The sequence below is a fragment of the Dermacentor variabilis genome, chromosome 1, assembly GCF_050947875.1.
Source record: "Dermacentor variabilis isolate Ectoservices chromosome 1, ASM5094787v1, whole genome shotgun sequence".
Classification (NCBI taxonomy): domain Eukaryota; kingdom Metazoa; phylum Arthropoda; class Arachnida; order Ixodida; family Ixodidae; genus Dermacentor; species Dermacentor variabilis.
The window spans coordinates 84,583,224-84,727,402 of record NC_134568.1 but is presented as its reverse complement, the minus strand read 5'-3'; the positions used below and the strand labels follow the sequence as shown (position 1 = coordinate 84,727,402).

General features: G+C 46.5%; 1 protein-coding gene and 1 non-coding gene across 2 annotated transcripts; one reads left to right on the top strand and one right to left on the bottom strand.

Annotated features, from left to right (window-relative positions):
• Positions 1 to 33,166: 33,166 nt before the first annotated feature.
• LOC142577751 (nose resistant to fluoxetine protein 6-like) lies at positions 33,167 to 114,648 on the bottom strand. Its single transcript, XM_075687237.1, has 13 exons — positions 114,336 to 114,648; positions 62,916 to 63,127; positions 60,820 to 61,022; positions 54,777 to 54,874; positions 51,779 to 51,961; positions 42,948 to 43,041; positions 42,651 to 42,749; positions 41,168 to 41,333; positions 39,887 to 39,966; positions 37,495 to 37,617; positions 36,445 to 36,565; positions 34,339 to 34,668; positions 33,167 to 33,524 (listed from the first exon to the last, which is right to left on the bottom strand). The coding sequence occupies exons 1-13, from the start codon at positions 114,646 to 114,648 to the stop codon at positions 33,255 to 33,257; spliced, it is 2,292 nt and encodes a 763-aa protein (XP_075543352.1). The 3' UTR covers positions 33,167 to 33,254.
• On the top strand, positions 91,482 to 91,672 carry LOC142567960 (U2 spliceosomal RNA). The gene has a single exon (XR_012825326.1). It is a non-coding gene; the product is annotated as a U2 spliceosomal RNA (small nuclear RNA).
• Positions 114,649 to 144,179: the final 29,531 nt, after the last annotated feature.

Sequence of the window (144,179 nt, the reverse complement as noted above, 5' to 3'; positions counted from 1 at the left end):
TCTGGATGCCCGTTGCAGGCTGCTCACTGCCTACGCCCGTAGCCTCCAGAATGCTGCGGGGGAATTTGAGTAGATTTGGAGCTACAATCTGCAATGGCTTGTGCGGTAATTGCACTCGAGCCCTCAACTTAACAATATCCTAGTCCACTTAGCGAAAAAGTACTCGAATGCATGTATATCGCTCTTCGGAGATTTCAACTATCCAAACATTGATTGGTCTTCTGGGCAACTACGTTCAAATCACGCAGGTGCTAAGGGCTTCCTCGACGTTTGCCTTAACGCAATTAGCAACTAAACCAACGCGCGTAACACCTCGAGGACCTCTAGGATCGCGTGACGCATGCGTCACGGGCTCCGCCTTCATTTTTTTCTCCTCGCTTTTCTTTTTCGGCGCTGCGCACTTTCGCTGACTAGTGTGCCTCGATGTAACGCGCCGCGGTAGAGGGCAGAGACACTGCCTTCGTGACCGCCATATTGGGGCGATCGCAGATACGGCGGGCAATGGAGCGTCGGTCGATATTCTTGTTTAGCATGTGCTTGCGCCAGCAAATTCAAGTGTATAAAAATCTTGCACATTTACTCGCTAATATGAGAGGCAAACAAAGTCACTTTGCACCTAATGTCGTGCGCACGCAAACAAATAAGAGAACAAGAACATTGAAAGAAACACTTTATTAGGCTGACTTGCGCCTACTAAGAACTGCACAACTTCGCGGCCGCGATAGCAGCAAACTTGCTCGGCTGTCATCGATGAACACGATGCCTGCCGCTCTCAGCCGAGCTCGATTTAAAGCCGGTAAGGAAACTTGGAGATATCATGCTAAATACGACAAAATTCTGGAAACCGATATAGTCGCGCGTGGCTCGTATTCATCGAGATAAATTTGGTCGCATCTCGCGTCACAGAAAAACTGATAATGCGGCATGCCGGCCGCTTTAAGAATGATCAAACAAACAAAAGCAAGCTTCGTGGCATTATTCTAACGACACAATGCTGGTACCTAAAAGCGGACAGGTGCAATACTCATAAGCAGCCTAAGGGTTATGGCTTACCTCGCAGATCTTCGAGTTATCATTCGAATTCCAGTCTATACGCCTCACTTTCGCCTCCCATACTCCTTACGCCACGGAAAGCGAAAACAGCGCATGCCTTTCATTGTGCCGGCACACAGCGGTACACAACACCCTGGCATGTTGGTTTTTGGAATGAACACAGTTCAATCACTCAGCACCTGGCGCACAACACAGCACCTTCGCAAACTCAACAATGCTCCTTTACCAACGCTGGAAGCAACGGGCGCAGCAAGCGACTCGCCCCGATATGGCGACCGTGGAGCAAAACGGCAGCGCGGCGCAGGACAAAAGGTGTCACCACCCTGGCAGGGAAGAAGTTTGGGCGTGTTGGTGGGATACATTCAGACTGGGATACATAGCGCAAAAAAATGACACAGGGACAAGCAGAACACAGGACGAGCGCTAACTTTCAACAATTGATTCATTGCAGCTGGTGAGTATATATATACTCACTGGGACGCCACTGCAATAGAACACACTGAAGGGAAGGAGGAAAAGACAGTCATGTGACTATTATGCCCAAAAATTCAAGCTCTTGAAAAAAATATAGACGGCGTGCTAACGCACCCGGCACCTGCTCTGGCTATCTTAGCTGCTTCCACAATTTCCCTCGTAATCTTATTCCTGTGGCGATAGACAACAACAGTTTGTTTTAATAGCGGGAAGCATGATGCCTTCGCGTCATATTTTCTACAATGGTCCTTCTCGTGTCATTGTTTCTGAATCCGGGACGTGGCAGAAGTGCGTCGCAGAATTCCTGCAAAATAGCCTGAGGCTCCTCAACGTGGCGGATCCGTTCCTTACCAAAGATTCTTCAGCTGTGATCAACTTTTTAAATGGAGCTGACGGCGAGTGTTTAACTGCATTTTCTGTGGACATAAAAGATTTGTTTTATTCATTGCCACATGAGGGTTTGCTGTGCAGTGTTGAGGCGGCAATGGATGAGCACGGCGCTGTCCTTTTTTCTATAACGCTTGTGGTGTTAGTGTGGCAAGGTTTTTATAGCTTTTATCATTTTATTTGAGGTCCACTTTTGTTCAATTTGACAATAACATTTACCTGCAAAAGCAGGGTGTTTGCATAGGCTCTTGCATAGCGCCCATATTAATTGGACTGTTTTTAGCTCGATGTGACAAAGCTTTTGCTGTGCGGTTGGGTGATTTGGGCGTTGTGAAGGTTTTTAGATATGTAGATGGTTTTTTGGTATGTTTAGATAGATCACTACTTGATCCGGCTGCCAGTTCTCATGTTGATTGCCGTTTTGACTGTTCAAACCCTGCTGTTAGCTGTATTCTTGCCTCATTCAATGAGTATTTTAGGCCACTTACGTTCACTACTGAATTTCCAGCGCAGGGCAATATCAGGTTTTTAGACTTGCGTTTGCATTTCAAAGCTGAACACGTGTGTTGGGTATATGAGCCCAGAGCTAATAAGCCGCCCTTGAGGGACAGGTCTGCACACTCTAAACTCATAAAAAGAAGTATCGTACGTTCTTTCCTGTCATGCGCTCTATCTAAGTCATGTGCTCACTTGCTAGATGAAGGCCTTAGTAAGCAGGCGGCTTGTCTGGAAGCAGCGAACTATCCGAGACATATCATTATCTCGGTTGGTGAAGGCCTGCATCGTCAAAGGAAACTAACTTCACGCATGAGCGATGAGCAGAGAGCGGATGACGAAAGAGAAAGGAAAGAAGAAAGGGACAAACGAAAAGTGGTGGTAATTCCCTACTTTCATAAGGTTTCCCACAACCTAAAAAAAGGTTGGGCAACGTTCTGGTGTAAACGTTGTGTTTACAGCACCTAACAAACACTTGAGGTTGAGTGTGATGAGCTGTCCCATGAGGAAACGAAAGCCTGGTTGCGCTACCGCGCACAAAGATCCTTTTGTTACATGCACTCGCAATGTTGTGTATAAGATCCCACTCTCGTGTGGGAAGTACTGCGTGGGCCAGGCGGGCAGATGTTTAAACGTGCGTCTGGTGGAGCATAGTAACAAAGTGGAGAGCATCGCAATAGATGGGCATCTGGCTGCCCATAGTAGAATATGTGACGCGAAGGCATCATGCTTCCCGCTATTAAAACAAACTGTTGCTGTCTATCGCCACAGGAATAAGATTACGAGGGAAATTGTGGAAGCAGCTGAGATAGCCAGAGCAGGTGACGAGTGCGTTAGCACGCCGTCTATATTTTTATCAAGGAAAGAGATTGAATTTTTGGGCATAATAGTCACATGACTGTTTTCCTCCTTCCCTTCAGTGTGTTCTATTGCAGTGGCGTCCCAGTGAGTATATATATACTCACCCGCTGCAATAAATGAATTGTTGAAAGTTAGCGCTCGTCCTGTGTTCTGCTTGTCCCTGTGTCATTTTTTGCGCTATGTATCCCAGTCGGAAAGTCACCACCCTGTACGGCAGCGCGCAACATCGAGGCACCCTATCGCTGACGGCGACGCGCGCGAGCTGTTCAGATTGTCTGGTTTCGCGCAGCGCACGATTTCGCGCGCTAAGACACATCACTAGTGGTATAATTCAGTGCTACACGGATACTGAGGCAGAACAAGCGGATCACAGAGCATGATCACGCGCTGGAACACGGTAGAAAATGGCATAGTTTAGGTAGCTGCGCACGTGATCGCACGACCGTGGGAAAAGCAGACGAAGCGGAAGTAAATCTCTTGCTTCGGTGCGAAGTAAAACAAACACGCAGACATTCCGTTTGTGTGTTTTATTTCTCCAAACTTCATTTCGTCAATTCAATCAACAGATCACACAAATAACAGATGTTGCTTTGAATAATTCTAGAAGTCACGTGTCACCACGAGCGACGTCACACTGTGGACACAAGTACGTAGGCGCAAGACACGAGTGCGTCACCGTCCGGCTTGGAGCACGGTCGCGGCTAGGGAAAGGGAAACGGCGTTCGGATTGAAATTTCAGACCTTTCCGTGGCGCGTAGCGATGCAATTCTTTGCAAACACGACGGTTAGCGCGCATTGTATGCTCTGCGCTTGTCAGCTCAAAATGGCCAAACCTGGTGAGGGGGCCATTAACAGAGCCTATAGGCTCAATTTCGTGCAACTTGTTCGAAGCATAGGGCAATTGTTGCTATGTTACGAGCCCCATCATTGGCTGGAGGTCATCCGTCACGAAAATGAAGCAAAAGCATTTCAATTTTTCAAGAACACTCGTTTCTAGTACAGTATACTTTCGTTGCTTTAGGTTATTCGTGACTTTGCCGAAAGGAGACTCCTGCCCCTACCACTTTTGCTATAGTAATAAAACCACTGAAAAGTGCTGAGCAACATCAGTATACTTGCAGAACTTTACTGAAGTAAACTCAAGAAGATTCTAGCATCCCAAGATCCATGTATAGTACCTATGTAATAATCTTTGGAAAGGAGGGTGCAAGTGTGGGAGCAGTGACAGTCTACAGAAAGAATATGTTGCACGATGTTTATGCAAATATTGAAATATGATGGAATATTTTCTAAAGCTAGGCTAAGCAGGAGACGGCCCTAAGAGCTATCGAAATCCTAAAAACAAGAATATCAGCAAGAAAATTTTTCTTCATTTTCAAGCTTTTGGTGCTTTCTTTTTGTAACGGGTTTTCTCTCACGCTGTTTTGTGAGACGCAGATTGATGCCATTTGCAGCATAAGCAACGCATAGAATAACTACTGCAGTAAGTCTGTGCGACACTGGTTAGAGCAAAAGATTTCTTATAGTACACTGCTGTTTAGCTTATCTTGCAGTACAGTGGATACACCGCACAACTGCGCGACCTCACCAACGTGCTCCGGAAAACATACCTATGTCCTTCCCTTCCTCTTCAGATAGCGGAGCGTCACCCGGCACTGCAAGAGTTTGTGGAACGTTCCACAAACTAAAATTTTTTGTATGGGCCCATACAAAAATGTTTCCTTACTTTCTTTAGAACTTTTATCAACTTCCTATCAACTTTAGTAACATCCTATTGACTTACTTTTTAGTAACGTTTGTCAAAAGAAAGTTGGTTACTTCTTTTCTAACTTCAGAATGTAAGAAGAAAGTTACTAGAAAGTTAAGACACACTATTTTAACTTTTTAGAAGCACCATTCAATAGGAAGTCAATAAAAATATTTTTAAAAGTACATAACCCAAGTTACAAAACATGCATGAATATTATTAAATAAGGTTATAATTATTCAGTGAACATGGCTGGTGCAAGACAGTCTTGTTTCATGCACAGGTGTAAATTTCCTCAATTTTCAATCAACTTTCTAGTAACACTAGTTACTAGAAAGTTGTTAAAAATGATTTAGTGAGAAATGAACAGATAACATCATCTCAACTGTAAATGAATATGCATAGACTGGCTGCTTTAAAAAAATGTTTTTTTGCACAGTAACTGTTTTCCTAATTTTTAATCAACTTCCTAGTAGCAGATGATAGTAGAATGTTCATAGAAAAGAAATGCTTCGAATACCGGACGCTAAGAGGAAATATGGTCTCACCAATTCAAGATGAGGGCACGTATTCTCGAAAACACGACAGCTAGCGCCATGGGAAGCGTGTATATGAGCGGTGATCATGAATTCGTGCTCAGTAGGTGTCAAAGAAGCCCGTAGGCCATGCACCATTGCAAGCAGACGGAGCTGCACGGACGGCGCGCTGATCCGCTCGGGTTCGCCAACTAAAGCGGGAGACACACGGTCCGATTCGGTGTCCGACCGGGCGTCCGACGCGCCGAAACGGCAGCCCGAATCGAGGTGTTTTACCGTGGCGAAGCGCCGGATCGGCCGTCCGGCGTGCTACAAACCGGGCAGATTTTCATCGTCCGACGCGTCCGACAACTGCACCGTCGTCTGGCCGCAGCCAATGACAGCGCGGCTGGCATGTGACGTTCTCTGACGTTCCCTCCACGGAGGCAGTGCAGTGTAAGAGTACTCTGGGCTCACATGTTACATCAACTTCTCTAGTGCTTCCCTCGTGGTAATGTTTCGACAGCTCTTTAACTTCGCTGACTTGCTATACCTTTGTGTATCATCTCTCAGTCGCTTGATGACGCCTGCGGTCTCTGGTGAGCATATTTTCCGCTTTTGGCCTCGCTGCGGCAGTGCAGAACCTGTAAAGACAGATGCATTATCAGCACATCTTGTCAGGCTAGTTGGCAAATTTGCGCGGACGTTACGCGTTGTGTCAAGGAACACTACACACAGGCACACAGGACAAGCGCAGCGCCCTATCTATGCTTCAGTGTCAGGTTCCACTGTAAAAAGAATTTAATTGAGGACACATTGGGTAAGAGTACACTTTTAGGCAAAGTTACACCCTTTGGGGTGTATCTCTGCCACAGAACGATACTCGTCACCTGCCTTGCTTGTGTTTACTTTCTTGAAAACGCCGCGCCCGCTACTTTCCTCTCGGTAATGGTATGTCATGGTGATAACGCGCATGCCGTTCGTTACTGGAAAGTACCGGGCTCGCCGCGTTAAAGAAAGGAAATGCGGAGAAGACAGATGACCATTATCGTTGTGAGGCAAAAGGGTGTAATTTTGCTTAAGAGTGTAGTTTACGTGATCAATGAAAGTTTTGATTCATCTTCTTAAGGATTAGGTAATTGATCATTTTATTTTGGCTTGCTTTTTCCGCAAAATACCCATAACAGCAAACCTACGAATAGTTTAAAGCTGCTGGGCAACTAGCATTGAAATTTCTGCTCGGGAAGAATTTCTACTATAAAGCGGCAAATCAAGCTTGGGGAGAAGATGGCAGCGCGCGGCATGAACTGGCTGCGCCGGGTCGTATGCTGTATAGCGCCAAGCGAGGCGTGACATTTTACGAAAGCGAATTCGCTTATTGTGAGCGAAAACTGTTCGGCTTTTTAGTTTAGCCTATAATCGGGAACATCGTGCACCGCAGACGAGCAAGCGATAACAAGAAACGACAAGCACGCGGTTTCTTGGCGCACACGGAGCAAATTTCGCTGCGTAACGTCACAGGGCGGCCGGCGCCGTAGGAAGCGACGCGCAAAAGACGGCGGTCGCCGTGCTCATGGCACATGCGCCGTGCCCTGTCAAGTGCTTTCTGTACGAAAAATTATCAACTACGGAAGCACAGATTGGCAACCACTAATAACTTGTTTTCCTTACCTTCATCGATCAGGGACCGCTCTTACAAACCAACAGTCGGCACAGTCGACCACGAGAGGGTCGACGTAGTCCCTCTGAAGTGGTCCGATCAGAGGCCGTAGCCGTTATACATCTGCTCCCATGTCAGTCCCGCCAGGACTCCCGATTTAGCGTAGTTTTGGCATATGTCCCATCTGAAATATGGGCAAAATACCGCGTGGTTATGATTAAAGAACACTCAAAAGGGAAACCAAAGTTGAGAGCATGAAGAAGTGACTAAAAAATTCTGCCCTTGTAGGCACAGGTTGAAAAGTGAAGCGATCCTATGTCATCACACAGTAAACTCGAACTTGTAATTCAAAACCCAAACGGCGAGTGGTATGTAATTTGTTTTTTTTTTTCTTCTGCCGTGTTCATGACCATTCAAAGATGGTAATGTACTAACAAAAACTGATCACCGGAATGCTCTCCAGCGTAACCAGTTTGTGCAGCAAGCATTCAATACCTTCGGCAGATAGAGACTGCAAGTTTTCTACTCGTGGAAAAAATGAAGAGCAACCGGTAACATGTACCAAAGCGAAATTTCAGTCTGCGCGTCAGCTAGCATCAATCGGCCAAGTAGCTTCAGTTTTTTACAGCACCACAGAAAAATGCGGCCCGCCAAACCAAAAAAAGATATTCACTTGAAAACAAGCGCGGAACATTTTCGTTTCGTCCTATAGCTGTTTTGATAAGCACAGCGCTTGTTTTTTTTTTTCCATAACGACTGCAGAAAAAGTGTGCTCACCTCTCATCCGCTGCGAAACGGAAAAATTTCGCCCTTGTGTTGCTCCCCGACTTGCGACATCACACCGCTGCGCAGCAAGCCTTGTATTCTTTCTTCAGTTTTTCCGACATTGCCGGAACATTCGCAGGCACAGAATGAAAGTTTTAAACTGCAGAGCATACGAAAATGCGTGCACGTGCATAGGAAGTGGCAGGAGCAGACGAAGAGAATGGCAGCCGAAGCGATATGAGCGAAAGCGCGCCGCCCGTTGGCGCAACAATTGAAGCGACCAGGTAAAGATAGAAGACGCCGAAAAAGAAAATAGCCAAATGCACATTTTATTTCTGCACATAATTGCATCACTTCACTTTATTGTTACGTAGTTCGAAAAGATAGCCACATATGCTGAAGTTATTGAATTTTCCTTTGGCTTCTAGTGCCGTAGTGAGGATTTATTGCCAATACCGAAACTAACCCCACTGTTCACCCACTGCTTTTATGCAGCACGTATCGAGAAACAGCTGTATCGGGAGTATCGAGCTGTATCGGGAGTTTTTCATGTCGCCCTACAGTTTTCTCATTGACACTTTTCATCTAACTATAATATTTCAGAAGTTGATTAATTAAGACTAATCTAATTAGGCGGAACAAAAAAATTAATCTGAGTATCTCCAGGCGACAGCAAACTAAGTTACCTTGTTTCTGTCCAGCTACGTGGCATTTGCATATTTTTAATGATTGGCTCAAGTTGCGTGGGACACCCTGTATACTCACATAGGACCCCATGTATACCTACGGAACTATCATGTCAGGCGTTAGAGACGGACAGATTTCCTAGGCAAGTAGAATGCTGACGCATTGAAAACTTCAACAGCACCAGGTCGTCCATGTGGGCGCACTTGCTTATTAGGCGCGTTGCTTGATGCCTACGTCAACCGCCGACCAAGATGCGTGCCGCGCCCCAAACTGTGCAGCCGATGCGGTATGCGGGTATATGAGACACACGAAAGCCAGAGAACGCCGGCGTTCGTCCTGTACACTTCTTGCACCGTGTGTATGCGTATATTATTGCTTTTATTTTACTGGGCCATAGCGTTTTTCCAGTGACCGCGCAGACCTTGCTTCTTCAAACACTCCTCGCGCGCGCGTATTCACGCCGCGTGTTTACTTGACGCATCGTCTTTCCTCCTGTGTGCGCGCCCATTTGTGCAGCGGGCTGCTGTGATAAAGCCGCACTGGATGCGGTGGCATGGGTTCCCCTGCGCGCAACCAAATATATAAGCTCCCAGCATTGTGTTTGCTCCATCGCGACGCGCGGCGCCGCAATATGTGTCACGCCCTGCAACGACTCTTGTTTCGTACGCGCCCATCTGTGCAGATAAATTTATTCTCCTCCCCGCCGCCCCTTCTATGGTTTGTGGGTGTGATGCGCGACTACGGCCTGTTTCGAATTTGTAACCATAATTCTTGTTGTCTACATGCAGGTTTCATTGTATTGGCTATGTTAATGTACAGGACGCTCGCAGGCCCCCGTTGTTCGCGTCGACTCAAAGCGGGTCGATCACGGGGCCATTGCAATATTAGGTGGAGATGAAGCCGACCCTGATAATGCGAACGCATTACAGGGACCCACGTACAGAGTGAGGACTTCCGTCCTTTATGATGGGTTTGTGCATCCCAACGCTGTGACCATGCCATGACCAATATTGTCATTTTTCTTAGTGTAAAGAAAAACCACCAGAACAGCCGTAAAAGTCCTCTAGAATCATCTAATTACTTTTGCAAATTTAGTTTGATAGATCCGTTGAGGGAATAAAATGGAATATAGCAAACGGGCATATTTAACTAATGCAAATATTAATTCTTGTGATAGCGCAAATCTCAAGTTCTAGGAAGTGACATCTAAGCGCTGCAAAATATCGTGTGAAATATGCTTAACGTCAAGGACGTATGTCGTTATTTTTCGAAGCATTTAAGAAGGCCCTGAACCACCCTTCGGACTTGGTGAAACAACATTGTCCGCGGGTAGCATACGCTGGTGTGAACAGTTTTGCTGTCGTACGCGGTGCGTGGAGCTCGCAAGCGGATCGCTAAGTCACCTTTCTCTCAAACGCTCTCTTTTCAACAGAAGGTCCTCACTCTCTTCTAGGCGCACTGTTTCGTCATCGGATGCACTATTTCGTCATTCCCTTAGACGGCTGCTATTGGCCGGTAGGTGACATCAAGCTGCGGTCGGCTACAGGGCGTAGATACCACAGCCGCCGCGGGGTGCCGTCACGACTCCACTGGCTAAGCGCACTGCGGCTCGCCGAGGACAACAGCGTTTGGCTTATGTTTAGCGCGTCGTAGGCACCAAAGGCATAAGTCGTGGCGTCCAAGTGAACGTCCGCAATGAAATATGAACTGCGTGCCACGGTGACATTTAGAAGGTGGAGCGTTGTGGGCACGCCCCACTGCGCTGTAGCCTTCGCAGTGCAAGGCATTGAAGGAACGGGAGCAGAGCGGAGGCCGTGTTTGATTGCCAATAACTCCGCTTGTGCTGAACGCAAATGCTGCCGCATTTTGCGGCAAAGCATTTCTGATATAGCCTATTTTCACTTCAAATGCCTCTCTCCACGTCGATAAGAAGTGGTTCAGGGCCATTTTTTTTTAAATTACCAAGTATACTGCACCGTATAACAGATGTAGTAACAGAAAATCTGCAACTTCTGTATAACCTACGTTTTCCAAGACAGGTACTTAGTACAAAATAAAAATTATTTGTTGCTCCAGCAACAAACAGCATCTGCATAACAGCTAGAAGAAATTCGCAATATAGTGGTGACCGATGGGGTTGTGGCTAATGTCAGCTGCTTTTGTGTTCAGCCAGAACTATCTAAAATGTTACAGCGCTGCACGGCTATTCTTGATCGAAAATGCAACATTTGTTGAGTTACGACTATGTCGCTTCGACACCTGTACGACCGTATATCAGCAGAATACAGACCATCAGTTTTAAAGTTTTCGAACACACTGCCTGAGAGACAGTTGGCTCTGGTTCCCCGTTGCGTCTGATGGCGGTGGTATCACCTTGGAGCCAGTAAAGTGTACGCAAACCTATCTAGACTATCTTTTTTTACATTCCGCCCCCATCAGGGAGACAAAGAAAAAGCAGGGTCGTTAAACCGCTGCGAGTGAGATGTGATCCCGCATCCTCAGCAGCGGAACGTCGTAGCCACTGGCCCACCGCGGAGAATTTAAGAAAATGCTCTTTCACAGAAACCAGAAGCGTGCTATCGAATTGCATTGAAATAGTTGTGTAGCTTCGCTAAGAAATCATTGCGCGATGAAAAAAAAAAAGATTATGTCGAGGTTCACTTGTGCGCGTGCCCGCTTGTGAGCCACCTGATGTAGTGGCTCAGCAAACAAGCCAAGTTTTTTGTTCGACAAACGTGATTTGTTCGCTGTCGAAGTGTAGCATAAGAGGGAAAAATAAAATAAAATAAAAAGACAGGTATGGCCACTTCGTTCTGCGAGAAGTCGAGTAGAATTAAAAGTTCAATTACGTACCTATACTCTCCTTGATGTGTCCGAAACAACTTATACGCTCGAAGCAGACTTGAGGTTAGTTACGTTGTTTTGGCCGCGTAAATGTCGTCCGCAGCGGTAATTTCTTCCGAGGCTAATGACGATTCCAATGGCACGTCCATCGCCGTCCAATTTAGCCAGAACGAGGAACTCAAGATAACAGCAGGTGTTCGAGCGCCTAACAGTCAAGCAAAGAGGCGTTCAGCAACGTCAACGCAACTCGCTACTGATGAGCCGCACGACACACCGAACCGCTCAGATGCCCACACCGGTCAGATGGCGCTGCGACGCTTGCATTTATTTCCCCAGCGTCGCCGACACCAGCCGCTTGGGCTGCGAAGATGATAGAGTTTTAGATTAGGCGACGCAAGCGGCTTGGGTACGCAAGAACTAAGGGTGACGGTACTGCACCTGCGCAGTACCGTCGCCCCTGGTTTTTACGTACGCAAGCCGCTTGCGTCCCCTCATCTAAAGCTCTCTAATGGGACATCATTCCAAACAACATGAAAGAGAGGCCCTCACGCTTTGGGGCTCGTCGGAGTGTTGTGCCAGTTGTGCGACGCACTTTGCCGAGCTCAAGTTCGGGTATGTTCACACTTATGGTCTGGAGCGAAACCATGCTGTTTCGGGGCGTGAGCACCTCGATATTTTCATATCTCAGACACTGTTCCCCCGTGATAAGCAATCGGGGCTGCCACGCCCAGCCCGTGCATCGGGTGTCTCCATTTTGTTTCTACCATTCGCTAAACTTTATGTTCTGGCACTGCTGTCCCTGTGTAAAGCTGCAGTGCAAGGTGCCTACAGACAGCATTGCGCTGCCTTGACAGCCATATCCTGACATAGGGTGACGACACAGTGAATCAGTCGAAAATGAAATGGGATGAAGTGGAACTTAGCACGTGTGTAAATCGGCTGGTGGTCTCGAGCATCTTTTGCGCCGTCTTGGCTCATGTGTGCAAGAAATTTTGAAAATGCGAATGTGCTGTGCTCAAACATACCGCCCATATATTTCTTTCTGTTTATCTCTCTTTTTTATGTTTTCGTGCTAATAAATCTTGACATTTAAGCGAGATATAGCAGGCAGCAGTAGTTCTTCCGGTGCCTGACCTTGTTGCTTCTTGTCCTTTAGTGCGGAACAAGTCAGCTGACTTGCCGACTGCCGCAGCGGTGCCCGCAGCGTTGGCAGCAGCTTTTCTAATCGGTAGAAGTGTCTCCCGGCCTGGTGCTCGGCTGTATGAAGAGGATTCTCATCTGAAATGCGGCCTATTGTGGTTCTGGCGTACGTTCCGCGCGCTCCTTTCCAGCTCTCTAGGTGCTGTTGCGTACTCCAGGGTAGCGTATCGTACTGCTGCCGAGTAGTAGCGGCGCCTGCCTATCGAAGCTCGACCGAAGTTACTTATTGGGTAGCGTGGCGTTGTCGGCGGGCTGCAGGCATCCGGTTCACCATGGCGACCAAGCAAGGGCGAGACGATTTCTAGTGCAAAACTTGCACGGTTTATTCAACTGTAGATGAAAAAAAAATGAGAAGAGCATGAAGTGAGTAAAAGTACATTTCAGAGCCCCTTAAATAGGCTCTCTACAATTGTGGGCGGGATCCTGCTTCCGTCAACGTCCCGTGACCGGCACATAAATGGGGCCCCGCCTTCTCTGGTTATACAGAGCTTAAAAGAACGAAATTATGGGGTTTTACTTGCCAAAACCACTTTCTGATTATGAGTCACGTTGTAGTGGAGGACTCCGGATATTTCGACCACCTGGGGTTCTTTAACGTGCACCTAAATTTAAGTACAAGGGTGTTTTTGCATTTCGCCCCCATCGGAATGAGGCAGCCGTGGCCGGGATTCGATCCCGCGACCTCGTGCTCAGCAGCCCAACACCATAGTCACTGAGCAACTACGGCGGGTATACCGAGCTTGCTGCAGAGAGGAGGTCGTCACGCCTCCTGGAATTGTAGACGCCTGTCCGTCTCTTCTGCGCGTTGTGGGTTCGTGGAAGTTCTCCTTTAGGTCCAATTCAAGGAAAGGGCCTCTCTAAACTCGCACACCCACACGCACATACACACACAAAAGAGGCCTGTACGCTGCGGGGCTTCCGGCAGACAGGCAGACACTCGAAACGGTCATGGCGAATTAGGAAGTCACGCTTCATTTCGACGAGGCAGGGTGAGATGGTCGGTTGAAATTCTTCTCTGCACGTGGTGCCAGACGCCAACCCTAACAGTGCCCATATCCTTTCGACCACGGGTGGCTTCACTGCTGGGCATCCGCCATCCTATGGAGGCAGAACACCACTGATGGCGGGTACATGCCGGTAAAATAGGTACGATTGAGCCTGCTTCTGGCCAGGTTTTCGGCCTTCTCGGACCTCGATGCTCAGGGGCAACCTCTCACAGAATTATGATTCAATAAAACTTGGTGCTGGACTAGTTGGTGATGCATTCTTTAAAACTGATGGGAGCGCTAAAAAGGACGAACACACGGTGAAAAGACGACCCGACGACGAGGGAATGCTCGTCCCCTCGTCGCCGTGTCGTCTTTTCACCGTGTGTTCACCCTTCTCAGCGCTACCATCAGTTTTAAAGAACTCTCACGGGAGTCTCACCGCGCCTCACAACTGGCCTTGGAATTGAGCACCTGCCGTGGCGTGTGGTGGACTGCTACTGTGCATATGCTCATCGTTCATGGGTGGGCGTCTGTCTTCATCCACGTGGGCTTCTGTTTCGTATGTAGGAGGTACTGAGTTCGAACCTTTGGCCCACGGGAAACGACCCGGCTTTTCTATCGGTAGAGATGTGCCCCTGTCTGGTACTCTTTTTCTTGTGGGGGGTCACCTCGAATGGAGGCCCTGAAGAGTTTTCGAGGTCTCTGGACGACCCTTGTCCAGTCACAGATGGCCTCAGTATGGTAGAGCATCAGCCGCGTAGGTGAGAGACAAGGGCTGCCACCTCGTACCTACCCATAAAAAAGTAAATGTGCGCTCCTGGAGAGCTGCTCTTCAAATACGGGGCCTAAGCGCTTGAGAAGGGCACCCACATGTTGGAAAAGTGCCGGCATGTGGCTGGCAGGCATCTTTTTAAGGTTTGTGTTGTGCTTTGTTTTATTGTTTGCCCAGCAATGACCGTTGTCTGTACGAACCCTTTCCCGAGAAACTCACACCTGAAAAGCCGGATGCCAGGTCGGGTGGGCTGCTTGTATCCACCTTATAAACCAGTCGTTGCCAGGCGGTGGCGTTCGAACAGCGCACCTCCCGCAGCGAAGCCAGGTGCCTTACACAGAGGGACGTTGCGGTTAGCGGTAACCCTAAATGGTTGCACGCAACCATCATAATTAAAATAAACGACAGCGTACCTGCTTGTCGTGCGCTGATTTTGTGACATCTGTCACTAAATCAGGGCGCTTAGTTCGTAAAATGCCAGTCCACGTCATCGGCCAAGAAATTAACGCCGCAATACATTTCTGCACCTGCAACCAGCGCACTTTGTTTGAAGTATATTTTGAAAAGTATCTTAGGAACTAGTACCAAAATGCAACCGCAAGTACTCCATTTACAATATCAATATCACTTGCAAGCGTATTTGTTAAATACAAAAAAACATTCAGAAAAATATTTAAACTACGTCAACAGTTGTCAAAAAAGGGATGTATTCGGAGAGAGACAGAGAGAGAGAGAGAGAGAGCGAGAAGTCATAAGAGAAAGGCAGGAAGGTTAACCAGGCTGAGCTCGGTAGGCTACCCTGCATCGGGGAAGGGGGAAAGAGGAGAAAGAAGAAAGAAGTTCACAGTTCGCACTGTTAAACACACAAGCGTTAATAGCCGAGTCACTCACAGGTGGTCACACAGGCTGGTGCATTTCAAGAAACGCACCAGAGTCTTTGTGGCCTTTCACATAGCAGACGCACGAGGCGACGGGCCCATGATCTTCTCCTCTGTGAAGGGCCTGTTGTATAAGTGCCCCAAATACAATAGGTGATATATCTGGAGCCAACGTTTGGGCAACGGGGCTTATTTTCGTCTTTGTCGAAACGTTGGCTTCAAAGACATGTTGATAATTTCGTCTTGATCTTCCTGTGAGCTTCTGTCTTGTTTGGATACTTAAAGCATGGTGTGGTGAGTAGAGTATTTCCGAAACGCAGGTCTGTTGTGCATGTCTGGTGCATATATTTACTGCTCAACTTTCCCTTTTCAACTTTCCTTTCGGTCGCATTTACTTTTCCCCATCGTCCAGCGTAGGGCATACCCACAGGGCGTACTTGTTGTCTACACGTGTGTGGCTCCTACCCACGATGGGGGATTGTACAAGAAATGGGTGGATTATTACAAAATAATATGGAACATAAATATCTGAATCTATATGGAATTAGCATTGAATAGCGTAGAATTATCAGCTAAAATGAAATCAGGAAAGTCATATCGCATCAGTAATAACTACTATGAAGTACAAAAAATAGTATTTAGCAGGGCATTTGTTTGAATTCTGTGAGAAATAGTTGGACAACGAAGCAAGCATCCCTGTGGCTGAATCCCAAAGCGGGCGCCCCGAACGAAAGAATAGCAGATTCTGTCAAGTCCAGGCCAATTTTTCGAAAAAGTATTTCCAACAATGTTTTTCTTGCCGCAGTACCCTTACAAAAATGACTTTAGACTGTCTATAGAAAGTCTATAGACTTTTCATAGACGACCTTTCCTTTCTATAGATTTGGACTTTTGTTGATAAAAAGTCTATAGACTGTCTATAGACGAAAGTCGATAAAGTTTCTATTTCTCTTTGTCTATTCCCAGTCTATAGACGGTCTATATAAAAAAGTCGATAAAGTGTTTGTTTCCTTTTTGTCTGCTTCCCCTCTATAGAATACCTACAGACGAAAGTCGACACAGCCTATATCTATTTTTGTCCATATTTTGTCTATAGACTTTCTATAGACGAAAGTCGATAGGGTTTCTATTTCTTTTTGCCTACTCGCAGTCTATAGACGGTCTATAGAAAAAAGTCAATAAGGTGTTTGTTTCTTTTTTGTCTACTTCCCCTCTATGGACTACCTATACACGAAAGTCGATACAGTTTCTATCCATTTTGTCCATACTTTGTCTATAGACTTTCTATAGATGAAAGTCGATAAGGTTTCTATTTCTTTTTGTCTACTCGCAGTCTATAGACGGTCTATAGAAAAAATTCGATAAGGTGTTTGTTTCTTCTTTGTCTACTTCCTCTCTATATGGACTACCTGTAAACGAAAGCCGATACAGTTTCTATTGATTTTTGTCCATACTTTGCCTATAGACACTCTATATTATGGACAATAGTCGACAAGGTTTCTATTTCTTTTTCTCTTCTCCCGGTGTATTGAATGTCTATAGAAGAAAGTCGATAATATGTAATTCCGAGTTCCCATACCCCCCGCCCTCTGCGAACGCGATGATATGGCACTGGTTCATGCACGACGGCACCGCAACCCCGGCGCGGCGGGCAAACCGTGCAGACTACTAGTCTGCGTTCGGTGCAGCTGCACCGAACGAGCATCGCGGCGGAGCAGGCAACGTCCGAGTCACCAAGGTCTTCCAGGCACCCGAAGGCCCTAAACCTGGCTGCTTCCCGGACGTACACTTCGCGAAGACCAGGTGGTGAAGATCAAATGGTGATGTGGTAAAGGTGGTAAATAAGTGGCGAAAGCCGGCAGACCAGGTGGTGAATTCACCACCTGGTCTGCCTCTGAGTTGTCGTAGTCTTGCATCTCTATAGATTAACAATACAGAAACATCGTTTATCTGGGCTCAACCTGTGTACGCTGTAACCAAGCGCAGGTACCGGTGGATAATACGTAGCTGCGTTTGATACAAGCCGCTGAAGTTGTATACTGCTGAGATTGCTGTAGAGCCTATTTGTAGACTTTAGTAAACATATAGTGCATACCTCCGCATTTGTTAACCACATGATATGGTCTACGTAGTCGCTCTCGGCAATCCCAAGACAGTCTTCACAGTTGTCGCATCACTTTTGCGGCAGTAGAATAAAGAAAGCAAAACGCCGATCCAATTGTTATAATAGATGTTATGAACGCCAGCTTCAGCTACAAGTGGATTCCAAACAGGCATAAAGCTAACAGCAAAGACACTCGTAATGTTTGTAGCTGACAACGCGGACTTTGGGAATGTGCGATGAATCGATGTCGCGCATGTGGTGTTCGCGTTGTGTGTCGTCCGATTCTCGGATACTTTTCACATTGTCTTCATATCTCGGCTGCGTCACTAACATCGGGCGGTTTTTTGTTGACTGATATCCTGCACTATAAACTCATGAAAGTTGCTCATTCACTTAAAATAGGTGCCAAATTCTCTGAGCCTACCCAGTATTTCGCCGGCGGTATGCCTGCGCAGCCACGTATGTGAGTACTTCAGTGCTGTACTGATTGCTTTGACCTATCATCGGAACAGAAAATTAGCACTAACATACGTGCGGGCATCACATTTGGCGATACGCTGGAAGATAGGCTACAAATACGCTGTATTACTCATCGACGCTGGCAATAATGCGTCTGAAACGTCTGAAGGGCCCTGTAACGGCTTTTACAAACAGCGCATTCATGTTAGCGTTCCAGTCCCATACGATAGCCCACAGCGTTTGTCATACAACCTGCCAGCGCATTTCCTTCGTCCATGAAAAAAGATTAATAATGGAAAAGAAAAGCCACCGGTTCCGGCGCGCATAGCGCGCAGAGAGAAAGAAAGAAAGAGACAAAAAAAAAGGAGGAAAAGGCGCTCACACTCCTCCGAGCGCGCACGCCCTCGCGCGCGGAGCTCCTGCGCATGCTCGGAGCTCTTGCGCATGCGCGGCGGTGCGCCGTCTTTCCGATTCTCAACGAGTGCGCCAGGCACGTGAACGGTTGTACCGGTGTGCGGTGTCCGCCTGAACGTTAGTGTCTGTGTATGCGTGTCTTCTTTGTGGCATCACACGTCAACTACACTGAACGGTAAGTTTAGCAAAAATGTTTTGCGTCAATAGCTCATGATTATGTGAGCGCATTTCGTAGCGCGAACCGGCTGCATGTAGTGCAGGCGACTCGGGTATAGCGTCGGTTTGTCGTTGACATGGCTTGATAACGCGCTCTTGTTCTCGCTTCTACTATACGGAATGTTTTACGGCAAGCGATCGCTCGGGCTTGCTGATTTTACCATTATAGTTTAGGTGCGTAAAAAAGGAAGTACACCATGTTTTAACTTGATACCGAGCTACCACAAAGCGGATTGTGTGTGTTGGGCAGCCAGTGTGCCAGATCTCATTTCGTGGCGCTTGATCCGGCCGCGATGAATGCTGCGCCCCATGTGTAGTGAAATTCTCGTGGCACGCTTTACGTATATATCTCGAAATTGTGTTAGCATCAATAATTTTCAAACAGACACGTATAGTTGAATAACTGCTGGCGTACTCGGATGAAAGGCCGTGTTTGCGGGGCATGCATCAGCAGTGTGTGCGCTGCGGTCTTCGTATAGTTTAAAAGTAGCAGTATTTTTAAGATTCCTGGCAACCAGTCTAAATGATTTTGGGAAGTTACCGCAAGCAAAACACGAGACTTGAAGAAATATCTAGCATAAATCTCTAGATTCACCCAATCTATTTATATGCAACCACAAACGCTTTTGGAGCATGAAACCTACGATAAGCTCAGTCACTCGCAGCTTCGCAACTTAGCCGAAAAAATTAGAGAACAATAAATAATTGCTCCGGGAAGCACATTTACAGGTTTCAAACTGAAGGCATTGCGTTTGAAAGTAGTTGGAAGATAATTTTTTGTCTGTTCTATAAACAGTTTAGCAGCAGAAGTTATCTTTCGGGCTATTTACTTCGACGCCATGCAGTTTACGTGCTGTTAATCACCAGGCAGCTGCTGGCGCAGATTCGCATTGTGCCAGTCGTGCTTCGTATGAAGCCCTTGTCGTGCATAATAAGTGTTCCGGTTTTCATTACTGTTGCATGTAGTGCCGTCGTCTTGGACAGACTGCATACAATATGCGCTGTACGAAAGAAAAAAGAGCCAGATTATCAATTTGGTGGTCTTTTTTAGTAGATGATGCACAGATTATTCAAATAATTCAGTGGACATTGCATTTGTTCTAGCCTTAACAACACACCTAAGAGATCGTAACATGCTTTAGTTGATAAGTAACCTGATCAGTACGCCCCCATTCATGTGCATTCTACTGAAAGTGTGGCAAATGTATTCATCTCGAAGTATGAGAAAAGAGACATTGCAGACTGTTCTAAGCGGAAATAAATTGCAAATCTTAACGTGATTGTTCAAAACTGCAGTCAGTATGCTGAGCTTCTTCGTTAGGCACGGGCATATTGCATTAACACCTGAAAAATGTGCACTGTCCAGCCGGGTATCTTTGTTTCAACAATTATTATTATAGGAATCGTTTGGGATTCTCGCATTTCTTTTATTTTTATAAGTACACTGTGTGTCACATGAACCTGTCTTGAAATGAAACGTACCGTTGCTGGCACCGGCGACCATTACGGTTGTCTAACTGCTTATCATACTGTAATATAACGAAACATCATAATGGTACTGATTAATATTGCCATGTAGTCTTTAGTCAGAGGTAAAGAAAGTTAACTAGAGGCATAAGTGATGAGAGCAAATTATATAGAAAACTACTATTGAACCGTAAAAATAACTAATTGAATAGTTTTCCCTCACATTGTTGCATTTGCTTTACGTGTGTGTCTCTGTGTCCTTGTCTTCCGTGATGTACTCGTGTGGCCATCAATTACGAACTTGCCCAAGCCCTTCTCAGCTTTATTAAACAAGGGATTCAAGTCAGTTGAATCTAATACTGCATGTCAAGTGACTGACGTGTTATTCGTTTTATCTAAATATCATGGACTGGCAGTACTTGCCAAGCATTAAACCACAATATTTTTTTATTGCACTTAAGCTGCAGGCGTCATAGATTGCCAGAAAATTTTCATGAAAACAGCCAGGAAAGGCTTGGAAAAAGATAGGGAAATTTTTAAATGGCCACATAGGTATGCTGTCTTGTTATATGTCATACAAAGTTTCCAGAGAATCTCTGTGTTAAATATATTTTTAAAACGTTTCACCTCATAAAACTTGAGGGAAAGTGGTTCCATTTATTGAAAAAAGAAGCAAAGTCAAGCATACTGACAAGGCATTTCTTACTCAATATGTTTTTTTTTGCGTTAACTAAACGTCCTGAACCTCGGTAGCCTAGCAAAAATTTTCATCTTTCAAAGCACCTTAAATAATTTACTGTGATAGAATTCATTCGAACTATACTATCAATTCTGTTTCCTAGGAGGTGCATATCTGTCGTGCCATGACACAAAGTGCTCGTGTGGTATTTCGGGTGCTCATGTGGTATACCTAACTTGGAAACCTGTTAGCATGCCCAAGAGGCCTCATTGCCTGTAAGAAATTAAGTGACCATATCAATACAATCAACCCATCTCCTTCTGTTGAAGTTATGGCCAACTACCCATTTATTTAAAAGTATGAGAAAGACATTCATATGTGTATTAAGCAAAATTTGCAACATACACCGGCAGCACCTTTGGGACTAATGACACAAAAGTCAAGGCCAGCCTGGCGACCATGCTTCCCAAGGAGTAGTGTAAATATTTAGTCTGTTTCCATAATAGCATAAGACATGAATTTAATCAATTCATCTATTATATCGAGCAATAAAAACGGTTAATGCATTGCCGGTGCATTTGTTTTATTTTTTGCACTGCATGATTCAGCACTATATGAATTCTTTCTGTTTATGCAACATATATGAAAGTACAGCTGGTTCAGGAGCATTATTAATCTACTAACGGTAATGCATAAGTGCAGATGATAAGCAACAGGTGCACATGCATAAATACATTCAAAACTTTTTGCTACCGCATGTAAACAAAAATGTAAACTAACTTGTAGGTAGCCGCTATGGAGTTATGGCCTTATACACTCTTTGTAGACTTGTCTATAAAATGTCTGTGTCTATAGAGTGTCTATAGATTAAGGAAAATTGATGTTTGTTGACAAATGTATGCAGAATGTCATAGAAAAAGTGTATCGGATTATAAAGTTCTGTTTTTGTAGACTGAAGTCTATAGAATGTCTATAGACTATCTATATACATTTGTCTGTAGACATTCCATAGACTTCATTCTACAAAAGTAGAACTGTATATATAGTTCTACTTTCGTAGACTTAAGTGTATAAAATGTCTACAGACAAATGTCATCTATAGACATTCTATAGACTTCAGTCTACAAAAGTAGAACTGTAAGCCTACACACTTGTCCATAGACATTCTGCAGGCAACTGTCTACAAGCATGAATTTTAATTAATCCATAGACACTCTATAGACAGTCTATAGACTCAGACTTTTTGTAGACTAGTCTATAAAAAGTGTATGGCCATAAGTCCATAGACAGTCTATAGACTCAGACTTCTTATAGACTAGTCTATAAAAAGTATGGCCATAAGTCTATGGACTGTCTATAGGCAGTGTATAAACAGTCTATAGACTCAGACTTTTTATAGACTATAATCTATAAAAAGTGCATGGCCATAAGTCTATAGACCGTCTACAGACAGTCTATAGGCTCAGACTTCTTATAGACTAGTCTATAAAAAGTGTATGGCCCTAAGTCTATAGACAATATATAGACTCAGACTTTTTATAGACTAGTCTATAAAAAGTATGGTCATACGACTATGGACTGTCTATAGACAGTGTATAGACAGTCTATAGACTCAGACTTTTTATAGACTAGTCTATAAAAAGTGTATGGCCATAAGTCTATAGACTGTCTGTGGACTAGTCTAAAGAAATGTCTATAGACAGTCTATAGACTTCGTAGACAAATGTCTATAGACTGTCTATGGACTTTCTATAAAATTTTTTGTAAGGGTAAAGCGGCGACAAGATAGAAGAAAGTGATGTATCGTCTCCTCCTCATTGAAAAACGAGCAGAGGTGGGAGGGAACCAAAGCCGACCTGTATAACTAGAAATTCAGGGAGGGAACGCGGTAACGTGATTTGGTGAGAGAGACCTCAAGCATCTTTGTGTTACAGGATTCGCTACGCCAGGGAAATGCCAGGTGCTTATTATCCGGAGAAGCAGTCAGATCTGGGTTTGATAAGGCTTTTCTAATTGATTGCATCCGGAATCTAGCCGTCGTGATCTGTGCTGTCACTGGTAGAATAGGAAGAACAGTGCCGGAAAGTGATGTCTTTGCCAGAGAAACGGCAGTTTCATTAAAAAACAAACCTTTACGACCAGGTACCCAAATCAAATGAACGCATGGCGCATGGGCAGGAACTAGCAAGTGGAAGAGTTTTAGCATGGGTGACTCATTAGTAGCGGTAAGGGAAGAGCATACAGGAAGGGAGTCAGTAAGACTAGCAGCTGTTGTAGTCTTTTGGTCTAATTTACGTAAAGCTAGGATTACTGATAAAAACTCGGCCAGAAAAATAGACAGAAAATCAGGCATTCTTATAGAAAAAGACCAGTCGAGTGCAGGACAAAATATTCCGATGCCAGTCTTTTCTTCGCACTGTGATGCATCTGTTGCAATGGTATTGCTTGTTTCTAGGGTGCTTAGGTGGTCTTGTAACATGACGTTTAAGATGCCGTAGGGTAGTAGTTTCGCGTGGTTTGGGAAAATGTCATCGAACGTGATCTCCGGGTAATTTGAATGCGTATTATTAGGAAGAACATTGCGAATTTGCACATTTAGTGGTCCAAGTAACGTTTCCACAAATATAATCTGTGGTGTATGATATCTGGGCCAATGAACGGAAAAAAATAATTCTGGATCGGAGATGAAAATTATTTGAGGACGGCTTAATGACGATTCATATAGTCGTAAGAAAGTCTGAACAATCAGTTGGTGAAATCGGCATAAAATGGGTGGGATTCTCGCTTCCAGGTGTAATACGGCATTTGCAACGTATTTTGGAAGGCCTAAGCACAGACGTAGCGCCTCTCGTTCTAACAAAGCTAGCGGCCGAAGCTTGTATGATGGAACACCTGGGAATAAAACACAGCCAAATTCTAAAACCAGACGAACGACATTTTATATACCGCCAACAGGGATTTTCTTCGCAAACCTGTTCTTCGATTGCTCAGCTTGCGCAAAATGTCCATTGTATGAGCTCCTTTTGTCGCAATTTATTCAATATGCGGCCGCCAGTTAAGATTTCCGTTGTAGTTAACTCCAAGGTACTTGAGTTACTCTACTTGTGGGATATCGTCGAGATGATAGTTAAGCGTACTTTTTTTCCCAAAAGCACAACTTAACATAACTTGGGCCTAGGGGTTTGTATGTGAGAGATCCATTCGAAGTCACCAAAGCAGACTTACGAATTTACACACGAGGATTGTAACCTCAGTGCCATTATGCGACTTGTCTTCGAATGTCTAAGGAAATTCAGCCTTCTCGCAACAGCAACAATGACAAGGGAGTACTCTTTGTACTCATTTTTAATTAAGGGAATACCCCTCTGTTACGCTTTAACGGTCTGAATAAGCGGTGAAGACGTAACTTGTTGTGATGCGTTTTTCGCCATTGCTTTGTGTAGTGCCTCATATGAACCCGTGCTAGCATTGCAGCTTGCTATGGCGTTGAGCTGCTAAGCTCTAGGTCGCGAGCTCGATTCCCGGCCGCGGCGACCGCCTTTCGATCGAAATCCAAATATGCTCGCACGCCGTGCATTGGGTGCACGTTAGAGAACTCCAGGGGTTCAAAATTATTCCACAGCTCCCCACTAAGGCGTGCCTCGCGATCGTAATGGTTGTGGCACGTAAAACCTGAGAATGTATTTATTTATTTGCAGCTCATATATGTAGCGTTTACAGCATTGCAGATAGTCGCATTGCAAATTGGCAGCAGCGTTTAAAAAATGAAAGAAAGAAAGACTCCGCTCAGAGTCTTATTGCCTCGCGCGGACCAAAGCTGTGAAATACGCCCTTAGCCTCAGTCGCTAACAGAATACCGTTACGGCAAATATTAATAGAATTCATCATCAGTCTTTATGAGATGGAAAACAATATTGCCTGCCAATACTGTGCTTGGGAGTAGGGGGACGCTTGAAATGAAAACCACCGAAAGGAAGGAAGGAAGCAGGAATAGACGGAAAGACAGGGAAGTTAGCCAGCTCTCAGACCGGCTAGCTACCCTGTGTTAGGGAAAGGGGGAAGGGGAGTAAAAGATAATCGAAAAGAAGTGTTACAAAGAAAGGAAAAAGCAAAAAAGAGAGAAAAAAAAGGATAGAAAAATGCGGCACTGCTTAAAGTCTGTCTCTAAGACCAGTTCTCTGCAAAAAGCGTAACAACGCTTTCAAAGCTTTCTATGCTGAGGACGGTCTCGGCCAGTGTCCCAGGATCCTTTCCTCCGACAAAGGGCGTTTGTCAAGACTATGTAATACTCTTGACAGTTCTTTCCTAGGCGCACTGAAGCGGGGATGCGCACAGAGAAGGTGGGCGATTGTTTCCTCGCAGCTACAGTTATCACATGTCTCTTGGCCATTTCGATCCGAAATGAGTAAGCATTCGTGACGGCCATCGAAATATTTGCGTTGTACCATATACCAAACCATTGTATCATATGTCAAGCTATAAACACCACAAGGGCTGTTTTTCTGGGTTCGGCCAAATTCTGCATACCTGCCATCTCGCGGCGTGTACTTGCTTGCCTCCTTCAGGGTTGGGTTGCAAACTTTGACTGATTTAAAAAACAAAAAAAGAGATGAGTCAACAGTTTGGCATCTTCCTTTTTGGACGGAATAAATGCTGCTTTAAGTATTTAGCCGTATCTTATCGCGCACCTACAGCCGATCCCCGTAAAGCAAGAATCTTCTTGCCTAAAATTATGTGGGGCTATGAGTTGAATCGTGATCTCATTTGTTGTAGCTGCATTTTTTCGCTATGCAGACATTCGGCGGCGTGTTCCTCAGACTACTGCACCGTCTTAGTTTCATTATATGCACTAAGTAGTTACATACACAGAGGGTCCCATGTAACGTGGACCGAGTATTCAAATAAAAGGTGAATCATTTTGCGCGATTAAAACAAAGTAGATATCGTTCATAGTTCAGTTGAGAAGCCTCCACTAAGTTCTTTGTTCATTGCACTTGATTAGTTTATTGCAATATTTATCTAACTCGTTATTTATTGTCCTAATTGATAAGATATAATTTAGGAGGTTGTATACAGTTGCAAGAACATTGAACTGGCATGTTTCAGCGAGGTACAATGAGAATTCCCAATTTTTCCAGCTCGAAAAGAAAGCCCGCGGGACATGAAAAATACCACGTGATTACTCACCCATGCACCGGCAGTAGTGTTACTCTACATGCTTAACTCTATTCCGCACTAGAAAACAGTGACCTCCAGCAGGCTCACGGAAAGATCTGTCTATATATATATATATATATATATATATATATATATATATATATATATATATATAGATATATAGATAGATAGATAGATAGATAGATAGATAGATAGATAGATAGATAGATAGATAGATAGTCTGGGGTGTCGGTGCAGGAAGGAGCGCCGGTAGGTGCGTGGGCACTTATCCTTTGTGCCGCCGCAATGCCTTTGACAATACCTTTCGTACCAAGGGACCTGCTTGAGGGGCTGCTTTCTTGTTTGGGTGGGTGTATAATCGCGTGGTACGTTTTTATATTTCGCGGGCATTCTTTTTTAGTTCAAACGTTAAGGTCGTAATGGCATCTTGCTTAGAACAAACCCTGTTCGGTGTACCTTAATGTTGTCAACAACTTCGTAATCGACGCTTGTATTAGGACAGTAATTAACAAGTTTAATTAGTTTAAACCAGTTCATTGAGCGTCAACAAAACATTACTCAACTCGACTGTGAACAATATGTACATAGTTTCGTGGGTGCCAAATGATCCATCTTTCTTTAAAGCTTGGTCCATGTTAGTTGGGACACCTTGTATATGTGAAGTATTAGAAACAAAAGTAAATTAAAACTTTTTTTATAGATTTATGTGGTTTTGCACTGAAATATCGAGTAAGATTTCAAGTAATAGGACTTACCCTTCCTCTCAACCAAACTCTTGCCTAAGCCACACGGAAACCATACAGTTATCCGGCGTCTAGCTTTGCTGTCTTTCATGGGTTCAGTCGGGATATGCATGGTTACTGCTTTGAGTGTGGATGTCGTCACTTGAGTAATAAGTTCCTTTGGCTAATTAAGTAAGTAATGGTCATATTGCATGAAGAATATGTACTGCGTTCAATCGTCAAGGACACATGGCAAGGTTTTTCTGATATCTTTATTTACAAGAAGTTGGGTCTGTGTACAACAGGGTTACATTTTGCAAGCACTTGCGGAAGCATTCTGAATGTAGTCTAGTATATTGCATGAAGAAAAATGATGAAATGGTTCCTTAGGATTCTGCTCGAATGATTTGCCCTTGATGCAAAATTTCTTTTGCATTAAACAATATCAAAACGTCTCGAACAAATACCGAGAAGTCTCTAATTCACTGAATTGCATCTAACTTAACTATCTATGCATCTGCAAGCGGCTGCATTGTTGTTTTTTTTTTTGCTTTTGGAAATGTACATACAACGTCGCCACAAACATCCTTGTTTGCGCGGCAGTCAGCTTGCACGTCAGCAAGCTACGGCTACACCAGCTGCTGGAATCCTAACCATTAATCTGAGTTGCTATGCCGAGCCGATATGCGTCACTAGCTGCCCAGGTAAGCCAGCAGCGCTTTGTTGCACAATATGAAACAAATCACCTTCAGCAGAAAGCCAGTTGAACTAAGCATGCCTAACCTTCAGGCCTCGAGGGATACTACCGTGAAATTTTTTACACATCAAATTAAGCTTTTGCAGTGGCAACTCTTAAAACCTAACCGTAAAGCGGTTTTAGCTTCTGGCATGACGTTTGAGTACTCCTTTTTTTTTCAACATGACACAGATGGGCTTTTTGTTGGGGGCAAGTTGGGCTGAGCAGTTGTCTGCAGTGACGCATGCTTCCGTGCTGGGTAATGGAGCTGCCGCCGAAGATTAGTGTTTGTGTAGCCGCGCTTCGTTGGGCTCATGCTGTTAAACTATTTGCGTAGTTTAAGCTACCTGGATAACCTAAAAAGAAACGTAGCCTGCATGGTAAGGTAGCATGGTCCAGTGGAACATATACTTCTCGTCACTTCATAAGAACGTTTAGTTTCTGTTCTTGGAGATGGGGCACATATTGCCACAAGGAGAAATTGTTTAAGCAAGCATCCCTGAATTTCTTTGAAACAATAGAAATCAACATGGACGTGGTTTTGTCCGTTGTAGGATCCAGATTACTTGTCTAAAGATAACGAGTAAAAAAAAAAACTTGCGAGGGCCGGTATACAGTTTGAGAATGCAATAAACTACATTCATGTTTCAAAGCGTTGTAGAGATATTTTTAAGACAATCTGGGATTATAGTTTTACAGATCATTCATGAATAGGTTACTTTGTCTCAAGCATTTGATATGTGCATGTAACAACATGTTTTCTGCTCCTGAGCGTATACATCAAGGTTATATCTCTAATCATCACGTTCTCGTCTATATCAATAAATACTTCAATCTATTTCCGGAAACATTGCACACCTTCTTGATTGTTTAAAAAAATATAAACTGACGACAATGAACTCACGCATGTGTACCCTCTTAGGTACGTACTGGTGACTAAATCTGCGACTCAGCTTCAACAAAACGAACTGCTTACACCACCACTTCCAGAAGAATCTGTACTGAAGCAGCTTTGAAGTAAGTGTAATTTAATTATTTACTTAGCACACAGTAACCTCTGAAAAGGTGATCTTTAAGATGTTAAAAGTACACTGTACAAAACTACAGAACAGAAAAATAGTTAAGGCATAATACACAATATTATTTCCATATTTTCATTGTGAGAAATGGTACGAATATACCGGCGCTTTAATTAATTTGAACCAATATTTAAAAAAGGAATAGGTACGTTGTTGGTAAATATGACCAGTGCCATATTGTTTGCAGTCGTCTGGAGTTACTCAGATTATTTTTTGCAGAGCGCTTAACTTAGCAGTTAAAATCAACTATGTATATTTCATTTTAGGGCATAAGTTTTACTTTGAAAGGTTGTGGAGCGTGTTTAGCGACGCCAAATAATACCTATGGATTTACATAAATAATCTCAACTAATTAGTCAAGAGCGCTAACTACGAAAAGACTCAGACTGCTCAGTACAACTCTGAATAGTACACCTTTGGTCGCATGTGCCAACGATATACCGCTTTCATTTAAAATTTTGGTGAAAGCTACGTGAAATATCCAATCTGATGGTGCTTGAAACTGCTGTCAAAGATGCCGCCATAATTAAACGTTGTTACTTAAGGTTATTGTGGGTTCGGTTATACAATGGTATTGGCGAAATCGCTTCTCCATTTATCAGTACGCTTATCAACACGTAAATGCCAAGAAACAACGAAATGAAAGATGTGAGCTTCTGAGTGCGCAGGACAACGACTCTAAGGGAGCGCTACATCAAAATATTTCAAGTGGTACCATAATTTTTTGTATGCCATAGCTGTCAAACGCATTTACAGAAATAAAACTACATAACCGTGCCTAAATATAACTAAATTAGTCCACACACACAGAAAAGAAAACTGGCTTACAGATACACAGCTATAAGTTGAATTTACATAAGTTTTTGCATCAGTAATTGAGAACTTGCTTTCTACCTAGTATGGATGCAGAACATGCCAAACGATGCTGTTGCTCACAGACGTAGCACTAAGAGGTCAAAGGAACCTGACGTACAATTAGTACCAGGTGATTATAGTACCCGCGTAAACATTGTGTCGACTAACCAGTCGTGGAACCTACTTGTTTGTCGTGTATCAAATTATTCTATACATTGTTATTTCTTCGTGTTTTCTTTACATAAATTCATAAATGTGCTGCTTTGCCATTTTATATTTTACACTTAGACACAAAAGGCATTCAGAAGCCACAGGATGACCGTTTTTGCGTCTCTGGAACCTAATGTGGCGTACCAGAGTTCCGAACATTTGATTATTAGTGATATAGAAGCTTGTTTATAAGGTGTCTTCGTTAAAGGCGACAGTAACAGCTATTTGTGATTAAAACTGGTGTCACAGGCATGATACTTCAGTGCAAGGTGAGAACTGCGGAATTTTGCATGTGTTTGCTTGCTGAGAATTAAATAAGCTCCTACAAAATTGCAATGATTTCTGCGGTTGTGTTTCGAATGTAGTAAACAAAAAGAAAAGAAAAAGAACTCAGAACTATGGACAAGTGCTGCATCACCACAATGCATTAGTATTTGTCCAGTGCTCTCCATCAAGAATAATCAGCCGTTTGTGTGGCTACAGGCGTGAAGAGTAAGTGAACAATCACCATCGATTCGACATATGTGCCCTAGCAGATACTCCCTTCTCCATAATATTATTTCTCTTTCACTTATGTAACATTTGTAATGAAGATGCTCTGTATGATGTTCTGTACATGGAATATACACTTGACCAACATATTTGCATAGATATGCGTCGCGCTTTGACTTTATATTTCCAGAATATGAAGCAAAGGCCTGTGTAAAGTATTGAAGCAGCATGTTATGGAGCATGTCAAACTTGTCACCACGCAACAAATAAGTTATGGGAACCAGCCCCATAATGTGTCGCGTTAATGACTCGTTGCTTTTTTTTTCTCCTTTGCGCTATGAGGAATGTACAAAGTAAGCGATATACTCTACTCCGCTTCTTTTAACTGAGTAGCGACCATGACATTGCCAGAGCCACGGGGCAAACATTAGGTCAGGCCAGACTGGCACACAACTCTTGCAAAAAAAAAAATGCGAATGTTACTAATACATAGGATTGAGTAAGAGACGAAATGGCCTCGGCTACCGGTGCCGTTCGGCGCCCGATGACAAGCCAACATTCGCGCCGGTGCATTCAATTACTTTTTGCTAGCGTTGTTATTTTTGTGTCTCCGCCCTAGGCTCCTGTAACGTCACAGAACGCCCAGACGACATGACATATTTATGGTCTACGCCCGCAAACTGAAATCCTGTGTTCACTTGAGACCTTCTTTTTTTTATATTAAGTCATGCTTTCCCTCTTCAAGCAAAGGATAATTCTCAGAGAGAAATCCGCCAGTATAATTTGACTTAATCATTCTTGTAGCATCCTTTATTGTGGACTACCTCTATTGACCTATGCCAACAATAAGAACTGTGGCTTGGCTCTTGCTTTGTGGGTGTACTTTAGTGTTCATTTGTGAGTAACGAAAGCAAATGAAGGTTTGCTTCCAGATATTCAATGCCGATAATAATGGACATGCTTGAAATAATATTTGCTGCTCTCTGACCCGATTGACTAAAGTCTAAACAACTTATCACATAAGCTTGATTCCCGTTGAATCCTTAAATTTTACTTACAACGGAGTCATATAAATGAGCGATTGTTGGGACCGCAGAGCCTCGATTTTGTATTATCGGTGCTGTTGGAGCTAGCGAGAACACAAAATCGGAGTTCAATCACGTTGCGTCAGAAATGGTTTAATGTTATCTCTGTTCACTTGAATTTTTCGCTAAACAGGCATTGCTGAAAAAAGTTCGAAAGTATGAAATTGTTAACAGTATTTGCTCATTATTCGCGAGCGATATTGCTATACATCTATACAGTGATCGCTTACAATGCTTCAGTTCGCGAATGAATTGGAACACAGAACGCGCCATGACGCAAAATAGTAGCGCGATCAAACTTAAGGAAACATGAAATACAGAAACTTTTATAAGTTAAAAAAAAACACGCATGTCTGGCAGCGAGTGTAACATGTATACTTTAGTTTGTGTTCATTAAAGAAGGTGTCATAGTGTTCAATCGTGAGTGAACCGGCCCCGGCTTTAATCAAAAGGACATCATGGTGGAATAGAAGTGCTACCATGCATGACTTTAAGGGTTGCTTGGCGATCTTAAGGCACGCTACCAATTTGGACGAAGGAATATCGGCATTACATGAGATGGCGATCAGCGACTGCACTTATTAGAACATTAAGCTAACATTCCTGTTACTGAGCAATAAGGTCAGAAAACGAGCTATCCGAATATAAAACGCACATCTGCAAGCTCAGCAACAATCACTGTGGCGGGGGTACGTAAAGTAACGATATGTAAGATATTTTATCTCTAGTAAACGATGAAAGATAATCTCAGTAGAGCATATATGCATTGCTCGGTGTGCCATCCAATGTAGTGTTTCAATTACCATCGATGTGCCTTTGTCGTGAGGCACTGAACATCTACCTGAAACAGTTAAACCAGCAATGCTGGCCGTGTGCACCAGATTTTGCCTAAAAGGATGACTTTCAGTATTTCAGGAAAGACGCATAAGTTCGTGGCACCTATCTATTCATGGAATTGCTCTTAATCGCTGTCGTTCTTGTGTTTCTGTTCGAAAACCGACATGAATGCATGACATGACTGTCAGCACCGTCAGGTGCCAAGGAGAAATAAAAACGAAAATCGTTGGTGTCTTCCGCAGGCAGTGTTGCTTGTAGACGTCTGACCGACATATTCGCTTTTTTGTAGCGAATGAAGAGTTTACCAAGTGAAGCAAATTTTTTGCAACTTCGTGAAGTGTCAAACCTTATACACTAAACAATTGTTTAATTCGTTTCCTGTTTGCACACCTTCCCTGCCGTATTGGATTAACATTCTCTCTAAAGGTATGAACACTATGTCATCTAAAAAATTGTTCCCTCTGGACCCGCCTCATGAGAACCACATAATGGTTTCATATCGCCAAATATTACAACTATTACAAAACGGTACAATTATTGTGCTTTTCTTGACAGATGTACGTTGAAGGCAAAGTACATATTGTGTCATTGTGCCAAAAAACGCTGAAGAGAGGTATTTACAGCAGAATTATTAAATTCGCACGCCCCGTGCAGTGAAATACGGTGTCATTAGCGGCAGCAATAATGTTAATCAACCACACGCTGTTATGAGACGCTTGAACATGTTGTTCACGGCGTCATATACAAGACCAAAGGCATTACTTAATCGAGGTTGGCAGACCTACACATTACAACAGAAAAACACTGTTGAGTGCAAACTCCACTCATGAGTCATCTATACTCCGCCTTTTACATAGTTTTGGTCCAGGGTTTGGATCGACAACTCTCAGGCATATCACGTTCCGAGCGCTCCGAGCGCCCATGCTGGTAAAAGTAGACGTAACGAAAAAAGCTCGAGGGCGATTGCATTCCCCGCCAGCTTTAGTTCCACGTCTGGTTACTGAAGAGTGCATTAATAAAATGTGCATCAAAAGTATTGCGACGTCCACTAGTTCACACCGACAGAAAAAGAGGTGTCTCGCTTTATGCAACGTCGTCTGAAAGTGAAAGTAGCACCGGAAGTGACTGATCGATCATGCGACCCCTGCAGCGCAAGAATAAATTCTCAGGTGCAACGCTCCACACGGCAAGTCTCTGCGGGGGTGAAATATGTGTGAGCGAGTAAGCCTCGGCGTTGACGAGCGCTTCCCTTGCTCCTATCTTTTTTTTTTTTTCGTTCGTAGTGCACAGCCCGAATCTTGGTGCAGCCTAGACCGCATTTGTCATCAGTCCTTGCTAAAACGCGGGTCTCGTACATAGGCACTCCTAAAAGCGCGAACAGCGGCCCCCGGGCGTCAGAGGCGGCTCTTGGAAGTGTCGTAGTTGTCTGTGTCCAGTCCGCTGTCGGCCCTCTTGTGCGGCATCATGACCACCTCGACGGGGGCCGCGATGCCGGGCGGCGGCTGCTGATGCGGCGCCTTGGCCCGCTGCGAGGCCTGAGCCATCTGTTTGGTGCTGCCCAGGAATAACATCTTCTCCAAGTTGCCGATGGGCGCCTCTATGGCCAGGAACAGCAGGAAGGCGCACATGTATGTCATCATGAAGGCGAACAGGAAGTCTTGGAACTGCGCCGCAGGAGGAGAGAGTACATACCCAGTTTGAGACCGTACGGACAAAATAACGCAAAGCGGCCGCATCGCACGCTCTGCGCGCACACAGAATAGACAAAGTTTACTGTCACTGAAGCTCTAGATAAGCGAAATACGAGCAAGCGCCTGTCTCGTGCGTATAAGCACGCTGCGGGGAAGATATCCTAAAGGAGCAAATATCGTCCAACTAATTTCAAGGTGTTCCTTCAATTCACGTGAAATACTTTTGAGCCCCCCCCCCCCCCAGCACATTCCACTCCTAACTTAAAATTGGCAGTGCATGGCATTGAGCGTAAGAGTGGCATAGCTGTACAGCATAACCCCAATCCGGGAGAGCATATGCTCATGGTTCACTCGGAATGGCAGTAACACGCAGTAATCGATGCCTTCTGACTCAAGAATTCTCTTGGAGCCTAAAAAGGGAATTGAAGAGTGAACAAGAACATGGGCTGCAGTGCACGTGCTTGGGAGTAAAAGGCACTTGTCAGCTCTCAGTTGCCTGCAAACGTTGCTGCCGCAATCATGGGAACACCGCTAGACCTGTGTGGTTTCGGTTGCACGTAAAATGTAATAGCAAATAGGGTGTGGACTCTGGCTAGTTTGTAATTCAAACAGTAAACTTGCGGAAGCACATTACGAACGGGACATAGGCAACGAAACGTCTACCAGAAACAAGCTACGCGTTTATTGTACCTGTATCTCTGCCTTTATGTCCCGTTCATAGCGCGCTTTTGCCAAGTTCACTGTAATAGCAAAGGCAGGCGCTCAGAGCTTGCACATGTATACGCACCAAGGCGGTATGCGAGTAGTGAATGCGCTCTCGGGTGACCAAGCTCCTACTGAGGATGACCACGGTCTGCATAAGGAATGCGCAGAACGAGAGCCTGCTGAGTGGCACAAAAGCCGCCCAGCTCAAGAACCGGTTCACCAGGCCGCCGCGGCCAGTGGCGCAGGCGAACGTCATCCAGGCCAGGCTCAGGGACCATGCGGTGCGGTGTGTGGCCGCATAGAGAAGCGCGTCGGCCGTGTCATACGCGGCGCCCTTGTACCACCGGAATGGCCCGAAGATCACCACGGCGGCTATCACGCCCGACAGCACCCACATGGCCGCCTGCATCAACTGTCGCAAGAGTCACGCCGTCTCGTTAATGCACGGCTGCTCACGGCTCGTGCCCAATAGGCGCATCACTCTTCACAGCACTCGTACGAGAAACGTAATAGGAAGTGAAATAGGAATAAAAGTGGCGTTTTATCCTCGGTGTATCATTGTGTTTTATGTTAAGCACCGCGAGTAAGCCAGCCAGAGAAAGCACTGTGTGCCCTGCCACCCAAACAACGCGCACCACGACCACGGAAGCATATCATCGGTGCTGGTTGCCTGCTTTCACACACGATGGTTACAAAATAAGGCTGCAATAGTGCATTAAGAACATAATGCACCCCATCCACGGCACATTGCGTACTGAGGGGTCTTTTTTGGGTGCCGGCCTCATAAGGCCGTAGTGTTAGTTAAATGACCCTTGGGCAGAATAATCGCTCCCCGGATAGGCATGCCACTGCGGACGAATTGCAATGGTAAATGAATTGACCGCACACAGGGACTGCGAAAGCTTACTTGCAAGACGAAAAAAGAAGAGAAAAATAATTCGTCGAGATGTCCTCTGCAATACCGATTGCCGAAATATGCACTATGTGCTCAGGTTTTACTGGCAGGTTTGTACGTCTTCTCGCAGCCGACACGTGTGCTTTTCGTCGAAAGGCATGGATTCGGGGCTTTTACCTCATGATAATTTGAATGTCGCGTCAGGCTCGGTGAAATGATAAATGACTTGACCAAGTTTATTGTAGATCTAGTCGCGTGCAGGGGCGCTAAAACGTAAATCTATTCCAAACTTTTCTATTCCAATTCTGCAATCAGCATTCCGCGATTGCTCAAAAACTTTTTGAAACACCCCCACTTCGCTGTATGTCACGCGATGTCACGAAAACCGCGATAGCTCCCCATCTGATATGGCGCGTACACACTGATTATGCGTCGTTGGACCGAACAAAAGACAAATAGCCATTTCTGATTCGACGCCTTTTCGCTATTAGTCCTCGGCTATTGGTCAAAAGTTTTTGGGCTGCACCCACTTCACCTGCCTGTCACGCGACGTCACACGACCACGAAAACTCACCGCGTTAAAGTGACGTGTACGCGTTAAAGATGCTCTAATATGCCGAAAAAAAAGTGAATCTTTTGCTGAATAGCCGCAGGTTGCCCCGTTCCGAAAGCAATAAAAGATGGCTGCCGCCGATCGCTCAGACACTGGCTACTCGCACTTTCCGGAAAGCATGGGTTTAGTTGCGTACAATAAAACTTTTTGCATGGCCGTGTAACGTTTTCGAGCACTTTTGGTACCTTTAGGACCTCGCTCTGCCAACTCTTCTTTGATGAGGATCTGTCTTAGCTGCAATCTTAACCTTCCGTTGCATGCCGCCACGATTTTCGACCAGCCACATCATGCAACGTAAGGGCAGCGGACCAATCGCAGACGTCGGCACCACCCTCTTCATCCGGTTATCGATTTTCAGTGCACTGGCTCGGCCCTATCGAATCTCTCTGCACTTGAGCGTGCTCCGCGCCTCTTGTCAGCCAATTAGATAAGACAAGACGCTCAGTGTAGACAATGTTATTCGTTTTTAAGCAAACAAAAGTGACCTCCTATAAACGAGGAGAGCATTTGATTGGTCTTCTCAGGCAACCCTGCGGGTCACCGCCCGGTGATTGCGTCGGCGGTTGCGTAAATTTAACGTCAGGGGATTGGAATAAAAACATATCGAAATAGTTTTACGTTATAGGACCCCAGGGCTCAACAAAAGCACATAGGGAAATGGATGGGTGAAACTGAATTACCAGGTTGATTTTCATAGCTCCGAATACGAGGACAGCGTAGCCCGTGGCGATACCGACGCAGAAGGCTCCGGCGTGGGCGAAAGGCTTGAAGTACACCTGGTTACCAGCATCTATCGTCTTGCTGCGATGGGTTGAAAACAAGCAAAAGGCACTCGTTCGCGTTCATCCAGTTTCTGAATGAAGCTGAGCGCGATACTTCTAGGAACAAAGCAAATTCTTAGCGCAAGTTGAACACGCGTAACCATAGTATACGCGGAATCGTAGTGCTGCGCTTCTTAACGTATTCGTTGCATATGAACTAGAATCATAACTGAGCAACTGTTAATGAAAAGCTAGCTATCTTTACAGTGTTTCATGAGTATAATATTATATGTAACAGCTAACAAATGTGTACCCCACAGTAAAAGCTATATAATAGCTCAACACATATATATGAATATCGATGGATAATTGTGATTACATTTAAGTGTTTTCCTGTTTTGATGAATATTACCTAACTGGAACGAGTTATGTTCACTGTCGTTGCAGACGCAGCGAAGCGGGCTACCCTTGTTAATGAACGCGCAGGAAGTCTTCATAAGTGAGGATGTAGACCGTTGCTCAGGTTACGCAATAGTTACGGGCGTCCTGCCCGCCTCACAAGCCTAGTTACAGAAACCTACACTTTCTTCTAGAATACTTGCGCAGTGCTGTGTTGAGTTTTTGTTTTAGGCCATTGGGAATCAAACGTTAACTAAAACGGCTGTTGCACGAGTGCGCGTGGTTAACATGGAATAGACATGACTTCTTCACGTACTACGTACACGCTTGTTATATCCAGCCTAAATATAACCCGGTGATAGTTGAACACTTTTGAACATATCCTACTTCTTGGCTTTTCTTTTGAGTGCCCCTTACAATTCAGACATTCTCAGCTATCACCAGTGCTCGTACTGTCCATTGATTAATGGTTCATGCAGTCAACTAATGAGCGTTAACTACAGCTCGCGCTTAACTTATAGCTCTGTGGGACACTGTGCGTCGCTATCCAAAGATTGATGCGAGCCTCACTTGATGTTGGTGTCGATGTAGATAGCTGTGGGTCCATAGTCATAGAGACGAGTCTGTATCGCGACCATTGCAGAAGTGACGAGCACGACGAGGGTGAGCACGGCGAAGCCAACCTTTTTGTACCTGAAATGACACGCAAGGGAAGGGCCAATCAGGTTGGATCTGGCTGCTGTTTCGCTTCCTAACGGCGCTACCGCGGACACACGTACAGAAAACGCCTTAAAATGTCTCTTCGCGACGGAGCGAGAAGAACCAGCAGGGGCGCTATAACGTAAAACTATTCCAAACTTTTCTATTCCAATTCTGCTATCAGCCCTCCACGATTGGTCAAAAACTTTTTTCGACCACCCCCACTTCACCTGTCTGTCACGCGACATCACGAAAACCGCGATACCTCCCCATCTGATATGATGTGTACACACTGATTATGCATGATTTGACAGAAAAAAGAAAAAGAGTTATTTCTGATTCGAAGCCTTTTCGCCAATGGCCTCCGGCTATTGGTCAAAAGTTTTCGGGCTGCACCCACTTCACCTGCTTGTCACGTAACGTCAGAAAACCGCGAAAACTCACCGCGTCAAAGTGACGTGTACGCATTAAAGATGCATTAATATGCCGAACAAAACTGAATTTTCTTCTGAATAGCCGCAGGCTGCCCCGTTCCGACAGGAATAAAAGATGGCTGCCGCCGATCGCTCAGGCGCTGGCTACTCGCACCTGCAGGAGAGCATGGGTGTATTTGCGCATAATAAAACTTCTTGCGTGGCCGCGTAACGTTTTCGAGCACTTTCGGCACGTTTACCACCTCATTCTTCCAACTCTTCTTTACTGAGCGTCTCTTTTAGCGTCATTCTTAAGCTTCCGTTGCATGCCGCCGCGATAATCGACCAGTCACCGCAAGCTAAGTAAGGGAAAGCCGACCAATCGCAGACGCCGGCACCACCCTCTTCATCCGGTTATCGATTTTAAGTGCACTGGCTCTGCCCCATCGAATCCCTCTCCACTTGAGCGTTCTCCTCGCCGCCTCTTGTCAGCCAATTAGATACGACAAGCCGCTCAGTGTGGGCAATGAAATTCGTTTTTCAAGCAAACAAAAGTGACCTCCTATGAACGAGGAGAGCGTTTTATTGGTGTGTTCAGACAACCATGCGGGTGACCGCCCGGTGCTTGCGTCGGTGGTTACGCAAATTTGACGTCAGGAAATTGGAATAGAAACATATTGGAATAGTTTTACGTTATAGGGCCCCAGGTCCGATAAGTATGATTTTGGTTTTGTAACTACTGTATGATGTAAAACCAAGCGGAACGGAAGGGAATAGTGTGTGGACAGTAGTTCAACAGTGTGCTCATGCGCTTCACTCCAAGTATAGGACTTTGTATTCATTCCAAAAAGGAACCGATACCGATAACATTTGTACATTATTATTCAGAACTGCTTGCCATTGGAAGTGATTATCCTAAAGAGAAAGCCGTGGTAACTGTGCCACTCGATGCTGGGCACATCAGTAACAGTTTAGGAGGGAATTTTGGCCGACGTCATTGCTTTAACTTACACAATAATAGTTTGGTTCTTAAATACATAATAAGCAAAAATAAAGGTTTGTTGAGCGGGATGATCACCTGGCAAACAAACAAATATCAGTCTGCTACGCTAAATATTTATCCGTGTCACGTATTCTTTACTTCTCCACCGCTCTTCTCGGGTCTGTCTAAAATTTTATATCGCTGTCGTTCCCTATTAAAACAAGATTTAAAATATTTTTGTTCTTCGAATGAATATACAAATTCTTATAGGATTCAAGTGAATTAGCTTCGCTCATCGTGAACGTTCACTGTCCTTTCGCGACATTGATAATTCATGAAAAGCGAACCCGTGCACTCAGCCATTGCTTTGCCTTTATAAAGTGGGAAGACTGTTGACGGCAGTATTTTGGCATATCGAAAACGAGCAAGGAAACAGCGGTTCACAGGCCTATCCTAACGTGCTATGACTTTAGCAGATTGCAGAACATCTGAAGGGACTTCATTTTGTCAGAATTAAGAACTGTGCCTTTGGAAGTTAAATATATTCTTAAGCTGCAGAAATCATATATAACGATGTATTTACAATATTTTGAAGAGAGACAACGATGCATAAACACGGTGGCTGTCGAAACCGATTCCACTTACACACGTCAGATCGTGTTCTTCTGACCGGTGCCACTCTTGGTTGCGCCGTCAGAATATTTTCACACACAAAGCACGGAAGGCATAATAATGTAGCGAACCTTATAATCTGTTGCACTTATGTCGAAGAATTTGTAGTAAAAAGCCTGTAAGCTCCCAAATGTACCGGAATGAAAACAGATGACAGCGGAAACAACGATCAAGTAGATAAATTAAAATGGCGTACCTGATCATTAACATGGGGATGACCCAAAGGCAAGCATAGATTTGCCAATCGACGCTGATGTACCACAGATGGCCGAGACACTGAGGCAAAAGAAAATTCATATAAAGGGTATTTTTTAAAACCGCAGTATCTGGAATACAATAAATAAAGGTTAGAAATCGATTTACGTGCAGATTAAGGTGGATGATATTGTATTATTGAAAGTGAACTTGTGTTTGTCAGTTTTCTGCAATCATAAGATTATTAAGTCACTGTGGATAATTTTCGGCATGGATGAGTATGAGTACCTTTGCTTTTAGAATGGTAATTTTATATAGTATATTCTTATATTCTCGGCTGAAGAAGCCCTTTCACTTGATGGCTTGTTCAAGTTACCTGTGATGGCAGGCTCTTTGAAACGGGCATCTCAAACAGCATTTATAGAATGCTGCCTACCAGTTATACTAATTTAGCCAAAGGTGCCGGGCTAATATACGATGGCCACTTTTTCGGAACTTTTGCACAAATTTGCTGAACAGGTCTTCCAAACCTTAAAAGACTATTTTATGGAGAAAGTTCATTGTTGTGTATGTTTATCGAGCAGAACGTATCAATAAGCTAATTATGTAACATTTTCAGACGCAGCCTATATGTGGCGACTGATTGTGTCCCCTATTCAGCGTAGGCACCGCTGTACGTGTTTTACTCCAGGAATATACAAAATATGAGACCTGTACTTGTCTTCTGTGAACTCCAATTGTGTACTACCAGAAGGCGATTTTGTCGTGTTTTGTTTTTTATGTCGTATTGCTGTTATACTATATAAATAACTTCTAGAAAATAAAGGACAATAACGTCGCTGGTTGGGGCGAATAATGAAGTTCGAAAAAACAGATGGGAATATTTTACTTTTAGTACACAGAGTTAATTATAGTAACCGAATGTGTTCTGAAAGGAACTTACGCCATAAATAAGCAAAAAAAAGAACTTTAATAACTGAATTAGAATCCAATAGAACTCGAAAATATGTGAACACTTTCCACTGTGTTCGATGCACATGGCGTATTCGGCATGCGAAAACCTTCCACATTAAGTTTGAAAGAGGTAAAACCTTTGGCTAACATTCTTTGAAACTTAATGATGTGACAGTTTTCTGCAGCTTGTCAGGCCAAATTATCCCTAGCTATGCGAGCAGTTCTTCTTTTGTACTTTTATTTTTATTTAATTTTTTTTTTCGAATGAGAGTTGACCTATGCAATCGAGTTGTGCGGCAAAGTTGGCTGTCAAGGGGTAAGCACGCACCATGTCGAAGAAGGGCACCCAGTTGTTGATGTGGAGCAGCACGCGCCACCAGTTCTTTTCGCACTGGCCGAAAAGGATGTCCTTGTACTCGGAGAAGAGCGGTCCCGTGAGGAACAGCGGCAGCAAAAGCCACACGCCCACCAGGAACATCACCGGGGCTGTGATTCTATGGACGAGTGCCCATAAACAGATTCAGAGTGCCGCTGGGGGGATTCACTTTGCAAATACGCATGAATTGAAATGCATAAAAAGGCAACAACAGAATTGTTCACTAGAAGTAAGTGCGGTTACTCACGGTGTACGCTCTGAAAAAAATATTGTCTTATAACTGTAGGTACGGCGATGAGCAATCTCCAGGAGCGGACACTGGAACTGCCACGTAATGCGGACACCTGGGCCCGAATTCACAAAGATCCACATTCGTAAAAATCGTTTGCCATTGGCCAGCCTCCTTCGCTATTAATATGTCCTACATCACGACTGGCTGACGCCCACTCTTACGAATAATTCAAGAGTAAGCATCTTTTTGCGAACACAGGTCCAAAACTGTGCTCGGGGATCGATTTCAGAAAGCTTTTCGTTCATAAGGGCCTTTCTTTTTTCATTGGCTGGCAGCCTTCAGTAATAATATGCCAAGCATCAGGACTGGCTGAAATTTTTTCTTGCGAGAAATTCTGGGGTACGATGATTTTGCAAAGAGGAGCGCTTTGGGAAGTATGTTTTTAGGTGTTTTGGGGAATGTATGTGCCCTGTTGCGCGGCAGACGAGGAGCGATCAGCGGGTGCTGTCAGACAGTCCTTCTCCCGAGCAGTGAGCAAGCTAAATGCTGCTTAGCTTCGGTGATCATAACACGCCTGATTGAGCATAACATGACTGATAGTCCCGCCGAAAGGCCGTATAGAAATGAATGGGAAGAGGCGTTCGGATGGCATAACGACACGTATACGCCTGCCGTACACGATCACACGTGGCATCTTAAATTCAACAGAAGTAGCAGCATTTTTCCTGACATACATGGAAACCGGTGACCTGCGCAGTTAATATGTCGGCTTCTTTTGTAATTTATTTTTCTCAGAAAGTGGTTTGTCTGTTCGACATTGCGGAATGCAAGCCTTTGTTCGCCAAGTCATTGTCCCGTCTTCCACTGGTTTTTGTTCACACCAGACGGGAATAGCGCCTGACACGCCCGCAATATGACGAGTTGCCGCAAAAACAGGAAGAATGCTTGACATTGCTTAGTATATAGGCAGGAAATTCTGGACAGCCTTCATTAGCGAATCCTTCTGTTGGCTGCGTGCTACACCTTTTATTGCAACGAGCGCATTTTTCTTCTGTGCACTTGTAATTTCTCTGAAAAAGTAAACATTTTGATTATACGTTAATTATGATTATTTTGGGCCGTCTTTCTCACATCAGAGGTATTTGCTTGTGTTATTTGCAAGGGTATACAGGACGCCTCTTGAAAGGCGGCCGGTGTTCGTACCTGATGTATCGTCGGACCAGCAGCAACACGATAGGAATGGCCAGGGTTCCTTTGTAATCCTTGAGGTACTTAATCACGTTGTATGCCACGAGGAATCCGCTGTGAGCCAAAAAAGAAACACAAGTGAAAGCGGGGCTTCGTATAACGAACGCGCTCGAGGTTGGAGGGGCATCAAGATGACTTGCCAGCGGTGCGCACTGAGCATGCGGCGCCAATGAGCTTTCCGGTCAGTTCGCATGGTTCCGCGTGTTCCGTGCCCACCGCTGTATGCAAGCGTCGGTAGAGAACGTTCGTCACCTGATGAAAAGGAACGTCTGGATGCATGGGTAGGCGTTTGCAATCATGAGGAACGCGGCCTGGCTGTGGTACTTGATTATGTTGAGCGAGTCCGCTGCAATAATTGAAACGCAAAGCCAATGGCAAATCAAATCAAATTACTAGCCTTGTGAGTTTCGTTTTTTTGCTATTTAGATAAATTATCCTTATCCTGTCCGGCCTGTTCTCATGCCCGCATAGTGGTTGCCTTTAACAAAATCATGATTTCTTGAATAGCGATCTACAGTTTCATTGCTTAATGGGCCAGTACGAGACATGCCGGAGTAACGCACATTAAGCAAACTTACTGTAAGAATATGAACAGTGACAGTACATGTGTTAAGAAAATTAGGAAAGAATACAAATATTGTAAAAACAAACCAATTCACAGATAACAAGCGTAATTACTGCTTAGGCGTAAACGTTACATAGCATGAAATATCTGTTAAACATTAAAAATAATATATGTATAAACAAAGGCGGATTCACATATGAATGTACACGTAATTACGCGAATAAATAAAGCGTCGTGCTTTTTCAATGAAATATTTTTAATCCTAAAGTGTGAAATATGTCGTGACCTTTCCGTGACCATTTTCCATGCTCACCTTCGAACTTTGCGCCAAAAGATGTGTTTCTAAACGTCCTTTAAGAACCGTATGTCCGTGAGGTACCATATGGGCGAAACTGCCAGTTTGTGGCGGTGTACTTTAGTGCAACTAAATATTTATCATTTGTTGTTGCGGCAGAAGCACACTGCGCGCGCGCCGGAGACATCATGGGTGTTTTATTTCCTTTCTTACTGAATAAATTGAAAATAGGTTTTTTCCATACGAACCCACACCTGGACCTGGAATCAGTAAAAAGCGGTGCACGCCTGCTATCGTGCTGCGCACTCAAACCGCGCCAGCGCAGCCTCGGCTATCTCTGATCGTGGTCAGCAGTGAGTGTCTCGCGGCATACGAGATAGAAGTACTATGTGGGAGCCCATAATGCTTATATTGTCACGAAATGAGTCACAAGGATGCGCCCAGCGTCGCTATACGACAGACAGCTGGAGAAGATGGCGTGGATACTCTAAATGATGGTCAGGAAGCCTCAATTAGTGGCACAAACCCACTGTAGGGGATAGGCCATGAACCGGCTGGTAATATGGTTGAGATAGTTTAGTTAATAAATAAATAACAAAAAGGAAAATAAATGAATAACCGAAAATGAGAACCGGTATTAAATGAAATAAAGTAGTTTATAATAAGGTAGCCAGCCTTGCCTAGATAGGAATAGTAACACGAAATTATTAATAAAAACATAAAGTAAAGGGTGGACGTAAAAATGAGCAAGTCAAATTTTGAATAATATTAATAATATACTCCAAAGTACGCTTCCTCAGTCTCCACTTCCTCTTTTTCAGCGACCGCTTCTTGCGGCGCGCGCGTCCCAGTCGTAACTTCTTTCTCAGCGCTGGCTCGTGACACGTAGTGGCGTAATTCACCCGCCAAAGAAAAGCATCGACCTGATGCTTACTAAACTAGAAATAACAGAAGAACAGAGCAATGTGCGCACAGAAACGCGAACAACGTTAGGCGTTCTCCGAAGGTGTAGAAGTCGCGTGAGGTCGGGACTGCCCCGCCGTACGCGCGAAATACGGTTTGAGGCGAGCAACGTGGACTATCTCTGAGCGGTGCTGTCGACACCGAGGCGACGCGGCACCATCCCGAATGACCTCGTAGTTCACTTCACTATCGCAGCGTGCGACTTTGTAAGGTACAAAGTATCGACCAAGCACCTTCTCAGACAACCGCTGGAGCGGGGTCCACACCCAGGCTTGATCACGTGGCTAGTGTTCGACTCGCCGATGCCAAAGGTTTTAGCGCCGTTAGTCTGTACTCTGTTGCTTCGTGTTGTGCATGCGCGTGTGTTGACGAGCTTCCTCTGCGTGTAATAAGGTGCTCGGCGTTGGAAGTAAGCGAAGCGTTGATGCCGTCGGAAGCATTGCGTCTAGCATGGTCTGGACCTCGCGCCCGTAGACAAGACGGTACTGGGTTAATCGTGTGGCTTCCTGAACGGCGGTGATGTACGCGAATGTAACGTATGGCAGCACCTGATCCCATGTTTTATGCGGAACATCTACACACATAGACAGCATGTCAGCAGAGATCTTGTTTAACCTTTCCGTCAACCGACTGGTCTGCTGGGATGATAGGCAGCCGCCTTGCAATACTGCGTGCAGCTCAGCTTGAAGATGTCCTCTATCAGTTGGTCTGTAAAAGCAGTTCCTCTGTCGGTGATGACGTATGATGGGGCACCATGTCTGAGGACTATGCGATCTATAGAAAACTGGGCAACTTCGTAGGCCGTGGGACATTGTACAGTTTTCGTCTCGGCGTAGCGATTGTAGTTTGTGGCAACTATAATCCACTTGTTTCCGCTGGCTGACAAGGCAGAGGGTCCCAGCAGATCCGTGCCGATTTGATCAAACGGCGCGCTAGGTGGTGCGATGGGTTGGAGTAAGCCCCCAGGGTTATTTTCTGCGTTGACAGAAACGGCAGCTTTGCACGTAACGCTTGACCGTGGTAGAAAGTCTGGGCCAATAGTACGTCCGCCTTACTCTGGCTAGAGTACGTGAAAAACCCAAGTGTCCAGATGTGGGCTTATTATGGCAGGCAAGGAGAATGCCATCACAGAGGTCGGCAAGTACTACCTTTGTCGCTGGTGCTCGAGTTTTTCTTGTAAATGACACCCTTTCGAAGGCACAAGGTCGAGAGACTGCGAGAAAGGTGTCGAGGTATTGCAACATTCTTGCTTTCTTGGTGATTGATGAGAGGGCGCATTTCGATGTCTTCGCGCTGCCGTAAGGTCAAGTCATATGCGGTGAGGGCCCCAAGAAATCAAGGTTTCAAAATCAAGGTTTCAAAATCAAAATTTCAAGGTTCGACGGCAGCGCGCGACAACGTGCCCGCATCTTCGTGTTTGCGACCCGATTTGTAGACGATGGTAACATCGAATTCCTGCAGACGGAGACTCCATCGTGCCAGTCGGCCGGACGGGTCTCGTAAATTGGCCTACCAGCACGAGGAATGGTGGTCTGTCACTAACTCGAAATGGCGACCATAGAGATAAAGCCGAAATTTCGTGATGGCCCACACGACTGCTAGACACTCTTTCACTGAGGTAGAGTAGATAATTTCGGCGCGTGAAAGAATGCGACTGGCGTATGCGATCACTCTCTCAACGCCTTGCTAGTGTCGAACGAGTACAGCGCTAAGACCGATGTTGCTTTTGTCGGTATGTACATCGGTGTCGGCGTCCTCGTCAAAGTGAGCAAGGTTCCTGCAGGCGCTGCCGTAACTCGGTGAACGCTGCGTCTTCTTCCTCAGTCCAAACGAAGGGCGTGTCATTTCGCGCGAGGCGAATGAATGGTTCGGCGATTCGGGAGAAATGAGCGATGACGCGGCGATAGTATGCACACAGACTGAGAAAGCGGCGTACTGCTTTGTTGTCTCGTGGAACCTGAAAAGCAGCAAGAGCAGGTGTTTTGTCAGGGTCAGGCCGATCGCCGTCGGCGCTCACGACATGCCCGAGAAACTTTAACTCTTTGTAACCAAAGTGACACTTTTGTGGCTTTAGCGTGAGATTATCGGAGCGGATCGCCTCAAGTACCGTCTCTAAACGCTTCAGATATTCTTCGAAGGTCGCAGACATGACGACGTCATCGAGGTATATCCACTCTTCAGATCTATGGATGAAAAATACCTGATTCGCATCAGTCGATCTAATTTGAACCATCGATCTGTGGAAGTGAATAAACGCGTTTCGTCTTTCTTTTTGACGAGGACCATCGGCGACGACCAAGGGCTTTTGGACGGTTGTATGACGTCATCGTCAAGCATTTCTTTGACTTGTGTATTAATCACGTTGTGCTCTTTCGCCGAAACTCGGTAAGGCAGTTGCCGTATAAGACCGGAATCGTCAAACGTGATTATTCGGTGTCTCTTTATAGGTGTTTGGCGTACCTTGGAAGAAGAAGCGAAGCACTCGTTGAACCAAAGTAGCAATTTGCGCAGCGCTTTCTGCTTTTCCTCCAAAAGGTCTGAATTGGTGCCGATATTGCTAAGTGTCGAGCCTGGGCTGTCCATTGTCATAGACGCAAAGCATTCAACAACGTCTGCTATGGGCTCAGCGAAAGCTTTAGCAGTACGACGAAATAGGTACCGATGTTCCTGGCTGAAATTCGTCACGAGAAGCACAGAACATTCACCTCATAGGATGACGAGACTGCGCGCTGCACATACACCATGAGTCAGCATAAGAGAGAAATTGATCTCTGCAACAGCTTCGCCGTCACGCAGGTCGTCGCACACGACCGCTGCCAGGATACTTGCGCGTGGTGGTAATGTAACACTGTCCGCGTAAACCCGATGCGCCTTACGACGGCAATAGTCGAGGCTGTTCGCTGCACTTTCTGTCAGGAAAGTGACTGTGCGCTCCCGGAGGTCTATAATCGCTCCACACTTTCTCAGAAAGTCGACTCCCAAGATGAGGTCCGGAGAACAATCGCAGATTATATATAAGACAACTGACCGTGCACATGCCCAATGGTGTTACGATATGCCCGCCAGCAGTACGAATTTGCATTCCAGACCAAGGCGTGATAACTTTCCTAAGTTCCGTCCAGTTTCCAGCAAATGTTAAGTAACCGCCACCCGTGTCCAATAACGCACTAATGGGCTTGCCGTCGAGCACAGCAGTTATGTCTAACGAGAGTCTGTCACTGAGATCAGCAGCTGTCGTTGTTGAATCGCGTTGAATAGCACCGCACTCGCGTCGATGGGAGGTCTTCAGTATGACGATTTTCACTGACATCGCCCCCGAAGGTGGTGGCTGTTAGTTTTCCAGGTCAGGGTTTGGCGACCGTATCTGCGCTGCCATCGAAGGGCTCCGAGGAGCTGGGGAAGATCGCCTGGGAGAAGATGAACGCGACTGCCGCCGCGGGAACAGTAGCATACTGTTGAAATATACTGGTTGAAATATTCCTCAATCCCCCTAGGCCTTTCGCCATATCTGGGCCTTGGTGAATCCGCGGCAAAACCTTGCAGTTCGAGGCGGTGGTATGCGCACCGGCGTCGCCACAGTGATAGCAGGGCGACCGTTTGTCCGGGGAACGCCAGACGACAGACTTCATCTGGAGCGGGTGCCGATCTTGCATACGTTGGATCGGTTGCCTTGACGGGAGCGGGACGTATGACGTGGTGTAAGGGTGGTGGGGACGAAAAGCGTCGGAGAGGGGACAGAGGCTCGCCCCAAAACTTGCGCATACGATACACGCTGCAGTTGTGTCGACACAGGTGGCGTATTGCTGCTTGGAACGGGACCTTAGATCGCTTGCTCAACTTCATTTCTCACGAGAGCAGAAATGGAACGCAGCGTGAGCTGAAGCGGTCAGCAGAACCGTTGAAGCTCAACACGCACCACATAGCGGATAAGGTTCCGAAGAAAGTCGATGTTTCTAAGGGCAATCGGGTCCGTCGGTGAGGCAACGTTCGCTTGTCTGTCATACGGAGCTGAGCGCTGGACCGTCCGTGAAGTAGCGTTCACTTGCCTATCATGCAAAGCTGAGCGCTGCTGTAGCATCTTCTCCATCTTGGTGGCTTCGGTCAAGAATTCAGCCACGGTCTTCGGCGGGCTTCGAAAAAGGCCAGCAAATAGCTGTTTTTTAACTCCACGCATAAAATGGCGCAGCTTCTTTTACTCTGGTATGGTTGGGTCTGCCTGACAAAAGAGGCGCGTCATATCCTCCACGCACGACGCCATGCTCTCATTCGGCAGATGGATGTGGGAGTGGTGGATGCGGGGAGTTCGGCTCATTCGCAGCAATCAGCAGTAGTGAGGTTTCCAGCAACGAACGGCGAAACTGGAGCCACGATTTGATGAGTCCTACTCGGTTCTCGTACCAAGTTTAAGCACCGTCCTCCCAGCTGAAGTGCACGGCTCTCAATTTCTCCGCGTCGCTCCACTCGTTGATATCTGCAACGCGCTCAAACTGAGCCAACCAGTCTTTTAGATCTTCGAAGATATCTCTATGAAACACTTTCGGCACTCGTAGATTTTGAAGCAGCTACTGAGTTGCCGTTGTGGCCGTACTTTGGATAACAGTCGTGGAGACGTCGACGTTCCTTCAAAAAGAAGTCCGTGGGGACGCCGACGTTGTTTCGGAGTGGTGAACACGCTTCGGAGGCAATCCGCGAATTCGCCTGCTGGCCCGGTGGACAGTTGTGTTCACCGGGCTGGTACTCCTGCTACCAGGAGGGGTTTGTGCCATCGGATGAACTATATCCCGCCCATCCACCAATTTGACAGTTGAAGATGTGCGCACTATCGGCAAGACAGACAGCTGGACAAGATGGCGTGAATACTTGTTCTTGTTCTTGTTCCTTAGTAAAATGTCGCAACGCACTCTTGGGGATTGGCCATTAATCGAGCAGTGAAAACTGTTATCATTCTTTAAGGAATATAAAGTGAAATGACATAAGTATCTTATAAGTGTGAATTAATATATCTACCGTTACACATATGAATGATAAGATATCTAAGTATTATTTAAAATATTTGAGATACCTTAAAGCCCTCGTCCTCAGTGTCCCCTTCCTGTTCTGCAGCGCCCGCATCTTGCAGAGCATGCGTCCCAGTCGTAACTTCTTTCTTGGCGCTGGCTCCTGACGCCTAGTGACAATATACTCAAGTCTCTCGGCAGATATCTCCGAATGCTTCATTCACTGTGTTTACGTCGAGATTTGGTCAGGTCGCTGAGCGTCGTGCGTTGGTCGGGCTAACACTTACGGGGCCACGTTGCGGATATACATAGGAAAAGGCATCAAAACACATTTTGCGCTGCTAGCTGATGGATTAGCCCTGCAGCGCGTGGCGTATACCATGTCATGTGACAGGTTCAGCACTTATATTTCTCATCTAGCTAAGGCTGGTGAAAAATTACATACAAATATGTGCGCAGATGTGTGAAACCTTTCCACGCTTGATTTAATCGTTGCTATTCAGTACAATGACTTTCAGTTTATAGGTTTAATTGACCCGTAATTAAGAATGTTGGCACATTCAAATGAAATTATAATTTGATCCGCTAGGAGGGCCCATGCAGATGCCGTAAAGGATCTCATTCCGCTATCCAGAACCGATGCAACAACAAAGCTTCCACTACTCGCGCGTCATGCCAGACGATTCATGTGGAACACACCAGGTTTCCGGCATAGTCCACTGCACCGCCTGGACCCATACCTCTGACAACGCATTCCATCTGGACTTGCCCGAATTTAGACAACTGTTCTCTGCTGACTGTGGCTTGGAGTGTCTTTTACCAATACATTTGCTTGTCGCATCGGAATGGTTGACAGTGCTGCCTGTGATAGTTGTGGCAGCGAGGAAACAATAGAACATATCCTCTATCATTGTCCCCGCTACAGCTACCAGAGATAGCCGCTCGTCGCGTAGATGGCACGCCTCGACGACCGGCCGCTTTCTGAGCAGAATATCTTTGAGTGCCGGCTGATGCGGTCTTCACACCAGAAGGCGATGAAGGTGCTACTGAAATCCCTCTGGTCAAGCGACTTGCTTGAACGACTGTGACACTCCTGCGGCCCTTCGTGTGTGTGCATGTCTCTCTTTTTTCTGTAATCTGCCTCTCTTTCTATGTGTGTGCATTTTTTTATCTTTCTGTCTCCCCTTCCCCCTTCCCAAGTGCAGGGTAGCAAACTGGATATCTATCTTCCGGTTAACATCTCTGCATTTCGCATCTCATTTATCTCTCTCTCTATATCTCTCTCAGTCATTCGAATCATTCAGCCTTGTGTAGAGCGTGTGTGCCTGATTATTTGTTGGCGTCAGCGAGACTCAACCGCAGTGGCTGTTACTGTTGAAATTACATCTAGCTTTGCCGAGGAGAGGAAGCATGATGCATTTAAGAGTTGATTTCGGTAACAAGATAGACTGAAAAGCGCTGCTATGAGCGTCTTTCAAATTAACGAACCTCGCGGAACAAATAAATAAACTGCGATCGTCAAGCGGCGACTGTTTCTCTCTGCGTCTAGACATCCGTCCTGTTACTCGCAGATTTGTGCATTGACGCGAGAAAGGTATGGCTCTCTGTCACGATATCGGTGAGTGGAATGGCGCAGCGAATAAACGCGAACACAAAGAACTGGACAGTACAAGCGTTGGTGGAAACCAGCGCGGTTCCTATGGAGTTTTTCTTCATTGTGTTCGTGTTTATTCGCTGGGCCCTTCCACCCACCAAAATAAACAACTAGCGCAGCAAGGAAGGTTACTCAACTTCTTTTGTCCTACCCTGGGCTCCTTTCTACGTGTTTCCTCCTCAAAGCAACCTACGGATTCTTGTGTCACGATATTTCTTTGGTTACCTTACTTGGGCAGCCGCAGCTCGCTCACCTCACAATGCTTAGGTTTCAACCATGGTAGCATTGTTTCGGAAACATGCTGCAGCAGCAAAAGCACCTATTCTAAACATTCTAAGACTTCCCGCAGGTATTTCACGCGCTTCATTAACGCTTCGTGATGGCTTATTGAAAGAGTTTCGCAGGCAGCTTGAGACGGCGCACTACATTTGTGAGATGTCTGGTGAACATTGAGTTCTTGTGGCTGCAGCGGCCTTCGTGCCGCAGTTTGTTGAACATTTCAAGCTCCACGAGCGGCTTCGCTTGAAAGCGCAAATTCCGGCACCCTTATACAAAGCACACTATAGCAGCATGGGGTTACTCCGCGTCCTTCGCTCCAGGCAGCCTCACCCAGCGAGGTCACGCTGACAAGAAAGTAAGTGTGTCCCAAAATGACCCACGAAGAGCTCCAGAAGCGCATGCCGTGAATGAAGCGCAGCTTCATGCTGTCCGATTCGCTGTCCGCATGTGTCGTGAGCAGCATGTTGGTGTTGGCCACAACCGAGAAGGCCGTCAGGATCTTGGTCAGCGGCTCTGCGAGCGCAGAGCAACGAAGTGTAATCAGCAAGAGGACAGCGGAAGCAACATTTTTCTTCTTTACTAAGTTAAAGCTTTCGTGAACTTACAGAGGGCATATTATGAGTACCAGATCGTGACAGTTTGTTATACTCGTAACACTCTGGAGCTCATAGCTAGGGTGTCCTAGCGAACGTTAGCCTAGCTGTTCAAAGAAAAAAGAAGATTTAAAAGACACGGTGCAAGATACAATGTTAAGACCTACGGTGTTCGGTCGTCGGACCTCTGACGACCAAACGCCGTAGGCTTTATAACTGCATCTTGCGTGGTGCTTTTCTAACCTTCCTTTTTTTTCGTTGAACAGCTTGGCTAACGTTAGCTGGGTCACACGGTACACCCACGGTGTACCAGAGGGAAGCTCAGCGCACAGCGTGACAGCAACACCCATAGCGCAATTTCATTGCGATAGCAATCATAAACAGATACTAGAAGCGCGTACGCGCCGGCGCCGTTGTGCCGTTCCGAGATCGACGGCGCATGCACGGCCCGCCCCGCTTGAAGGGTTGGTCTCCAGAGACGCGCGATTATTTTGACTGCAAAAAACGACGAGGCCAAGGGGGCGCACCGTCTACTCAGTTGGCTCGACGTGGAGCCATTGCAGCGTTCTGCCTTCCGCGGCTGGCACGAGAGTTGTGCGCGCACACGCTAGCGTTCTTGTGGAGCAGCTGTGTGCGTATCGCACCGTGGTGCATACACAGGTCTGAGCGGAACGGGTAGTAAACGTCAACCTAAATATATGCAATCTATTCATTGGCTCCTGCACCAAAACTGACGATTTTTGGTCGGTCTCAGCTCGTGCACCAACGAGTTGCGACGCCTGCAACGCTCCTTCCGGTGTTCCTCGTTGCGTCGGCCTTGTGGCACGCCTGGTATTTGCCGGGCCGCTGTTCCTGCTGCGCAGCAGCACCAGTGGTCTCACGTTTTGCGTCACGACACGTCGTCTCCACATGTCGTTAGAACTCTGTGTGAGGGGCTCGAGCGCAACGCTACACCTTGATTTCAATGCTTCGCCTTCGGACAAAGTTGGCAATTTTTTTTAAATAATGCTCCTATGGTAGCTGGGTCGTGTACAAGCATCCCTCAACGTCATTCATTATGAGTGACATTTCTTGACATTTGCCCTCCGCGGTTACTAATTGGCTATGGTGTCCAGCTGCTAAGCACCACGTTCAGAGTTTGATTCTCGGCATAGGCTTCGATAATTTTTTTTTATGAAGCGCGGTTGGAAGACAAGTATATTTTTTTAAATGTTCGTTGCGGGAAAAATAAATAGAGCGGGAACTGCGCACTCGCAATTAAAGTTCGTTTGCGTTATCTATATCATACATTCGAGACAACCTGCTTTTGAGCGCACGCGTTGGCAGATGGGCTGCTCGTGTTTCTCGCTCTGCAACTGGATTTCATCGATTCCTTTCATCACCTATAACTGCCCTACGTTAGACCAGCCTCAGCAGTCGCCAAGATGTAAAGCCGGTAAAGCTAACCTATGTGGCGCACTGTTCAAAAGCTGTTCTCGCTGCACAGAAGGCAGTGCGACCGGCGGTAGCCTGCCAATGAAGGACTGTTCGCTGAGAAGGGAATTGTCTTGAGCCAGCGAACTGCACTGGACGGCGCAAACACATGTTGCTGCACACCGCTGTCGCGCTCTATGCCCCATTGACAAGTGTACCCGCGCTCATTACACCTGAAGTGCCTTGGGGACACACACTTCGCAAGGGCTTAAACTTGTGCGTATTATGTAAATAGAACGGACATGACAATTGCCATTGTGCTAATGCAGTGTTTGCTACAATATAAGAAACATATGAAAGCAACAACTAGCCTATTACTGCTACTAATTTTTGTTTTATTCCAACATCTTGTCCTGCGGCACATGGGAGTATCCAAGTGAAAGCGTGGATGGCCCTCTTTATCTAAGAATTGAAGTAGTGGCTTACAAAACTTATTGTCCGTGAGACAATGCGTGCTAGCCGGGTCACTTCTTAGTAAAGAGAGCGCGAATATTCGAAACTTTCGAACACTGACTCGAATATTTCCCTAATCGATTCGAAGACCGAATCGAATAGTCACTATTGGGAAACAGGAATATTTTTCCAACACATTTTGAATATGTCAAATAGCCTACTTCGCGCGATCGAGCATCAAGTTGGAGCAAAAGTGAGATAAGTTTCTTCCCAGTGGTCATAGTACTCATAAAATTCGAGAAGTTACATAGCGGAGCACGCAACGTCGCTCAGGTAGCCAGACATTTTCGGCTAAACCGCTATACCATTCGCACTCACCAATTATTCCTTACAGTAGAAGAATAAAGTGCTTATTTGCTCCTAATGTTCCAGTTTGCGATAATATTAAAGACCGTTTCATGACGAGCAGTGTAATGATAGAAACTTGCTGAGGTTGTGAATATACTAGGATGTGAAGCTTTCTTTATATTATTGGTGAGAACGGCCAGCTCGTTATTCGAGAACTGTTCTAAAAGTATTCGATAGGCGATTCGATTCGATTCGAATCTGGCACTATTCAATTTGTAGCCAATTTGGTCTCGAAAATTACTATTTGCACATCCTTAGTCCTTAGCTTGGCAACTCTGAGAATTCTCTCTTGTGTTGCCATTGTTCCTGGACAGAGCCCCATTTCGTCCTCCATATAGAATGAATTCATTCAGCTGTAGCAGTTTATAAAAAGTGTCTCACGTCAGTGATGAAGGTTTGCATGGAGTGAGTAACATTTTTTTACGATATATGATATATACATAGATTTTCTTTAAACTTACCTGGAAGGAACTTCTTTTTTTCCTCTGGCAGGTAGTAGCGGGCAACGTCGTAAGCAGTTGCGAGTAGAATAATAACAGAAAGAACACCGAGGAATATGCTGCATGAAGAAAAGAACAATAAACATAGTAGCGTTATAAATGCCCAATCTTAACCAAATTTTGTACACACCGAGATAGAAGCAGACATTGTGCTCCTGAGCACGAGGTGACGGATTCGATCCCGGCCACGGTGCCCGCATTTTGATGGGGAGTATATGCAAAAAACGCCCGTGTACCGTGCAATGGGTGCACGGTACAGAACCCCAGCTGGTATAAATTAATCCGAAGTAGCCCACTACGGCGTGCCTCATAATCATATCGTTGTTTTGGCACGTAATACCCCACACTTTAATACATTTGACTCATGTATAAAATTACACACATACTCAAACGCGTGGGCTAATACACTCGCGCACATACACATGTGCACTGTGTGATGCGGTGCGAAGATGATCAGCTGAGCGTGGACCGACCAGATTTACGTCGCCCTTTATGCGATAGTTACCTGCATTTGCCCAGAAGATCACAGTTCCAAGTGATGGTCAGAGTGAAGCACATCGTGGCCATCTTATTTAGGCTATAAAGAACCACTTAAGTTCGTGTAATTTTGCAACCCATTCCAAGAAGCTGGATGCACGCACACTGATATAGCATATATACACGTCAGACGACGCACTCTATGCCACGCCTAGAGGATCCTTAAAGAATGAAATTAAATTCTGGGGTATTGCGTGTGCCAAAACCACGATTTGATTATGAGGCACGTCGTATAGTGGGGGACTCCGCATTAATTTTGACCAGCTGGGGTTCTTCGACGTGCACCTAATGCACGGTACACGTACGGGTGTCTTTGCATCTCTCCCCCATCTAAATGCAGCCGCCTCGGCCGGGAATCGATCCCGCGCCCTCAGGCTTAGCAGCGCAACACCAAAGGCAGTAAGCAACCCCGGCGGGTCCTAGAGGATTTTGCATGAGGTGCTGCTTGAGATCGCCCTGAGTGTTTGCAATCTGTCTGCATTGCTGGTAAACAGGCTCCGCTCCGGCGTGAATAGACGGAATCGCTCGATGGCCATTGCGCTCTTTCGCAAAAAGAATAGAAAAAGCGACAGCCGTGCATTTGTTTAGGCAGTCGTTTCTCATATTCTTCCTCCCTGAACCGGCCGTGTTCGGAACTGTTGTTGATGGGGGGAGGGAGGGGGTGGCATGCTTTCAACAAAGACGGCATGTAGAACGTTATTGAGATACGCTTTCACGATAAAAACCGCATTGCCTGACCACACGCCAAGCACGCCACCCCAAAGGACGAAAGACGAGGCACGTCGTACACACACCAAATACGCGAGCGCGCACCACGCCCACAGACATGCACACTCGGCGCAGGCTGTACATTGTGTGTTTGATGACTTGGTCACGAAATAAAGTCGAAATTGCCCTTGTTTCGCGTGACTCACGACCGACACTGCATGCAGTGAGCTAATGCCTACAGATGGCCGACCAACTTACAATTTTAATGCCGGCCGGTATTCGTTGAGCTCTGTGGTTGGTGGCAGAGTGGCCGCTTCGGCTAATCCTGTTTCTACGCAGCTTTCATTGCGCTGCGCAAATAAACAATTCGTCGCGATTGCCTCAGCGTCTGAGCGAGAAGGCGCGCACCTCTTACCCCGATTAACTCCGTTCAATCTCAATAAAGGGTGGTCTGTATTTGGTACATCTGTGTTTGTGCCTTTTCTACAGCCTTTTTTTTTTTTTGCTTAATGAGCGATTTTAACCCCTCTCCGTCTTTCGTGTTATCTGCTAGTGCTGAAACAATGATTAGCTGGAAAACACTGGCGCCTGAATCAGTTAGATCTGAGAGATTTTGTGTGAAATGATGCAGGCAATTGACAGGAGTTTCAATCTGCGACGAGGTGTATGCTGTTCCAGGTCTGTTACATTTGGCCCCAACAGTCAGTCCTAAGTTTGGTTTTCTTTCATGGCACTCAAGTGTCAAGTAAATGTGCTTCAAGCCTTTCAGTCACACACTAGTTTTTCCAGCGCGGAAAATACGGCGGCACTGCATATATACTGAGTCATGAGGTGAACGATCCTTCGATTGGCTCTCGACTTCGTCGATCCACTCTCAATGGCTTCACTAAATAAACAATCAGCAACTTAATCTCTTTTTAGGACGTTTAGGTTAGTCAGATGAAGCAGCCTAAACGAGCCTCTCGGCGAATTTCTCCTATACCCTTATAAGCTCCTCGATATAGAATGAAGGGATGTTGTTGCGCGCTAGTCAAAGCAGTACGTCTGGTCTGCCTTACGATGCAAGATTATTTGAACTTGATGGGGAAAAAAAGAAGCCACGTCAGTAGTGCACGCAGAAACAGTGCACGGCTTTTGCTGTCATTATTACTTTATGTAAAAAGTATTTTACTCCAAGTACGCGGTAAAGGCCAATGACCTAAAGATTTACACCGCTTTTGTTTTTTCCAGAAGCCGATGTGGAACCAGAAAGAAACTGCGTTCAATGTACCCGACAAGGTCCGTCGACCTGAGGGCGATTAGTTGTGAGCCGTGCATCAGCAGCACGACCGGAACTAAAGGAAAAGCGCCCGCAATTAGGAGGGCGTAACTCCTGCAAGTGTACAAGACGCAATTTTCTCGCCGTTTCCGCTTGAGTGGACGTTTTCACGTGTTTTCTGTTGTGTGGCATGTGCAACTATACAAAATAAAACGCACTTCTGTTTGCGGCGTTCTCCACGGTTGCACACTTTCGAGAATGTCAGTTAAGCAAACACGCGCACGTGCGCAAGGAGACAGGCACGACCGCAGTGCAGTGCAGGCGAGGTTTGAAGCAGTCTGTCATGTCAGGGAGTACGCTTAGCCAAGTGAAACCACCACAGCCAGCTTATACAAGTCATGTGTCAGGCCGCGTGGATGAAGCAAGTTACGCATGATATATGTGCGCACAATAGCAACGGGAACGGCAGGTGTGGGCCGCGACTACTGCGCACGTGTTGGGTTCACGAAATGGCGCTCCAGAAGGGAAAGCTTGTAGGTGCGGGTCGTACTTGAACAGCTTTACCTATAAAAGCTACACACTCTGCTACAACGATGCAGTTATTACAGTCGTGACCAATTGTGTAATCAACAGTTGGCTTCAGGTTAAGGCTGTGACGACTTGTAGTGAAAAGCGCTCTAGAACGTAAGGTATGCCTGAAGGGAAAGACGAGTTCTTAGATGAATGACTAACGGAGTGTAGGAGGATCACTGAACCGATTTGGCGTCTTGTGGTGAGCTAAGGTATACTCAAGGAGGGGAAAGCAGACCTTAGTGAACAATCCCGGTGATGAGTACAAAAAATAAAGTGAGTTAGCTATCTTTTTGTTATCGTTTTTTACCTGATTCAAATTTATCATTGGCATGCTGCTTACAAGGGCTCTATACACATGATGCATAATCTACAACAGGGTGAATAAGAATTATGGGCGTTAGCAGATTAGTGCCCTTCGGACCGTTCTATATGGTACGCTTTAAAGATCTAAATTTTTTAGGCGCATTTTATGTTACATAATTAACATACCGAGACGAAGACACGACAACACCAAGCTACTTATCTCCAGTGCCTTAGAGGCTCCATGGTAAGGTTTGTAACAGCGCACCCAAGACAAGGACAACAGAGGAATAAAACGACGACACGGCGCTTTTTATTCCTTCTGTTGTCCTTGAAATGTCTTGGGTGCGCTGTTACAAACCTTACCATGAATCCCAACCAACTGGCCCAACTTGCAGTTCTGCTGCAGTATATTCCTTAGAGGCTACCAACCTGTTCAAGGAATAGTGGTAATGCGAGGTAGCTATAATGGCAAAATTCATCATTGATATAATTTCGCAACCGTTATTTAGTTACTATCATTATTTTGTATTCCCCACCCGTTTATTTGACAGTCCACAATAAGGGGCATGAGTGATGGGATGAAAGGGTAACAACACACTAGCCGACGGTCGTGGGCGTTGTACCTGCTGGCCCCATACAGGCGTTCAACGCGCTCGCAAGGGCAAGGGGAAAGGCCCTCAGATAACGCATTTACATGAAGCCCCCAAAGGTGGGCCCAGTCAGCTTACCGGACTACCTCTCAGGATGGTGCAAACACTCGCCGGTAGGGCTGAGCAAGCGCCCATTCTGGCTGCGTCAGCCTTCCTTCACGGGTAGTTTGACTCAATTCGGCCCCCATGGCAAGTTGCATGTCGATCCCCGGTAGATCACAGCCGGTTCACAGTCGGTCGTTCACAGCCAGCGACGACGCACCGTACGCTTTGTTCTCAAAATCTGTTTTCACGCCCTAACGGAGGTTGCCGCTGATACCTATGCCCGCCAGAAGGATGTAAATGGTGGCGGGTCGTGCTATCTCAGTCCGACTTATGCCACCAATCACGTTGGGAAAGCGAGAAAGCCGTGACATTTTAATATTAATTGGATTTTTTATCCTAGTTACACGCTTGTGACGCTACTCCAGGTGCAATTTACGATGAGGGATGAAAGAGAGCGAGAAAGTGCAGAAACCTAGCGATAACATAGCCGCAGCTTCGAAAAATGTAGCGGCAGGGTCCTTTAGTAAGATAGGCAGCAGTATTGGCAAAATGCGTATAGTTAAATGTATGCTATAAGTTTGTCACTTCGTATTTGCGTAAATGAGGGCCCGTCACTCGTCGGCCCACAAGGTTGTGAAGGCACTTTTGTGTTTCTTGAGGGAGATTGGTCTGTGCGAACGCCTTTGACTTAATTAGTGGTGCCCTTCGCGCGCGTGCGCGATATCACCGCAAATTTCCTTCCTCTCTCTCTCTCTCACCTTTATATTCTCCTTTTCCCGTCCCCAGCGATATGGTAGCGAAGCAGACGATCTTCTGGTTAACATTCCCACCTTCTCCCTTTCTTTTCTGCTTCTTCTCCTCCTCTGAAGCATCTTTATTTTCAAAGCAATTATGTCACTATCTGTTATGCATGGAGTTTCACGGCTGTTGTTTCGAGCTTGAGTATTCCAGGTTCTGCACAGCAGCCTCTGCTATCCTATTTCCCCTCAGGGATGTGGCCAAGATGATGTGTGCGTAGTTGAGTGTCGTTTTTCAAGCGCTCGTATCCGTCATGCAGCGTGCTGTACCGGCTGCTTCCCGGAGCGTACGGACAGTCAGCAGCACCTCAAACAATTTTCGCTGTCTATATAAACATTAAAAGCCTTCTTCAATGCAAATTTATAATTACAAAAGCCATGACACCACGAAAGAGCGTATTTGGAGTTTTTGTAATAAGTGAATTGTGCACTAAGCTATTTGCATAAAAATACATTCGAGAAAACACGAATTGTCAAGCCTAGCCTCGAAAAGTGCCTAATGAGCTCGTAGAGCTGCCTAGGACATTGCTTGAGAAAAATAACTAGGAAATATAATATTGTGTGCACGTCGTGTCGTACAGAATATTTACTGTCTGTGGGGAGGAAACTACTACCGGCACCTATCACTAAACAGGGAATAAATACACATGTAGTACAGAGAGTCAGTGCGTTATGCGCATATCCGTAATATATCGCCGTGCTAAACCTGAGCCGTTCGGGCAAAAATAAGTTCGAAATTCGAGATTCATTAAGGTTGAGGGCATTTCATCTCTCCTTCGCATTCAGTTCACATGATAGGCTGACACGCACTTATTTATGTCAGTTGGTTAATCTCTTTCCAGCGGTAACAGAAATACAGAAAGAAAAGAAAAAGCCCTTGTTGCCTAATTGCTCACTGCATTCGACGAAGTATCGCCGCACTGTGTGTTCATGTGCGGGAGAGGAGAGAGGCGAGGGGCATTATATAGAAGAAAGAGCGCCAAATTTTTTTCATTACGTACTATTGGATTCTTCTACTTTCCCAATAAGATCTGCAGTATATATTTTCGGACAAATTGATAGGGCGTGGGGTGACGGCCGTTTGTGTGTAGTAAAGTCCAGACGATATGACGTGGTAAAAGAGTCTCGCTCACAGCAGGCCGCGCTGGTAGGGCTTGAGCGGTCGGGTCTCGTTGACCTGGCATCCGCGCACCACGGTGTGGAAGCCGTACCGGTGCAGCAGCGTGGCCGCCATGTGGCGCAGCTCGGTGCCCGAGCACTTGGACGGGATGCATATGCCCATTTGAATGCCGAAAAACAGGTCCTGGTTCAGCCAGTTCATCGGGTTGTTGGCGCCCTGTGGGAGTAGCGCGCTACGGCTTACTGCGGTGGACGGCCCTGACGGACGGACACTATGGCCCTGTGCTCATTCTTGGGTTCCGGGACAGAAGGCTCTAATGCTGGGTAGAGCCCCCAGTAGCGCCACAGACCAGTGGTCCATGTGTCTACAAAGCTCTTATGGCCTGCGAAGGTCATAAGAGCCTTGTCGCCCACTGTTCTGTTTCACTTACCGGAACCACAAGCAATGCTACCACCAGCAACGGAAGATACCAGTGTGCAGCCTGCATTGAGGCATGCACTCTGTATATGCAGCCAAGTGCATGATCTGTGTTTGATGTCCCTTCCATGGACAGCGATGCATTGAGAAGGAAAATTAGCTCGGGAACTTTTATCTAAATACACGGTAACGGAGAAATCGTTTTTGTCGGCAAACACTGCACCACTTTAATGAGGCTTGTTGCATTTGAAAGAGAAAGTTAAAATCAAGTAACTGTAGGCAGGGGATTTTCAATTTATGGCCTCTGTTTAAGAAAAACGTTCTTGCTAATTGCAAACTCTGAAAAAATTCGAATATCAAATTTACAACTCTGTAACTGTAACCATGAACTAAAGCAATAAAGCAAATTTCACAGTTCTGCAAGCTGGAGCTAATAATACGTAAAAAGGGACAAAATTTATGTACGAGTATTATATGCGTACACTGCTCTGAAATATACCACTAATTTGTGCGTAGAAGTATTGCAAAATTTTCGGAAACATATTAACAATTTGATGTAAACTGTAACATTATATCTCAAATATATCAATTTCGTTTTTTTTTTAGCTTGCTGATTGTTGGTAAATCTTGTAAGAAATTCAAGGTCTTAAATATCCTGCTCCCTTGAGTTGCTATAATTTAGCATTCTCTCTCAAATGGAACAAATTTGATTCGAATCGTTCTAGTGTTCTCATAAAAGCATTTGATTTAATTGAATAGGGAAATCGCAGTTGGCCGGGAGCTAAAGCTTTCTCTTAATGTCATTGTAGTGTCTATAATTCGTTCTCTTGCGCATAAGGTAAAACTGCGGATGCGCTATGTATATTACTAATGCTAATTCTTGCTTTATGGTGCCTAATAGTCCGCAGGTAAAGCACATGGGGAATGGGAACAGTAACCAGAGAACCAATCGTATGAGTACACTTGCTGTAGTAAACTTCCTCTCTGAATTTTCTTTCTTTCTTTCTGTGTTTAAATTGCAGAGATAGCGTAAATGAGGGAGGGAGTAGCTAGAAAAATAAGAACACGCTTTTGACACAAAATCACTGCTTTAATGCATAGGCACGGTTTGAATTATGGCGACGAAATCATTTTTTAATAGAGAATGAGAACGTTTGCTAAAGGGGTACGTGCTAACGTGACCACTACACTAGCGGGCAGGCTGAAAAGCACGAAAGGTTAGAACAGAAACACACGAAACACTCACGTACATCGCGCAGAAGTTACGCACGCTCCAAGCTACTTACATGTGCTTCAAGTACTGTGTTCATGGTAAATCACAAAAATTCGCAATGTTTCTCTCCTCATCTTGTGGTCAATATTCTTGTGAGCGCTGTAGAATTGCACATAAGTTGTAGTGAAGCAAACGGTGGCTTGCTAGTAATGCATTGCGCTTAAGACGCTATACTGTGTGTCCGAGATTTAAGGTGACACTTTTTTTTTTGTCACTCGCGTAAGCTCCGCATAGCTAATCAGCATACGTCACAACTGTCTGCCTTAGTTAAGCAACCACTCACGGTGGATAAACCTATAAGGAAAGCGGAATTCAGCCTATAGGCGCGTGGTCCGCCTAAAAACATGCTCTCTCTGTCCGGTCGTTGGACAACAAGTTTCTCGCTCGGTTGCAAGCAACAAGTAGCGGTATAGGCGTACCATCATCTCGCCTTGCTCCTGGAACTTGGCGATCATCTTTCGCAGGAACGGGACACCTTTGGGGTTCACGAATAGGCTGCAGTACTGGCCCGTAAAGTCGACGTCGCCGTAGAAATCACGCACCACCACGTCCAGGCACTCGTCGAAGTTTCCGAGGTCGGCCACGCTCCCTTGAAGCATGCCCGGCGGAGGCTTGCCGTTCGAGTCGGCCACTGCGTCGACAAAAGAAAAGCCTGCGGTGCGCGTTCGCAGGGCTGCCCTGGTGCTTGCACAGGGCGGGAAATAAAACAAGGTTCCACGGACGCGCTTGTACCAGCGCTGCGTCACGTGGTAGCAGTCCTACGTGTGGCCACGGTCGGCGCTAGGCACACGGCCGATGACACGGCCGTGTGCATGGCACCGTGTCACTGGCCGCGTGCACAGCACCCCTTTATTTTCGATTCTACACCCTCGCCGCTAACACACCTTCGGTCGTTGCCTCACCCATCCGCCTTACCCATATCCCCTATAGAAGAACCCTACATATATATACTATGCCGAGGAAATCATATATGTGGCCTTAAAGAAGACAACTCCACTTGTCGAAACGTTGGATCCTACTTTCACATTGTTTTCGTTTTTGCTCATCGTCTTGAATTTCCATCTCCCGCCTTCCATGTGTTTTCGCTTCATTTTTTGAGACGTTCAAGGATGGCCTATAATATTGTTACGTGAACGATGTTATCGACCCGCCGCGCTAACTGAGTGGCTATCCATGCCTTCTGCAGCTGAGAAAGAGGTATAGCGGGTTGGATTCCCTGCTGCGGCTGCCGCATTTCGAGGGGGGCGAAATGCAGAAAAAAAAAAAACGCTCGTGTCTTTAAGTTTATGCGCACGTTGAAGAACCCCGGAGGGGGGGGGGGGGGTCAAATTAATCCGGAGCCCTCGAATACGGCGTGTCTCACACTTCCGGAGTTGCTTTGGGACGTTAAACCCCATGAACCGATCATCTAGTTAGCCATATTCTACTATAATTTATGATAATTTTGCATTCGTGTCACGCTACACATTCATTCTTTTCGTTTGATTAACTGATGGTTGTCGTGACAGTTCCAGATGTTGCCTACTTCGAAGTAGCCTGACGACATGGACTCATCCTACAGCAGGAGCATCCACCTCTCAATCCCTATTCAACCGTTTGCCATAGTGAGCGCGTCTAGCGCTAAAACAGAAATGCAATAACACGAATGAAGCTTATAGAGTTAAAGTAGGGGGCGCGTGAGTGGTATCACAGCACATAAAAATGCGAGCATGTGAGCTTAATGGAACACGTGCAACCAGTATCAGGGGACCAACTGTGGTGTTGACCTTCAGAGTTGAGTCGAATTTTGTTGCACCGGCTTACATCCAGAAGTCGGTGCATTTTTTTTTATCTGCGAAGCAACTTTCAACCGTTTTTTACGGCACCAAAACGAATATTTAGACTACAACGCTTTCAGCAAATCGCAAGACAACCGCTCATTAACAAGCAACGCTGTTGTCGAGCGCGAAAGCAAAATATGAATAAGAAGGAAATTATCCAAGAAATGTTTTCTTTTTTGTATTTTTCCCGCGCATCTTTTCTTGGAGAAGAAGTCGTCCAAGGTGATACGCATCACATACACGTTCTTTGCTTTTGCTTTTGTTGTCACAACTTTTTTTTTTCGTCGACTCACGACCCGGCGCTTCGATGAGCGCTGTTTTCTTTCATCCGGTTCCTATATCGTGCGCTCTTCCGCTAGGCACGAACAAGTAACTGAGTTTGTTTTTCTCCACTCTTGGCCGGTTCTGTGTATAATTTGAGAAGTACTAGCGAGGACAAAGATCCCAGTGTTACTGCATAGCCCTGCACTAAGTAGGCCGCGCGGTGATCACGAAAAGAGCCGCGACTAAAGGAAGGGCATCTATAGTGATGACCTGAGGCATGCAGCGGTCCACGCATACCCCGCAACCCCGGACACCCCCGGGACCTTTCTTTGTACCAGTGCATTTTTTTTTCTCTAGAGAACCCGCGCATCGGGTAAGTCGCGCGCTGCCGCAGGCTCTGCAGTAAGCTTTCTTTGTCATCCTGATCGCCTCGCGGGAGTAATGATCAGGAGCGTCGACGTCATACCTCGACGTTGTCTGGCTGTCTGGTTTAGAGGTCGTCGAGATGCGAGTGCCCTCTTTTAGCTGAAAAATGTTCTCACTGTCCTCATTCACTCGCCCTACCGCTTTGCTCACATCTAAGATTTTAAAAAATAAATAAAAAGAAAGCTTGATTGATTTTCCGGCGCGATGTGACGCGTCTAGAAGACGGTCCAAACTGAAGAGATAGATGGGACGTCCATGCGCATATCTTCACTCGACTTATTTTCGGGTTTATTTCCTTCTTGGCACGGTACGTTAATCACTACTAATCATCAGCCAGATACGTTGAGCATTTCTTGAAGGATATTTTTTGTACTCCATTGTAGTTGAGCAAGCTTTCAACCGGACAATGGAGGCAGCATGGAAATTGTTATTGGAGGACACTCTTGGATGACTGATATATTCTGGATTTTTAAATATGGGATATAAAATAATGCGTAATAGTCCACAGAGTTACCACAGAACGTGGCGTGTGAAGGCTGTTTATTTTGTTCTGGGCCAATAAGTTTACACAAGATCTGCCCAAAAGCTACCTTTACACAAAATATGTCCTCATTATTGCAAATGAAGGCAATAATCAGGACATTGTGGATGAGAAAAGAAACGGAAAGCAGTGGGAATGCGAATAGGTGGCCAGAAAGAAATAAAAGCAAACGACCCAGCTGCGTTTTGCTTGCCGCACCGGCTTCGGAAATGTCGGAGCCGCTCGATCTAGATCCTTCGCTCACACACCTCAGGCTATTCGTAAAATTTTACAGCGCCGTCAGTTCACGCTACGGGAGGAGAGACTCGACGTGCACGCGGACCGTAGTAGCACGTATGTATGTAGGTCTCGAAAGTGTTTCCTTATTAGCGGACGGCGAAAGAGGGGCAAGTTCGTTTGAACGGCTGGACAAAAGAGAGAGCCAGCCACTTCTGTGCTTGGGCCTCTTGTTGTTGATATTGTGATAGGCGTGCGTTTCCTTGACCGCGTGAAGCGAGAACGCAAAACAAGATCTTTTCGACAAAGAGTCTCCCGTTCCCTTCTCCCTATTTCCTGGTTCTTTCCATTTTTTTTTTTACTTTTTCGCACCGTGCACGACCAACGTTCTGCTCGTACGTGCTTTGCTTCGTCTCTAGCTCTCCATTTTGGCGTGTGTATGATAGCGCCTTCTTTTTTTTCGAGCGGTCCTGCGTTGTTGTGGAGGCAGATGCCGACGATAAGTGCCACCTCGACAAAGGATTTGTATTGTACGCGGCAAGGTGCGCTGATTCTTTATTTGTGCCGGTCTTCAGTGGGAATATATCGAGCTTGCACGCAATTTCGCCATCCCAGCTAGGCTGACGATATTTCTTCTTTCCTCGAATCATTCTATTCTGAGCCATATAACAACGCAGCCCTGGCATTAGATCCCAGGCAACGTCATTAAAAAAAAAAAATGTTGGCTCATCCTTTCCTCGACGGGGCGCCCATTCTCGAGTTCGCTGTAGACATAAAGCTTGGCTGAGCGTATAACACCACGGAGTGGAAGGCCCTACGATAACGAATTCTCAGAAAGGCGTTCACGTTTAAACAAACTGGCCATGTTCACGGCCAGTTACACGCGACTTAACACGGGCCTGTGTGACATGGACAAATAAGTACGCGTTTGTTCTCGAGCGTATTTTTGACATCCCCTGGGTATGCAGTGAAGACAGCTAATATAGTATATAGTGAATAGCTGAGGTGTTCCTGCGGCAGCTGTCTCAAAGCTAGGATTTTTTTTTTCGCTGGCTACCCAATAAGGACGTATGCTGCTCTCGTCAGTTAAATGTGTCTTTGCGATTTCCTGCGCATCTACCGAATAGGAAGAGTTTGTATAACACGTGCGAGACGAAATGCATTAAATGTAGTGGTGCCCCGTAGCTGCCGCTAATCAGCGTTTAATGCAATCACATTTATTGCAGCTTCAGCGAAGGAGCACCGTGCTCCGTAGGTGTGGGATTACGACGGAATTTGTATGAGCAGTAAAAATAAAAAAAAACATATAACAAAGGGGTGCTAGCACACACAATCGCGAAGCGACTTGTAGTCGCTTCGCGATTGTGTGTGCTAGCGCCCCTTTGTTATACGTTTTCTTAAATTTGATTTCAGCGCACATTTGGCATTTAGGACAGTATGTTCACTTAAAGCAAACAGGGAAGAGAGAGAAAACATTTATTAAGTGAAAGGCAGAGGGGTCGGCAAGCGCAGCACATGCGATGCAACAGGGATGCCAATATCTCGAGCAACCGCTAACAATGGCGGAAGCGCGCATTTCGCACGCCTTTCGCGTGACGTTGCAGCGATGCGCGGCGCTTTGTTCGCATCCTCGGAGGAAGTCGCGTCTTCCTGGACACCGACAGCGAACGGTCGCCGCAGTGCTAGCGCAGCAGGGCTGGTTCCCAGCGGATCGAAAGACTTCTCAGGAGATATCGAAACGTGCACGAGGAGCGAATGTAGAGGCGGCCGAAGCATTCTCACCCCCTTATCGCCAGCCTAGGCACATATCATGCCGAACAGAGAAACGACGGGCAAATGGTCACGGGCACCACCACTGTCATCTCTCCACCTCCTTTCTATCTCCCTGGACTGGGCACTTCCGACAACCACAGAAAGGCGGCTTCGCCGTGTTACGCTGTCATATAAATGACGTCTTCCGCTTAAGCAATCAACACTGTTCGAGTTAAAATCCTGCACAAAGCGTGACGCTTCAAAAGCACGCTTTTTTTTTCTTGTCCTCGATAACCGTACTCTCCACCGACCATTAATTCATACCTAAGGTCATCGATTTCAGAGCGATGGTCCAACAATGCTGCGATGTTCGCAGTCCAGTCTTCGTCCAGAACTTTCTACATTGCTGTTTGAAAGGTTTCGCGCAAGGAGTAAATAAGGACAAATAAACAGCACGAATTATTTCGCGAAGATGAAAATACAGTGGGAACTTGATCGATCGTTTCACTATGCAACGTATGTTTCCGCGTTAACACTTGCGCTTGCGCTGCCAGCGCTTCAACTCGAAGGTTTCCATACCATCCCGGCCTGAATGTCTGTTTAATTATCCAAGTCATGAATTGGTATGTTGCCTTATACTTAATATCCCAACCAAACTGGAATATGCAACAATAATGCAAGGGACCACGTGCACCGCAACAACTAAGATCGGTGTCCCTTATAACGCTTCTGATCAAAGTAACTGGGGTGAGTTAAGAGGTAGATTTACACGCTTAACACTAGGGCCCTTCAGTTTTTGGATAAAACTCTATAACCACTGTTTTTTTTTTTGCACGCCGCGCAAGTTTTGTCGAAGTCGGGCTCAACCTGATTTCTCCCCGAAGATACGCCTTTTCGAAAAGGGAAACATTAAATGTAGATGTCACATGGCGAATGGACACTCTCCACTTTGCGACACGCAGCGCGTTTCCCGCAGGTGGCATACATGGTGGCCATCCAATAGGAACCGACCGCCGCGCGGACGTTTCTCTGCAGTGCTGCTGGCAAACGTGACGTTGCGAGGCCCAACAGAGGTGTGTTGAAAGGCCCGACGTGTCTAGGATGAACACAGAAATTCTCAACGTGCAAATTATATTGTACGTCAACAAGGGCCTGTAAGACAACAAATTTTAGGCACCACAAGCCTTGCGAAGCATGCACGTATCTACTACAATTTGTGCATTTTTTTGCTTTGTTAAAAAGAATCCAGGCAAAGAAGGAATCGTCAAACGCATACCTATTTCGTGCTTTTGCGTATGTGGTTTCCTTAAAAATTTAGATAACGCCTGCCAACGAGGATTTGTATAGATTAGTTTGTAACCTAAGTGGCGAGCAGCTCTCTTTGTCATTATATGTTGCTTTGAGTGATTTCACTTTTCTGTGCCCGAAACATTTGTGTCTACAAAAAAGAGACCATTGCCTGTGCTAATCGTTTGTGAATGTTACCAGAAAATCGCCTAATTTGGGATGCCAGAAAACAAAAGCCCCGATTTCTATCCGGCTTCGTGTTTTAAAACTAGCAATCGAATTTTATCCACCCTAATTAAAGAAACAAAAAAGAACAGTAGAAAAAAACCCATAACGATAACTACAACTATATCATATGTCTAGTATACATGTTACGAAATCCGGGATATTCGACTTGCTAGCCTTCCAGGGGCGCAGTATAGCTGTGCAGCCTGTCTCACCCAGCTGCCACAGTCGGGGGCACGCGACTGTACTCGCGAATAGACTGCGTTGTTACGAGACGACACTCATGCAGTACCCATGTTTGGGGACATCTGCCAGTCGAAAGTGTAGGCGTCGTCGGACTGGCGACCTTAGTGCCGCTTAAAAGGTGAACTAAGGGACATTCGGGGCATCGTCTTGTTTTATGCCGTCACAGCAACGGCCAAATGGCTGATGCGTCCTCAGCTTCTCCGTCTAAATTTGGAAGCTTCCCGTTCTTTTATTTCCGCAACGATGACAGTGTGTTAACATACCAGTGAACGTCGCTGAGACGCCAAACAGCTTTCGCTTTCGCTTTAATGGGATGCTGGTGCGATGTATACCGTGTGCCCCAGCTAACGATAGCCGAGCTGTTAAAGTAATAAAAAGAATGAAAGAGAAAAAAAACGGAATTCGAGATACACTTATAAAACTTAAGGTGTTCGTTCGTCACAGGTCTAAAGAACGAACACCGTAGGTCTTATAACCGTACGTTGCACCGCGTGTTTTCTTCTTCCTTTCTTCTTATAACAGCTTGCCTAACGTTAGCTCGGACACCCTATAAATATACGCAATCATCACTCCCCCTTCCTATCGTAGGCTATAGCGCAGTTCCTGCTTAGCAGTTAATAATGCTCCCTGTTTTCGCTCGTTTAGAAATACATATTGCAAAAGTATGCCCCTGTTAATCTTCTTAGCGAAAACTAGATTCATCTCAGCGAATGACAGAGTTCTTACCGTTGATTGATGCTGTGCTCTGTTCACTCGCCGCAGCGCCTGCGTTGGCGCCGGCTCGATGCGAGTTTATACGAGAAACGACGCCTCTGGCACTCGGAACGAGCGCCGCCTGTATGGCTTGCTTTGTGCGAGCTATATCGAGCGAAAGCGAAAACCGTCAGTTTGGCACGCTCTTCAGAAATCCTGCAAATGCAGCTTCGAGGCAGCTGAGCGGATAGCATTTCCTTCCTGCCGGGAGCGTTGGGCTTCTTGCGTGCCCTTATTATGCATACAGCACGGCTGCACGCATTCGCGCAAGCCGCATATCGGTGCCCAAAGAACATCGTATTGCCGCCCTTCTTTTTGTAGGGCCCGTGCACCACTGTTCCGAGGCGCCAACGTGCGGGCGTGCGAACCATGCAAGTAAGTGCAATCGGGAAAGCGAACAGTGAGCGTCTCGCACGCAACTAAGCGGCGTCAACTTTATCTGACTTGAGCGCTTTTTCTATCTCTTTTTTTTTCGCACGAGGCCTCTTTCAGCATCAGACTGTGTGTATATATATATATATATATATATATATATATATATATATATATATATATATATATATATATATAAAAGTGGCTGCAAGAGGGAGAAACAAGACTCGGTCACGCTTCTCAGTCCTCCCTCAGTCAACGAGCCACGTTATGCCGCGCGGGACGTCGTCGTGTGTCTGCTACTTCTGTTTTCTCTTGTTATTTTCCGCGTTGTCATTCACGGTCTGGCGCTATTCTGTGGCTTTTTTTCTCCCTTGTTTTGTTGCTTGCGTCCGTTTCTAAATATCAGGAAAACCCGTTCCCGATCCCCCTCCCGCTGGGCATGCCGTATCCGTATATGATATGCCGACGTATTCTGGACATGCGAGCATGTGTATCTCGTTGAACGAGAAGAAAACATAAACAACCTCGGGCGAGGGAACCGTACTCGCGCAACGTGTTATAGGGAAGGCGCGAGCGTTGCAGGGGCTGGTATACTGCATCCTTCCCGCACACACGGCGTGGCTCGTTCAGCGCGTGCTGGCCATCCGTGTGATATCTTCAGCGACTTCCTTTTTCTCCGTCGCAGCCGCCGTCCGTCGCATTTGCTTTGTTGTCGCGCACGCATGGATGGCCGGAGGCGGGAGAGGTTCGGGCGCCGAAGGGGTTTTTATATAGCAACAGCGTGGACACCCGAGCCACCGGGTATACGCGCTTCGCGAGAAGCGATACGTACTGGCGGCGCTTCGTATACGTGCGCGTCCGCTCCGCAGCACAAGCGTGCGGCCTTGTCAGTGGAGCAATAAAGGAAGCAGCTGCCAGCCCCGACAGTCAGCCCGCGAGCGGCCATGGAAACGGATGGGCACAGGCGCTTACTGGTTTCATTTGGAAAGCCCGCGGTTATAGTCGCCAACGCCTATACGCCAACTTCCACCTCCTAAGCCCTGCTCCCCCTCCCCCTCATTCACCGTGCGTTTCCCTTGCCTTACAATGAGCGTCAGGCACACCGCAGGTAACAAACTTCGTCCTTTCGCGGCGGTGGTTGAGAGTTAAAACGTCCGATAATGGAGAATGAGGTCGACATAATCTTTTAAACCAATGACGCCTTATGTCATATCAATCAATGGGCGGACCATTTCCTATGTCAGAACCCACAGATTTCTTGGCGTAATTATCGACCGAGACCTCTGTTGGAGCCCGCACGTGGCCTACATGAAACGGCGCCTGACAGCAATTTCCCAGTTGTTTAAATACTTGACAGGAAAGACGTGGGGGATGTCTGTAGACGCAATGCTGAAACTCTACAGAATTGTCTTTCTCAGTTTTTTAAGATATAGTCTGCCTGTACTGAACAACATCTGCAAGACAAATATTCGTGTTCTGCAGGCAGCACAAGCTCAAGCACTCAGAGTTTGTCTTGGTTTGCCCAGATGCACGTCAACAGAGGCAACTATTGCGATTGCTCGGGTCCATCCAATGCAAACTCACATTACGCTGGAAGCTCTGAGAACGCACGTCAGACATATTTCACGTGCCCCCTATCACCACCTTGCAATGCTACCTTCAGACAGGCACCAAGCATCATTCTCTAAAACGTACAAGTACAAACAAACGTCAAGTACAACGACAAACTTCCCTCGGGCTTCACCGCTGCATCTAAACCATCGAAACACCCTTGGTGTCTTATCAGCCCCACAGTCCACCTCAGCGTACCAGGAATCGGGAAAAAGTCTGAGCTGTCGTCGCCTGTGCTGAAACAACTGTCTCTGCTTCTTCTGCACGAGAGGTACGCGGACAGTATACATATTTATACTGATGCTTCCACAAACATCCAGTGTTCGTTCGATGTTGTGGTCGTCTCATTAAGAGCTATTACCATCAGCTTTAGGACTGACCACCCAACGACATCGACATCTGCGGAACTAGCTGCTCTTCGCGCTGCACTTTATTTCGACAATCGGGAACCACCTCGGCAATGGTCAATCTTCAGTGACTCAAAGGCAGCCCTACAATCTGTGCTATCAGCTCTGCGTCGCGGGCCATTCGAACAGCTCGTGTTCGATATTAGATGCCTACTCCATACATCACATGAGAAAGGACATCACGTGACGCTTCAGTGGCTGCCAAGTCACTGCGGCGTCATAGGAAATGAAGACGCCGATAAAGCCGCTCGGCCAGCTCTTGAAGACCCACAGGAAGAGGCCATACCACTTTCACGGTCCGACGCAGCCAGCAGACTTCGAGTGCTTGCGCGGGAGATCACGCTCTCTCTATGGTGCGCACCAAGCAGCCAGACCAACCGGAGCAATCGTCAATACGACCTGCCCTCTTTGATGCATCTCTGTATGCCAACTGGACACCGCCGAAGTGAGGCCACCCTGCTTTATCGCTTATGGCTAGGGGTGGCCTTCACAAAATCTTACTCATATTGCATTGGAATGACCGACAACGCTCTCTGCAATGCCTGCCTTTGCGAGGAGACGCTGGAACACATTCTGTGCGACTGTCCTGAATAGAAGGTTCAGAGACAGTCCCTGGCGTCCGTTCTATACACCTTGCACCTTGACACCTTGCTCTATGCACCTTGACAATAGACCATTGTCAATTGCAACTATTTTCACATATCGCCGACAGAAGACATCGCAGCTGAAAGCGACGAAGGGACTACTTCGATTTATGAAGAAGACGAGCTTCGACAAGCGGCTGTGACAGTGATGTCACGTACCGCGCAATAATAACGGGCTGTAACTAACGATGTGTGTGCCGTGTTATGTGCTCTCTCTATCTCTTCTCCCCACCTTTTATCCCCCTCATCTCGCTCCTATGTGTAGGGTAGCAAACCGGTTAAGCTAAACTGGTTAACCTCCCTGCCTTTCTTCCTCCAATTTCCCTTCCTCCTTACAGCTATAAGCTTAAAAGAAAGACAAAGAGTGAGTATGCTTATAACGTCCCGCAAAAGGCAACGGACGCTGATTAATGGGGTTTTAGGTCTCAAAGCTGCAGTTACGTAACTGGGACGACGCGTAGTGTTAAGCGAGATTTACGCACGAAAACACCTTCCTAGAAATGGCGGAGTCGAGAATGGGAATCGAGTCCGCTTCACCTCGTGCTCAACCGGAGAGCGCCACAGGCGAGGAGAAACTACGAAGAATAGAGAATGGACGCTTTTGTTCACAAGGAATTATGCGCTGAAAAATTTCATCGATGATTACGATACTTCCTTATGTGAAATTTGAGCGCAGCTGTATACGTGTTTTCATTTCGCACTATATTGGCTGGCGCAGACAATGTGTCTCGTGCGGCACATTGCAACCGGAGCGAAGTGTGCCGCGAATGCCTCGCTAATCTGGTGATCGCGAGAGCCAGTGCATGGGTGACGCGTGGCTCGATTCACATCAGCCGCCTCCACCAAATCTACCAGACGACGTGCGCTACCCTGGCGCCATCTCGTAGCCATCGTCGCGCACCCTCCTTGTTCACTCGGTTACATGCTCGTTCGCTCGGTTACGCCGCTGCCGCCGCTCGCCGCAGGAACGGGCGCCTATAAGAGCTGCGCTCTAAAACGAAAGGGAAATTTATATTTCGGTATTAATACCTGAATCTAGAATGATACCGCTTAGACAGCGCATGCTAGTACTTTTTGTGAGACGGAGGCAAGAATTTACATAGCATGTGAGACCTAGGAAAAGAAAGTTATGAATCGACCTGCCTTAACGATGGATAAAATGCAATGTGCTCTTGACACTTGATTTCTGGTTGATTCATATGCAGTGGGAGCATTTCTGCGTCCACCCTAGACCTGCCGTGCCTTTCATCCTTGTCGTTGTACTGGTTCCGCTTTTGCGACAGTTGCCCTTCGTTGAACGTAACGTAGTTAGTTAAATATCCTGTCAACGTCACATCTACCGTTTGAAATGCAGAACAACGTCAGCGCTGCGATAATTCGCTTCCTAGCGCATTACCACCGTTGAAATATATGCGTCGTGCGGGAAGTGCTATGCAACGCGTCAATATCATATTCATGTAAACGAAGCTACAAGAAAGCAACAAGCTATATCGTTCTCTCAACGTCGGTAGACGCTGAATATACGTTTTGTGTTTGCATGTGCCAGCTTTTGCTTGAGTGTTAAGCGTAAACAATGAGCAAAACCCGAACAAGTGTTTTTCCGACCGTGAAAGTAGCCCGCAAATGCGCGCAAAACTGCCGCGCCACTTTTGCTCGAGGCACTTAGCGTGTATTCGCAGGCTTCTTTCACGTTCGGAAAAACACTTTTATGTAGCCCGTATTGAGCAACAGAAAACTGTATCGGCGAATTTTTCAAGTCACTCTACAATTTTCTCATTGACACTCCTTATCTAACTATAATATTTGAGAAATTTATTAATTAATTAAGATTAATTATCTAATTAGACGGAATGAAAAAATAACTTGAGTATCTGAAAGCGACGGCAAACAACATTACCTTGGTTTTGTCCAGCTACGTGGCAATCGCATATTTTACCCGCCGTGGTTGCTCAGTGGCTATGGTGCTGGGCTGCTGAGCACGCGAGGTCGCGGGATCGAATCCCGGCCACGGCGGCCGCATTTCGATGGGGGCGAAATGCAAAAACACCCGTGTACTTAGATTTAGGTGCACGTTAAAGAACCCCAGGTGGTCGAAATTTCCGGGGTCCTGCACTACGGCGTGCCTCATAATGAGAAAGTGGTTTTGGCACGTAAAACCCCATAATTAAATTAATTAATCGCATATTTTAACACTGTGGCTGATGTTAGCTGGGACATCCTGCATATTGTCCACTTGCTCAAAATAGGTGGGCAAAATTAATTGTTTTCGTAACACGTGCCTTTATCATTATCGTTTACGAAAAGGAAAACTTCGTGGAGATATCGCGTGTATCTGTTTTGTCTGCGCTTTGGGACAGAGAAGGAGTGCAGGCGAAAAATAACCAGCTCTCAAAAGCTATCCGAAACGTATTGATCAATGAGGATGAACTCGAAAATCGTTCACGTAGGAATAATTTACTCTTTTCGGTATAGACGATGAGAACGAGGAGGAAACATGGGATGAATCAGAACGGAAGGTTATATCTGTCTGCTCGGTCAAACTGGGTATTACTGTTGAACCGTCCACAAATGAGAGAGCTCACAGGATGGGGAAGCATAATAACGATAAACCAAGGGCCATTGTTGTGAGGTTTGGACTATTCAAGGACAAGCAGCGTCTTCTTTCTGCGGCTTCGAAACTGAAAGGCAGCAGAATATCGCTAAGTGAAGACTACTCCCAGCAGATTTGGTGATGTAGAAGCAAACTGATTGCTTATGCGCGGGAACAGAACTCTGGAGCTAGATATAAGCTGAAATACGACAAGATGACTTATGAGGGTAAGACTTATATATACGATGATACAACAGAATCCGTACGGGAGTACATTCAATAGCTAACAAAGCGTGAGCCGCCGCGGCTCAGAAGAGACACGGCGGATCGCCTGTCCGTCATCGTTATCAATTGTAGGAGCCTGAAGAATAAAACAGACGTATTCTCACGCCTTCTGCGCATTTCACAACCAGATATTGTCATCGGAAGAGAATCGCGGCTCGACCCTGGCATATCGGATTGTGAAGTGTTTCCATCCGAATATATAGCTTATCGAAAAGACCGTAATCACCAGGGAGGAGGTGTGTTCATTCTTGTACATGACAGCATCAGAAGTGTACCGTTATACTGTGATGTTTCTTCAGAATGTATTTGGTGCAGAATATTGGTTTCTGGTGGTAACAGCCTTCTGGTGTGATCGTTTTACAGGCCACCATCTTCAACAAGCATAGAGCCATTTCACAGCCTTGCACGATCACTGTCGGTCTTATCATCGGAAGCTATTCTACTTGGGGGCGATTTTATCATGCCTGAAGTTGTACGGCGTGACTGCTATCCTGTAGCGACGAGCGCCTCGGCACTTCACTTGGCCTTCATTGAACTAACACGTAAAAATGAACTTGCTCAGTTTGTAAATTTCCCAACGCGTTACGGTTCAACTAAGGACAGTACGTTGGACTTGTTGTTTAGCAACAATGATGATTTAGTTGAAGCGGTTACGGCAGCACCAAGAATATGTGATCATGAGGTCGTAAATGCAACAATAGTGTGCAAGAAGTTACAGGTTAGCAAGAATTGCCCGCGAAAGATTTTTTTATGCATGAACAGGGAAATTATAATGCCATAGACGAAGAGTTACACTTATTCCTGCCAGTATTGCTGGAATTCAGCAGTCAGTACAGCATAGAAAGATTATGGGCTCTGTCAGAGACAAAATCCTGTCATTGGTCGCTAAATACATTCCCTCGAGAGTGATATCATGTAGACGTAGAATGGATAAACCTTGGATTAACAAAGAACTGCGTCTGTCAATAAGAAAGAAGGCCGGAGTATACAAGGCATTCAAGATAGCACCAAGTCAGAACTTATATGACCAAGCTTAGAACTCTCACTAAAAACTTGAAACAATAATTAAAGGCAGCAAAAAGAACATACTTGTCGTCGCTAGCTGATAAAATAAGATCTAATCCTAAGGACCAATGGCGATATGTCAAAAGTAACAGAAAAGACAGTGTTGGCGTGCCGGCTCTCCGGCATGAAAGTGATATGTTAACTGATGACACAAAAAAGCTGATTGCTTTAACGAATATTTTCACTCCGTCTTCACAGCATGTCGTCATACTCCGATACCTGAATTACAGGAACAATTACCTCAAATGCATGACATTGTTTTAAATGAGGCTGGAATTAGGGCTCTGTTGTGCCACATTAATCCTCATTCTGCTCATGGTACGGATGGTATATCAAATCACGTCTTGAAGCGCTGTTCCCACAGTATTGCTCTTATCTTGGTTGAATTATTTACCAAGTCAATAAATTCTCAAAAATTACCTAGTGAGTGGAAAATGGCCAATGTAACTCATATATTTAAAGGTGGTCGTCGTGATTTGGCAAGCAATTACAGACCGGTGTCTTTGGCATCTGTTTGTTGTAAAACACTAGAACATGTTATTTACTCTGGTCTTATTAGGCATATTCATGACCATAATTTTTTCATCCCGACCCAGCATGGATTTCGCATGAGATTATCCTGTACCACTCAACTTACTGAATTCATACATGATGTTGCACTCGGTTTTAACAATAGTACAGAGATAGATGCTATATTTATTGATTTTCGAAAGGCGTTTGATGTAGTCCCGCATGACTTACTTTTGCACAAACTATCATTTCTTGACCTCCCCGATTCACTTTTCGTTTGGATTAAAGATTATTTGTATAAACGGCAGCAAAAAGTGGTTCTGAACGGTGCGACGTCGAGAACGGTTAATGTTTTATCAGGTGTGCCTCAAGTCCTTGGGCCGTTGCTGTTCCTCACATTTATCAATGACTTAAGCGAAGGCTGTGTTTCAAATATCAGACTGTATGCGGATGATTGCGTTGTGTACCATCCTGTGTCTTGTGCCGAACATACGAGTGTGTTGCAGTTTGATCTCGAAAAAAATTCTTCCTGGTGTGCTAAATGGAAAATGGATTTGAACGTAGCAAAGTGTTATCATGTTAAATTTACGAACAAAAAGAAAAAGGTGCCCATTTCGTACTCTCTAAATAATGTTTTAGTGCAATGCGTTGACGAAGTCAAATACCTGGGCGTCACGTTAACTGCGGGATTAGACTGGACATCCCACACGGACACAACAAGCGCTAAAGCGTGCCGCCTTTTGCACCTTTTCCAGAGGAACTTCAAGTATGCGCCAAAACCATTGAAGGAAGCTTTCTATCTTACAAATATTAGGCCGGTGTTAGAATACGCTTGCGCAGCATGGGACTCCTTCACAAAAGTTCTTGAAGATAAGTTTGAGCGTGTTCAGAAAAGGGCTGCAAGATTCGTCACGGGCATCTACGACTACAAAATGAGAGGTTCACAAATCAGGGAAAATCTAGGATGGAAGTTGCTGTCCACACGCAGAAAAATAATCAGGTTAAAGCTTTTACACAACATTAACAGCGGTAACACAGGAATTGATAAGAACATATATTTAAAACCGCCTCATTATCAATTTAAAAGGCGCGACAATTCCAAGAAAATAAGGGTCTATCCAAAGTAGTATTTATGTATTTAAGTTTTCATTCTTTCCGCGAACAATTGCAGAGTGGAATGTGCTCCCGGATAAGATAGTGTCCGCACCCCATTTTTCATCTGCCATAGATAACTTTACGGGAATCTGTTTTAGACAATACTTCCACTGTGCCGTTTTATGCATTCTGAAACAAATTTTATAATCGGATGTTGTTAGTATTGGATGTGTTGCCTTTCTTTACTAATTACGATGATTGTACTTTTAATACCAGAGATGATATGACGCCGTTGTTCGCGAAGCTGACCTTTATGTTTGTAATTAACCCCCCTACGATAATGCCCAACTCGGGCGCTGTAGGTATTTGTAATAAATAAATAAATAAATAACACGATTTTCATAAATCTTGTTCGGGGTGATAAAAAAAATCGGGAATTGTCGCTTTTACCCCAAAAATGAAGGACCCCCTAAATAAAGCAACATCTCAACTTTAAGAGGTGCCACAGTGGAGGCATAGTGCGTTAATTTAAACCACCTCGGTTTCTTCAATGTTCATCTACACACAAGTACACGATCGTTTTTCCATTCTGCCCCAAACGAAATACGGCCAACACGACAGGTAGTCGAGCCAGCAACCATGTTCACAACCCTGCCCGGAAGTGTTTTATAATAGTTATCAAAGCTATATATGTTATAACATACCTTCATTTCTTGATTGTAAGCAGCTTCCAAACTCCATTATTATACACAAGTGCCCGTACAAACGTTGCACACGAATAGGAGCAGCTCCTTTTTATATGAATGTGGGAAAAAATTCGGCGGAACCCTTCTCACGATGACTGTCGACGGCAGTGCGTTTAGCATTGAATCAATATAGCGACACAACGCATTGCCACCGTCAAAACGAGTTATGTATGAGGCGCGAACTGCAGCGGGACTCCTCTCTCGCACTTTCCTGAGAACACTCGGCGCGATTCTAGCACCGCCGCCGCCGTAAAGCCTGCGCCTGGCCTCCGAAATTCATGGCACACCGGCGCGTGCGAACGCTTAGAAACGCGTCATGCGGCAACCGTGCTCCTCTCTCGCGTTCATTTTTTTTCTGTACACGCTGCGCCATCTAGTGGCGCTGCCGAGAAGTCTGCGCATGGCCTCCGAGACGAGAAGCGTAACACGCCGTATTGCGCTGAAAAATTGTTCCCTCACTTACCGCACACCCAGTGGCACACACTCTGGAACCCAGGTTGGCGAGAGGTTTACTGAAGAGCGGCACATACTCAGTGCATTCATGGCGCAGCTCGCTAAAGCGCCGAGTTGCTGTCCTTGAGGAACCCTCGTGACGTGCGTTCGATTCCCCTCAGCATCAGATAAGTTTAAGGGATATTTTTTTGTCATTGTAGAGTGGCGCATACCTAGTTGCAAAAGTTGACATCAAAGAGGTTCATTGAAGACCAGCGCAGCGACGTTGGCACATACCCGGTGTTCCAAGTCGGCGTTTAATTTCAAAGAGTTTCATTGAAAGGCGGTGCAATACACAGTCCCGCATCTACAGTGACCCATGTCGGCGGGAAAGAGGTCCCTTTAAGAGCGACACATATGTACACATTGCCACATGCTCAGTGGCTCAAGTTGGTTCGATGGTCCGTTTCGAACCCTGCACAACAGCCCTAAGCACAACAGCCCGGTGCTCTAACCATTCGACCATGGACAGCGCAGTGACCCAGGTTGCCGGGAAAGCGCTTAGATACAAACATACATAGACACATAGATAGGTGGATAGATCGATAGTTAGCCCCTATAAAGCCTGTCAAAAAGCCTAAGAATGCTACCGTATTAAAAACGAAATTCCATCCATGTCGCTGTGAAATCTTACGAAAAGCGCGGCATCACAAACAGGCTCGATGGAAGAAAAGGGTACTTTGTCACGGGGTACAGAGAGCAGCAAGAAGATCAACTCACACTGTGACATGAGTAACTCTGCGTGAACTCTCAGGACGCGATTGAATGGCTTGATAAATGACTGTAGCGATGGCGAGTAGCAACTTACATAGGCAGTTACATTTTATTCGACTGGCATTCTTACAGTACTTGACGCACTTTCGGTGGCAGTCTACCTGTGTCTGTATATAACCGGGTTTCCGCCAACATGGGTAACTGGGTAGTCCATGGTCTAATGGTTAGAACATCGGGTTGACGTGATGAGGGAACCGGGTTCGAAACAAATTGTGGAGTCAACGTGCGTCACGGATATGCGGATACGTGAGACTGGGTATGCGCCGCTCATCAGTTGTGTTGCTGGGTATGTGCCAGTGCTTACGTGCCGCTCTTCAACCTATTTCACCCCATCTTGGGTCACTGGGTATGTGAAACAAGGTATATGCCACACTTCAATAAACCTCTTTGATGCCAATTGGGTCACTGGGTATCTGCAACTGGGTATGTGTCGCTCTTCGATGAACCTCTTTCCCAACGTTCATCGTGAGATTGGTTCTGCCGCATTTTTTTTATCATTATGAACGAAATTACCTTGGATTGTTTACTTATCTTTCTTTTTTTAGATTATCTATAACAAAATTATTTTTCTTGCTCGGACGAAGACAAACCCCTTGTCGAAACGTCAACTCTGATTTTGGGAAGTTACCGCAAGCAAAACACGAGACTTGATGAAAGGGACAACACGAAGCTTCGTGTTGTCCTTTGCTTCGTGTTGCCCACACACACACACACACACACACACACACACACACACACACACACACACACACACACACACATATATATATATATATATATATATATATATATATATATATATATATATATATATATATATATATATATATATATATATATACATATATATATATATATAGGAGTGTCCCAAGATTCTTTTTAGCTGACAAGGCATTACACCTTCTCCCGGAGGTAATGTCTGCCCCGCCCCTACAGATTACACACACACACACACACATATATATATATATGTTTGTGAGTGTGTGTGTGTGTAATCTGTAGGGGCAGACATTACCTCCGGGAGAAGGTGTAATGCCTTGTCAGCTAAAGAGAATCTTGGGACTCCTTTAGATGTAATTACTTTTTTTAATTATTCTCTTCAGGACACATGTTGCGATTGAGTAACTGAAGGCGAGTAGTTGTGAAGTCATGTCCGCTTAGCATAAATCCCAAAACTAGCACCACTTTCCAGATATCCGTCCCCCTAACATTTCCGGCTGGAGCGACAATGCGTCCTTCAGCAGATTTTGGGGACAGATATCCCGAAAGTTGGTGCTAAGCCTTGGGTTTGTGCTAAACAGACATGGAATCAAATCTGCAGGACTTCAATTTCGCAGTTCCAACTTTTACCCTAAATAGAATAATTAAAATGTAATGAGGCACTATTTTTAATTGGCTACTTAGGCAGTGCGATTAGTCCTGCTGGTAATGTCAGCCTGTTCAGGCAATCCATCTGAACAGGCCGAATTACACTCGCTGTTCCATGCAATAATAAAAAAAATGTACGAACTAAAACAGAACCGTACATACCAAATATTATTTATAAACAAAGACAGCTTATATGTCGCAGTTTTCTTGGTTCTCAGCTAGGAGCCTAAGAAAGTTCTGTGTCACTTCTCACAATGAATGCGCTCTTACTGTAATTGGCCATTTGAGTACATGCCGGTCTCCTTGAAAGAGACCACCTGTAATTGCGCCGTAGAACATTGGCGGGCTGAATCAGTGTTTTTTCACACGTTGCAATAACGATCCGCTCCGAACGCGACATTGCGACATGGCGGCGTGAAATGAACCCTCCAAAACGAGCCTCCTGCGCTTGCTAAATGTAAAGGAGATTTTTGGGGCATTTTTTAAAATATTTCTATAGCTCTCTTTCTTCTTTTTTTTTAATAGGTGCATGGTTGGACAAGGATAAGGTATCGGTTTCTTGTTCTTCTTCGCGCTGTTTTCTGAGTAAGTGACTATATTAAATTTCAGCAGTGGACTTCAACGGTCGATTTCAACAGTATTAAAGACAGTTTATATGCACACAAGGAAAATAATTTTCTTTTTTTGCCTTGTCTTGATATTTAGATTTGGACTCACAATTTCTTACATTTCGCGCTGGTGTTTCGATTGCGTAATTGATTGTGCACGTTACGACGACGGTAGCGGTTCGCTCCAGGATTTTTTCTCGAATGCCTTTCCACAGTCCAGTTAATATTGATCCTTTGTCTAGCGAAACACACGCACAAGCACCCCCTAGTTAAGTGTTATGCAGTTTACCAAATGATCTAAGGACACTTACATAGCCACTCAATAATGCACTATTCTGCTATTTGCCGCGAAATGTGTCGGCTTTGCGTTCAGCTCGAAAGGTGCCCCAAGAGAGCCGCTTTCAGGATACCTACTGGTGATGGAGCTCTGTGCACTGGAGATGAACTATCGTGTTACTATTTTCTGCTTTGGGAACAAACAAGCAAAGAAGACATGGCGGCTTGGCAGTACGGAGAGACAATCACCAGGGGCTCTTCCATGTGGTGTTCCTACGGCGCAGGACCGGCCTAGCAGTTTACTTCATTTGCCTCCTTCTTTTAGCTCACGAACAAGACCTGTGCGAGAAGGCCTGCGTTCGACTTCGGCTGACCGGAAAAAATGAACCTCTTCGGGTTAACGATCTCGCTAATGGCGTAGCGAACCACAACTGTGGCCGCATTCGGCTTCACGGTTCGCGGCCCGCTCTGCAGTTTTGAGACCGCAGCAGGGAAAGTGTAGCGCGAACTGCGCTTTCAGAAAGTCGAGTTAGCTCGGCAGCGTCTAAGCTCGAGGTCGCAAATATAGGCAGCTAGTGAGCCGGAAAGGAGACCTCTTCGAAACAGGTGTGACAAACACCCGCAAGGAAATGACCCAAGCGCCGTAATGCTTCTCCTCATGGCTGTAATCACACGGCCAGCACACCCGCCGCTAACCGTGTGCTGTCCCGAAGAAGACGTTTGAGTCAATGAAGAAATCCCAGCAGTATCTGCGTTGTTATCGGTGCCTGCGTCTCTTTTTTCCTTTTTTCCTTGTAGCGCCATCTGCACAAGGGTAGAGCATGCACGCGCCCGAATCACATTGAGGTCGTGTTGAATGTGGCAATTATGTCGGCGTCCTTTTTTAAATGCGTCAGATTTCTATGCTTACCCAACGAGAAAACCGTCCGTCCCGTAAGACGACCGCTTTCAAGATAGATAGTGCCCGCAGCAGCAAGCGAAGTCACCTTCGTGCTGCCTCTCGCTTCAACGCCACCGAATCGGCTGGAACACAGTGCTCACGGGGCTCTCAGCAGACGCCGCACTCAGCCACTTTCGCAGATTGCTTCCAAGATACGGGCCCACGCGTATATCTTCAACGCTAAGTAAGCGGCGAGAACACAGGGCGCGAAGCGATCAGTATTATATAGGCACTCTGTAGGCATCGCAGATCGCTTTGAAGGCGCGGTCAGCGAGGAAGTGCCGCCGGCGGAGTACGTTTGGTCACGGTTCAGAATGGATCGACGCGGATTGATAAGGCACTAAAGAGTGATAACGATTATAATGATCGGAACGTCATCAGCGCACCTGGCGCCGCCACCCGCAGTACTTTGCTTGCGTCGTCAATACTTCTTGCGGCCCGTCCTCACCAGTTCGTGTCGCCGCAGCGCTACCGTTTGTACTCGCCGGATGAATTAGTCTCATAGCTTTTATAATGCCACTGGGCTATGTGGAGAGGAGAAAGTGGCGCAATGCTTGCGCATCATCATCAGCATCATCATCACCAGCCTGGTTACGCCCACTGCTGCTGCTGCTGATGATGCGCAAGCATTGCACCACTTTCTCCTCTCCACATAGCCCAGTGGCTCTGTGCTTGTCTAAGTATATGCTTCCCAGAGGAGTTTCTGCGTGAATTATTTCCCTTCTTTTCTTAAGCATTCGCTGTCCGCCTCTAATAATGAATAATCATGAGAACTCCGCGTTAAAACTTTGAATCACTGGCGCAGAGCCAACCGCGTGATGTGTGCATGCCTCTCCCACCTCATTGACAGAGGCATTCCTTTTTCAGTGGATTTGTAGATGATGGTGATCGTCACATGAATCCATGACGAACCCAGCATTACTAGGCATTTATAGTGTCCTTTTGAATTAATCACCCTCTAAACACCCACGCGAGTTATGCTTTGAAATAAGCCAAAAATATTTTCAATAACTGTCTGCATGTTTTCTGCCGTATCGAGCAGTGCATGCTGTCGTTTGTCTCCTAAGTAATGTGGCCGTCTGCGGCGTATGACAGCTTACGAAAGCTCCACTAACAACACCATGGAAATTCGTAAACAGCACACGTGAGCCTAGTCTCTTCCTTGTGCCCGTTTAACGACTCTTACAGATGATCCGCCATTTCGAAATGGACGTCAGGGAATCAAGACAAACGCACCTTAACAAGGCGCATTCGTTCTATTTGGTCCTCATGTGGAAAGAAATCGTCGTTAGCTAACAAGAACAGGATATGGTTGACCACGCAGTGGCTCAAATCCGCAGTCACTTATGGGAGAACGTAGAGACGGTTTTCTGACTTGCCGTCTTCATAAATCTCAAAGGACCGGTTTGAGGTCAACACTGAACGCTCTTGATGACCGTACCTTTGCTGTAGGAAAAGTTCTTGAGACATGGAATGACCGTCAAGCGCGAAGAAAAACTCTAGAAACTTTAATCTTCTTTAACCAAGTGGCAGTGCGCCTGACTACTGACGACTTTTTTAGGGGTGGGGCGAATGGTGGATTTTTGAGACCAAATCGAATATGAATCGAATAGTGCCACAAACGAACTTTACCGAATATACAAGAGTTTTCGAATAATTTTCGAATAATGAATAGCTGTTGTCGCGGTAATTATAAAATGTTGTTCACATCCTAATACTCTTAAAGTTAGCAAGTTTCTGTCATTAATACACAGTACGAGTGACGTTCCGAAAGTAAGTTTCGTCATTTTTTTAAAGAAAAGATGGTACACCAGGTGAAACAAACAATCGCCATAAGAATCCACGCCCGTCGCTGGTTCAACGGAGGAAGGAGCGTCAGCGAAGGAGGAATGACGCATGCGCAGAGCGCCGAAGAGAGAGTAGCAGCAGGTCGGGGTGGTCGAGTTCCCGAGGTTATTCGAGTACAAATCACGATGGCAGACAGAAGTTTGCGGACAACGTGGTCGCCAATGGAAGTGTGCCCTGTTATTCGGTGTGAATGGGTGCACCTGTTCCCTGCATTGAAAGCCGCACTCTCGGGACGTCACTTCCAAAACAATGCTGAGGTGGAGCAGGCTGTGCGACGATTCCTTGCATCTCAGGGCACCGAGTTTTACCAGAGTGGTTTCTTCAAGCAGATTGCGCACGACGACAAAGGTCTCGATGTCGATTGTCTTGCACTTCACTTTGTGCGGCAATGAATGGAACAAATGTCAAACGCCTGGGACATGGCGTACCTAATTGTCACGCTCGTCAACATGAAAAGACTTGCCCGTTGGGTGTGTGCGACGGGAGTATGCGTGGAATGGGCAAATCCTACTCCCCTCCTTACGACGCTCAACCCGTCTACGCCAAGGAGTGGATACCCTCCCGTGCCCCTCTGTGTGGGTTGACCCGACGTGTCCTGACAAGCTCCTCCCCCAGGGGGCAGCAGAGAATAAGGATGCCCGGATGGTGGAGGGCATCAGAAAGCCAGCGAGCCGCCACGTGCGGTCGCATCCTCTCTGCCGTTGCGTACAGGTGCACGCATGCTGAACATTTTTATATTCGTTTCTCTTGTAGCGCACCGCTCACCCGTAACGGTGTATTAAACTTCTGTTGTTTGTTCTTACATCATCCCGTCTTCCCTGCCGAACCCTCTCCGATGGTCAACCTGGTTCGAGCTCCAAGCCGACGCTGTTGAAGGTTCACATAACCCCGTCCCCTTAACGGTCGCGACTATGTGGACAAATAGCGCAAGGTGTATAATTCACGATGCCACGGTGTATTTTTGTTTTTGAAAATAAAGTTTCTGTGCTAAAATAAATGACGAAACTTACCATCGGAGCGTCCCTCGTACGTTATGAAGCGTTGTTTATGAAAAATTGCACAGAAATTCTGAACATTCTCTACGAATGCGTAAGCATTCTTTGGCTCAGCTGTTACTTGGCTTTTGATATTGTTTCACAAATTTCAGTTTACCCACACCCAAATTTTAAGTTGGCCCACCCCCAAACTTCAATTTAGTCCACCCCCAAATATCAAGTTGGCCCACCCCCAAATTTCAAGTTGCCCCACCTCCGAATTTCACTTGACCCACCCCTACTACAGGCTTCCCCATGTATGTTCTATGTAGCCATACGTATCCCTATGAGTAAGGTACGTGTCACCCTTTTCGCGTTACGAACACCATTTTGCTAACAAAATTAGCACTAATAAATTTGTTTTTTGGTTTCAATTGTTCCTTATCGCTTATAATGCTACCAATCATCTCCATTGACACTATTATAACGATGAAAGTTCTTCGAAAATTACGCATTTTTGTGCAAATACAAGGCATCGCCCTTTTCGCGTGACTGACAGATTTTGTTGGGGTACTCGCCAACGAATGCTTATGCATTAAATAGAGAGAGAGAGAGAATTTATTTGAAAGAAGGCAGAGAGGTCGGCCTGAACTAACGCGCTCTAGCATGCTGCTCTGCACAGGGGGAGGGGGAACGGGGACATAAAGGTGGGATGAGGGATGATGATGGCATAGAAAGAGGAATGCACAACTATGAAAGCACGCGTTCACCCTTCTGGTTATAAACATTCAGAAATATCATTCATGAAGCCACTACCGGGTTCCACATCTTGTCTGTAGTGATAAAGGCGCTAAGCCGAAGCTTGCGTGTGGGCCTCCCCTTCGTGAGCAGCACAGGCGCCAAGCAAAAGCTTTACAGCATGTAAAGAGCTGCGATAAGCGGCTCCAGTACGGCGAGCACCTGCAGGACACCCTTAGCGGCCGAATTCTGGAGACCGCCGAGAATCACGCGCATTGACTCTACTATATAGGTGCGTCAGCGTTTTCTGAACGCTTTCCTTGTCATTGTGTCCATCTCCTTGCTTGCCCGTAGTTTCACCGGTTTCAACGGCCCTATCATTCGTGGTTTCTTGGCGCAGAGGACCACTAGGGCCCTCTATCATGGCCTTGTGCCTAGAGGGCAGCAAAGGCCATTCCGTGTCTGCATCAGCCGGTGGAGGCGAATATTCGCTGCGTGCTCTCACCGACCATGAATTAGCAGTAGGCGCGGTTGCCGTCTCGATGCACGCACAGGCAGAGGTGTGGCGCTCTTTCACGAATGTTGGTCACTTTGGCGAACAGATTGAGCGGTCTCTTTACGTGAAGATTGGTCTCTTGCCATTTTTCTAAGACTACGAGCTTCTTGTTTCATCTTCGAGCATTCCTTCGAAGTTGCTGGGTGAGAGCCAGTACAGTTGGGACATTTAAATGAAGACACATCACAGTTGGCGGCATTGTGTTCTCCGCCGCAATACCCGCCGTGGTTGCTCAGTGGCTATGGTGTTGGGCTGCTAAGCACGAGGTCGCGGGAGCGAATCCCGGCCACGGCGGCCGCATTTCGATGGGGGCGAAATGCGAAAACACCGGTGTACTTAGATTTAGGTGCACGTTAAAGAACCCCAGGTGGTCGAAATTTCCGGAGTCCTCCACTACGGCGTGCCTCATAATCAGAAAGTGGTTTTGGCACGTAAAACCCTTCACTTCTACAAACAGCGCTCACGTGTCCTATCTTTAGACATTTCCGGCACTGAAGAGGTCTCGGAACAAATGGTCGTACACGGTGTATGACGTAGCCCACTTTGAGAGACGCTGGTAGTGTCGAAGAAGGAAATATTAACTTGAAACATCGGGAGTTCCCCAAGTGGTCAATCTCAAGGATGCGCACCGATGACGTCAAAAGACTCTTGACATCCGCATACTTTATTTCAAGCTCCACGTTCGAAATCACACCAGTTGTTGTGTCCTTCCCCTAAGTAAAAAAGGAGCGGACGGGGATTGCACCTAACTGCGGATTGACCTTTAACTTCTCCAGTATTGCGGAATTTTTCACATTCAGGATGTCAGGATGTTCTTTAGAGCGTTGATCCTGATCTCGTTGATTTGCCCAGGGCCCACGCTTTCAAAATATTCGCTTAGAAACTGCCTGCTGAAGAGTTCATGCTGTGTGACGTCCAGAGCGGCACGTAAGAAACCATGAATGATTCTTGCTCACTATGATTCGATGAAGTCGTCTTAGTCGACATACGGCGCATCTTCTTTAGACGGCGGCCCATAGCTACGGTGTACTCGCTGTTATGAGTCCATGACTTCCGGGGTTGAGCGTTCCCAGGAATCGAGTTGGTCCGAGCTTCCAAAGGCACGTCGTCCAAAAATGAGCGATGAAGCAGACGACTGACCTTGTTCAGGTGGTCGTGGCAGCGTCGTCTTGCTCATCCTTGATAAAATGACTCTCACGAAAACGGCGAAAACGTAAAAAGTAAAATGGATAACACCGAGAAGCTCAAAGCACCAGTTCGGTTTGGTTCGGTGCCTCGGGCATCAAACTTCTTTCTCTTCCTCTTTCCCTTATGTATTAAAACATAAATGGAGCAAACAATTAGGTTATTCGCATGCACATGACTCTTCAGAGAGTAAGAATGATCGCTGTATAGCCTTTAAAGTATGGCTACCTAAGCGACGTAGCCTACCCCCTACACAAGTTCTCACGTTTTATGTCGGTACAATGCTACGGGAGATGGGGGGGGGGGGGGGGTATTTACCGCACTTTTTCTCCAATGTTATGTTGAAGTGGGGGCAGTTGACGTTTTGAAGTATTCGAAATGTATTCGAAAAACATTCGCCATTTACGTATAGTCACCATTTGATTTCAAGAACGAATCGAATAGGACACTATTCGATTCATTATACGAAAATTTCGAATGTTCGCTCACTCTTACTATTTTCTCTGTACGTTTTTCTATATTCTGGGGTTATATTAATTTACTTATTCTTGCTTATTCCTTATTCCTTATTTTTGCTTTCCTACAGGCATTAACCAGCTTGTATGGTTTTTTTCAATGGCTTGTCATAGCTGTCCATTTATGTTATCACAGTGCAAGCGTCTCGAGGCTGCCCCTGTATTTGTTATTGATTCCTATTTTATGTATTCCAGCATTTTCTTCGAGTTCATTCATTCATTCATTCATTCTTTATTTACATCATATTTTACAAAATACGAAAGCCTTATTGGACCCATAGCCATTGGCTAGTCCCGGGTCCATAGTGAACTTAGGCTATAAAACGCAACACGCGAGCACACAAAAGCAGCAGACATATTACATAATAGTAATATAAACATAGATAACTCAGACACGAAGGTAAATATAACTCAGTGTTCTTTTATCCTCAACGCGCGCGAGCAACAAAACAGACATAATACTTAACAATGACATTGACATTCACAACTTGAGCAATTGACATGTACAACTTAGACAGGAATCTAAATTTAAAGAAGTTTCCTTTTATCGACAGTATTTTTCAAAAAAATATTTTCTCACAGCAGACCTAAAGTTACGGGCTTCTTTTATATGTATTGGCAAAGAATTACAAATAAGTACGCCGTTAAATTCCACGAGCCTTTTCCCGTACAGATGTTGACATGGGGGCAAATTAAAACACTGATTACTTGCAGCTCTTGTATTTTGTAACGGGATTTTAAACAAGGTAATTGGAAGTGGATAATTGTTTTCGATAATACTATGAATTACCTCAGCAATTTTCAATTCATACAATGCCTGCACTGGCAACACATGCAATGAGCGATACAAGTACGTACTGGATTGTGTACACCTAGATGAGGTAATAATTCTTAATGCACACTACTTCAATTGCACATATTTAAGTGTGCATTATACCAAGGTTTCTAACGATTCCACTATATTTGTCGTCCATTCAAGCGCGTCGACGCTTAAATGCTCGTCATTGTGTGTGTGTGTGTGTGTGTGTGTGTGTGTGTGTGTGTGTGTGTGTGTGTGTGTGTGTGTGTGTGTGTGTGTGTGTGTGTGTGTGTGTGTGTGTGTGTGTGTGTGTCTGTGTCTGTGCGCGTGTTTTATTATAATTTTCTAATTTCGTTTGTATTGTCCATATGACAACCAAATGTGGAAATACCGACGATGATAGTTCTCGACATTTCGAATACCATCAAATCAATAATAAAAAAGTTCAGTTCCATTCTACTCTGTGAAGGTGACCAGCGAAGCAGTGTATGTGGGCCCCTTAATGGCGAACTGTCCTTTTCCGTGCGTCAAACACCGTATGCACATAAATGGAAGGCGAGGCGCGACTAGTCGCTCCTCCACGATGTTGAGCCTCGGAAGATGATGAGGCACCGGGTAGTATACATACCCAAGTATTGTTGCAAAACGCGGCACGGTGCCTTTTACTAATGAATGCCGGCACGTAGAACAGACAAGCACCCCACCGCACTCCGAGGGCACACACTGCTTCACCGTAGCCAAGGCGATCGTGCGTCTGTCGACGTCCCGCAGTGCAGTAATGGTTGTGAGGTCACTCGAAAACCACAAGCTGCCACACACAACACAGGCCACACAAAATTGCTTCCCCACAAACTCCCTCTGAAACCTGGCCGTTGCTCCCGTGAAATATTCCAAGTTTGCGGTATCGGGACCACTTGGACGGTGCGCATTTCTTTCCGCCTCGTTGTCCCGGTGGGCAGCACACCTGCGGGACCGCCACCACGGGAGAGTGGAAGGAATGGCGATACGCAAGCGCTTGGAACGCCGACAAAGAGAGGGCGGTGTGAACGCAGACATGGCCGACGCGGTTCAAAGTATAGGATATGTTTTTATCAGCTTAATATTTGTTACGGGTTGTATTTGGGCCTACGATACTAAACTTATGTTTTTATTATTTTTGCAAGTTGGCGGAGTGCTTAAAGCCTGCTTAAACTCCGCCGTGGGTCAGCCTGGTATGGCACTATCTTCGGGATCGGCCCACGTATGGGGAGAAATTCTCGATCTATAAGGCTCGACAGACGCACGCAATTTTTTCCAGAACCTAGACATATACAGCTTCGCTGTAAAAAAAAAAAAAAAGAGAAAAAGAATGAGCCAGCAGAGAACTGGATGCTTTGCTAGAGTCGCTGTTCCGTGCAGTACAGAAATTGGTGCCAGGAAAGCATCTGCGACGAACAGGTACGCGTTGTAAATGTATGTGAGATGTCCTGACAAGAAAGCTGTCGTGTCCTGCTAGCTGTCGCGCACCAGATTTTTCGTTTGTGGTGGACCCCACGTTTCTTCTATCTATCTATCTATCTATCTATCTATCTATCTATCTATCTATCTATCTATCTATCTATCTATCTATCTATCTATCTATCTATCTATCTATCTATCTATCTATCTATCTATCTATCTATCTATCTATCTATCTATCTATCTATCTATCTATCTATCTATCTATCTATCTATCTATCTATCTATCTATCTATCTATCTATCTATCTATCTATCTATCTATCTATCTATCTATCTATCTATCTATCTATCTATCTATCTATCTATCTATCTATCTATCTATCTATCTATCTATCTATCTATCTATCTATCTATCTATCTATCTATCTATCTATCTATCTATCTATCTATCTATCTATCTATCTATCTATCTATCTATCTATCTATCTATCTATCTATCTATCTATCTATCTATCTATCTATCTATCTATCTATCTATCTATCTATCTATCTATCTATCTATCTATCTATCTATCTATCTATCTATCTATCTATCTATCTATCTATCTATCTATCTATCTATCTATCTATCTATCTATCTATCTATCTATCTATCTATCTATCTATCTATCTATCTATCTATCTATCTATCTATCTATCTATCTATCTATTGCGTGGGCGTACTATACATACGAAAAAATGCTTCTTTTTCGTTCTTTTCTTAAAGTTCTGCAAGGTACACTTCACGAATTAAAAAAAAGATATGGGCAATTGGTCGCAATATAGGTTTACGTGATGTCAACACCACCGTGATAAGTGGCACAATGCTGACACGTGCTAGGGTCACCCTTGTACTTTTTTTTTTATGTGCGTGCGCCATCGCACTTGAAAAAATCGGTCAGGAACCTTCGGGGCACGTGGACTCTGCTACATGTGGCTCACATTTCTTGTCTTATCAAAAAATACGTTGACATTTAAGATTAGTTAAACTAGCAAGATAGAAGCATAGGCTAAATAAAAAAAAAAAAGATTGGGGCCTATTGTGTTATTTCGTTTCGTGAAAAAAGAAGGCTCCACTTTAATTACGATGTTTGCTTTTCGAGGAAATTTGATGATCGTCCTCTGAGTGAACAGACAATACTAGAGCATCGTCCCGACCGATCATCGGCTCAGAAAGCAGTGAAGGCACTTTTGTGTTTTCTCAGAACTTCTGGTTTGCGCGAGCGGCTTTAACTCAAGTGCCGTCCGTACACGAATCTACACCTTCTCTCTCCCTTCTCTCTCTTCCCCTTCTCCCATCCCCCAGGGTAGCGCAGCCAACCAGAGTATTGACTGGTTAACATCCCTGCTTTCCTCTTGCTTTTCGAAGAATTCATATAGTCTCCCGTTGACGCATCGTTTCGCAGTAGTGAAATGACAGTTCTGTTTCTTTTATATCGTGAAAAACACTTCTACCTTGTGGGTTTCTATATATTCCTTTGTTTACTGCGTTTGGTATTGATATGTACAGATACCACCGGGGTCAGAAAAAGGTTATTGCAATTGATCAGCTCTGACGACTGAACGAGCCATCTAGAGCGTGAGTGTTGCCAAAATAAGGATCGATCCTAGTACGCTCAGCGTTAATGCGGATGGCCGGTGATCGACAACGTCGAGCGCACACTTCTGCGCTCTCTTACGAACGAGCGGCTCTATACAGGGAGGTCACGCACAGTGCTCGTACACGTACTTATTTCTGTTAGGTTTCTCGCGTTTTCGGTTTCTGGGGCTCCCAATGCGTGACTACGATGTGTCCATGGAAGTACCGGCAGCCTACGCACCGTGCTAAAAGCAGACAGCACCTGCCGCACTTCGCACTTCACAAAAGGCGAAAGGCGCCTTTGGGTCGAAGGGTGAAGGGTCACTCGAACTGAACACGCTCGCGTTTAACCCAGCGGCCCGGCTTTGGTGAAAGCCACGCGTCGAGATCGCGGTCTCGTGACTGAACAGGGCGTTATTCTGCGTTACAATTGCACTCGAGGAAGGAGACGATGAAATAGATGGGACAATGCTTGACCTTGTTCTGTGCAAAGACTCATTACAAGACCATGGCGAGTGACCGCGGGTCGTGAAGAAAAACAACGGGCGAACTAAAGAACGCGGCGTTGGGCGGCAATTCCCCTTCGCTCGTGGCAAGTTCATCTTCACAGGTATGCATATGAGCGCGCGCGTACATGGCCGGAGAAGCACGTCGGCGCCACACGCCGCCCCGCGGAAGTTGTGTGCACGTCAATGCATGGGACATGTTGGCCGCACAAAGCGCGATTGGAGAGGGCTCGGATGGCTCAAACAAGAGCGCACGCCCTGCCAACAAGCGAGCAGGCGCGCACTCTAGCCCTATAGCTCGGCGAGCGAGCATTCAGCGAAAGGGGAAGACGCCCACCCAAATTGTGACGGAGCTGCGCAGAGTGAACGGGTTAAACGCTTTCGTACATGGCCGTGGTGCGCGTTATACCTCCGCGCAAGTCGCGATACAGCTGTTCGCGCTCTTAAAATAGACGCTGCTGGCCGTCCAGCTACGCGATGCAAAAGAAGCAAAAGGGGGAAGAAAACGAGCGTGACAATTACGAAAATGGACGCCGGCATCTCTCTTCGGCGCGAGCTGGCCCTCAAGGGTTAGTCCTCGACGAGCTGCGCACGTCTCGTCGGCGAGCCGGCAGTCCTTCATGCTGGGAACGAGAACACTGTACGGCACTGCACATTGCGGCTATGCGCCGCGCCTGGGCTGCTAAATATAGCGGCTAGACACTTTTCTCACTGCACTATGCGGGCCGGAATGCATCCGCCCCGAACAGAAATGAAGCCCGCTATCAGTGTCATAGCTGTCGCCCTGATGACGGCCCCATAGAGAGGCATAGTTTCCTTTCAGAGCAACGCAGTGTATGGTTGAGGCTTGCCCCGCTCTCAGCACGTTGTCTCGCTCCTTTTAAAGGCAGCTCAAGTGTAGCGAAACGCTCGAAGCTGTCAACAGAACATTTTTGAAGAGACTAGCTGTAACACCGAAGTCTCTGTTTTCGACACTCTTTCTTTTCCAGATTTTTTGAATACTTAAAACGTCATTGCAAATCATAGAATCAAATGTCGAACTTCATATCGCGCTTCGACCTTTATAATAATTCTTTACATTCTGCAATGGTTCCCGTTTCCCGCAAAGCGTGCGTTACAACTAGGTCAACAATACTGAACAGTTGGCGCACCTTCGCGCGTCCCGTGCGCGCCACCTACAGATCCATTTTACGCACCTCGCGGATTCTCAGCATTTGTGCTGGGGCGTCACGTTGTCGTCGATTAAGAACCATAGATTTGAATGGTTTGAGAAGCCGGAACGGAAGCGTCGTACAAGCGAACATGATAGTGAAAATCAACTGCTGCGTTGTACGCACTATTCCAGAGAAGAAAACGCAAATGAGAATTTTGATGCAACAGCCTCTTTTCGGGCTTCTGGGGACTGGTCGGGCACGCAACAGTTGAAAAACCGGATACGCTTTTCAGGGAACTTCGGAGCAAATAAATTCTGGTACCTGGCGACGCAGACAGCAAAGCTCATCGCAATGCTGGAGCCATTTGCACCGCCTGAGACGGTGAAGGATGCCTACAGGCGCGGGGTTAGAGGGGACATTTAAATATAAAAGACATGCGTACGGAACACTGCTGCACGCGCAATACGTATCCGTGTGATTTAAGTGGAAGCTTCAAATCCGGCTTTCTTTCTTTTTTTCTTTTGCATATAGTGTAGTTGATGCAGATCTTTTTCTTCGTACACAATGTTTATGGTTGAATTGCGTAACAGCTAGTTTAAGCGATTAACAGGAGGCACTATGAAATAAAAATAAAAAAAAACATTGTTTTTTTTTTAAATCTTAGATACGAGACTTCGCACTGCTAATTCAGCTGACACATATGACCTCAAAGGCGGTTCGGTTTTCCGTGCGCTTGTATGCAGTTGCCTCAAAAAGCGAATGTTCCACAGCGAGTCAAGAAGCCTAATGCGCCAAATTGAATGTGATGATGCGAGGAAAGCCCGCGGAACGCTCGAAATATCGCTTAACTGAGAGACATGACATCGTGCGCCGCTATCTTCGCGCGGATTTAAAATGCGTAACGTATATTCTTCTATCAGTGAGTGTCTCGTTCATACCGTGCTGCTTTGTTCAGCATAGTTCTGCTGACTGCCAGATTTCATACACCGTCGCCTTTGTCCCCATTTAAAAATGCCGTGTGTTTGCCATTCCAGTGTTTTCCCTATTTCTTCTTCCAGCAGGACTTGAAAATTAAGAAGAAAAATATGAGAGCCTTCCTAAGCTGACGCTCGTTCACCTCTAATTTTTTTTAGCGCCTTGACTGCTGCTGTAGAACTCACTACGCACTTGCACAAGTTGTACAACGTTAGTTTCACCACAAATCATCAAAGGACTCTGGTGTTGCTCAAATTTCATAGAGCTATAATTCGAATTTCCGGGCCCATACGGCTGTCGTATTCAGAATGCCTATGAAAAGCTGTGGCTACACCTTATGTACGAAGCAAGTGGCGCAGTGAGCGTGTGTACTAAATGTCGGGCACATTGCCTCGTTCCCCATTTATCGCGTGTGTTGTGGCTTGTATGTGAAGCGACTTGCGCATAGATAATATACGTCGTTGAATACGAAGTGTGTTTAATTTACGCAGGCGAAAATTCAGCAACCTGCATAACTCGTCCACCTCCATAGGTGTTCGGGAAGGCAGCTTAGAGGGCATGCTTTCTATGTACAACGTCAGTAATTTCATTGCACATTTGCGTATTTGATCCATATTAAGCTTTTTCTTGATTGAAAATACAACGCCATCATTCGCTATTGATAAACAAGCAGTTAGCACCACGCAGGTGCTGTCAAAATCGACGACGCACGTCACGGACAGTTGGTGCAGGAAATTCGTTCGATCGCCACCCACCTTTCATTCGTATGTACTTTTTGGCATACCAAGGCTCGAATTCCTGCTGCACTGATCTATTGCATATTACAGAAGGAGAACTTCGCTATATTTATGTTCTTTGCTTTACCGGTTTTCTCCTTTCTTTTTCTTCCCGTCGCCCGAAAATATGTGTACATCGTGAAGCGCTCCCAAGCGCAGCGCGCGCTCGCGACTGTAACATTTCCTGACCTTTTCTTTCTCGCGAGGGAGAAAAAAAGACCGGCGTCCGAGCGGCGAATGCCCCCGTGGTACGTATATACGTGCGCCGGATTCTTGAAGGTAACCTCCCTCACCGGTCGCCGGTGTGTCCGCGACTTCCTTCCTGGTGTCGGCTTCCGGTGATCCGCCATCCTCGTATACAATTCGGGCAGCGCGCGCCCCTTGTTCGCGCGCGCGCGTGCGTGTTTTTCTTTTTCTTTATATTTTCCCTTCTCTGTCACTCCTTCCGCACTTATGGCGGGTAGCGAAGGAGTTGATAGGCGAAGGCGTGACGAGAGTTTCCCCGAAATAAACGCACCGCATAACTGGGTTAACGCCATCGTGCGTTGCTCAGAGCAGGTACCCGCGTGCGTGTGCCTTGTCCTCGCTCCTTCAGTGTGCGCGTGCAAGAATATGAGTGCGTGCGTATTTATTCGCCAGACACCCTCGCGTTTTTCGCTGCAACAAGCCAGACGAACTTGTCAAGCTCTCGTCGAGAGTATCTCAAGCGAAACTCAATACGTACTCGGCATGTGGTAGCGATATGTGCTCTTGCGCATTTATCATCTACCTTCTTCTATCTAGTGCCCTACACTAAGCTGCAAGCCACGCCGTATACAGAGAAACCACTTGTCTCGTCAAGTTACCCGGTATAATTTATCATTAAGCGTGACATTAGACGATACAGTTCTGCAGTAACGCAAGCAGAGAAATCGGTGGGGAATCATCGCCCCAACTGCATATGAAATAAGAGGCCAACAAAAAGGGCTTGTCAAGAACTCAAGAAGTTTCACAAAGCGCTAGAAATCTGCGAGACCATACACACAATGAATAGTAAAACAGCTACTTACATCAAGGTACACTGGATTCAAGGCCATGCTGCGAACCCTCACAACATTGATTGCTGCCGTCCTGTAGGCATACTGCCCTCCTAATTCAGATCTTCCGTCTATTCCCCACCCACCTGAACCCCTTAACTCACTGCGCGCCCGTAAAAATTTTCTCCGGCAGGACACACGCGCTCTTATTTCACCGTGTGTCTGCTCCCTCCCCATTCACGTTACTAGGGCGTAGGGAGGTTGTGCTTAGGAGGCTTCGAGCCGGGGTGGCCCTTACACCGGCTGTGATCTCAATGTGGAATTGGTCGCATTTACCACTGGGTGCTACGAGTCCATACTGCTCAGTCCCAGTAATGGAGGCAGGTGCGTACCACCTAATATGGACATGTGCAGACTTACAACCGGAACGCTCGCCTCTCCTACTGCAAGCCGGCCTCCGCTACAGTGTCACAGCCAGCTGCGGCCGCTGGATAGTTGATAATAGACTCCACAAAGCACTGCTTCAATTCATGCACAAAGCGGGCCTCACAGCATGCATCTAGCATACATACACACAAAGAATTACGCCGCAAGTCTTTATCGCAATTAAAAAAATTAATTCATCTAACTGTAACTCATCTGATAAAGAAAGTTAGATGTTGATCTGCTAATGTGTGTCGTGCCGTAAAGCTTCTATGACTGAACGAAACGGCGTTTATTATCGGACACTACAGATTACGTTCGCACTGTTTCGAACGAGTTGCGCTGCGCAATATTAGCTCACCAGCTGCCCGACCGATCGATCGACAAATTTCAAAAAGGATTGAAAGAATGTACTGCGGGTGCAGAGGGAAGGGGGGGGGGGGCTAAAATTATTTTATATCGACGCAGTTTGCATAAATCGGTTGTTTATTAAGCGACGTATCCAATGAATTTATGTGATGCCGTCTTCTTACTCGTTGAATAGAATATAACAGGAATAGGGGGAGAGCGGCAAGAAAAACTGCTTGGTTCGTTCGGATGAATAAAGAATACATGCGAGAGTCATGGCTGATTTAACAAGAAGACTGCCATCACAGTTAAAGTTTTCACTGTATGCAGATGATATGTGTACTTGGACATCTGAGTCTAATGCTCAACTACTTCAGATGGCACTGCAAGACGGCATAAATATCATTAACCAATTTTTGAGAGAAAGAGGAATGGTTCTATCACACGCAAAGACAGTTGTATTGCCCTTCACTCGGAGGCAGTTAAAAAATTTCATTCTTAATCTGGAAGGACATCCTCTAATGATTGTCGCACAGCATCGATTTTTTGGCATAATACTTGATATATAGGCAGCTATCCTGGCCACCCCACATAAAAAAACTCGAAAACGAGGTCAATGCCATAGTGACTGTACTTCGCAGACTTGCAGGCACATCATGGGGCGGATCAGTATCGTCCATGCTGACTGTTTACAATGCATTAATACGACAAAAAATTGCGTATTCCGCGCCCATCTTACACGGACTTTCCCACACGTCAGAAGAGCGACTTCAAAGACTTTTAGCAAGAGGACTACGCATATGTCTAGGAGTTCCACGAGCGACTTCTAGCTCTCTTGTAATAGCTGAGGCTCGCTAATCACCATTTCCAGTTATGCGAACTACAGAAACATGCCGACATTATTTCCCTCTTCAAACACAGCATAAAAGCCACCAATTGGCTCTAGACATAATTAAACGAGATGGAAGTTATCTTCATATAGAAATTCTAGAAAATCTTCACATATTGCGAAGAAATGAATTTTGGAACTCAGACGTCGAATATCCTCCATGGCTGCTTACACTTCCAAAAATCGAATTGTCATTAGACGGGATATTCAGAAAACGAGACATGTTCATTCAAGCTGCTCAACAACTAGCACTTTACCAGATATATATGCGGTATTCAGGATACACACACGCCTATACAGATGGCTCCAATACAGCAACCTCTTCAACTTCATCATTCATTATACCTCACCTCAACAAACAAGAATCATTTAAGTTAGCTCGTGCGACTTAGTCCACAACGGCTGAACTGTTCGCCATCCTATGTGCGATAAAATTTATATTGTCATTAAGAGAGGCACAGAATATGCGTAATTTTCAGCGATTCACAGGCGGCTCTAACATCACTCTGCAGCACAAAAGGGAAAACATTCAGTGATAGTATAATATACGAAACACTTAAAAACCTCACAAAGGCAAGCGAAGCGAAACATGCAATAGCATTCCTGTGGATACCAGGGCATTGTAGCATTCCTGGCAAGACAGCAGCCGATGAAGCAGCACGACAAGCACACTTCAAAGATGATGCGCTTCCGCTCCCAATATCAAAGAATGAATTACGCTGCATTACAAGGACAACGTCTTTCAAAATGTGTAGAAAAACTTGGTTTGACCAGAATTCTAAGAGCTCGGACTTATGTCATATTGATCCGTCTATTGAATTCAAATTTTTATTGTCATTAGACAGAACTATGGAAACCCTTATTCATCGATTAAGGCTAGGCACTACCTACACAAAGCATTTCTTACACATAATTGGCCGTGCGGAAACCCCCGAATGTGATTGTGGATTTGTCGATGAAGATATATATCACCGCCTTCTAGATTGCCCCACACCGCGACACCACCAAGATGCCGAATTAAATCAACCCTGATTAAATTAAACCACAGACCTTTCAGTTTAAAGATACATTTGGGTCCTTGGCCGACAACGTTCTTGCAGAAAAGCGCTTTAAAAGCACTAAAGACCTTTCTTGAAGACAGTCACGGTCATTGTTGGACGTTATTAACGCCTTTATTGTTAATTTCATTTCAATGTCGCTGTATATATGTATGTGTTTGTGGATTATGTTATGTTGAGTGTTCTGTTGTGACTATATGTGATAATGCATTTACACGATATATGTACCACGCGCTGACTAGAGACTGTGTTATTAGGCGACAGTATCGTTTGCATTTTCGGGACTTTTTTTTTACATAACTGTGGAGACATTTACCTTGTACATTGTATGTCTTCCTGTGAAAACGTTGCGTGACAAGTCCTGGTGCTTGTGTGAAAAGGCTATTTGATATGTAATCTTGAACCCTGTATGTTGTATGAAGGAACCATTCAAGAGATAAGGAGTAGCGGGCGCCTTAAATTGTGTGTCAACATCTTCTTATATCATATCAATAAAAAAAAGAACACATGCAGTAGCCTAGATGCGATGGTACCTTGAGGACAATGCGGCATAGTCGGGAAAGTACTGGAAATCTTGTATATACCGAAGCGCATGCTTACGATTGATGCTGTTATGTTGTCCTCCTCCGTACGTGAGTAAATGCAAAGGTGAGCTTGTTTATTAACTTATGCATTACTTCGTGCACATGTCTTATGTGCAAAACGTTTGGTGACAGTTCATGTTCGCAAGACTAGTGCGAATATATTCCTCGTGGTAGCGTGTATTCAACTGAATGTGATTATTTAGCGACGCATATAGCGTTCCGTGATGGGCCAGCGACTCGTTTACGCACTTTGATCATTCTGAAGCCAGTGAACATTTTTTTGTACTAATGGTTACTGCGAATAAGAGAAATAGTCATCAGGAACTGATTAACTGCCATAAGTAAAGGAAGAGGGGCGTCTTTTCAGACAATAGCAGTCCCCCTCCCCACCCCCCTCGCGAGCAGGTCGGCTATGTATAGTTCATGCGGAGTTGGAGTGCTACAAAATTGGCATAGAAGCGCCAGAACACAAGGAAAAACGGGCCGACTACCCAAGTAGGCAATAGGAATAGGCTGTTACAATGAGCGTTCACCAAGGTTGCTTTGTGAGAAAAGATAAAGCTGGCTTACGCTGCCGCGCCTTCCCTTTTACGAGATTTAGATAAGTGTGCTAGAACACGTTCCCGCTCGTGAAGTTCACAGCTGAGTTGAACGGTTAGTGTACACGGTCAAAACGAGCAGCTCAGAAGCACGCGGTCTCCGTCTGCTCCACGGCGCAATCAAGGTATATCCTTACGAACGTTTCCTGCACGGAGGACGCTTGCAGCGCTCGCTTATTTCGGCCGCCCATCTGATAAGTATACGAACGCCAGTAAGCCGCAAGGGGAGGCGCGGCAGTTGATCTCTCCCCGCCGAAACGAGCTGTTATTCCCATGGAAGTTTTCTGGGGTCGGTGGTGGCTTGTTAGCGGCGCCGGCTGTGCTATGCGGACGCATTTAGGTTGCTCGCACGTCCACTACGCGTGCGCGCGCATGCTACGATGCGCGGCCATTGCTTTGAGAAGAAACGCAGGAACCGTCTTTTAGTTGAGGGAAGAGTTGTTTTCTCTTTTCTTTTTATACCTTGCTAACGTGAGCACTCGTCGGGTCTCTCATCGTAGCAGCTCATCGAAATGTTCATGCCCCGGGCGCACTCGAGGCGTCCCCCTGTTTACGAGTGCCCGTAGCTGCAGACAGGGTGGGATCAAAACGTTCCTGGCGCCATGCAAGCTGTTGCGAAAAGGCGAGCGCTGCAGCTATTTCGAGAGCGCATGTAGCACATTTCCGCGTAATGAATCGAGGCGCGAGACGCCGCTGGGCGCGCGTCGAATAATACGGGACCGAGAATGACCGCTGGAAGCCGCACTGACGAGCGCCGCAGCTCGCGCGCCTTGAGCGAACTTGCGCGAGAGCACAAGTAGCCGCTCTGTAAGCACACCGAATACGTTGTGCGCCGGGAGGATTTTTCTTCTGTAAGAGGGCCGGTCAAAATTCTCCAGCGATTGATTGGTCAATCCGTTCTTTCATCAATACAATTCGTGCACCGTCCTACAGCTGAGGTGTGGGCGCGTGGTGCACGTACTTATGTGTATATATGACTTCTACCCCTGCACGACGTAGAGAGGGAGCAGGTAATATAAATACCCTGTTGTGTCCCATAACTAGTTCGAATAAAGACATGAAACAAAGCGTCATATTATGGAGGAGAGGGAGCGGTTTAGTATGGTCGACCATAAAGCTGTCGCCTCAAATCCACTGAGAGCCTCACCGCACGGGTAATCGGTTTGCATTCTCGTCAAAACGCAGTCGTGGTAGCCACGTAGGTACACATACTGACAGACATTGCTCCTGTGACCGCGTGCTCAGCTTGACAAACAAGCACCTGCTGCAGTCAGAGAGTCACGTCTGAAATGTGAGCCACCATCACTGCCGGATAAAAGCGTGAACAGTGTTTCGAGTTTAGGTTTTCCTTTTTTTTAACTTTTTCTTCATTTTATTTATTTATTCATTTTTTAGTAGGCTTATGGAGAGAGAAACCGCTTTTCAGCAAGCATAGGAACGTTGTGAGCAGTCTTGCTTACGCGGCGCAGATACACTTCAACAAGCTTGCGGCTTCGTACTTGATTGCGTTCGCAAAACAAAACGTTACAACACAGCCTACAAGTCTCCGCCGCTCCGTCCAAGAAGGAGAGAGATGACTCCATTGGCGCCGCTTTCCCGCTTCCGCAAAACCAATGGGACACGTAACAGCAATGCCCGGTCGACTCACGGTGCCGCGTGGCTCGCGGGTGATTTGGGCCAGACAGCAGGAAGGAAGCCCATAACACGCGGTGTTTCGCTCTGACGTAAAACGAGAGGCACAAAATAAAAAAATAAATAAAGGCCCGGCGGCCGGAGAGAACGTCAGCGCAACGTCAACCGTTGCCGCCACGCATGATCGGGACGGCGAACCCGTGACACTTCCGTTTCATCGCGAATCTCTTCTCGAATAACGGACGCTCGCAGCTTGTGCACCCTTCTGGCGCAGAAGAGATGATGATGGTACCCTTCGGTAAAGTGGCAGCTGGTGTCGGCTCCCAGGGTGTATCGCTTGTCTCTGGAAAGAATTCGCGCACGCCGCGCCTACGTCTCCACGCGAGATCGGGGCGTGAGGACGAGTTTCGGGCGAGCACTGTCACACATAAAGTCGCAGCCGCTCGCGGCTCTTTTTGTGCCGCGCGCTACACGGCTAGCCGCTGACCGGAAGCTGTTATTCCGGAAGCGTGGCATTAGAGACGCTTGAGCTCGATCGCGGCTCCCCGTGGACTTGTTCTCATTTGCGAGCAGCAGCGACGAGAGAGCTAAGGAGAGTTTCGCTCGCTGATGCGTTTCGGCTGTCTGCACGGAATCGTGGATCTCTGGTGCCCGCGGCGCCGCCGAGTGTTGACCGCGCGCCGAGGACGCGTCCCGTAGGAGCGTTTGTTGGGTGTCTGCGGGTTCGCGGTCGGGGAGGCCCTTCCCCCAACGGAAACGGTTCCATGTGTGATGGTGCGTGCATTGCCAATTAAGCCGACCTCAGTACATGTCGCAAGAAAATGAAATAAACGGCTAAAAATTATACAGAACTCAAACCGATGCGGCTCACTTACAAATGAGCCAGGTCGCGCGAAGGTGACTTCCGTTGCCAACACGTGGGAATGAGAATGCTGAGAGATATCCGGCAGTGTGTGTATTATGATCTTCTGTGCACATATGATGGTAGCGTCGAAGAAAACTTTGTCTGGCAATAACAAAAACAACCGTTTATATAGAGACATGCATGGGTGAACAAATAATTATGTTTCTTTTACTTAACGAAGACCAGGTGGTATTACAATAATGAAACAAAGTTACAGCACTAGAGTGGCGAACAGAAGGACCGGCTTACCAGTGGGCGTCCAACAACGCCGTTTGCGAAACATACACCTTTAAGATTGCTGCACGGGTATAGGCTGAAACATGGCTTTCTACGAAGTTGCGTAAGTATATAGCTAAGGTTGCGCACTTAGCATTCATATTGACCAACGTGTGACACCACGTAGCCGCCGCGTAAAATTCGTGGTAATGGCCACTGACGTGGCGGTATCTTCGGTGGCTAATACCAGAGTCCACGAGCTTTCTATAGTGCACCACCCTTGTGTTCGCTTCAAATTTTCCTGCAACCAAATAACTCCAGCCTCCGCAGAAATACGAGCTCAACGCAAGCCAAAAACACGTCTTGGAAGCGAAAGAAAACCGCCGGTACGAGCAACGCGTCGCAGGCCTCTTTAAGGCGATCGAGGATGCGTGTAGCGCGTACCCCATTTCTATTGAGATTTGATAGGACGTGTTTCAATGCCGAGTATTAAAAGAAGAGACAATTATCTGAGAATACGCTGCGGTGGGCGAGGAAGGTTCGCTACAAAAATACTCTCGTCCACAAGAAAGTTCCAAAGATAGCAGCCATGAAAGGCAATGCGATCTCAAAATGCGATCGCTCAGTACCCCTTCTCGTTTATTCTATACCAGAGCCTGCGCGGGCCGACCCGACCGACTGCATAAGTACACGCAGGGTGCCTTTGCTACTGCCGTTGCATGAATGCTAGTGCGGCGCCATATATGTTCTTTCTTTCTTTTTCTCTACGCCTAAAACGGATGTGTCGTCGTTCGTGATCAGCGTTTGAAATCCAGCGTGACCCACGAACGCGCGCGGCCGCTTCACAACCTGGGACGACGGTGCGGCGCGGTCCAGCCGTCGCGCTTGGCGCCGTCCGTTGGCGCCGCGTCCAGCGGCGGGTGAGCTTCCCGCCATCGTCGTGTCTACTGCCCGCGTGCGCGCGCTTTACGTGCCGTTCTTTTGTTTTCCCGTAAGCGCTACAACTGTTACCGGCGCAAGTGGAGCATTGGGCCAAGCGACATGAAACGGCGCGGAAAAGAGAGAGCGGCGGCGTGCTGGCATGCTGCGGCGCGTTCTCCGCTTCCTCTTCGGGCCCCGGCGTACATGAGGCGCTCGGGCTGCATGCAGTCGCGCCGGCCGGCACGGACGCGGCTTCGCCCAAGCGCGCGCGTGGAAGCACGCCGCGAAGGAGAACGCTCCACTCCTTGGGTGTTGGCGAGCGACGAATGTGTGGCCCGAGAAAAAAAAGTGGGGAAAAAAAATAAGCAGTGCGAAGAAGCGGTCGAGAGGAGGCCAAAACAAAACGTAAGTAGTGAGCCCAGAAGAAACCCCCGAGATGAAGACGTCAAGAGGGTCTCCGAGGTCATGTCTTGTACGCTTGTCTGCCCTCTACGTGGAACAATGTAATGTCGGCTTCCAGAACAGCAGGATACGTTTGCGATGGAGGCTAAAAGGAAAGTCGTCATGTGTGATCGACAAACACTGGGACTTCCGTGTAACGGACGATTGCGCGAGATTGAGAGCGAAATGTGTACTATTATAACTGAAGGACACACAGTGCGCAAGTGAGAGAAAACCACGCGGGAATAGCACTGTACCGCATGCTACCTTTTGTAAGACGCTAACGTTTGAAGGACTAGAATAGAACATAGCAACTTTACATATCAAGGGGATGACCATGCAACGAAGGTTAGGACAATAAAACGACCAGTGGCTCCAGTAGTGGCAGCCAACGTGCAAGAAACGACAGCCTCCATGGGAAAGTGATGTTTTGCGTAAACTAAGTGCGCCCGCTATACGAAAAAGGAGCCGAATTGACGAAGCTGTTCACTCGTAAGAACTGTTTCGCTGTCCCGAATGTGGATTCTTGTTGTTACCCGTCGAGTCGTTCTAGTGTACGAACGGTTTTGTGGACACCGGGCCGGAATTTTTACCGTGTAAATGCATTTTATAAACTGAATCACATGCTATATGCGTGGTATTTCACTGTCAAATTTGTGCGCCAGGAAGTATACATACGAATCCGAAACTTCAGGAAAGAGTGGAAATCACAAAGCCACGCAGACGTCTTTTCCCGCGTAGGCCTGGTTTTGGTAAAAACCAATGGGAAGAATTACAGTTTTCCGAACGCTATATGAAGTTCGAGGTCGTAACTGTCACCGCTCTATAAAAACGTGTATCATATCTACGAGAGACCTAGAAATGTGTACCATATCGATGTCTTCGCAACATAGTTGCAAAATCTAGCTCATATTACGTATAGAAAAATGCGCGGAACATTGATCGTGAGCGCAAACGTTGGCTCAAGTAGTGGATGAGCGCAAATTTCGCCGACATGAGATTGCTGGACGTGTTCACGAAACGTTTCTTTCTTGAGAACTCTATTTCAGCAGGCGGCCGGCTTGGCGAATTTTATCTTCGCTATCTCTCTTTCCCTCCCCTTACACTTTCTTTCTCATTTTATCTCCATGCAAGGTAGCTAACAATAGCCACTGATGGTTGACCTCGCTGCCTTTCTATAAATTCCCTTCTCCCCTAACCTCCCTGCCTTCCGTATATCATTTACCTCTTTCTCTCTCTGTCTTTCATGTTCGCTATCACGATGACTAGAGCCTGTTTTTGCGAACTGCTCCAACGCACGAACGCATTTGCAAGTGTAAGCCAGGATGTCCGGAATGCCTTGTCAGAAGAAATATGGAAAATTTGCCAGGCAAAGGGAGAAAAAGAAAGAAAGAAAGAGAGAAAGAGAGAGAGAGAGGGGTGAGAGAGGGAAAGAGAGAGATTAGAAAATACAGCACTGGGCGTAAATATCTCTAGCTCTGCTCTGAAACAGTGGCAGTTATGCGAGAGAGGCGTTTCCGGAATTTCATTCTTCTCTATCGTCCAGCATCATCAGCACAATCCATTAATTGTTCCGTGAAACCGTGTAATAAGCTAAATTTTACTATGTTCGAGTGGCAAGTGAAGGGGATACCTTCTATCGTATTCGACAGCGATAATGAATGTATAGAGCGTGGGGAAAAAAGCGGCCTGCATAAAACAACATGGCAAAGAAACGTAATTTTGGCAATTTCGACGAAATCACGTAGACATCATATTCCCAAATAGAATCTCTGGACAGATTAAGAAAGGGTTGCTTTGTATCTATTCTTCGAATCAGTCGACGAGAACGCCACGATGGACTCTATGCTGTAAATATTTTGTTTACAGGTTGGTCACGTTTGCGATGATACGAGCCAACTAGATCAGCGTGAACACAGCGCACGCATGGACTCTGGCCAACCGTGATAATTGCTTTGTGTTCGCGTAACAACAGAGAGAGAGAGAGAGAGAGAGAGCGAGCGAGGAAAGGCACGTAGGTCAACCACATGCGCAGTGAGATTTGCTAGCCTACACTGGGAAAAGGAAGTTTAGGGATGGAAAGAAAGAAAGAGAAAGAAAGAAAGAAAGAAAGAAAGAAAGAAAGAAAGAAAGAAAGAAAGAAAGAAAGAAAGAAAGAAAGAAGGGAGAGAGTAGTGAGGGTGCCACTTCATCCGGAGGTGCACATGGAGACAATAACAATTGGCTACTTAAGTCGGTCGACCTCAGGAATCGCGTCAATTTGCGTGTGTCGCTTTCTGAGCTTGTCATAGTGGTTCTCGTCATGGGGCTCGCGTGACGAGAAAAGCATTCACGTAACTTGAAGGGTGATTCATCTTGTCCCGTGGACACAAAAGCGTAACAGGGCTGGACTGAGCACGAACTGAGAGCAGGGGCAACACCGCAGTGTGGAGCGGGCCCTGGGTCGTCGAAGGGGTTGAAGTTGGGCTTAGAGGGTGGGACGTTTCGTGGGTTCGTACACGACTCTTTTCCAGAGCCATCGGACACGCACGAAGGCCGGAAGAGACTGCGCACCGCCTCTTCCGGTTCGTCCCAAAGCCGTGCACCGTCGTTAAAGCACTGACCTTTTGCAAAACGCGGCTTGGGTTGCCTGCCGCTTACGCAATTCAAGCAGCGGTCGTAAAAGTGCCCTTCTCGGCCTTTCTCCTGCTTTCGCTTCCGAGTCACACTGCAGGGAATGGCGCCCCTTTCACACGATTTCCGGAATTGCGTAACCGAGCTGTCCAAGAATACGCACGTTGAGATCGTGATGGCAGATAAGCACGCCCAGCGCAACGCGCTTTACACGGTGGAGAGAGAATGCGTGGAGAGAAAGATCGAACGAGCGTGTAGGTGCCATTTAGGCACGCCAACGGTGTCCGTGTGAGAGATCAGAACCCGAACGTCTCAGGGGAAGTCGTTCAGCTCTCCGGCATTCCGTTTCCTGTGCTGCGTGCAAGGGAGGGATGTCCACCTGCAGCCTTGCACCTGTTTGTTTCCTCCTCGTTGCCCCGCAGTTCGGTTCGAAGAAAGCTTCCTAGTGACGCTATACTAATGGCTGGGTACCACCTTTCGTGCATCTCTTCTTATCAGATGGACCACTCACTGAAATGTCGAATAAGATAAAAGCTTTTCCGCTGAAAACATGGTAGCTTACTCGGCTGTCGCAGTAACCACTGTTTTGTCAGAAATGTCAGAAAAAACTGCTTGGTCTTCCAAGTAGACGGTGCATTGTTTCTAGAAATTCACAAATGTTTTGCGGTGGAGATTATTAACGCTGGCGGGCATCCGCAGGAAGAATTCATATCTAATCACACGAAAAGTCGATTCACGAGCGCAATATATGCAGCGCAGCGAAAAAGCTCGGCCTACCTGAGAAGATATTTCACAGCGCAGAGAAAACCGAAGGATGTTTTACTTGCGCGGAGAGAACGTTCTAGACGCCTCCGAAATGAAAAGCTATTTGATGACATCTCTGTGAGCACGATGCAGGGAAGCTCCTGCGTATAGCGCGAGATACAGCACTTATGCGCGCATCTGTCTCAGTGGCCATTTGGCCAAGGAGGTGCACATTCACAACGGCATCGAGGGCTGGCGCCTTCCGACTCACGACCCTTTGGACGACGCAGACCGCGTGGCGCTTATACAGTCTTTGGCCGTCAAGCGTCATGTAGTATGGTAAGCTGTAAGGGCGCAGCATCCTGGCCATCCCATGAACGGCCACGAGTTACTCGTGGCGCACTGGGCGTGATCTCAAACAAGATAGGTCGATGCCGTAACCGCGGCTTTTGTAGATTGACGCGGTGATCAGCTTGGCTCACTCGCCCTCTTGACAGGGCCTTAAGACCTTCCTTGAAGACCGCCAGCCCTCGGCGTTGTGACGAGCGCCGCGTTGAGTGGCCGTTGGCACTGGGGTCGCTCCGGAGCAGCGGCCGCCGAGGGTGGCCCACATTTCGATCCGCTGTTTGTTGCCTTCGACTGCACGAAGGAGGAAGTCATTGTGGATGGAAATGCCTTTCCTGGAACGCTCCAAAAACGCCCAGAACTGGGTTGCCTTACGTAACGATTGTTTTAATCGTGGAGGGGGTAGAGCGCTCTCTCCGTCGGGGTACCGCCGTGTTGGCCCCCTCTCGGGGCCACTGAGGCCCCTCACTTCCTATACGAAGCACCGCTCGTTTTCTGCCGATGTGTGCATACGTGCGCGTGGCTCCGGGCCGCGCAAAAGCGCGCACTGCATGCATGGCGGTGACCGTCCTTGAACAACATGGCTGCTCAGAGATCGATCGCTCACTTTCGAAATGAGTATAGCGGAGAAGCGTGACCATTAGCGGACGCGCGCATCCACAAAAGTGACGATGCGGGCCGAGAGTGACGCGAACGTCCGCAGTAAGTGAGCTAGCATGCTGCCGCCGACTGCACACCCTGGGTACTGCGAACATCACCTGGATTCGTGTTTCTTTTTTTTTTTTCAGAGCAACTAAATGTACAGCAACGTGCAACAGAGTGACTACGTCGCTGTTATAACAGAAAAGAAAACATGCGCTTCATATATAATCACTACTTCACACTTAGGCCTCACCTCTTCTTACATAGCGCGACTGATCGTGAACAAAGGCTTCATACTGGGTTAGCTCAGTATTGTGTGTTGTTTTTCTGGGGGTTCTACGCGACAAAAAACACGATCTGATTATGAGACACCCTGTGTATTGGGGGACTCCTGATTACTTTTGACCCCTTTTGATTAATTTTAACATGCATATAAATTTACGTACACGACCATTATTGCATTTCGCCGCCGTAGAAATACGGCAGCCGCGGTCAGGATCGAATGCGCGACCACGAGCTGAGCAGCACTACGCCAGCCATTGTGCTACCGCGGAGGTGTCAGATCAGAGAGCAGGTATTGCAGGGAATGTGAACCGAGGCAAAAGCGCGGCCTGATGTCACGAGTATCTGAACGCATAAGATCTTTGCGCTTCTGGCGAAACTATATCAGGGTGTTTGTGAGGGGGGAGGGGGGGAGTCGGACAACAGCTCATCCTCTCTTTACTACCCCCCCCCCCCACACACACACGCAAACACGCACACCCATACATCGCCCCATCACGAGCAACTCAAAACAAACTTCGTGCCTCAGGCGAGCGGCTGGGAATTAAGAGTTGCGCTATGTTCCTCGTATACATTAATGACGACGAATTTCTCCGCTTACAGCCTAAATATTCCCTACAGTGTAGCGCACAGGCCACCTGTTTCCGAAGATTGTCGGCAGGGCAATGACCGCGTAAGGTTTTCGCACAACCCTTTTAAAATAAGCAATTTTATTCCTCTTATTTTCTTTCTTTAACTCACACTGTTGAAATTTCGCTAAAATAATGGTAATCATGAACAGAGGACATCGTATTTGTTCTTAGACGACGGGCTATCTTGCCCGCATAACGGCATTTGCAAAATGCCGAGCCAGACATCCTCGCTTACAGATGACGTAACATAACAGCTGGCTTTATGGCATAACAGGTGCGCCACTTCTGCTCAAAGTACAGCGCCGTCGAATAGAAGACTCTCGGCATTCATTAAATCCACTCGCCACGTAATATATTCGTAAGCGTTTAAAGACTACACAGAACTGCACGGCTGGTTGCGCGCGGCTCTTCCCAGCTGTGCCCCCGCACGCGTTCGCGAGTGCCGAGAAGCACAGGAGGAAATCCCTTTTCAAGGCAAAAGACTCCCGCTTCGCCTGCTTCGCGTGAGCCACAAGCTGCGATCTCGGTAATTTCGAGTGGTACGCACGTTTTCTTTTACCGGCAAAGACCGCTCGAAATGCCAACGCACGCGTGCCGTGCGCTTCGTGCGCGTATGTTTCGCTTTCACGACCTTGGCAGAAAGAACCGCGGGAGCCGCTTCGCTCGCACGCTCTCTATGCCAGCAGCAGCAGGTTGGTCTACGACCACCTCGATATACTATCGGGCTGTGAATCACATTTCCTGTACACAGGTGCAAAAATTAAAAAGAAATAATAATAAAACACACAGCTAACCACGTTGCGGGGTGGTGTGCATCTGGCCCATAAAGGGTGCTTTATCCCCACTTTTTCACGTAAAAAAAAAAAGAAGAAGAAAGAGAAGAAAAGGGCCTAGCCTAAATGTGGCGAAGAAGCTAACATGTCAGAAGGAGGGAAAAAGTAAGGAAGCGCTGCGACTGGCTAAGTGGTTTCCTTCAATCATGAGCAGGCATTCAGTGTGTACATTGCTCACGCAGTTTAAAGGATGTTGAGAGGACTATGCTCACTGCCAGGCAACAAATAGTGCGTGAAACTGTATGGAGAACAGATGGACAAAAAAAAAAGAGAAAAAGAAAGAAAGAAAATGACGAAAAGACAGCATGCGGAACAGTGAATCGTCGTTGCCAATGAATTATGAAGTTTCGGAGCGCGTGCCGTTAGCACACCAAAACAAAAAGAAAAATAATTCGATAAAAGAAGTACCAGCTTTCGTTTCTCTTAGATGACTTACACGCATTCGGTTTGAACGTATCCACTGAGTTAGCGGCCGAGTGCAGTAGGAAGACTGGACTGCCGCCCATATCCCTGTCTTAGCTTTATTGCAGACCTGAGGAGGTTCTCCGTATTGCTGACATCACGCGGTACTCGCACGACCTACACAGAGTACTACAGTAAAAAGGCGGGTGAGCAGTGAGGTGAAGCAACGAATTAACGTGCACGAAGCAATCGTGAAATAGCGACCGCACATTGAGACGGCTGACTGCATGCCCACTTTAGGGGCTGTTACGGCTCGACCCTCCTTGTTTATCTGTTGTTGTTGTTTTTTTCTGCGCCGAATGTGTACCTCGTTTTCCGCTATCATTCATCACGGACAGCCGAGCGCTCAACCCAGTCGTACCCAGAACGGGCTACACCCCGTGAAAGTCAATAGTAGCGGGAGGGAGTCGCTTTCTATAGCGAAGACGAAAGAAAGGAAACGACGTCCAAAAAAGGAGCAGGTGAAGGCGATCATTCTTCGTTAGTGCCAGGGTTACAAGGAGGAGATCACGCTCTCTTGCACCAGTTCACTGCTCCCTCTTTGTTCCCCTTTCTCCGCCCATCAGTAAATGCGAGCGTGTACGGTATACGCTCCGTTCTGACGCGGATGGAAACTGAGTGTCGTAGTGCCAGAATCTCACTGCATAAATTAGACATATTTGCGGATGCAGTTGGTGAGATGACAGGACGAAGAATTTATGTATTGAGCATGCGAATCATACTGGGAGAAGTCGACAGTTATGCTGCTCTTCATATGGATGGTCAAGTGAGCCAAGATGAATTTGCGGGGTTATCACGGGGTGAACATGTCCGGCGTGCCGTTACAGTGTCATATTTTCCAGGATATTACACTATAACGATGGCAACGCTTCACAAGGCAACGCTGCAAAGTTTTTGCAGCTATATATTTGTTCAAGCACCGCACCCCGTACACGGATCCGCTATAGAAATAAAGAAACTTCGGCATAGACCGGAGTGAAACGGACGTCCGTGCTTATATTTAATATCCTTCCGACATTACGCCTCGTGGCCAGCCAGGCGAACAAAAAGAAGGAAGAAAGGAACATTTATTGGAAGCAAGAGGCGCTGACCTAATGACACAGGAAATCAGTGTACCAGTATAGTGATCTCAAAATATTTTCCAGGCTAAGATTGCAAGAAACTCGGGACGACAAAGAAAGAACAAATGCTCGAGGTTATTTGCCTCTAAAGGATAAGTGACGTAGCAATCATTCCAGTAGCATACAAAATCCACAAAAACGCAGCCTGAAGGATAGAGACACAGGAAAAGTTGTTCTCTCTTTCTCTCTGTCTGTCTATTTTTGTTTTTTTTCACGGGACACCGCCAAGCGCGCAGACTTTTGTTTAAACCATTGGTAAAGCAAAAGCCTGCGTGCCCGGTCACACTACCTGCGTCTAGAGGATGTAGCAACGTTTATCAGCGCTCTTCTAAGAATTACGAACGTCTTACAGCAGCAACACTTCTGCCGTGCACAGAGCATTGAATGCACGCGAGTGCAGCTGTATATTTAAGGTGTAATGAAATTAACTAAAGAAACGCCACTCAGTCATCAGAGCATCAACCTTTTTTTTCTTCTTCTTTCGATTCATCATAGCCTAATACCCCAAGGATGTCTGTCATCTCTAGGTTTTTGTCCTTCTTTTCACTCAACAAACTATCACGCTGTGGTATAAAGCACCATCAGGTTCTCAATAATAAACAAACTTGTGTCTGTATCTCCGTTTGCAGCCTCCGTGGAGCCGGTCCGTGACCACGCGGAGACGACCACGGTTTACAAGCGAAGCAAACAGAGCACGAGGTTCCGAAGTCGTGACAAGCACGCGCGTGTACTCACTGCGTATGGCCCAGGGCTCCATGCGGCGTATGCCCAGCATGGTCTTGACGAGCGCGGCCGAGCACTCGCTGGACACGTTCGGGTCGGAACCAAACTGAGTGAACACGGGCAGCCCGAGTTTGAAGGCCTGTTGCACGGCATCGGCCACTATGGGCTCGATGTCTTCCACTGTGGACGACTCGGCTGACGCCGATGGGGCTTCCGTGCTGCCGACGCCGTCGGCGTGCTGCTCCTCGTCGGCCGCGGCCAAGAAAGCGCAAGCGGCGGCCAATGCAACCGCGACCACCACGACCGAGGACCGGGGCCGAGCCATCGCGCAAGCGTAACACACTGCTGTACTGGCCTGTGCCTCGCGAGTGACTCTTGGCGCGCCGAAATATCCGAGGACGCACTGCTAGCTGGCCGCCACGAGAAAGGGGCTTTTGACCGGCAAGAAAGGAGTGCACCGCCGCCGCTGCTCCTCACCCCCGCCGAAACCTCGACGTCCTGCTCCGCGGGGTGAAAGTGGAAGGAAAGACCGTGGACGGATTTCTTTGTATTTTTTTTTCCTGTTGTCCTTCTTCTTTCTTTTTTTTTGGGGGGGGGGGGAAGTGCACCGCCTTCAGCACACCTCCCTCCCCCTTCCTCTCGGCCCTTCCCCGCAACTTCTTCCTTTAGTGTAGAAGAATAAGAATAAAAAAAAGAGATAGAGAAAGGGGGGCACCCGAAGCACGGTGTGCTTCAAGTGGACCAGACTTTGTTATTGTTTTCTTCTCCTCCTTGTCCTGTTGTGTTTCTCGCCTCCTGGCCGCCGGTATGCATATTTTGGTTTCGTGAAATTCAGCGCCGCGAATTAACGAAGTGACGGCCGTTAGGAAAAGCGCTGATTGAAACGAAGTGAGACGAGCAGTGGTTATCGGACACGCGTTAATAATTAACTTAGTCCACTGGTTCGTTCGTTTTTCAAAAACCAAACTTGCGATGAGCAAAACCGTCTGAGCCCAGAGAAATTTCAGGCATCGGTACGCTCCTTATCCCACCGGCTCCTGCTTCATAACACACGTACGCTCGTTATCATTTCTAATCATTGACCTACAAAGAGAGTCTCTCTGTAGCAACCAACCTATCTGAGATAGCGTTATCCCGACTGGGTTTTCGGCTACTTCAGTATAGGGGTGTGTTAACTGCCACTTCTCGCTACTACATAGTGTTTGGATCGCACCGCTGGTACGATCTGTTGGGAACTCGGCGCTGACGCCCGTGGTTGTACCTGGGTCGCAAGCCCCAAGGGTAGCGTTGGCCTGGCGGCCTGGGGTACAACTGGAAGCATCCGAAGGTCCTGGCAAAGCATGAGTCGACTGGTAACAACAAAACAACTTGTTTATTTTAACATCGCAGAGAGTTGGCGGTCAGGTTGACCGAAGTAGAGAGACGGGAGAGCACTTTACTCAACAGAAGAAATCGGAGCCCTCCCTCTGGCGTCCGGGGGCAGCTGTTTTTATACTCTCGCAGTTGAGGGCAAGAAGGAACCCCTCAAAAGACGAGCACGTGAATGTACAATGGGCTAATGGTGACGCACACTGTCGAAGCGCTGCCGTAGCACCATGTTGAGCACGATCTCGTAGCACCCTGTCGTAGCGCTGCCGTAGCACCATGTCGAGCACGATATCGTAGCACCCTGTTGTAGCGCTGCCGTAGCACCATGTCGAGCACGATATCGTAGCACCCTGTTGTAGCGCTGCCGGTCGGGCACAATGACTGTAATTAGAGGATGATCCCTGCATTCGCTTCGCCTCGTTCGGGCACAATGACTGGAATGAGAGGGTGATCCTTTGCGGTCGCATCGCCGCAGTCGCGCCTGGAAACACCTGCCGATGAGCGTTGCGGCGACGACGATCGGGCCAAAATGTCTGCCGCCCCGCCGCAGTCGCGCCGGCAAAACCACGTGTCGCAGGCGAAACGCAACAGACCGCCCCGCCGGGGGAAGGAGATCCCGATGGACAGGGGACTGCATCCGCTGTCCGGAGGGATGTCGCTCGATGATGCTCATAACCGAAGTCGGGCGTCCCTCGACGTTTCTTGAGCGCAGCGCACAGAGAAGGCCTCGTTCTCTCGTTCAGGTTCGCACGGGACACTGCAAAGTGACTTCGGGAGAGTTCACATTTTTGTTCTCGTTCCTGGCAAGCGTTAGAACTACGCTGAAACTCGACCGCTCAGTCAGCAAGCACGGCACAACCCTCACTAAGCCCTGCCAGGCTCTTTCCCCTTTTTATACCACTGCCTAGTTCCTTACAGTAGTCTAGCATCACTCAGAACGCGTCCACAAATTGAAAAATTGCACTAGAAAGCATATCATCACTTTGAAACACTAAACAAAAGCAATATGTTAAAAAAAATCCTGCCTCAGGAAGAAAAACATCAGTAACAAACAATTTTGAGGCTGATTCCTACGTTAGGGGCTTCGACTTAAGCCATCGGCGTTACCGTTGAGACTCCCCTTTTTGTAACGCACCTCAAAGGAATATTGTTGTAAAGCGAGGCTCCAGCGCAGGAGGCGGCCATTTTTGGGAGAGATGGTCTGCAGCCATTGGAGAGGGCAGTGATCCGTCTCAATGATAAACCTCGAGCCGGCTAGATAGCATGACAATTTCTGAACGGCCCACACGAGACATGCACACTCTTTCTCGGTGGCGCTATACGCCTGCTCACGACTGGTCAGCTTACGACTAGCATACAGGACGGGGTGTTCTACTTCTCCCTTTTCCCGTTGGCACAGTACAACGCCCATGCCTCGCTCACTAGCATCGCACTGAACAATGAACCCTTTTGTATAGTCTGGCGATCGTAGCACAGGCTGGTTTGTTAGGGCACTCTTTAGGGCGCTAAAAGCTCTTTCCTTTGTCTCGTCCCAGACGACTGTTTGAGGCTCTGTCTTTCTTAGAGCATCCGTCAGGGGAGCCGCGATATCAGAGTACCTAGGGATGTACCTCTGATAGTAGCCGGCGACACCTAAGAACGACCGAATATCGGTCTTGGTGCGCGGTTGCGGAAAGTCTCGCACAGCGGCCACTTTTATTTCAGAGGGGCGGCGACGACCCTGACCAATCACGTGACCGAGGTAGACAACCTCGGCCTGTGCTAACTGGCACTTAGGAGCCTTTACTGTCAAGCCCGCTTCGCGCAGGCGGGTTAGCACTGCCCGCAAGTGTGCCATATGCTCAGACCAGGATGCGGAGAATATCGCTACGTCGTCTAGATACGGTAAAGCGAATTCTTGCTGTCCCCGCAACACTTTATCCATGAGACTTGAAAAACAGTATGGCGCGTTCTTCAAACCAAAACTCAACACTTTAGGACGGAATGTTCCCATTGGTGAAATGAACGCCGCATACCTACTAGCCTCTTCTGTAAGTGGAACCTGCCAATAACCCCTGACAAGATCTAGGGTGGAAATAAACTGAGCGCTACTAACTTTCTCAAGGCGCTCCTCGATGTTAGGGATCGGATAAATTTGATCCTTAGTGATGGAATTAAGCCTGCGGTAGTCGACGCAAGGACGAGGTTCCTTGCCCGGTACCTCAACTAAAATCAAAGGGGAGGTATAATCACTCTCACCTGCCTCAATAACACCGAGCTGTAGCATTTTCTTTACCTCAGCCTCCATAATATCGCTCTGGCGGGGTGACACCCGATACGCCTTGGATCGTACTGGCTCTGTGGAGGTAAGTTCTATATCATGAGTAAGTACAGAAGTCCTACCAGGCCTCTCAGAGAACAGACCTTGAAACTCTTGTAATAGCTGGTGTAGTTCGGTTTTCTGCTCAGGCGACAGCGATGCTCCACTGACTAAGTCACTAATGACCTGATCGGTGTCTTTCCTGTTCGTCACTGAGCCTAGTCCCGGAAGCTCGACCGGAAGCTCTTCAGGAACGTTTACCATCATGCACACCACTGCTTCCCTTTGTCTATAAGGTTTGAGCAGATTACAGTGGTAAACTTGCTGTGCTTTCCGCTTTCCTGGCAGACTTACCACGTAGTTAACGTCCGACAGTTTCTGAACAATTCGTGCTAAGCCCTCCCACTGCACGTCTAGTTTGTTGTTTAGCGATGTGCGCAATATCATGACCTCATCGCCCACCTCAAAACGACGGGCCCTGGCTGTCCGATCATAATAAACCTTGGCCCTCTGCTGGGCCTTTGTCATTGCTTCACCTGACAACTCCTGTGCCCTTCTTAAGCGTTCGAGGAGCTTAAGTACGTACTCCACCACGACTGGGTCGTCGCCCCTACCTTCCCATGATTCTCGAAGCATGCGAAGCGGAGATCGAAGCGAGCGACCGTACACCAGTTCAGCTGGCGAAAACCCCGTAGCCGCATGCGGCGCGGTCCTTAAAGCAAACATCACCCCAGGCAGACACAGCTCCCAGTCAGTTCGATGTTCAAAACACAACGCTCTCAACACGCGCTTCATGACGGAGTGGAGCTTCTCAACGGAATTCGACTGTGGGTGGTACACTGAGCTGTGTAGCAGCTTTACCCCACACCTTTCGAGAAAAGTTGTCGTCAAAGCGCTAGTAAACACGGTGCCCTGATCTGATTGAATTTCTGCAGGAAAACCAACTCGCGCAAATATGGACAGTAGAGCATTAACTATCTCAACTGAGCTGAGTTCTTTAAGCGGCACTGCTTCAGGGAACTTTGTCGCTGGGCAGATCACAGTCAAAATGTGTCTGTACCCCGTGGCTGTTACCGGCAGAGGTCCCACAGTATCAATAACGAGCCGTCTAAAAGGCTCCGTAATGATAGGTACCAATTTCAACGGCGCCCTCGATTTGTCCCCTGGTTTGCCCACCCGCTGACAAGTGTCACATGTCCTCACGAAATGGTCTGCGTCCCGAAAACACCCTGGCCAATAGTACTCTTGCAAGAGACGGTCCTTAGTTTTCTTAACTCCTAGGTGTCCGGACCACGAACCCCCGTGTGACAAGCGCAACAGATCTTGACGATAGCATTGAGGCACGATCAGCTGATCGAACTCCACTCCTCTGCGGTCTAGATACTTCCGGTACAGGACTCCACCTCTTTCCACAAAACGCGCAGTTTTCCTGGCGATACCTTCTTTGACATTGCAGCGCACGTTTTCCAGGCTGCCATCCTTTTTTTGCTCGGCTATCAAAGCCGTCCGGCTGACTTTTAGCAACCTATCAAGTCCGTCTGACGTAGGCGCGATGAGCAAATCAGTAGATAGCTCTTCTAACTTTCCCGCGTCGGGCGTTTCCTCTCCAGTATCTGGCGCCTTCAACGCTACAGACTCAATTTTATTCTGTTCGGGCGTGCTCTGAATATCAGCTTGCTGCGCCTCTGACCCTTTTTCGTTGTTTGATAACGTCGGCCCCGCAACTACCGCCTTTGCAGCGAGCTCCCGAACCTTCGATCTGGTTAAGGCCAGAACACTAGCTTCACCAAACAAAAGCCCCTTCTCGCGCAGGAGGTGATCGGACCTGTTTGAAAATAGGTACGGGTACTGGGGTGGCAGCATAGATGACACTGCCGCCTCCGTCTCAAGCGCTCCGAAAGGTCCTTCAATAAGCACCTTTGCTACTGGCAGACACACGCTATGAGCTTCCACGGCTTGCTTGATCCACGCGCACTCGCCCGTGAACATATGGGGTTCTACGTAAGACGGGTGAACTACATCCATCGTAGCTGCGGAATCGCGAAGCACTCGGCACTCTTTCCCGTTCACGAGGAGGTCTCGCATGTAAGGCTCGAGAAGCTTCATGTTCTCGTCAGTGCTGCCTATTGAAAAAAACACAACTTTTGGTGTTGTTTCCGGACACTGCGCCGAAAAGTGACCCGGCTTCTGGCACGTATAACAAACGCGCGCTTGCCTCATCTCGAACCGCTTTCTGCGTTCGGCTTCGGCTGCCGCCGTCTCCTTAGGTTTGGTCGCACTGCTTCCACTCGCATCCGCACTACGCGTGTTCCCCTTTTCTCTCATGGGTGTGAACTTCGGCCTCTCGAACTTCGAGCCAAATTCACCCTTTTGACCGTCCTTAGCTCCGCGAGCCCGACGCGTCACAAACTCCTCGGCTAGCTCAGCGGCTTTAGCCACCGTACAAACGTCTGGCCTATCCAAGACCCAGTATCGCACGTTCTCCGGTAACCGACTATAAAACTGTTCTAGCCCGAAGCACTGCAGAACTTTATCGTGGTCACCAAACGCTTTCTCTTCTTTGAGCCACTCCTGCATGTTCGACATAAGCCTATACGCAAACTCTGTATATGACTCACTTTTGCCTTTCTCATTTTCCCGAAACTTCCGACGGAACGCCTCCGCAGACAGCCGGTACTTTTTTAGAAGACTCGATTTCACTGTGTCGAAATCCTCTGCCTCCTCTCTATCCAAGCGAGCGACTACGTCGGCCGCCTCGCCGGGTAACAAAGTGAGCAAGCGCTGTGGCCACGTTTCCCGAGAGAACCCCTGCTTCTCGCACGTTCGCTCAAAGTTAACCAGGAACAAACCAATGTCCTCTCCAAGCTTAAACGGCCGCATCAGGTCAGTCATTTTGAACAATACGCGTTCTCCTGCACCGTGTGCCTGACTTCCATTACGAGCGCGTTCCATCTCTACCTCAAGACGCTTCATTTCCAAAGCGTGTTGACGGTCACGCTCTTGTTGCTCTCGCTCTTTCTGTTCTTTACGTTCACGCTCTTCTTTTTCTTTTTGCTCTTTAAGTTCGCGCTCCTCTCTTTTTGACCTCTCCTCAATAGTCTCAAGGCATTCCGACAGCTCGTCATCCTCAGCCTCTAACTCAAGAATAGCCTTTATCAGTTCTGGTTTTCTGAGTTTGTCCGAGACATCCAGACCCAACTCTCTTGCAAGCTCCAACAATTTCGGTTTGCGCAACGACTTCAAATCCATGGCTGCTCTGAATGCTGCTTTCTCTACTGCTTACTATTGTCTTGCCGCAAACTAACCCGGCAGCAACGACAACCACAATTACCAGCTCTGTTTCTGACACTAACAAAAGCCTGGCAAAGCTCAGAAGAAGAAAGTCCCGCACTCACCAAACCTCGCAGCCAAGAGTCCAGCGCAGTCGTTCCGCTGCAGGCAACCAGTCATCACACAGGGCTCGTTGCACTGCTCCCGGATCGTCGATGAGCTGCTCAGCATACAGTCAACTGCATCTCTTCGCTGCTGGCCTCCGTTGTCGCGATCTCACCGCTGGCAGACAGTTGTTTGAAGTCGGAGGCGATCTCACCGCTGCCAACCAGATGTTTGAAGTCGGAGGCGATCTCACCGCTGCCAACCAGATGTTTGGATCGCACCGCTGGTACGATCTGTTGGGAACTCGGCGCTGACGCCCGTGGTTGTACCTGGGTCGCAAGCCCCAAGGGTAGCGTTGGCCTGGCGGCCTGGGGTACAACTGGAAGCATCCGAAGGTCCTGGCAAAGCATGAGTCGACTGGTAACAACAAAACAACTTGTTTATTTTAACATCGCAGAGAGTTGGCGGTCAGGTTGACCGAAGTAGAGAGACGGGAGAGCACTTTACTCAACAGAAGAAATCGGAGCCCTCCCTCTGGCGTCCGGGGGCAGCTGTTTTTATACTCTCGCAGTTGAGGGCAAGAAGGAACCCCTCAAAAGACGAGCACGTGAATGTACAATGGGCTAATGGTGACGCACACTGTCGAAGCGCTGCCGTAGCACCATGTTGAGCACGATCTCGTAGCACCCTGTCGTAGCGCTGCCGTAGCACCATGTCGAGCACGATATCGTAGCACCCTGTTGTAGCGCTGCCGTAGCACCATGTCGAGCACGATATCGTAGCACCCTGTTGTAGCGCTGCCGGTCGGGCACAATGACTGTAATGAGAGGATGATCCCTGCTTTCGCTTCGCCTCGTTCGGGCACAATGACTGGAATGAGAGGGTGATCCTTTGCGGTCGCATCGCCGCAGTCGCGCCTGGAAACACCTGCCGATGAGCGTTGCGGCGACGACGATCGGGCCAAAATGTCTGCCGCCCCGCCGCAGTCGCGCCGGCAAAACCACGTGTCGCAGGCGAAACGCAACAATAGTCTGACTAGTGTGTCTAGCGCATTTCATAGAAATTGGAGCGGCCATTCAACACACTCACAAATACTCATCCTGCGCTCGCCCCGTCCCATAGCCAGCCAAAAGAAATCATAAAGGACAAATTTGTGAATTTGTTGACGTTCACGTATGTCATAGAAACATGTACTGAATCTGATGTTGGGGGTCCTGGTCATTTGTGCTATATTGCACATCCGTGTATCATTTCGTTTCTGTGGAAATAAATTTTAGAGTACCGAGTCTCGTGTGCCTGTCTGTACTCGTCACGAAGGAAGTTGCCATTTAGAGCTGGGAAAAGCGCATCAGGTAAGCATACTGGGAATATAGGTACCAAGCCCCGCCCTTTCGTTCTGTTTATTACGTTTGAGGCTACGTCGATTTAGTTCTGCATCATAGCATTAGACACGCAGTGCTGTTTGCTGCAGGAAGTAGCCGAACGCCAAACGCGCCTATCTGGTGTTTCCCTTGAACAGTGAAAGGTGTTCCGCCACCGCAAACTTTAGCGGACGCTGCGTGCAGCACACGATGACCGGATGCAGCACGCCGGCGTGACCGTGTCACACGCCACGTAACGCCTCCACCGAGCCGAGCGACACGCCGATTTACAAAATGAAACCAATGGTCTGCAGCCTATGGCCGCGAATAGCTTCACACATCATCACGACATAAACATTTTGCAAAATTCACTGACCACGCGCAAAACTAAGCTAGAAACATCCAATAAGGGCATTCCCTATACAAAATAAATTATATATATATATATATATATATATATATATATCAGGCACGTACCCAGGATATTATTTCGGGGGGGGGGGGGGGGGGGAGCAACCCAAGGTAACTTTTCTATGCAAATGAGGGGGGGGGATACCTTTACTAGTACAAATGTGAATAGCACCGACCATTCTCCATAAAGACGCGTAAACCCACAAAAGAGAAACGAAATGAGGTGTATCTCACATATATGCCTGTGAGATACACCTCACCTTTACTTGGCAAACAAGGAACCACTTTAAATGCACTCTCGCAGGAAAGAAGCGCAGGAAGAACAATGCCACGAACAAGTAAACGAGCGAAAGTGTAAAATAAAGATTACTATAGTATAATACAACTAAAAAAAAACAGCATTTGGCAACCAAGGCACACAAACCGCGCGGGGTTGTATTACTCCGCAAGCCACTCACAGAAGCAAACAAAATCGTCGTCATGCGGCCTTTTCAAAATGGCGTTGTACTTGATACCTCCGGAGCGTCTGCTGTTCTTGAAGAGCCTTTTCATCGGCGGAAACAATGAGGTGTGCAACAGACATGGACAAAGTGTATGGAGTCTGAGCATTTCACTCTTCAAAAGTGTGTTGTACAGTTCATTTCACTGCTGAACCCGTTTTACTCATGAAACTTCACCGCCAACTGAAGTAAAACTTGACAATAAATAGTTGCAGAGAATCAAGCATCTTATTTCATTTGAATAAAAAATTAGGCTTTCGCCATTCCACTATAATAGCCGAGGGAAAACGTATAAGATTACGGGCTAATAATTTTATTTTTTCTGGTTACCACCTTATTTGGGCAAAATGAGAAGTTTGAAGTACGAATTACTTGCAGCATCGCGGAGTAACGGTGGCTGGCGGTTATGAGGGCGTGGGCGGGGCTTCATTGCAGATTTAAGTTGTATCCTACTATAGTAGCGTTTTTTTGAATTAGGCCTGGAAGCACTATAAATATATATTTGCAGAACAATCATAGTTCCTTTTGGATCCCTCGTTTACTGCTCTAACAAGTTAAGTGCCACAACGGACTTGTATTGTTATTAGGGAAGTTACGCAACGATGCGTGGCCGCCAATCGCGTAGCCGCCAACAGCATAGAACGCAAGACACAATGGCTCTAGACGTACTGCGCCCACATAAAACATCCACATAAGCGCAGCAGAGGAGTGGATACGTCAGGCGGTTCGACTGATAACTGTAGAAGCGTCATGGAAAACACACGAACTTGTTCTCCACTTCCGACGGTGTTTTCTCTACTTCCTTTTTAAATAAAAAGGTGTCGATCCAAAATATTTACATAAACGACGGTTAAAATTGTTCATTTTCACTTTTCCTTCCTGTTTGGCTGTTGCCACGGCTCTCTCGCTTAGTAGATCGCTTAATTTCTTAACTCTTTGCGACTCTTGTTTCCAGTCGCCGATTTTGTACGAGAAGTGCTGTATAATTAGGGAAAAACCAGACGAGGTAACGGGTGACAGTCATATTGCTTATGGGTTCGATGGTTATTGCAGGTTTAAATGATGTACACTGTCTCGCATTATTTTATTTTCCACCTTACCTAAACCATATCGCTGGTATATGGTTCCGAGGATCTGCCAGCGTCGTGGTGATCCGTCATTCGAGAAAAATAATGAAGCAAAAAGAAAAGGTAAATGCAACTGGCGTTTTCTCCGGCCGCAACTCGTTCCACGAGCATACAGACCAGGGGATCACGAACCAAATCCCTTTGATTAGTAAAGGCAAGGCGCAGAAGACCAGGACTCAAAAAGAACACACACGACAGGACCGGCGCCACTCACAACTAAGTTTATTTCCGCAACAAGCCTGCCTTATGTAGGTCAATAAGCCGAATCACACACGAAATGATAGAAGCACAATACAGCAATCTATCGACCACTCAGGAATCATGTCTGGCAAAAAAATATCAAATGAGCAAACAAGAACTACACGTGGAGCAGCACCGGAAGCAATTAACCGAGCATAGTCTTTTCCAAGCCAACGCGGAGAAAAAACGAGACATAAAAAGTATCGTCTACGCTTCACTATAAAACTACCTGAGGGCAACAGACTTGAGTGCCCGACTATAGACATCCTACACCTAAGTTCTCTCTCTCTCTTTCACTCCCCATTCCCCTCCCCACGTGTAGGGTAGCAAACTGGACTCAGTCTGGTTAACCTCCCTGCCTTTCCGTCTTCCCTTCTCTCTCTCTCTCTCTATCCACAACATAACACACTTCAAATGCCTAAGGCCCAGTCAGTGATAAAACCCGCACGACTATGGGAATAATGACGAACGAATAACACGGAAAAAACATGAATAAAGGAAAAGACAGGTTCGAGCGGGAAATTGTGGAAGCCTATTTCATCAAGAAAGAGGGAAACAAATGCGTCAGCAGGCCGTCCATTGTGCTTAGGGAGAAGGAGACTACTTTTTTAGAAGGTTCCATTTAGGCCTCATGTTAGAGTGATTTCATTTAGGCTTTTTCCCTCTGTCTTCCTCTTATTTAACTAGTTTTTATTTTGTTGACGATTTTCTAGTGGCTCTTAACCTTTAGTTGCGTTTTCCTTTCTTCTTTTTTTTTTTACGCAGACACTGTTCTTTAGGCCCATTATCGTTCAACTGTTCTGTCCATTTCATCGTTTGTCACAAGGTTCATTTTTCGCGTGGTCACATGTTTTAGCAATCTTTTAGGTGAGTGACTATTAGAGATATTAGTTTTGACGCAGACGCTGTACTTAGACGCCTTTATTCATGTTTTTTCTGTGTTATTCATTGGTTATTATTCCCATAGTCGTGCGGGTTTTATCACTGACTGGGCCTTAGGCATTCGAATGTGTTATGTTGTGGATAGTTTGATAGTGAAGCGTAGGCGGTACTTTTTATGTCCCGTTTTTTCTCTCCGTTGGCTTGGAAAAGACTATGCTCGATGAATTGCTTCCGGTGCTGCTCCACGTGTGGTTCTTGTTTGCTCATTTGATATTTTGTGCCAGATATGATTCCTGAGGGGTCGATAGAGTGCTGTATTTTACTTCTGAAGTTTCGTGTGTCACTCGGCTTGTTTAACCTACATAAGGCAGGCTTGTTGCGGAAATAAACTTAGTTGTGAATGGCGCCGGTCCTTTCGTGTGTGTTCTTCTTGAGTCCTGGTCTTCTGCGCCTTGCCTTTAATAATTCAAGCATGAACCAACTAGCCCAAGCAAGAGGTTTACTCAAATCCCTTTCCTAATCCCTGGATGAGTCTAAACAAACAAGGTTGAACTAACGAGGTAACAGCGATGCGCGGGACCGTTAAATAGATGGTGACATCTGAACGCATGTCGAGTTAATCGCGCAGGCACCGAATCGATGAGAAAACTGGCCTTCACAGCCCAGGAGATGCCGATAACTACCGCCATCCAAAAGGAGTGAAAAAGGTAGCAAATTGTTGACCGCCGAATAGCGGTCAAGTCTCAACATTGATTTGTTGGGGGATTAGGAATGTGTGGAAGGAGTGGTGGCCGGGGGCGGGGAGGGGGGGTGGGGTGGTATGTCGCTTAATTCTAGGGCCCTCCCCCCCCCCCTTGAATTAAGCGACATACCCATAGCGACATACAGCGACATACTGAAAAAAAAAATATATATATATATACATATAGTAAATATAAATGATTTACTGAAAAATATTCAAGTCGGTGATTAATATCGACGTTCCGCCTAGGTGGCTGGGTATCGCATCGGCCACATGATATTAGCGCTTGTGTTTGTTTTGCTGAATGCGCTTTTTCATCCTCATTTAAGGCGCAAAAAAAAATATATCAACACGAAATAGGTCACACCTTCGCGGCCCACGCAGGCATGCGCAAAGACCTTTCCTTTACACCCAGTGCAAGGTAGAAAACGAGATATTTGTCTGGCTGACTTTAGTGCCTTGCATCTACTTGTTTTATCTCGGCAGGACGCGGCCAGTATAGCGATGGTGAACAGAATATTAGCGAAAGCCAACGTTAAGTACGAAGGATAATGTCTTATTTCGGCGTCCCTGCACTGCTCTAGTACATTTCGCTCAAAATTATTTTAAACATTCGTTCCTTTCCATTTATTTTGTGGTTTGGCCAACAGAGAATACCTAACAAACTGTTTTAGGAGTCGCGCATAATTTTCTTGCTAATTTTCACTAATATTGTGACGTTGCGGAAATAATGAAGGGATAACGCGTAGAGGTATACTTGCAAGTTATATACAAGCCGGGTAATGATGCATAAAAGGAGATGGCTGCTAAAACTAGTTCCAGCTCGTCCCACCAAATTGTCTTCATTCTTAAAAAATTAACTTCGTCTTTAGCATCTCTCCTGTCTGCGAGTCGTCCTACTGTCCGAACTGCTTCTTGAATACAGACCGCGAGGTTTTACTATTTGTCTGTTTTTTTTTCTTGGGGAGGGTGGAATTTTTATGCTAAGTTTCACCAGTTTGTTCACATGTAATAAAAGTGTTGCATGTATTTGTATATAGTGTAAAATGCAGAGTATTAACAACGACAACACGCACCTACTTGCTGCTGTATGGCAGCTGACAACCACGGTTAATCTTGGTTTGTCGTTTCTCGACATAGACCTAACTCTCTTCATATCCTAATGCATTTGGTACAGCTCATAAACGTCTAAAGTTCGAAATTATTTTTCAAAAATGTTTGCTTCTGAATTGGCAAAGAAAATATGAATCAAATTTATCAATCAATACAGTACCTGATGAATTTAATGATTGCAACATACTTATATACAAACTCCACTCGCAGTTGTGGGAGGGGTCCATAGATAAAGAAAAAAAAATTCGTCCTGGTCAGGCACAAATTTTTCTTTAACTGCGAGGCTTTTCTTTCGAGGAACCCGTATACGGGTTTCCTTTGTAGCATTTGCTACGAACAGGTGGATGTCTGCTTTTCCGTTTAATTACTTCTCTCCACCTTGCGGGTTTCCGCAGAACTATTACGTCAGACTTTTGCCTTTGCTTAGAGTTGTTGACAAATTTGACTTCGCCCTGCCAACGGCTAGCCGCCTGGTTAGCTCAGATGGTAGAGCGGCTGCCCCGGAAAGGCGGTGGTCCCGGGTTCGAGTCCCGCACCAGGACGAATTTCCTCCTTGGGTACTAGGCGCGAAAACACACACGACACAAGGAAGGAGACGGGACAGAGCGCCTCCCGTCTCCTTCTTGAACTGCGAGGGCTTTCTTTCGAGGAATCCGTACGGGTTTCCTTTGTAGCATTTGCTACGATCGGGTGGATGTCTGCTTTTCCCTTTATTAGAGATATGTGCTGCTCCCACCACCCACGAATACAATCACACGAGTCTTTATGATGGTCAGACGGAGAAAGATCTGGTGCTGAGGCAGACAGCAGTAGCACCGAATTAATCTAATACAGCACTCACCTCGTCATTCTTGTGAGCAAGCATGCATATCTTTCTGAAAAGTCGCTTGGAATGGTACCTAGAGCGATTCAACATCTATCCGCACGCCATGGCGGGCTATCGTCGAGGCCGCTCGTCGATCGACGACGTCATTAACGTCGTATCCTAGGTCCAAGAACAAAAAAGCCTCAAGCGCTTCTCAGTGGCATTTGTTCTACATGTCAAAGGAGCATACGACAACGTCGCCCGTGAGGCCATATTGAATTCACTTGAGGCTGTGGGAGTTGGTGGCAGGATGTATCAATGGATTCGGGGCTATTTGACTGAGAGGTGCTTTTTTTTTACAGACCGATGACGGCCCAACTTCTGAACATTACATCTGCCGTGGTGTGTCGCAGGGTGGAGTGTTGAGCCCATTTTGTTCAACCTCGTCCTGCTAGGACTGCCGGAGTACTTACCGCGGGCAGTTCATGTCTCAATATACGCCGACGACATTTGCATCTGGGCCTGTGCGGTGACTTGCCCTCAGGTAGCGATGACGGCAACGATGACGGCGTCTTAGAATCTCCGAGAACAAGGCCTCAGTGTGTCTACCGAAAAATGCCAATGGTTGGCTTTACGCGCAAACAAATGTCATTGTATCCCCTTTCAATCAATGGTAAAGCTGTGTCCTATATTAAGACGCATGGTTATCCTGGTGTCATCATTGACCTCACTGCGTCTATCTGAAGAAGTTAGGTGCCATTGCTCAGGTATTCATATTTCTCTGCGGGAAAAACTGGGGTACACCAGTCCATTCTATGTTGCAGCTGTACAGTATACTGTTTCTCGGACTCCTACGTTACAGTCTACCAGCCTTGTAAAATGCATGCAAGACGAACATTCGCGCTTTGGAGAGCATACAAGGTCAAGCCCTACGCACGTGTTTAGGGCTGCCTCGGTGCACCTCAACAACAGCAACAATTACCATCGCGGGAGACCATATGATCCAGGCACGCGTAGCTGTCGACTCTCTCAGAGCGCACATTCGCCATCTATCAAGGATCCCCGACCATCATTTGGCCTCCATACCATCCGAGAGACCTTAAGCGACCTTTTCAAGAGTGATTAACGCTCATCAAGAGTGCATACCGTAATCTTATACACTGGCGGCAAAGCCTTCATTTCTCCTGTGGTGTCTGCGACAACCTCAAGTGAATTTTGCTATTCCCGGAATTGCAAAGAAGGCCAATCATCCATCGCCGGCTCTGAAGCAACTGACGCTGCTATTATTGCACCAGACGTATCATGATCGCAGAGGTATATATATACCGATGGTTCGACCTCACCTACCAGCTCAACTGCCGCATTCGTCGTTCCAGCTAAGCAGGTTACAGTTAAATTCAAATTGTCACACATGACTACATCTACGTCGGCAGAACTTGTAGCTCTCCATGCCGCTATGACGTACGTCACCGAAGAGTCGACAGAGGAATGGGCTGTATTTTGTGACTCTAAGGCAGCTCTTCACAGCCTCAAGTCTGCATTACATCACAGAACTTACGAACAGATGATATCCGACGTCAGAGAAGTACACCACCATGCTCTGGAAACTGGGCACAACATTACCTTTCAATGGATTCCTGCTCACTGTGGCATCGTCAGCAACAACTTTGCTGACAGGGCTGCTCGGTCTGCCCACGAAGACACCCAGACGCGTCCAATACCTTTGTCGACGTGGGACGCTGCCAGGGAACTTCGCCTGCTTGCGCGCAGAAAGTCGCAAGATTTCTCGAGTTCAAGCGGCTTCAATTGCCGATTGCATAAACTAGACCCAACGCGACGGCTACAACTGCCATCTAGCCTTTCGCACGGCGAAGCAACCTTGCTGTGCCACTTGTGGCTGGGAGTGGCGTTCACGAACGCCCACTCCTATCGTATCGGAATGGCCGAGTGCCCGATGTGCGACTCCTGTAGGCGCGAGGAAACAATCGAGCACCTATTGTGTACCTGGCCTGGCTACAGCGTACAACGCCTTTCTCTGAGGACAACTTTACATTGAACTCATGACCGTTCTCCGGGTCAAATATACTCGGACCGTGGCCACACCCGTCACTGGCACGAAAAGCGATTCGTGTAGTAGTACACTACTTGAATTTCACCGGCTTAAGAGACCGTTTATAGTGTCCCTCTGTATAGTGTCCCTTCCACATGCACTCAGTGCTCACTCTCTCACTCTTTCTATTCCCCTTTCCCCCACACCCAGTGTAGGGTAGCAAAGGAGGTGCTCGTCTGGTTGACCTCCCTGCATTTCTTGTCCTTGCGCTCTCTCTCTCTCTCTCTCTCTCTCTCTCTCAGAAACAGCTAAGGCTCCCCACGCGTTTTTACCATTTGTTGATTACTTTATAGGGACTATAGGGATTAAAAATGAATATAGGTGATACAGGAATAAAGAGAGAGAGAGAGAGAGAGAGAGAGAAAGAGAGGAGAGAGATAGCACAGTTTCGCACTCATTTGGAGGTGCACACCGAGTTTATAAATGGTCGCCTAGACCTGTTGACTTGATGTAATGAAATAACTATTTCCTGACTTTCTGTGCCATCGACGCTCACAGCCATGGTCTAAGGATCTTCATTTCAGAAAATGGTTAGAGTCCAGCCGGTTCAATGCTATGCGGAGAGGTTGACAGTCGACGTCGTGCCGGGGACAGAGACACAAACTGTGTTCAATAGTTTCTCTTGTTCCACAAGAGTCGCACATGGGCATATCCCCCATTCCGATGTAGAACGAATAGGCCTTTGTAAATGTCACCCGGAGCCAGAGGCGGCACAACAATGTCGTCTCAGAGCGGGAAATTTTCTATGGCACTTGTATTGGTTGAGGGATCGATTAAGTGGCTGAATATGACACTTCGGGAGGTTGGGAGAAAAGTAATATTTGTATGTCATAACTTCAGCGAGGAAATTTAGTTTTCTTTTAGCGTCGGTTTGGGATAAGGGGTTCCTGGTCGGGCTTCTACATGAGCGGACCCGGCGGCCTCGTCGGCGAGGTCATTATCAGCAATGCCGGCATGTCCAGGCAGCCACAGAAATATAATTTCATGTCATTTATCGGTAGCTTGATAATGGTCCTCTTTTGTCTCAGTTATTTTTGCACCTCCACAAAAACATCTGAGTGAAGACGTACTGTTGCAGGTTGGCTCTGAAGTAATTGAAGTTGTTCCTAACGTTAAAACTTCGGGTGTTATATTTAATCAAAAACTAACGTGGAATGAACATGTGGAACTTATTGCATCCCGTTTAGCTGTTTAGCCAAAGCTTGCAGCGTGCTTTGTAGACTCCGTGAGACGATACCAACTAAAGTTAAGCTGATCCTTTATAACGCACTATTATCATCTCATTTAATGTATTGCCACCTTGTGTGGGGTACCACGTCAAAACAAAATATCAGTAAATTATTACTACTCCAAAAAAAAAAGGCTGTTCGTCATATCGCAAACGCGCCATTCGACGCACATACATCTGAATTATTTTCAAAGTATAATATCATTTGTCTAGCAAGTTTATATGACGTTAACCTTGCCCTAAAATACCAGAGCTACTTTAAGTATAATAGTGAAGCGTTCTTGCGGTTGTGCAACCTAACAGAACCAACAGATATATCCTATAACATTAGGGAAAGAAAGAGATGGCAGCTACCACTCTCCCGTACAAATTATGGATCAAATCGTCTATCCAGTCGCGTCCCATCCTTATTAAATAAACTTCATGAAAACGGTATAGAGATAACTGACATTACTAGGAAAACAATACGAGACTTCCTAATTCAAACTGAGTAATTATTTTTTTAACGTTACTTTGGCTAGGGAAAGTCACTACTCACCTCCTTTAAATTAAGTAGTTTTTCGTTTTGATGCCATTTTCGCATATAGGATGTAACCTGCAAGAAATTTATGCACATCTTCATTTGCTATCTATGTTTCCGCATGTCAAGAAAACGTTATATGATAAATTTTTGAGCAGTTGAAAATAATTATGTATTTCTGTTATATACTGTATATTCATATGTCATTTGTGCTGACTAACACACTGCTTTGTATCACTGATTGTACATTTCGCCTCACACGTTTTTCACTTATACATTTGTACATTGCACACACTAAAGTGTACAAACATTATTATGTCCCCGCTGCCATGGATATGGGCAAGAACCTTGTCAAGCTGCAAAAAAGCAGCTTTTAGTTCTTGTCCTAGTGTTCATTTTTTGTAAATGAATGAATGCTAAATAAAGATTGATTGATTGATTGATTGATTGATTGATTGATTGATTGATTGATTGATTGATTGATTGATTGATTGATTGATTGATTGATTGTGGTAGCTGCTCATGAGTGCTGGGATACGGGGCAAAATGTAGACTCTGAAGTGCTGCCTTAGAGTCGTAAAAGATGACCCATTTCTGAGGTGTCTCTTATATAGCAGTAGGTATTTCACAGTAGCACGCAGGGCAGCATACTCGGCCGCTTGGCGTGTGCGACAGTTTGAATTTGTAGTTTTCGTAGCTGGAAAAGACAACGGCACCTGAAGAGCTGGTAGATGAGACTGAACCATCCGTATAGATGCATATTCGCGGTCCCTGTACGGCTCATTCATTAATACCAGTGTCATATGCTTCAGCGCTATTTTGGCATGATTGGCCTTCTTCTTTACACCTGGAATATTTAGGCATACCTGAGACTGTCGAAGATACCACAAGGCAAGTGAAGGCCTTGCTGCTGGTGTGTATCCGGATGGAAGACAATCTTGACGGGCGCTGATAGTTTCAGAAAACGTGGCAAGAGGTCTCTGCAGCATGCAAGGGCAAGAACTCCAAGTGGTGATCGGGGATGCCGCAAAGATAACAAATATGCACTCTGAGGCAATCTACAGCAACGTATGCTTGGATGGGATGAACCTTAGTGAGCACAATTGTTGCAGCTGTTGACGCACAGCCAGGAAGTCCTAAACACGTGCACAATGCTTGGCGCGGTAAACTCTTTAATCAGCGTACTGGACAACACGGGAAGGCTGTAGCGTATAAATCTTAGAAATAGAGATCTGCACAACTGAAGCGTGGAATGTATATATGTGCCCCATGTTTTCCTGCACATGAATCTCAATACAAGGGCAATCAACGACAGTTTTTTTTTCTTCCGGTATGCGCAGTGATGGCGCTACGAAATGTTTCAGTCGATTATTAAACCTAAGAATCGATGGTTCTTTCCATTGTTGATAGTGTGTCTATTAATTGATACTGGGCATCGCGTCATAGGTTCACGTGTCGATTCAATCAAGGCGCATTTCTCAGTGAATAAAGTTAAGCCTTTTGTTTGAATGTAGGCTAATGTCAAGGCTGCTGCCCACTGCGGTCGCGCGCGTATCTGAAGGCGAGTAACCGCAGAAGTCCAACGGCAAATGTCATCTGCGTATCGAGAGGTAGACTGGTTTTGGTAAAACTTCAGCTAGTCCAATGAGGGTCGCATTGAACAACGTGAGACTCAATACTCCTCCCTGAGGCACGTCACAGTACGTGTAATGCTCAGCTGTGGGGCCATGTTCCGCTTGTAGAAAAAAAAAAACGGTCGGCGAGTTATGTAGTCGGACAATCAACGAAGCATGCGGCCGCCGATTCCAATAGCCTCCAGGGAGTTGATGTTGGCGTCACGTGCAACGTTGCCATACGCTCCTTTCACGTCGACAAGGAGCGCAACTGATATGCGCTTGCGGCTTGGCCGAACTGAGCGTGATGTGGCGAAGGAATTCTGTTCTAGAATCACTGGCGAGCCTGTCAACACCAGCGGCGACGTTAGTGTGCCGCTGCGGCTCGGCTACCAGAAATGGACGAACTTTTAAAGTGATAGCTCTGCTATTCCAGGTACAACCACGGAAAACGCCTGCTTCCATAAATATGACCTTTCAGCTCATCCAAGATCAAAGTGGAACGCGCAGAGAACGCCGATGGCGCCGCACAGCGTCTGTGTGTTTTCCGTTAATCCCATCTCGCGGGCCATCGAGGGGCGACATCTGCAACGATACTGGCATGCTCATCACACCAGCCTCCTGAGACGCCTTCAGTGCAACGCTAAACCATGCTATCCCTTTCTATATTTCCCCTTTGGGTAAAACTGATCATTTTTTACCATGGAACAGCTGGAAGTTGTCCTGGCTGTCTCTAAACGATCTTCCTATCCAGGCCCTGATGGCGTCACCTAGGATGCCCTGGGACACCTTGGACAAGAGGCAAGAATAGCGCTTCTGGACAGATTTAACAACTCGTGGCACAGAATTATTGTTCCCCGGCATCGAAAGTTAAGTCGGCTGGTACGCTCAGCTGTAAAGAAAGTGCTGCCTTGCAGCCTCAGCACGTGGCTCCTGCTGCAACAGGGGCCTAGAAAGAAGCCGTGGACGCTTGAAGCCACCAATTCTCAACTATCAGCGCGGAGGGTGGAGATGCCCCCAGAGTGGCCTTTCTATAGCGTTACAAAACTTTCTTCACCCTAACGATTTCCACAAAACAATCCTTTATTGAAAGCTGACGGCTGTCTGACAGAGTTAACAGCAGTCTCTGGTACGCTGGTTCTGTTGTCAGCTATTTTCGCAACCGTGTTCGATAACGGCTGTAAGAACTTTCCTGCATATGAATTAAGAAATGGCTTGATTTCGGGCTTACTTCTACTAAGGTTAATATTTCATCAAAAGTTTAACTATATTATAGTGTTCCTCACCTTACTTACGCAGCATCACGACAAGTCGGGCACTAAGCTTGGTCTACCTGGCGCGGCTCGTCTACGAACCACCCGTTTCGCAACAACGACAACGACAACAGCAATAATAATAATAATAATAATAATAATAATAATAATAATAATAATAATAATAATAATAATAACTTTACCATCAAGGTCGATGGGGATGTAGAGAGAAAAAGCTAGCGCATGGTTGACTAGATCTCTCCTGACCGTACGAAAACCCATTTAGTTTTGTTTTTGTTTTTGGCTTGCACTTTGATTTTTTATTCTTGGTCCGCATGCATGAGGCGCGTAACGCATTCAACAACTCGTGCGCCAGTCACACCGTTGCTGCCGACCGCATGCTGCCACTCTTTCCTCCCGCGTGCTCCGGCTTTTTCCTCCCTCTCCACAATCTCCTGCCGAAAGTTTAAATTAAAAGCGGCCCACCGTGTCGCTCTCTTTCCGCCGGCGTCGGTTGTCTCTTCAACACGGACTTCGTTCAAGGATAGCTTCCCGGAGCGGGAACGTTATTCACGCATCCAAGCAAAAAACAATCGCTCGAGCGGTGACGGCCGCCCGAGAAAAAGCAGGAAACGGCAACGCGAGCTCGTGCGCTCATTTCCTGCTCCGGCGCGCGTGTATAGGTATATACGCTCGCAGGGCAGGCATGCATGTACGGAATACGCGCGCAATGCTACACTTGGCGATGCCGACGTTGTGGGCCCGACCGTTCATTCCGTAGCCTGATTCATGCAAGCAGAAGCAGGAGGTGGTGCGGGGAAGAGGGGCTGGGCTGCGCTGCCACGCGCGTTTCTGTCGGGTCAGCACCGTCAGCCGACCCCCCCCCCCCCCACCTGTACGCAGAGGGTCGGCAGGGGGTCGCTAGCCGTTGCGCTGCGGCCTGTTATACGGCAATTCGTTTTACTCATTCTTCGAGTACTCGAGGCTTGTCTGTGCGCTCCGCGCTTAAAGCCGCGCAGCACAGGGCGGAGCTTCGCTCAACTGGGTGTGCCTTTGTGGCCGCCGATGAGCTTTTTCTTCCTCCATCGCTTTGTGGCGCACAATAAATCGTGGCTCATACTAGATCTGAAACCGGTTGAGAAGGATCCCTGCCATTGAAAATGCGTGACACATATATACTACCGTCAGGGGTCACCGATTGCACGTTGGTATGCAAAGCTCGTTCGTACTTGCGCAGAGCGGGCAAGAAAGAGCAAGACGGAAAACAAACGAAACTGGTCGGGAAAAGTGGACTAAAAGAGAGCCACGCGTGTGCGCTCATCTGAGAGACGGAAGGAAACGCTTTCTTGGAGACTAGTCAGGAATATGGGAGAAAAGGAGGGGGGGGGGGGGCAAGTCGCAGTTACGGTTCCCGAGTTATAAGCAAAAACAATGAGGGGAACTGAGAGGCTAGATTTTTTGTGAGTTACAACCACAATGGACAATAAGCCAGAAAAAAGTATATAGAAGAGGAGTTATAAGAGGAAATCACTACAGTTACGGTTGTAATTACTGATAGCAAGTGACGCCGTTGTTATGAAAAGAAAGTTCAGGTCACGAACCTTATAGCAATACAAGGGTGGGTGCTTGGGCTAGTTGGTTGTTCATAAACTACGTACAGCGCGCAGGACGAGCACTGAGAGAGACGACACACGCTGCGCAGTGTGTGTCGTCTCTCTCAGTGCTCGTCGTTCGCGCTGTACGTGGTTTTGACTTTCCAATACAGATTGATCGAGAAAGAAACAATGGGCAGCAGGTTAGAAAGGGAAGAGGCGTATAGCGGTTTGAATTTGCACATGCGAGACACTTGCTGATAACATTTATTTTAAAGACTAATTCTTCGGCGAAGGTGCGAAGGTGTGTGACGATCAACGTCTTGCAGTCAGCGCCTGTTTCAAGGGCGAATGGCCGCAGTGACTCAAGCGAGGCTCACGCGCCTTTGCAACTGGTGGCGCTCCGGGCGGAGTTACCATGCGCGATAGCAGAGTCTCGCCATTCGTGTCGCTTTCGCGCATCGCGCGAAGTTTCTCTCAAGCCATCGCGTAAGGAAGCGACGAAAACTCTGCGCCTGCACACTGGTCGAGCTGGCGCCTGAACCAAAAGGTGACGAGTGCTAGCATGCGTTCCAAGTGCTGCTTTCAGGACGCGCAGTATATACGGGGTGATCATTTTTAAGTTTTACCGAAGTTGTTCGTGGTTATTCGTAGGGGAGGACATCACTAGCACAAGAACTCGAAACGCATATTCATCTAATTAACGAAAATTCACCAATTATCTTAATAATTACTTTACGGCCCGTATTGCAATTTACGAATTGTAGCCGGTGAGTTTGCAAGACGTATCCACTTGAAATGAATTTCCAGGGTGGCACCATTTTCGAGATATTATTTCCCTATGTGTGGGACGAATACCTTGGCGTCCCAGTTACGTTTGTGCTTCAATACATAAAAGAGCGTTTTGCGAAAAACGTAAGTGGAACAACTGTGCATTTTTAGGGCGAGGTTGATGGCGCATATCTCCAAACTTATGTAATTGTGGAAATTCATTCCAAGAAATTCATTCCACGCCTTGTAAGATCACCGGATACGATTTGTAAATTGCCATTGTGCAGTAAGAGAATTATTTAGAAGTTAACAAATGCATTTTTTGTTAATTAGTTGATTATGTGTTTCCATTTCTCGTGCAAGTAATGTCCGCCTCTCTGAATAATGCAGCTCAATGACTGAAATTACGTTAGCTGCAAGAGGCCATTTTTCAAAATTCCCTAATACTTATTAATTACAAATTATCAGCCTGTATATGCCCGAGCATGAAGTTTGGCCGACAACGAAGAGAAAATGGGTGAAATGTGCGGTACAATTTTACCAGCAAACTCAGTACCGTTAAGGAAAATGTTGCTAATGATAACCGTAGCCATTAAAAGGAGATCCACACTAAGTATAAAAGCAGGGGAATGAACGGAAAGCCAGAATTCTGTCACAGTGATAAACGCGACTGAGAAGAAAAGGAAGTTGTACGTGGTATTGAGGACTTATCGCAGAATTACTCATTATATTCTACCATTTGTTCAGAATAGGTTTCTACATATTGTTACGTAGCACATCTAGGAAATACATATTTCGGCAAGGATTACAAACACTTAACGATGAACACAAGTCTCAGGACAAACTGGAAATTGTTCACTACTCGACTGATTTCACCGACTACAGTATGGGTTACTTCATATAGTACATATACTTAGGTTGAAGCTACAGCGTTATACAACCGCTTCCTGAAATTTAAGACCATCCTGACGCTATTATAAGCCAAGATACCTGCTGTTCAATGTGTGACTTAAACCGTCTACATTCGCTAAGAGCCTCTATTCTGTAAATTTCATGACCGCCCCGACGTCACTTCTAGCTTTGATCAGCACGCGGACTAGTCACGTTTCTTCCCTCTTAACCAGCCAGCTGATAAACGGCTATCAGCTGCGGTACGCTATGTGGTGAACATTCCTGCGTACGTTGAGGCGTGACTTCACGCGCGAAGGCAGCGATCACCGAAAGCCGTGCCTATACAGCCGTACCATGGAATGGAGTTTCCTATGCAGAAATTACTAGAGGGAACTCTGGCGAAGCGATGGTTCAGCAACGTTGTCGTTTGTTAATGCACATACATTTCCAGGAAGTTTGGTAAAGCTATTATCTTTATTTACATACGTCGTTCAATAAAAATATTCACCCAGAAACTCATCTGGAAGTTGTGTAAGTATGCGTAAGCATTGTGCGACTAGCTCATCTCCACGCAGCCTGGTGTCATTATCAATGTTATGAAACTTGATCCGACCAGTATAAACCCTTATCAACCCTTATCGGTCGTTATCAAACTTATCGGACTCGATCCGAGCCTTATCAACCCTTATCAGTCGGTATCCACCTTATCGCAATCGATCGGATCCTTATAAACCCTTATCTGTCCTTATCGACCATACCAGGTATAATCAGACCTTTGTCAACTCTTATCGGTCTTTATCAAGCTTATCGGACTTGATCCAACACTTATCAACTCTCACCTGTGCCTATTAACTATATCAGAATTGCTCCAACCATTATAAGATCTGATCGCTCTTTAGCGCCGTATCTATGCTCGTCGAAACATTATCGACCGTGATGAGACCCATATAACCCCTCATCCATTCGTGTCATCATTATCAACTCACTGACTGCTTAGCGGTCTGTGTTGCGCGACATCTTCGTAACAGACGGACAGACGGACTGGTTTTCTCGTTGGGTAGGCATAGAAATCCTTACGCAATAAAAAAAAACTTATTTTGCTCTTATGCTTCCATTGCCGACTGTTAGTGGGCGATAAACCTAATAACGTTCAAAATCGACTGCTATACTTGTCTGTTTTAGACTCCTTTCTGTTTGGGAAGAAAGCATATAGGTGTTTATCCCATGCATATAATGCCAGTCAAGCTATAAAAAAATAAAAAAGAGGGGCTGTACGAAGTACGAGGGTGAGGTTATAGCAGCGCGAACTAAAACATATGCACAAAGAAAGAGACACACGGGGACAAGCGCTAACTTCCAACTACAGGCTTTTGTTTATTGACCGTATTTATATATACAAATGAAAAGAAATTCGGAAAATAAGACACTGTAGACTGCCTGAGCAAGGTTGTCTTCAGAATGCCCCTCTCTTGTGGTGCATCTTAGGTGGGGCAAACAGGCAGGTACATGAATGAACGCCTGCGCGAACATTGTAACAATGTAAGAAATAGGATAGAAGGGTTCTTGGCTATCCATTGCCGTGATTGTGGGTGCAAACGGGAGTTCGAGTGTGCCCGCGTGGTATCTAGACATATTATAAGGACGAATATACTCGCACTATCGCTGAGGTTGCGCGCATGGCGCAGGAAGAAAATTGTGTTATTAGACCTTCAGTGGCATTGTCAGCAAAAAAATTATTCTTTTTTAGAAAGCAGAGGCATGCGCACATAGATGGTTTCGTGCTTTTGTTTTCTGAATTTTCGTTTCATTTGTATATATAAATACGGCCAATAAGCAAAGCCGATAGCTGGAAGTTAGCGCTTGTCCCCGCGTGTCTCTTTCGTTTTGCATATGTGTTAGTTAACGCTGCTATAACCTCATGATGTAAAGCCGACAGGCCCAACCTTTCACCTTACGAGGGTGAGACCAACTGTGTTTTGTTAGCAGTTCCAATGTGCAAACTAGGGATTTTTTTTAATGCGTTAGCAGTACGAGTGTGACCACGGTCAGTGGCACTTGGCTCGTCGAAGAGACAGCACGTGGGTGGGGTGAAATCCTCAAAAACACATTGCGATGTGGTGAACGCGGTTTATATCATGGATCCGGTACCTCAAAGATGTGCGACGTAATGCTGACCCATTTCTCTCGCAATTACCGCTAAATAGCTACAGATTTTTTTTATTATCTGAATACTTTTGTAATTGAGTAAGCTCGAATCATCATGTGCAATAGTTTCCAACCCATTACAGTCTCTTGTCGCGGCTTATGGTGGCGTTAGGGCAATGAATCCACCAAGCTCATCGACGAGTGCGTCCGGTAGTAGGAATGAAGGAAAAAGGATTTATTGGCTTAGTTACACGGCTCCAGTTACGGAAGCCCATTCCACGCAGGAGCAAGTGAAACGTCCGAGTTCACATCAGGACCCTCTGCCCAGCTGCATGAAGTCACCGCTTTTAATACCGTCCTCTTCCCTAGGCGAATCGACTAGGGAATTCCGAAGACTGTCTAGCAGCAAATCACAATCGTGGAATCCGTGCTATCGCAACGCTCCGCAGTAATCCCGCCTCCGAATCCGATGGTATCGAATATGCGGCAGGACAGCAATCTGCGAATCCACGGTCGCCGTCGTTGTTCAGTAGCATTTAAAGTCCCCCCCCCCCCTCATCATTAGTTCAGACTCTCAAGAAGTGGTGGGGGTGTGGCCTTTGGTGAACGCGTCAACAGTTGGTGTCCACACTGCGTTGACGTCTGGATAGGCGTTGATGGATGGGTGGGTGTTTGCGTCGTGGCAAACGTCTGATTAACGCCTTCGTGGCGTTGAGACGTAACACTCCCTAGTTATATTGCCGCGTTGCAAATTTGCGGCACAATACACGATAAAGAATGCGAAGTGAACGTGGACCCACACGCCTCGTGCGCGTGACAGCAGCGTTCTTGAAAGAGGTGTCGAGGAACTAACTAGGGGCATGCGAAAAGGAGTTTTTGAGACCGAATCGAATACGTATTGAATATTACCAAAAGTGAATCGAATCGAATATTTTTCCAAATAGCTTGCGAGGAATGTACAGCCTTCTCCATCAATATCAAACCATTTTAATATCCCCGTATTCCCAACAATAGAAAGATTCCGTCATTACACTGCACAGTATCAAGCATTCTTTATTATAAGCACGAAGGTAGTATTAGAAACAACTAAGCAGATTGTTCACAAACTCAGGGCTCTTTGGAAGCCGGTGCGCATTGCTCTACATCATACAGCGTCACGCAACTACCACCAAGTGACCACAGCCAACAGCTATAGCACCGCCTAGAAATCTGATTGATTCATTTTCCAACATTTCATGAGTTAAAATCAAGGGTTTCAAGCACTGACGAAAAACAGTAAGAGTAATCTGCGCATTCGTATTGTAGTCAACATGTTTACAATCTAAAAGCACCAAATAATCATCTACATAACGATGACGATTTTAATCCATGAAACGCTGGAACAGGAATCAATCAGATTTCTTTACTTGAAACTTTTCTTTGGCCAAAGACATGTGAGCTAGTCATACGTGCCTAGAGGCAGCAAGACGCTACTCCCGTTCACATGGGCGCACACTAAACAGTTAAAAACAAATATTGTGCCGCATTGTTTTCGGAATGCAATCGACAAATCCTGTGCACACAAGGCACCGGACAGCTTTTGCAGGCAGGTTGCCTTGTATCAGCAGGATATCCTGGACACGTGCTAATTTCTGTGGCAGAGTGTTTGCTAAGCCTGCGCAATGACGCCAGCCATAACGTGGCAATGCAAGACGGCAGACAAAGAAAAGTAGTTGTGCTGCCTTACCTGCACCAAATATCACGCAATCTTAAAAGGACCCGTTAGGCTGCGAGCCTTAGCGTGTTTTTTTCTCCGCCGTGCAAGTTTATTGAAATTTTTAAACCTTTTCATTTTTGGTAGGCGTTTCTCTGTTACCTTTTCGTTAATTGGCTTATGCGCTAAGGTCAATTCCGACACGCGTACGCAACGAGCGTGCATGGCCAAACACAAAAAGCTTTTATTGACTGTGTGCAATAGTTAGTGTATTCGGTGCCGTTGAAATGTGGAAAATGATACATTGGTCAGTCACGCCATTGTTTCAACGAAAGGCTTAGAGAGCATAACAACAATATAAAACAACTTGCAATCTGAGGAAACCTTACCTTGCATTGTCGGCAGCGTGGATGTACGCCTATGTTGTCGCAAAGTCAAGCATTGCACAGACACCTTGATACATCCACCAGGGAAATCTTAGAGGCTTCTGAGATTAACCGCCTAAATTTTGATTACGTCAGCATCCAGTCTCTTAAGTTGTCCAAGAAAGAAGTCAATTTTCTTGAAACTGCATTGTAACAAGAACGTGCTAGGCGCGAGGGCTTTTTTCCTTCTTTTCCTTCTGACCCAGGTGTGCTTTCTTTTCTAGTCTCCTTAGTACTCTGCCTTAGTGCTCTGCATGAAAGGCTCAGCAAGATAATAAACACGCAGTTGTTATTCAGCGCAGTGTGTGTGTGTGGTTCTTCCCTTGTTTCCCGTCTTGAAGCGCTGTTCTTTCTGAGACAAAGGCAGTTCGCAGTTATTTCGTAGACCTTGCAGGATTCAAGGTCGTGAACTGTCAACCGGCCAAAGAAAGAGTGTTCAGCATCTTCGCCCTGTTCCGTTCCGCCGCAGTGCCGGCTGGGTGTAGTTGCAGCGAGGCCTGGCGTTGCTGGCACTCCAACATTGCCCATCCTTCCATAATGGTTCTGGCCTACGGCGCGCTGCAGTCAGTCCAATGGGAAAATCTTGCTCGACCCAATGTCGGGCAAGTATATGGGGGCGAGTAGTGACATGTGTGGCCCATGCTTGACAATTTTTGTTCGGCCCTTCTTGGGGACTGACATCGGCCTTACATCGGCCAATCGTTAGGATGCCGACATTAATTAATATATGGGGTTTTACGTGCCAAAACCACTTTCTGATTATGAGGCACGCCGTAGTGGAGGACTCCGGAAATTTAGACCACCTGGGGTTCTTTAACGTGCACCTAAATCTAAGTACACGGGTGTTTTCGCATCTCGCCCCCATCGAAATGCGGCCGCCGTGGCCGGGATTCGATCCCGCGACCTCGTACTCAGCAGCCCGACACCATAGCCACTGAGCAACCACGGCGGGTAGGATGCCGACATATATAGGGCCGATCATTGCTGTCAACCTGGCCGACTTCAAACCTAGCAAGTCCCATGACAACTTGTAGGTCTCGCCATGTCTGAGCCTACATCAATCCTTGCATGGCCCCTGACAATTTAAAGGTTGGTCGATGTGTGAGCCTAGGCCTACATCGAACCTAGCATGGCCTACGAAAATTTGTAGGTCGGCTTATGTCTGGACCTACATAGAACCTAACATCATAATGACAAGAAGGAGATCCTATGGGTATCTTGTGAACATCAATTGTCAGGAGATGGATATCCCAGGGATGTGTCGATCACGTCCACGGTCGCCTCTCGCATAACCATTAGGCCACATTTTCCGTGTCCTGCGGATATCCCTTACACATCCGCGAGGGACATTGTGGGGATATTATGCGTGCATTTTACGGACATCCTGCGGAT

What these genes read in the sequence shown, in the direction of transcription:
- LOC142577751 (XM_075687237.1), bottom strand. Translation starts at nt 114,648, where the DNA reads ATGGCTCGGCCCCGGTCCTCGGTCGTGGTGGTCGCGGTTGCATTGGCC. An exon ending in TGTCAGCGTGACCTCGCTGG is followed by an intron (nt 43,042 to 51,778) that starts GTGAGGCTGCCT and finishes CAATTATTGCAG; the next exon opens with CGGACTCGCTCAACATAATC. An exon ending in GGGTGCCCTTCTTCGACATG is followed by an intron (nt 39,967 to 41,167) that starts GTGCGTGCTTAC and finishes CTTTTGCCTCAG; the next exon opens with TGTCTCGGCCATCTGTGGTA.